The 144,179-nt window shown below is 38.1% G+C and overlaps 5 protein-coding genes and 1 long non-coding RNA gene across 18 annotated transcripts; 1 reads left to right on the forward strand and 5 right to left on the reverse strand.

The window, feature by feature from the left end:
- Positions 1–52,496: 52,496 nt before the first annotated feature.
- On the reverse strand, positions 52,497–65,215 carry LOC127437050 (uncharacterized). 5 transcript variants are annotated; one of them, XR_007896509.1, is made up of 5 exons: positions 64,551–65,204; positions 64,065–64,396; positions 61,818–61,902; positions 58,798–58,927; positions 52,497–56,768 (listed from the first exon to the last, which is right to left on the reverse strand). It is a non-coding gene; the product is annotated as an uncharacterized LOC127437050 (long non-coding RNA). The 5 variants fall into 5 exon arrangements; XR_007896508.1 differs by having other exon boundaries at positions 52,497–58,623; XR_007896510.1 differs by having other exon boundaries at positions 52,497–58,658.
- Positions 65,216–65,562: 347 nt separating this feature from the next.
- Positions 65,563–72,756, forward strand: LOC127437043 (uncharacterized). Of its 5 annotated transcripts, none has more exons than XM_051691684.1 (6): positions 65,563–65,581; positions 68,134–68,269; positions 69,416–69,564; positions 69,733–69,826; positions 70,006–70,093; positions 71,384–72,756. In XM_051691684.1, the coding sequence occupies exons 1-6, from the start codon at positions 65,578–65,580 to the stop codon at positions 72,107–72,109; spliced, it is 1,197 nt and encodes a 398-aa protein (XP_051547644.1). In that variant the 5' UTR covers positions 65,563–65,577; the 3' UTR covers positions 72,110–72,756. The 5 variants fall into 5 exon arrangements, with proteins under 5 accessions (XP_051547644.1, XP_051547647.1, XP_051547646.1 ...); XM_051691687.1 differs by lacking the exon at positions 65,563–65,581 and adding an exon at positions 66,552–66,567; XM_051691686.1 differs by lacking the exon at positions 65,563–65,581 and adding an exon at positions 67,019–67,153 and having other exon boundaries at positions 69,316–69,564.
- Positions 72,757–72,900: 144 nt separating this feature from the next.
- LOC127437042 (collagen alpha-2(XI) chain-like) lies at positions 72,901–87,237 on the reverse strand. 3 transcript variants are annotated; one of them, XM_051691683.1, is made up of 11 exons: positions 87,129–87,237; positions 83,334–83,502; positions 77,227–77,446; positions 76,787–76,975; positions 76,060–76,541; positions 75,816–76,023; positions 75,326–75,421; positions 74,764–74,922; positions 74,305–74,507; positions 73,968–74,063; positions 72,901–73,673 (listed from the first exon to the last, which is right to left on the reverse strand). In XM_051691683.1, exons 2-11 carry the CDS (start codon positions 83,496–83,498, stop codon positions 73,503–73,505), a joined length of 1,989 nt encoding a protein of 662 aa, XP_051547643.1. In that variant the 5' UTR covers positions 83,499–83,502; positions 87,129–87,237; the 3' UTR covers positions 72,901–73,502. The 3 variants fall into 3 exon arrangements, with proteins under 3 accessions (XP_051547643.1, XP_051547641.1, XP_051547642.1); XM_051691681.1 differs by having other exon boundaries at positions 75,816–76,541; XM_051691682.1 differs by having other exon boundaries at positions 75,816–76,541; positions 83,334–83,505; positions 87,129–87,201.
- A 757-nt stretch (positions 87,238–87,994) lies between these two features.
- Positions 87,995–96,522, reverse strand: LOC127437047 (keratocan-like). Of its 2 annotated transcripts, none has more exons than XM_051691694.1 (3): positions 94,504–96,522; positions 89,861–90,735; positions 87,995–89,487 (listed from the first exon to the last, which is right to left on the reverse strand). In XM_051691694.1, the coding sequence occupies exons 1-3, from the start codon at positions 94,518–94,520 to the stop codon at positions 89,318–89,320; spliced, it is 1,062 nt and encodes a 353-aa protein (XP_051547654.1). In that variant the 5' UTR covers positions 94,521–96,522; the 3' UTR covers positions 87,995–89,317. The 2 variants fall into 2 exon arrangements, with proteins under 2 accessions (XP_051547654.1, XP_051547655.1); XM_051691695.1 differs by lacking the exon at positions 94,504–96,522 and adding an exon at positions 92,143–92,306.
- Positions 96,523–97,137: 615 nt separating this feature from the next.
- LOC127437048 (lumican-like) lies at positions 97,138–105,941 on the reverse strand. Its single transcript, XM_051691696.1, has 3 exons — positions 105,645–105,941; positions 103,899–104,794; positions 97,138–98,447 (listed from the first exon to the last, which is right to left on the reverse strand). The coding sequence occupies exons 2-3, from the start codon at positions 104,776–104,778 to the stop codon at positions 98,293–98,295; spliced, it is 1,035 nt and encodes a 344-aa protein (XP_051547656.1). The 5' UTR covers positions 104,779–104,794; positions 105,645–105,941; the 3' UTR covers positions 97,138–98,292.
- A 10,454-nt stretch (positions 105,942–116,395) lies between these two features.
- Positions 116,396–139,119, reverse strand: LOC127437046 (decorin-like). 2 transcript variants are annotated; one of them, XM_051691691.1, is made up of 8 exons: positions 138,956–139,119; positions 128,407–128,671; positions 122,607–122,719; positions 120,987–121,200; positions 119,896–120,009; positions 119,681–119,774; positions 118,962–119,100; positions 116,396–117,982 (listed from the first exon to the last, which is right to left on the reverse strand). In XM_051691691.1, exons 2-8 carry the CDS (start codon positions 128,654–128,656, stop codon positions 117,782–117,784), a joined length of 1,125 nt encoding a protein of 374 aa, XP_051547651.1. In that variant the 5' UTR covers positions 128,657–128,671; positions 138,956–139,119; the 3' UTR covers positions 116,396–117,781. The 2 variants fall into 2 exon arrangements, with proteins under 2 accessions (XP_051547651.1, XP_051547653.1); XM_051691693.1 differs by having other exon boundaries at positions 138,966–139,114.
- Between the last annotated feature and the right edge of the window lie 5,060 nt (positions 139,120–144,179).

Genomic DNA, 144,179 nt, shown 5'->3' on the forward strand with positions numbered 1-144,179 from the left:
TTACATGGCCACAGGTGTATAAAATCAAGCACCTAGGCATGCAGCCTGCTTCTACAAACATTTGTGAAAGAATGGGCCGCTCTCAGGAGCTCAGTGAATTCCAGCATGGTACTGTGATAGGATGCCACCTGTGCAACAAGTCCAGTCGTGAAATTTCCTCGCTACTAAATATTCCACAGTCAACTGTCAGTGGTATTATAACAAAGTGGAGCGATTGGGAATGACAGCAACTCAGCCACGAAGTGGTAGGCCACGTAAAATGACAGAGCGGGGTCAGCAGATGCTGAAGCGCATAGTGCGCAGAGGTCGCCAAATTTCTGCAGAGTCAATCGCTACAGACCTCCAAAGTTCATGTGGCCTTCAGATTAGCTCAAGAACAGTGCGTAGAGAGCTTCATGGAATGGGTTTCCATGGCCGAGCAGCTGCATCCAAGCCATACATCACCAAGTGCAATGCAAAGCGTCAGATGCAGTGGTGTAAAGCACGCCGCCACTGGACTCTAGAGCAGTGGAGACGCGTTCTCTGGAGTGACAAATCACGCTTCTCCATCTGGCAATCTGATGGACGAGTCTGGGTTTGGCGGTTGCCAGGAGAACGGTACTTGTCTGACTGCATTGTGCCAACTGTGAAGTTTGGTGGAGGGGGATTATGGTGTGGGGTTGTTTTTCAGGAGCTGGGCTTGGCCCCTTAGTTCCAGTGAAAGGAACTCTGAATGCTTCAGCATAACAAGAGATTTTGGACAATTCCATGCTCCCAACTTTGTGGGAACAGTTTGGGGATGGCCCCTTCCTGTTCCAACATGACTGTGCACCAGTGCACAAAGCAAGGTCCATAAAGACATGGATGAGTGAGTTTGGTGTGGAAGAACTTGACTGGCCTGCACAGAGTCCTGACCTCAACCCGACAGAGCACCTTTGGGATGAATTAGAGCGAAGACTGCGAGCCAGGCCTTCTCGTCCAACATCAGTGTCTGACCTCACAAATGCGCTTCTGGAAGAATGGTCAAAAATTCCCATAAACACACTCCTAAACCTTGTGGAAAGCCTTCCCAGAAGAGTTGAAGCTGTTATAGCTGCAAAGGGTGGGTCGACGTCATATTAAACCCTATGGATTAAGAATGGGATGTCACTTAAATTCATATGCGTCTAAAGGCAGATGAGCGAATACATTTGGCAATATAGTGTATGACGCAGTGGCCTTCCTTGTGCCAATCTCTCTCTCTCGTGTACTGGCGGTGTGGCACTTTTATGCCGCTGTCCCTGTGCTCACTGAAATTAGAGACAGGTGTAAGACATAATTTAGCTCAGGTGTAAGCGCCCTTACCGCTTTCTCTTTCTCCGGAGAGATGCTTGACCACGCCCTCGCTGCCACAGGCTGCAAATGTCACACACACACACAAAACACACATACATGCACACATACACACATACGCTCACCTACATAAAACTAATCCATATGAACTGTGCTGATGCTGAACTGACATGAATAGATTGAAAATCTGCCATCTTGAGGTATGACTAGTCTGAAAGCAATTATAGCTTTATTATTTTTTCTTTTTTAACATATAGGGAGAGTAGATAGAGGAAATGATGGAGAAAAGAGGGGGAGCAGGTTCGGGAAATAATGGGAGCCGGAAATTCCGTTATTGTATGTATATAATGTATATATGTATATCTACTTTTACAAATACACTATATATACAAACACACTCACATCTACCTATCTGTCTGTCTGTCTGCCTATTTATCTATCTATTATCTATTTTAGGTATTTATTTCCATAAAAACATAATTTAGGTATTTTTGAGTGTACTTGTATATTTATATTGTTGTTGTACTGTGTATTTGCACACTATACATGTATGTATATATGTATATAATTTGATTCTGTTCACATCCCTGGATGTACAACATATACTTTGGGGCATGCAAAAAATACTATAGCTCATTTAGTACAAATATAATTTGGAATATAAATTATATTGTTTTAACGGGTTATTTGAAGAGGTTTGATAATCAAATGTAAACTAAAAAGACTCTATATCAAATAGACAATCCCTTACTGTAAGTGCACCCATACACATACACTCCCATTTGTTGAAGGGTACTCTTCAACCATTCAAAGTCCAAATCAAAGCATGATTAACCAACCTCAATGGCTCCTTATTACAGTATAAGCCTTAAAGCTGCTTTCATCACCCACTGAAAATGCATAATCAGATATGTGACTTCTCTCCTCATCCCATTATTCCCCACTCACCTTGAGCTCTCTGACCTCAAGGGCATGCACTCACATACCTGGAAAAGAGACAGGTATTCCACAATTAGTATTAAGTTACCTAGAAGGGGATGGAGCTGTATATAGATTAACAATAGCATATACTGAAACTACTGTAACATTCCGACGGACTTGGGCAAAAGTGATGACCTGAACATGCAGTGGCCAATATTTGGGCACAATGCATTATATAAACAAATATTAAACTAAATATCAAACCAAGAGGGTATCCACAAACAAATGATGCAACTTCACAATTACTTTGAACTGTGATTCGACACCTTACCATAGTAGAGGTGTTTGGGTGCCTCAGTGAGCCCAGAACCTATGTTGTCTGGGGCAACTGCCCCTGGTAGGGTCTCCCAAGGCAAATTGCTCCTGGGTGAGAGGACAGACTAAGAGCGATTCAAAAGACCCTATGAGTTTTAACAACAAGGAACCAGAAACCTCGCCCAGAATAGGGAAACTGGGGCCCCGCCCTGTAGCCCTCAAGAATACTGGAGGGATCATGGGAGTTTGCCAAACCAGTCTACATGTGTTTTGTGGACATGGAAAAGGCATATGACCATGTCCCGAGAGGAATTCTGTGTGGGGTGCTTCGGAAGTACGAGGTATTGGGCTCGCTGTTATGAGCCATACGGTCCCTTTATGACCGGAGCAAGAGTTTGGTTTGCATTGCCAGCAGTAAGTCAAACTTGTTCCCAGTGAATTTTGGACTCCACCAGGGTTGCCCCTTGTCACCGGTTCTGTTCATAATTTTTATGGACAGAATTTCTAGGTGCAGCCAAGGTGTGGAGGGGATCCAATTCGGTGACCTCAGGATTGCATCCCTGCTTTTTGCAGATGAAGTGGTCCTGTTGGCTTCATCGGATGGTGCCCTTTAGTGTTAAATGTGACGGTTTGCAGCTGTGTGTGAAGTGGCAGGAATGAGGATCAGCACCTCCAAGTCCAAGTCCATGGTCCTCTGCCGGAAAAGGGTAGAGTGCCCTCTTCAGGTTGGAGATGAGTGGCTGCCCCAGGTGGAGGAGTATAAGTATCTCGGGTCTTGGGAGAATGGATGGGAGATCGACAGATGGCAGCATCAGCAGTTATGCGGGAATTGTACTGGTCAGTCATTGTAAATAGAGAGCCGAGCCTGAAGGCAAGGCTATAGATTTTCCAGTCGATCTATTTTCCTACCCTCACTTATGGTCACGAACTTTGGGTAGTGACCGAAAGGATGAGATTGCAGATACAAGCGGCAGAAATGAGTTTCCTTCATAGGGTGTCTGGCCTCAGCCTTAGAGATAGGGTAAGGAGCTCGGATATTCGGGAAGGGCTCAAAGTAGAGCCGCTGCTCCTCCGCACCGAAAGGAGCCAGTTGAGGTAGTTCGGACATCTTTCCAGGATGTCTCCCGGACACCTCCCTGCAGAGGTATTCCGGGCATGTCCATCTGGGATGAGACCCCGGGGGAGACCCAGGACAAGCAGGAGAGATTATATTTCTAGGCTGGCCTGGGAATGCCTCGGTATCCTCCCGGGAGAGCTGGCTGAAGTGCCTGGAGAGAGGGAGGTCTGGGTATTCCTGCTCAGACTGCTGCCCCCGCGACTCGGACAGGGATAAGCGGGAGAAAATCGATGGATGGATACTTTGATCTGTGTGGTATAAAGTTGATTTTAGTGGATCTATGACGTCAATGCTCCACAAAGTTTGACAACCAAATACTTTTACCTAATTTTGAACAGAATATCTATTGTTTTATAATTTAAAAGCTATCAAACATCTTTTTTTAAAAGTTGTGCCATCTTCCTCGAAAATGTATGCTTTTTGGTTTGACATTCGTACATTTTTTAAGTGTGACTTCAGTGTCCAAATACTTTTTTGGGGACACGGTCTGTCTTGGACAATGTATATATGAGTCCCATTGTACATGTGTAATTGATATGGATTCAGTGGCTGGTGAGCTGGTGTGAGTGTCAACAGTGTTAATGTCACAATGAAGCCAGTGTTATAGCTGGAGGGGATGAGAGGGCAAATTTGGCTTATTTAAGAAAGAGGAAGGAGTAATCTCACACCTGCCCAGTTGCATCAACAAATTCGTAATGCACACACACAGAGTGCATCTGAGCTCATTAGCAGCTAAATATATTTATGATTGTGTGAATCAGATGTTTGGGCCTATAGCATATGAGAATCTCATGAACTATAAGACTTAAAACTCACACACACACACACACACACACACACACACACACACACACAGCTCCAGAATGGCATGTCTAAAGCACCTGATGCTCTTTCAAGTGTGTGAATGTGAACCTTTAGCCTCTGCTTGAGCTATCACAGACCATACACACACACACGTGCACGCATGCACACGCACGCACACACACACACACACACACACACACACACATGTGCACATGCACACAAACAGGCACAGAGTCTCTCTTTTGGATAGTCATTAAAGGGCATTTGTGCTTTCGAAAGGGACAGATAGTACACACATGGATGTTCCCTTAGGATGGGTTAAACATTTCTAGCAGTGAGGAAGACTAAAAAAGACAGAGAGCACGTCATCAATGAATGTGCTTGCTGTGTCTAGGCCTGTCGCGATTATTAAATAACCGTCTGATCACGGTTATTTCATCTAACCGCGCTTATTTGAGACAACCTGAGCATTCAAATTCCAATCACATTTTAATGCCCATATAAGGGAATTTTAAGCTAATATACTGTATAAATGCCATGAATGACATGTCATTCATTTGAATTCCGCGTCCGAGCATCACTGGGCCGCACCACAGAGGTCAACCAGCTCCTGTCCTGAAGAGCACGTGAAGCGGTCTGATGTGCGCACTGTCAGCAGAGGCTCACGCCAAACTTCCGCAAAAATATAAACGAACAAGTATAAACTTTGAAACCGGTTTCACTTTAAACGATTGTGTAATGACAAATGTTCCTGGTTCATACACGCAGTGTTAATGAAACGCAGTGACAAAGAGGAGGACATGCACACTTACTCTATTTCTGTGGAGTGATAAAATTATTAAACTAAATCTCAAAGGTTTTGCTTCATGACAAATAAGGGCTCCTGGGTTTAATCAGAGCATTAAAATAATGTGTGAAAGTGAAGAAATTAGGAAATAAATATTTTACCATTGCATAATATAATAAAAATATAATTTTATTTATATTTTTAAAAAATCAAAAGTAACAGTCAGTATCTGGTGTGGCCACCAGCTGCATAAAATACTGCAGTGCATCTCCTCCTCATGGACTGCACTATATTTGCCAGTTTGTGCTGTGAGATGTTATGCCACCCTTCCACCAAGGCACTTGCAAGTTCCTGGACAATTCTGGGGGGAATGGCCCTAGCCCTCACCCTCTGATCCAACAGGTCCCAGACGTGCTCAGTGAGATTGAGATCCGGGCTCTTCGCTGGCCATGGCAGAACACTGACATTCCTGTCTTGCAGGAAATCATGCACAGAATGAGCAGTATGGCTGGTGGCGTTGTCATGCTGGAGAGTCATGTCAGGATAAGCCTGCAGGAAGAGTACCACATGAGGGAGGAGGATGTCTTCCCTGCAACGCACAGCGTTGAGATTGCTTGCAATGACAACAAGCTCAGTCCGATGATGCTGTGACACTCTGCCCCAGACCATGATGGACCCTCCACCTCCAAATCGATCCCGCTCCAGAGTACAGGCCTTGGTGTAACGCTCATTCCTTCGATGATAAACGCAAGTCTGACCATCATCCCTGGTGAGACAAAACCACGACTCATCAGTGAAGAGCACTTTTTGCCAGTCCTGTCTGTTTCAGCGAAGGTGGGTTTGTGCCCATAGGCAACGTTGTTGCCGGTGATGTCTGATAAGGACCTGCCTTACAACAGGCGTACAAGCCCTCAGTCCAGCTCTCTGTTGGAGGGATTGTGCATTCCTGGTGTAACTCAGGCAGTTGTTGTTGCCATCCTGTACCTGTCCTGCAGGTGTGATATTCAGATGTACCGATCCTGTGCAGGTGTTGTTACACGTGGTCTGCCACTGCGAGGACGAAATTCTGTCCTTCCTGTCTCCCTGTAGCGCTGTCTATGTATGTTTATTGTTCACTTCGTGTCTTTCGTTCGATTATGGGTTTTGTAGTTTTTTCCTTGTCGTTGTTCATTGGTTCTTGTGTTTATTACTTCCTGGTGTGTCTTGTTAACCCTATTAGTCCTTGTTTATTTAATCCCTGTGTTTCCATGTGTTCTTTGTCAGTTCTTAACCTTTCATGGCAGTTGTGGTTTGTTCTATTTTCATGTTTTTACTTTCTTGTGTTTAGTTTATATTAAAAAGCCTGCACTTAGATCCTCTTTTTCTCATCTCGTTCCTGCAAACATTACAGAAGAACTGAAGTAGTCCTAAGGCATGTTATCTGTCTGGAACACTAAAAGGGCTGTAAAGCTGAAGATGAGGGTCTTATCACACACACACAGAGAGAGAGAGAGAGAGAGAGAGAGAGAGAGAGAGAGAGAGAGAGAGAGAGAGAGAGAGAGAGAAAGAGACTGCATTGATTCTGAAACCCTTTAACTGAGAGAGGCTGTAGATTTATTTAAGGGTTCAAGCTGTGAAAGGGGCTGCAAAGTGAGTCTGACTCTTCAGAACACTAGTGACCCAATTCAAAAATCCTGTGGGTTATCACTCAAGCTGTGTTCCAATTCATAGGGTCCCTATGCAGTGTTCACTGCTCCCTACATGCAGAGGATATCTACAGTATAAATGTTCACTTCACTTGACAAAATTTGGCATTTGGAATGCCCTGCAATGTTGTCAAACATAGACAACACTTGATTAGTGCAGAATCAGGGTTTAAGAGTATAAAGTATAACATAAAGTAATAAACTTAATAAATTCAGGCTGTCAATTGATAAAAATAAGTGACCTAATAAATTTCATGATATGTCGATTAATTTAATTAATCACATTTTCAATATTTGCAGAAGAAAGCACACAAATAGAGATAATCTAAAGACATTACATTATTGCAGAAAAAAACATTGACAGCTGTATCAATTTAGAAAAACGATGTGTATTTCTATTTAGTGTTTAATGAAGGCAGGTAAAGGTTTCAATTTTTATAATATACTGTGTATCACAAAATTAAAACTAAAATACATTTTTGGTCATTTTTTATTTATTTTTGTTAGTTCTGATATCATGAAAATTTATTTGAGTTAAGTTTCAATTATGTTTAATTTTAGTTTTAATTATTTTTATTTCAGTTAATGGATTTTTTTTTTTTTTTTTTTTTTTACTGCAATGGCACTGCCCTGTAAAGTCAACTTAGCAGGGCACTATCAGGAGATTGGAAAGCACCCTTACTTTCTCTGAGGATTAGGTCATCTTTTCTCTCTTCTCAAGCTAATCCCATCATCAACAAGCCACAAGTGTTATGAGTAAGTGGGAGGTGACAGCAGAGGAATCAAAAGTGTGAGAGAGAGAGAGGTGAGGAACGATTACAAGACAGAGAAAGTGAGTCTAGATTTCAGTGCCATTCTAGGCTGAATACACAAACATAAACAGGGTGCTATTTTTACACTGGAACACCTGAAATATGTAGGAATCAGATCTGAGAATAATCTACCATTATGCATGCATGTGCTGGCTTCTCTATGAAAGAAAGCACAGTGAATCAGGGTCGGTTTACACACTCCACTGAAGCATGTGACTGCACTATGCAGCACAATACAAAATTAAGCAGTATTCGAGCCTACGAGACCCTGATATACTAATCAGAGGGGCTGCAAATGTCACACACACACACAAAACACACACATGCACACATACACACATACGCTCACCTACATAAAACTAATCCATATGAACTGTGCTGATGCTGAACTGACATGAATAGATTAAAAATCTGCCATCTTGAGGTACGACTAGTCTGAAAGCAATTATAGCTTTATTATTTTTTCTTTTTTAACATATAGGGAGAGTAGATAGAGGAAATGATGGAGAAAAGATTGGGAGCAGGTTCGGGAAATAATGGGATCCGGAAATTCCGTTATTATATGTATATAATGTATATATGTATATGTACTTTTACAAATACACTATATATACAAACACACTCACATCTACCTATCTGTCTGTCTGTCTGTCTGTCTGCCTATTTATCTATCTATTATCTATTTTAGGTATTTATTTCCATAAAAACATAATTTAGGTATTTTTGAGTGTACTTGTATATTTATATTGTTGTTGTACTGTGTATTTGCACACTATACATGTATGTATATATGTATATAATTTGATTCTGTTCACATCCCTGGATGTACAACATATACTTTGGGGCATGCAAAAAATACTATAGCTCATTTAGTACAAATATAATTTGGAATATAAATTATATTGTTTTAACGGGTTATTTGAAGAGGTTTGATAATCAAATGTAAACTAAAAAGACTCTATATCAAATAGACAATCCCTTACTGTAAGTGCACCCATACACATACACTCCCATTTGTTGAAGGGTACTCTTCAACCATTCAAAGTCCAAATCAAAGCATGATTAACCAGCCTCAATGGCTCCTTATTACAGTATAAGCCTTAAAGCTGATTTCATTACCCACTGAAAATGCATAATCAGATATGTGACTTCTCTCCTCATCCCATTATTCCCCACTCACCCTGAGCTCTCTGACCTCAAGGGCATGCACTCACATACCTGGAAAAGAGACAGGTATTCCACAATTAGTATTAAGTTACCTAGAAGGGGATGGAGCTGTATATAGATTAACAATAGCATATACTGAAACTACTGTAACATTCCGACGGACTTGGGCAAAAGTGATGACCTGAACATGCAGTGGCCAATATTTGGGCACAATGCATTATATAAATAAATATTAAACTAAATATCAAACCAAGAGGGTATCCACAAACAAATGATGCAACTTCACAATTACTTTGAACTGTGATTCACCACCTTACCATAGTAGAGGGGTTTGGGTGCCTCAGTGAGCCCAGAAGCTATGTTGTCTGGGGCAATTGCCCCTGGTAGGGTCTCCCAAGGCAAATTGCTCCTGGGTGAGAGGACAGACTAAGAGCGATTCAAAAGACCCTATGAGTTTTAACAACAAGGAACCAGAAACCTCGCCCGGAATAGGGAAACTGGGGCCCCGCCCTGGAGCCAGGCCTGGAGAGGGAGCTCATCGGCGAGCGCCTGGTGGTTGGGCCTTCACCCATGGGGCCCGGCCAGGCACAGCCCGAAGGAGCAACATGGGACTGCCCAGCCGTGGATACACAACCCACAGCAGGAGACATAAGGGTCCGGTGCAGTGTGGATCGGGTGTCAGTTGATTGCAGGGACCTTGTCGGACTGATCCTAGGTTAACGAAGCTGGCTCTTGGAACATGGAACGTAACATCACTGGTGGGAAAGGAGCCCGAGCTGGTGTGGGAGATAGCGAAGTACTGGCTAGATATAGTCGGGCTTACCTCCACACACAGCTTGGGCTCTGGAACCAAACTCCTGGAGAGGGGCTGGACTCTTTCTTACTCTGGAGTTGCCCCAGGGGTGAGGCGTCAGGCAGGTGTGGGCTTTCTTATAGCCCTGCGGCTTGGCGCTTCTACGTTGGGGTTCACCCCGTTGAACGAGCGGGTCGCCTTCATGAGGCTTGTATAGGAGGTCGGACTGTGACTGTTGTTTGTGCTCTCATGGCGGCAACCCCCGAACCCAGTGGTGGACACCAGTGGTAAAGGGGGCGGTCAAGCTGAAGAAGGAGGCCTTCCAAGTTTGATTACCTTGTGGAACTCCTGAAGAAGCTGATGGGTACCGGTGGGCCAAGCGGTACGCTGCTCGGGTAGTTGCTGAAGCAAAAACTCGGGTGTGGGAAGAGTTTGGAGAGGCCATGTAAAGTCAGCCTTGAAGAGGTTCTGGCAAGGGGGCTTTCCTCCTGAACCCTGCCGACACGCCTTCTTGGGAGGAAGCAGAGTCAGAAGACTCTGTGGAGGACTCGCCCATCACGGTTGCTGAGGTCACTGAGGTAGTCATTAAACTCCTCAGTCGCAGGGCTCCGGGGGTGGATGAGATTAGCCCAGAATATTTGAAGGCTCTGAATATTGTTGGGCTGTCTTGGCTGACACGCCTTTTCAACATTGCATGGAAGGGGGGTACAGTACTCTTGGATTGGCAAACTGGGGTGGTGGTCTCCATTTTTAAGAAAGGGGACAGGAGGATGTGCGCACTGTAATGACAAATGTTCCTGGTTCATACACGCAGTGTTATGAAACGCAGTGACAAAGAGGAGGACATGCACACTTACTCTATTTCTGTGGAGTGATAAAATGATGATACTAAATCTCAAAGTTTTTGCTTCATGACAAATAAGGGCTCCTGGGTTTAATCAGAGCATTAAAATAATGTGTGAAAGTGAAGAAATTAGGAAATAAATATTTTACCATTGCATAATAAAATAATAATAAAAAAATAAAAAATAAAAAAACAATATATATATATATATATATATATATATATATATATATATATATATATATATATATATATATATATATATATATATCAAAAAGGTCAAAATCAAAAGTAACAGTCAGTATCTGGTGTGGCCACCAGCTGCATTAAGTACTGCAGTGCATCTCCTCCTCATGGACTGCACTATATTTGCCAGTTCGTGCTGTGAGATGTTATGCCACTCTTCCACCAAGGCACTTGCAAGTTCCCAGACAATTCTGGGGGGAATGGCCCTAGCCCTCACCCTCTGATCCAACAGGTCCCAGACGTGCTCAGTGGGATTGAGATCCGGGCTTTTCACTGGCCATGGCAGAACACTGACATTCCTGTCTTGCAAGAAATCATGCACAGAATAAGCAGTATGGCTGGTGGCGTTATCATGCTGGAGGATCATGTCAGGATGAGCCTGCAGGAAGAGTACCACATGAGGGAGGAGGATGTCTTCCCTGCAACGCACAGCATTGAGATTGCTTGCAATGACAACAAGCTCAGTCCGATGATGCTGTGACACTCTGCCCCAGACCATGATTTACCCTCCACCTCCAAATCGATCCCGCTCCAGAGTACAGGCCTTGGTGTTACGCTCATTCCTTCGACAATAAACGCAAGTCTGACCATCACCCCTGGTGAGACAAAACCACGACTCCTCAGTGAAGAGCACTTTTTGCCAGTCCTGTCTGTTTCAGCGAAGGTGGGTTTGTGCCCATAGGCGACATTGTTGCCGGTGATGTCTGATAAGGACCTGCCTTACAACAGGCCTACAAGCCCTCAGTCCAGCCTCTCTGATGGAGGGATTGTGCATTCCTGGTGTAACTCAGGCAGTTGTTGTTGCCATCCTGTACCTGTCCCACAGGTGTGATATTCAGATGTACCGATCCTGTGCAGGTGTTGTTACACGTGGTCTGCCACTGCGAGGATGAAATTCTGTCCTTCCTGTCTCCCTGTAGCGCTGTCTATGTATGTTTATTGTTCACTTCGTGTCTTTTGTTTGATTATGGGTTTTGTAGTTCTTTTCCTTGTCGTTGTTCATTGGTTCTTGTGTTTATTACTTCCTGGTGTGTCTTGTTAACCCTATTAGTCCTTGTTTATTTAATCCCTGTGTTTCCATGTGTTCTTTGTCAGTTCTTAACCTTTCATGGCAGTAGTGGTTTGTTCTGTTTTCATGTTTTAATTTGAGTTTATATTAAAAAGCCTGCACTTAGATCCTCTTTTTCTCATCTCGTTCCTGCAAACATTGCAGAAGAACTGACTGCACTATGGATCTAGCGGCTTTGCAACTGCTGTCTCTCAGACAAGGTGGCGGTACCATCGAGCAGTATACAGAGCAGTTCTGCAGTCTGACCCAGGTTCTCAATTGGGAAGATATTGCGCTCAAGGACTGCTTTCATTTTGGACTCAATGAGCCTATGAAATCCTGTCTGCCAGGAGGTAGATGTGAACTTTCCTTGGTTGAATTCATTGACTATGCTTTGAGGCTCACATTCTCCCCCTACACTGTGGGGTATGGCAGTAATCCCTCACCACTGTCAGTGTCCCTGCCTGCCATGGTCCATGAGCCAGCGCCCACTCCTGCCACAGTCCACAAGCTAGCACCTGCCACGGTCCATGTGCTAACGCCCATGTCTGCCACAGTCAACGAGCTAGCGCCCATGCCCGCCACGGTCAATGAGCCAGCACCTGAAGCCTCGTCCATCCAAGAGCCAGCGCCTGAAGCCTCGTCCCCAATCGTTCCCCAGTCGCTGCCAGCACTCCCGGCCACAGAGGCCATTTCCCCAGTTGCTGCCAGCGCTCCCGGCCACGGAGGCCATCGACAAGTCCGTCCAGTTCCCAAAGGACATCGACGAGTCCATCCAGTTCCCTGAGGCCGTCCCCGAGTCCGTCCCCAATCGTTCTCCAGTTGCTGAAAGTGCTCCCAGAGGCTGTTTCCCCAGTCGCTGCCAGCGCTCCCGGCCACAGAGGCCGTTTCCTCAGTCTCTGCTAGCGCTCCTGGCCATGGAGGCCATTTCCCCAGTTGCTGCCAGCGCTCCCGGCCATGGAGGCCATTTCCCCAGTCGCTGCCAGCGCTCCCAGCCACTGAGGCCATTTCCTCTCTGAGTCCCCTAGTGCCTTGCTCTCTGAGTCAGGCACTAGGGTGCAATTTATGTCAATTAATCATGAAAGCCCTTAACGAGACAATTAATGATCACAGACCAAAAACAGATCATTAATTGTCATAATCGCAATTATTTGTTTGACATTTAATGGCCAAATTTAATAATCGTGACAGCCCTAGCTGTGTATTGACTTTAGAAAAATTTATTTTATGTACATTTTAAAGGAGTAAATGGCGAAAAGGCACTTTTTTTTCTCTCACCCTCTCTATAAACAGGTTCTTGCTAAAATGTACAGAAACATAAGATGACTCTCTCTGTCTCCGTCCTCCTACTTTACACAACACAGACTTTCAAATCAGCTGTTCTGTGGAGAAGCTCCGTCACCCTCTGTAACAAAGGGGTATTAATTTCCTCTCAACACGCCACTGTGATCAACACACAAAGACCGAAGCTTTGTCTGTTAAGTTAGACGTGTGCTCCTTCTGGGAATTGCACCCAAAATAACACACACTAATCTGATTTGATTGTCAGAACATTCAAACACAAGGCCAATTGAAAATTATACATCTGAGTTACAGTGAGGCACTTACAATGGAAGTGAATAAGGGAAGTGAATTTTTGAACGTTAAAATACACAATTCTCAATATTTCAAAAGTATAGCCACAAGACATAAACAATATGAGTGTAAACATGATTTTAGTGTGATAAAATTGCTTACTAACATTTTCTGTTCAAAGTTATAGACAATCAAAGTCTTTCTAGCAAGTCAGTCCACTATCGGAGGAATGCTCTCAGGAGGCTATTTCCAGTCATAACAGTGCAGCTCCTATCTACTTGAATGGGAGAACACCAAAATCTTAAAAGCGGTTGGTAAAGATTACGATCAAAGAACATATTTCATATCAGCAGTTAAATCTGACAACAACGGTATCATAAATTGTGCTTCTCTAGCTCAGATCACAATAAAAAACAAAATTTTCCCGGCTTGTTTAGCTAATGCGCATTCTCAAGATGATTGACAGGCAATATCTGTATCTAAAAGGTGATTGGCTCTTTTGCCTGTAAGGCGGGACTTCCTTTCTACATCCGTTGACTGTTGAGCGCTAGAGCTTCTTGGTTGGGTGTTCCAATTTCTCCCATTCATTTTAATAGAAGTGGCCCGTCTCTGCTAAATAGTCTCTGGCCAATTTTACAACTTCATTGCCATGACAATGTAATGCAAACAAACCATAAAACCCTAAAATGACAGTAAAAATAACAATAAAAAAAAATGTACAGCTCAATTCATACATGAGTTTTGACAGAATAATTAATGTAAGTGCTTTTATAAAATAAAAAGCTTCACATTTCTGCCTTTAAACTCTCCAAAAATTGGCCCCATTCATTTCCATTGTAAGTGCCTCACTGTAACCTCAATTTTTGCTTTTTTTAAAGAAAAGGAGAGATGAGTCGAAATGAATTTTTGTGGTAATCAACATTATGCCACAAATGCTGTCGATTGAGCTTGACTTGTATTGAACTCGGAATATTCCTTTAAAAGAGACATTTTCTGGTGATTTAAGCAGCATTTCATAAAATGATGATCAAATAATGAAAAGAGCACCTGGCTTATGGTCAAACTAGCAATTTAGTCAAGCTAAGTACACTTCTGGCATTTTAAAGAGATGATTCAGGTGTCCCGATCACAGTGGTAGAGCAATGCTGCACTACAGTCCGAGTAAAGTATGTCAGAACGCAGTAATCTGCTGCTCTTAACTGTGGTCAGTTAACAACAACAGAAATTGTGTGGAATTTAGCAAATTGTGCAATAAAAGCAGACAGTGTGTGCAAATAAACCATGCTATCGCAGGGTGAGCTGCCTCCTTGGTGTAACAAAGCAGGCCACCTAACAAATGTCTTCAAAGGGATTTTGTGATTGGATCAATGAGCTACTGTACATGAAGAGAAGTGTGGGGTGATTAATATGAAGATGTCTTGGCAAGAGTATGTGTGTTGGTGAGCGTTTAGGCACAAGGCCTCAGGGATATCTTCATTAAGGACATGACATATTAGGGCTGCCATTCTCGATTCTTCGGTCCTCTCCAGACCCCCTCAGTCTGTGTGTAACTGTGAGAGAGTACGGTATTGCTCTCCTGTGATACTTTAATTACCTCCTGCAGGCAGCAGCATCTATATACAATTCAGTGTTTCTAGGAGTCAGGGGAGTGGGCCTTGCTCCCCTCGCCGAACAGCAATTTACTCATCTGCTTCTCTCTCTCTTGTTCTTTCTCTCTCTCTCTCTCTCTCTCTTCCTGTCTCTGTCACACAATCTATTTCTATCACTCCCTCACCATCGCTCGCTCCAAATAAGCTGTCGTCTTCATTTCACTTTTCATCATACATCGCACTAGGGCTTTATCTCTAGTGTACGGCTCTTGGAAAACTTGTCTTCTTCCAGACACTCGAGTGAAACAGAACAAAAGAATAGTGTATTTCTGTGGAAGTGAATGTGAGCCTACATAGAATAGAATTGATCAAATTAAAAAAGAAATTCAGGTAAAATGCAACTTAAAGTGAATCACCCAAAAATGAAAATTCTCTCATAATTTACCCTCATGATATCCCAGATGTGTATGACTTTCTTTCTTCAGCAGAACACATTAGAAGAAAAATATCTTAGCTCAGTAGGTCCTTAAAATTCAAGTGGATGGTGATCTGATATTTGAAGCTCCAAAAATTCCAGACACTCAGGATATACATCATCCAAACGACTCCAGCGGTTAAATTAATGTTGCATATGATCACTTTTGGTGCGAAAAAGATCAATATTGAGGTACTTTTTAACCATAACTCATTACTTCCGGTCAGCAGCAGGATACGCATTAACAAGAGCGCTGAGTTCACCTGGTCTCTCGTGTGACGAATTCGTGTTGGCATGTTATGGACATAATCTCATGTTTTTCTCTCGGTTGAGACATTCAGAATAAGCACACAAACGCACCATTGTGAGTAAAGAAAAAGATAAAAATACATATCTAATCCAAAACCAATGAAGCTTTTTTATAGTGTTCCTCCTTCTCAGTTGTAAACAACGCTGCTCATCCAGGTGTGTCGCACGTGCGTCAGTTCTTGCGTGAAAATGCAGACGTGATTACGTCACAAGCGATGGTTTATAGTTAAAAAGTACTTAAATATTTATCTTTTTTGCACCACAAGCAATCATGTCGCTTTAGAAGACATTAATTTAACCGCTGGAGTCATATGGATGACATATATCCTGACTATCTGTGATTTTTGGAGCTTCAAATGTCTGATCACCATCCACTTGCATTTTAAGGATCTACTGAGCAGAGATATTTTTCTATTTTTCTTCAAATGTGTCCTGCTGAAGAAAGTAAGTCATACACACCTGGGATGCATGAGGGTGATTAAACGATGAGAGAATTTTAATTTCTGTGTGAACTAACCCTTTAAAGTGGACAAGTTGCATGAAGCCCTCATCCTTGAAAATCGTGAACAAATCTATGGTTGAAGAAACCTGAATACATTAAATATCAACCTGGTTTCATAGAACTATGCTACTATACATTTTTGCAAAATTATTTTCACGTGGCTTATTGTACGTATAACAGCAGTTTGCAGGTTAAATGAAAACTGGAGGCACTACAACAAATGATTATTTTCGCTTTCTAACAAATTAGGTGTAAAACAGCAGATTACCAGTTCACACTTACTTTTTGCCCTGTTCCTCATGACATCAAAACACTTTTACTGTAGCACATGACTTGTAAGGCGATGCATTTAAAAAAAAAGTTTGCATTATATAACCAGCTACATTTACAAGCTTGTTTGAGTGCAATCGAACTGCGCAGTAGCTCAACTGAAAAAGCGTTGCATTTGCGATACAAAGGATAGGGGTATGAGTCCTGAAGAGCACGCGAGTTGACACGGGCTGCGAAAGTGTCAAAATAGCACCACACAATGACATGGCTGCTTCAGCAATTGCATTTTTCAAGTCACATTTGCTTTTAAGACACTATATAGGTTAGGTTTAAGGTTTAGGTTATGAGGTCGGTTTTGTTGATTTAAAACTCAATAGAACATTAACCTTAAAATCCCCATCTGTTTTGACAAAACATTTAACTTGCTTTTTGCACCACACAGTAGACATTTCACCTCAGAATTGCTGCAATATGTGTAATAAACCACATAATATATACAGTATAGCAAAATGTTGCCACGTAAAATCTGAATCCTGATGCAAAACACAACTGCTTGTAAATGTACAGATGCTGAACGCCTAATGTTCTTGATTCAAAGTCACAGTAAAAGATCCATGATGTAACCTTCCTAACAAAGACAAAAATAGGATTTAACAGTAGTAAAACACACAGTTCTCACAGACATCTTCAATGGAATCACATTCTTACATCTTCCATATGATCAGACGCTAAACAGCATGGCGAACAAATGTTTTTTGAATGAATGGCTGAACTGGATCATTAAATTACTGCGATGTATTGGCTGAGCAGATGTTTGCTGTGTAGCACACCTCATTAGCTATCTGTGCCCTTCTTTCCACTTCATAGCTGGGTTGAGAGGCAGAGGAAGCAGCCTGGAGCCTAGGGCATCTTGGTTTGCCATGTCCTCTAAAATTACATCAGCTGCAGTTTCACTGTCCTTATTTTGAGTTCCACTTTGTGTAGGCCAGTTAATGGTAACAAAACATTTTCTATCTCTACAGCACCTGCTGAAATGACTTCAAATAGACTGCTGGTAAAGCCAAAACACCTTCACGGCAATTTCAGAAGTGCTATGGTGCTCAAAGAAAAATCTAGGCCTATACTAATGTAGCAGTGAGTCACACGGTTTTCTGCTATGCCCTGAGACACCCCAGGCCAGTGCAGTTCAAGCCATGCTAAACCCGATTTTGAACTCAAAGAATCTCAGCCCATTTTACATTGTGACAGTGGTTTCAGCTCAGACAGCCTCAAGTCAAAATGTCTTTGGGTTCAGATCACTGGTTTGGAAGGAGGTTTAAAAGCTGTGGTCAGTAATGCCTCAGAGATGAGAGAACTGAAGACCTCTTTATCTTCTGAATGGCCGTGTCTGACAGTGGACAGACACATGTCTAATCCTGTGATATACTCATACCAGGGGTTCAAGTACACAAACACCCACACACATTTAATACATAAATACATCTAAGCACAAATATAAACTCTCCTTATTACATTTTCATGGAGGTGTGAATACACACATAAGAACTCAGCTGTAACAGATTTTTGTGCTACTAGATGTAAATACACACATAAGAACTAAATTGTAAGTTTTGCGGGCAACTAGGAATGAACACACAGAACTCAAATGTAAATTGCTTGTATATCCGCGCTCTTAAAGGCACCTCCGCTTAAAAGGGCACCTTTACATTTGTGAATGAAAGGGGCAGGGGCTTGCGCCCCTGTAGCCCCTGTTCTGTGCATGTCAGTGGTTTTGTGTACCATAGGAATCAATACACATCTAGGAACTCAAATGTTTAATACGTTAGTAATTACTATTTAGTGGTGCTTATGAGGCAAGCATCACTATTGCTTATATTTCTTATACTTCCACCCAAAACTTTGCAGTGGAACTTGTCCCACACCATTTGTGCTATGGACATTAATCATGCAGCTTGTTGAGGAGATGTGTGTTATTACATCTCTAAGCGATTGGCCAATGTGATCTCATGAGAATTTGTATGTATTCTTTTGTAAAGTTTGGTTCAAGCAAATGTATATTCTCTTACATTGGCATAGACACTGAAACGTACGATATTTATGTATTGACAGCATCTAAATGTCATCATTTTACGTATTAACACCTATAGAAATGTACAAGTATTTATGTGTACTATTTGAATTGATTAATACTGAATAATTCATAGAATTAATCAGTTAATTACATTTAATTTATAATCAGTGAGATTAGTTAAATGCCATCACATTTATTATAGCCACCATGAGGAGGTTATGCCATGTGAATCTACCCTCCCTAGCAACCAGGCCAATTTGGTTGCTTAGGAGACTTGGCTGGAGTCACTCAGCACGCCCTGGATTTGAACTCACGACTCCAGGGGAGGTAGTCAGCATCTTTACTCGCTGAGCTACCCAGGCCTCCAATTAATCCATACATTTGTTAGCTATAATCCAAACCTTCAGACAGGTTTCTGTGAAGAACAGACCCAAATTCAAGCCTTTTATTCAACGATCTCCATCTCCATCCACTGCAGCGCCATCGCGCCTGCTGTTGTTTTCAAAATTAAAAAATTGCCGCCTCAAGCATTACGACCAGCGGTTTTACTGCAGTGATGTCAAATGCTCATTGGCTCTCAAGTGTCTCGTGATCATTTGCAACATGCCGTAATCTGCGATGTATATGTTTGAATGAGGTATCACAGTGCTGTTATAGAGTACATCAGGAGAAGATTTACAGTGATTAATCATTTAAATTCTATTCTCCACCTCACACGACGCTATTGTATGCCATCAGGGAGCATATCGGATGCAGCGCATTGCCTTTTGGACTACTTTAGACTGTCATTTTTCTGAATACATTTTTGTGTTAAATTTATCTGCCTTTTACGTGTTTTATATGCTTAATAAATGGTTATGGTTAAGTTTAGGAGTAGGTGTGGGATTAGCGGCTGTAAAATATACATAAATGAATATATTGTATCAAAAATTATTGCTAATGTACATTAATCTACTTGTTACATGTTTTTTTTTTTGTTGAAATGTGGTTATGTTTAGGGGTTGGGATAGGGTTAAGGGATCTAAAATATCTATAAACAGTAAAAATGTATATATTTATAATTGATTTGTGTATTCAAATACTGTATATTTGTAATGAATTCGTCAATACTGTACATTTCTAAAGCTGTAAATATGTAAAAATTTTTACGTTTTAGATGCTTTCAAACGTCCATATTCTACGTTTAAGTGTATCCAAACATACAAACATGTACGTTTAAATGTTACAAATATTAAAGTACAAATAGCTACAGTACGTATATTAATGAGATAAGGCTGGATTGGCAGGCCCAGATGGAATCTGTGCACACAGAACTCCACAGAAAATTCAGCAGATTTCTGCAGAATTGCAGCATTTGACATTCACAAAAGTTCAAGAGATCCCCCAACCCTTGCGTGTTTGTTTATTAAATATTTGGCTAATTTGGGTTTGCTTTCAGCAACCAATAAGAGTATATTACTCTAAGCTCCATTTAACACATTTTACTATGTTTAAATCCCTTCCGCAGAATTCTGCAGATTTTCCCTCAAAATCAGCACACAAAATGCTAAAAAAGTCAGCAGATTCTGTCTGGGCCTGGTGAGTGGATGTAAAAAAGGGGCTAGATACACATCAGAACATCAAAGGGGTGGGTGCTTTTGACTCAACTAGTAAGCAACTAGTAATACCCTATCAACCACTTTCAAAACAGCAACCACACAGTAACGCCATTGTAATGACTCAGAACAATATTGCAAATTTCGAGAAAGTTGTCAGACCAACTACAACATTGTTCTGGCAAGATTTGCACAGGCAAGCACCACTCAAACTTTTTGCAGGGAATATAAAATTAAGAAATATGCCATAAGTGGTTGTGCATTACAATGATTTTATTACAGGTAAGGGGTGCTATTAGGCATGTCTTTACACAGAGTTTGATAGTTTATGACAGCTTCGAATGCAGCTCCTCCAATCAAATTTAGAGTCGGAATTACCCGTTTAAAATGGTCAGTTTTAGAATTTCAATATAACCTTTGGACCAAAGAGCATTTTTATACAGTACATGTGATGACAATATTAAGCAACCTGTATACACACGCTACATTTGTCATGAAGACAAAAACAATCATACATTTTCAAACAAATGACTGTAAAATGCAGGTCACATACAGTAAAGTGTGCAATGGAAATGTTTGCAGAAAGGTCTGATCTTTTATAGGGAGTGTTGTGTTTAGGGTTGCTTAAGCCAGTAGCACTGCCCTATGTGAGGGCTAGAGGAAACAGAGAACACTTCTAGACAATGAGCTGATTCTTTCTAGTGTGTGTGTGTGTAAGAGACAGCTCTGCTTGCACACCTGCCTCCCCACTGTCTGGCAGTCCCTCCACCAACACGGCCCACACTCTCTCACACACACACACTGACAAAAGCAGACAGATGGGCTGATGAGAGAATGGATGGGGAGGGAGGGTGAGAGAGAAGGAGAGAAAAAGATGGAGGGAAAGAGAAAAGATGGAGGGAAAGAGAAGAGAGAGAGAGAGAGAGAGAGAGAGAGAGAGAGAGAGAGAGAGAGAGAGAGAGGAAACAGACTTGTTTGTTGTTTCCTCTGGCCTTGGGCCGTGCTCTCTGCACACACAGACTGTGGAACAAAACCAAACGCGATTTTGTCCAGTTTATCTCACAGACGGTTATCATGTGAAGACTTCATAGCAACTCCTGATGACAGAGCACTGAACAAAAGCCACAAACCACAAACACCCCTTTAAGCCAACAGCATGGCACATGGCACACAGCACCATCCCGCCATACCCCCCCCCCCAACATAGTTGTTTATAATTTCAAGGTGGGCACTTACCATTAAATATTTAATTTCATTATCGAGCTAATGTTGCTATCAGTTCCCTACCCCTAGCATGTTAAATATTATCCTTGCGGGGAATGCTGACTGCTTCCCACACTGCATGTGATTTCAGGTATTACTATCCGTAAATGTAGACAAAACCTGACCTACAAAACACAGATCAGACAGAACCTTTATCAAAAGAAAAAAAGAGACCAATATTTGTATATGTAAAAACTAAACCAAATTTGATCATAATACTACTTATATATGAATACATTTCAATTTAATTAAATTAGACAGACAGACACAGACATAGAAACTGATGGTCTGCACAGGATGATAGTTAGCTTATCCTCTTATACGTGATATAACATCAATCACTGATAGCGAGTACAACTTACATTCAGATACCTACTGACTGTGATTTCTCTCTGAAAATATCAACCCGAATAAACAAATGACCAAGGAAATTGGATTGTTAAAGCTAGAAAAATCTGTACACATGTATATATAAAATGTAGCCATTTATTAATTAATAATACATGTTTTTAGTGGGAAGCGGATGAAAAGAATGATGTGGCTGATGAGTATGTAAGCTACTCTCTCTTACTCTCTCTTACTCTCTCTCTCTCTGCATGCTGCTGTCACACTAATTCAGTAATTTCGCCTTTAGCCCGACTGGGGGGGGGGGGGTCTGGCAACTGCACTGAATCGTTGAAAACATGAACGATGAGAAACAGGCTTGTCAAATTGAAAAGATTTAACAACAAGTTGATTTTTTCCTCTTGTCTAATGAATAACATTTTAATTGCAGAATCATCTTTGTGAGGAGAGGATAAGTGGAGCTATTGTACGTGCCTGTGATTTTTAAATGGCACAGTATTGCTGCTTAGCTCCTCTCTGACATGCGCATAATTAGTTTTCTGAGCCAAGGTCAGATTGGGGGCACTTCTCTCAACATGGCAGTGCCATCTGTCCAGATGCCAGGCGTTCTATGCCCCCTTTAACCAGCTCAGGCTTTATGAAGGAGAACGTGAGGATGTATATTTTGCATGGTAAATTTTTGTAATATATATATATATATATATATATAGATAGATAGATATATAGATAGATATATATATAGATATATATAGATAGATATATACATGTAAATGGTTAAAATACAGTGCAGTATAGTAAAAATATTTATTGGTAAACTGTAAGTTACCTTACGATATATGAAAAAAAGATTATTATTTGATAATATATATATATATATATTTATATATATAAAATGATTATTATTTCAGCTTAGCAATAAAAAAAATAAAAAAAATAATGTACTTTAAAATACTGTAAAAGTACCCTTTTTTATAAAGAAAAATATGAATTACCAAATAATCTTCAGTAAAAATCTACATCATATTTAACAAGACAATAATTTTACAGTACATCTACAGTAAGAGTGTTTGGGGGTTTTTTTGTGTGCGTTTTTTGTGTTTTTTTTTTTTTGTGTTTTTTTTTTTTTTTGTAAATTAAGGTACCATTCTGCTTTTTAGTTCATGTTTGTCATCAGTTATGAACATAAGGTTGTTTTAAAATATGTCACATTTAGTTATTTTTACACTGTAGGTATCACTGTGCACTGTCTATACATGTTTATTAGCCATCATGTGGCCTTCTATTATACCGTCTGTAATATTATAGTAGTTATTAGTATATTTTAAGGTATGCATTTATTAAATCAGCAAACACAGAAAAAGTAGTAATCAGCTTTCATAACAGAAACAACTGTTGGGTGATTTGTTTATACAAATAAATAAACATAATAAAAATAATAAGCAGCTCTGAATACAACAGTAATGGCAAATAAAAAATAAGACCAGAAGCATGTGCTTTCTTACAATTTAACTGCACAGAGCTAATTTGCTGCTAATTTCTGAATATGTAACCGAGAAACACAAGAGCAAAACTCATCAAAGAGACACAATTGATGCTGTCATAACTGCTTGTGTATAGAGTGGCATGCATTTTAATCTTACGGCAGATTATGTGAAACATGACACTGACTGTGATGTTTAAACTGTTATGTAACACTTGCTGTTAAGAGCTTGAGTCACAGAGAGCTGGTCTGCCAGTGCAGCTTGCAAAGATGATGAAATGTAATTAAACAGGGCAGTGTCTCACTGCTTCTGAAATGCCACACATCGTCCGGGTAGTTGGTGTGACCAGCTTTTAACATGCCCAGCGACTCATACATAGACAACATTTAGCATTATATTACAGTCAGTTAGTGCTAAAACAGTTTGTTGAGGAATTTGCAGATGAACTTCAAAATGCACATATGACATGACTACCTGGTACGTTTGTTTTTGTTTGTTTTTTGCAATTTTTCACTGGTTCACTGATTAGACAAGATGCAAATTAAGGTTTCTTGCAGATTTTTCAGAAATTCATAGAAATAAATAGAATTTTAATGGAATTAAATGAAATTTGTAAGATTTCTATGTACTGTAAATGTTCTGATTTTTGTTAGGTTCGTACAGAAATAATTAGGGACCTTATTAACAATAAGCATCAACCCTTGTTTTAGCAAAGGGAACCAGAAACAGCACAACATTTGATTAACTTTCCCTACATCTCACTCTTATTTGTCACAGTATAAGCCAACTGGAATAATCACATCTTCTTCTTCAGGTGTTTGAATAATAGTCTCTATCCTACTTCCTCATTAATACATTACCGTGTCTGGACGGCCATGTTGTGGAACAATGAATGTATGTAGATGTGGCTGGTCATGTGTTAATGTAATATCTGTCAAAAAGTAGTGGAAGTTTAAAACCTGACATTTTTGCAGCTGAGAAACTTTCATTTCTGTAATTTACAGTGTGCTTACATAGTACATTGACCTTTTATGTTTCAAAAGATTAAGGAAAATAATTTTTTATTATTATATTTAGATTTTTCAGGGTGTGACCCATTTAAAATATTCAATTGTCTCAAAAATGGGCAACCTGGCTTAAATGGATAGTTCACTCACAGTTACTCACCCTTATGACATCCCAGATGTGTGACTCTCTTTCTTCTGCTGAACACAAACAAAGATTTTTAGAAGAATATCTCAGTTCTGTGCAATGCAAGTGAATGGTGGCCAGAACTCAGAAGGTCCAAAAGCACATAAAGGCAGCATAAAAGTAATCCATATAACTCCAGTGGTTAAATCCATGTCTTCAGAAGCAATATGATAGGTGAGGGTGAAAAACAGACCAATATTTAAGTCCTTTTTTTTCTATAAATCTAAACTTTCTATATATTCTGGTGTAGAAGTGACTTTCACTTTCAGCCACCCACTGGTCTTAAACATTGATCTGTTTCTCACCCTCACCTATCATATCGCTTCTGAAGATACAGATTTAACCACTGGAGTAGCCTACTACTGTATATATTACTTTAATGCTGCCTTTATGTGCTTTTTGGACCTTCTGAGTTCTGGCCACCATTCACTTGCATTGTATGGACCTACAGAACTGAGATATTCTTCTAAAAATCCTTTTTTGTGATCTGCAGAAGAAAAAAAGTCACACACATCTGGGATGGCATGAGGGTGAGTAAATGATGAGAGAAATTTGGGTGCACTATTCCTTTAACACTATTGTTTCAAGCAGCAAATTATTTTGCACACCTTTGTGGTGAAGCAGTCTTTATTATTATTATTATTATTATTATTATAAAAAATATCTCCAAAAGACATCAGAAGGTAAAAGTGGGTTTGTTTCCTTATAAGGTTTTCATTAAATTCATGAAGTTCATCATCAGTTTTTGACTTATGTGAAACTTTTCATACAAATGATGCGATAACGTTTTGTTTAAATTTTCTGTCATTAACATATTGCACAGCTACATTATTTACTTAAATTAGTTAAATAGTTTCAGGGTGACAAAAGAACATGACAAAACTTTGTTGTATCAAACAATCTTGGGTGCTTTGAAAACATACTTTTCTAAGCAGCCAAAAGTATTTACAATACACCTATGCTTTACACGTCTTGTTATTTTATATAACTCTTCATGCTTTCCTAAAATTCATTATTGAATGTAAACCCCCTATACAACATAGTGACAGAAATAAGGAACAGAATACACTCTCCCTGATCCACACATTAGTGCATGGATTTATAAAGCCACAGTGTGGAAAAATACATGCATCATAAAGAATATACAACATAAACCTGGATGTGACGGCACTCATAAAAACCAGGGCCATGAAGTGGCAGACATGAGGAGGTGGTTGGCCTGCTATCGGCTCACTGGAGGGATCACAATAATAAATTATAGAACAGCTCCCAGATGCACAGACTGTTTGGAAAGTAGAACGAGAGATGAGCGGCTATAACATTAACTCAGTGAGACTGACCGCAGATGCTAACCATGACCAGACATCTACAACTATAACATGAGAGTCTAGAGATTAACTATGGACTGTTTATCTATTAACTGTTCTAAGGGAGTAGAATTGTTTTACACTTGTATTACTTTTCAGTACAGCCAAACAAATACAGCTAGAGATGTGCAATACACAAAGGGTTGCACAAGTAAATGTGTGTATGTGTGTGTGCACAAAACATCTCCTTTTGTGTTCCACGGTCGAAAGAAAGTCATATTGGATTTGAAACAACATGAAGGCAAGTAAATTATGACAGAATTTTCATTATGGGGTGAGCTATCCCTTTAAGGCATGTAAAATAATCATTTTGATTGGTTTGCATACATGTCCAGCTTCAGTAAAACTAGGCAGATGATAAACAGAAAGATACTCCCAGGTTATTCACAACCCAATGGAAACTCCCTAATATGAGGGGTAATCTCTCCCCTGCTAATGAACACAACCTTAAATGAGCCTGTGCCACAAGGCATATATATAAAAGTAAAATATAAGGGAAGTGTGTGTGTGCGTGTGTGCGTGTGTGTGTGTGTGTGTGTGTGTGTGTGAGTGATAGAGAGAGAGAGAGAGAGAGACAGAGTATGTATTTGTCTACACACTTCAGAATGCACTTAGCAGAGAGTGCTGGTGGTATTATTTCAGAGGGCAGCTCGCACAATACTGGTATTTATACATAATAACTGGCCACAACTCCGGTTCACTGACTCATTCATTGCGTACATGCAACAAAAGCAAGACTACGCAAATCATACGTAGGTACTTTCACAAAACAGAAAAAAGTCAAAAGCCAACAGTCTTTCAAGAGTATTTTTGACAAAGATCTAGCCACGCAAATAACAGTGAGCAAAACTGACTCTGCTGACCTCTTCTCTATTATTAGGCAGCAGCTACATCAAAAAACATTTAAAAGAAACCGATTCTAACTGAAATGGAAGCTCCTAAGTGACTTTTTGAAACAATCTTCATACTGTAGGCAGCCACTCACAAATAGCTTTCCTAGCGTAAACCACACAATAGATCTGACAATGGTAGCTAAGATCAGAGTCACTCAAGTGAGCACAAAAAAATATGTAGCATACACTATACTAGGGGAAATTATATTTTTTAAAGGAATAGTTCCCCCCAAAAATTATAATTCTGCAATAACTGACTCACCCTCATGTCGTTATCCCTCAGAACGCATCAGAGCTGTTCAGGTTGAAGTCCAAAAACGTACAGTTTACTTGAAAATACTTGAACGTTTTGTTCTACAACATAAATTACACACAGTCATAACCAAAAAGCTAATTTTGAAGACACTGTGTTTAAAATAAAAAAAGTATGTTGCTAACAAGTTGCTATAGTTAAGGACCACGGCGGTTTTCTGTTTCATCAGGCATGTACACTCACATGCTTGTGGCAGTTGTCCTTATTTAGCAACTTTTATGAACATACAGTTTTTTAAAAACATGGCAGCTTCAAAACTCATATGACTGTGAGTATTTTCATGTAATATTTACCACAGACCTTATTTTACACATAAATCCAAAAACTTTTATTATAAAAACCCATAGGACCTTCCAGAGAGAACATGGCGAAATATCTTTCCGGGTTCGCCTAAAATATACGTTATGGCTGTACAGCTCAATAGAAGATGTTTTAATTAATATCACGGGCCGTCTTTTCAACGCAATGGCAGTGGATAATGCCCCAGTTCAAAGCTTAAAAAAGCTCATTCACAGTGGCTCAAGTTTTCATGCACAAACTTGCGTGGTTACGTGCTAAAAACAATGTGAGTGCCACTGTGAATGAGCTTCAATCATGCACTCATGAATGTCAAGATTTTCACTGAAAAATTACTGACATTTCGGGTTCTTTCTCGTGAAACCTATCGTATGTCTTCAGAAGACTTGGAATATGATGCACAAGCTGCATGAATTACTTTTATTATAGGCCAAATTTTGTGTCTTTTTCAAGCTTTAAACATCTCCTTTTGTGTTCTTATTAAGAAACAAAGTCAAACAGGTTTGAATGACAAAAAAAAAAATTAGTAAATTATGACAGTTTTCATTTTTGGATGAACTATCCCTTTAATTATATGGAACCATTTCCTATTCCATTTTTTTTTTTTTTTGGGGGGGGGGGGGGGGTAATAATGAAATACATGAATAAATATCACATGAATAAAGAAATGCATTTTAAATCGCTGACTGTTTGCCATTTTGGATGAATTTTTTTTTTTTAGCTCGCCTCAACACATTGTGGAATTGCTTTATCCATACATCCTATGTTACTTACATTTTTTGCCAAAATGAGGTATCTTGTGATGTTGCATAGTTTTAACATCTATAATTTGAGACAGCCTTCACAATGGGAACACAAAATATCAAAGTAGGCAGCTCATTCGGTCTTGAGGCACAGCCAATATGTTCTACAGTCAGAGTAAGACCTTAAAAAGTAAAGTCAATGACACACACAAGGGCATATGGATGGGGGCACATGCATCCCTCTAGCACAAATAAAGGAATCAAATTTAATTTAATTTATTCAATATAAAATTCAGTCTCTTCTCAAGCAACAAAAGCTTTCGTGCTTTTATCCCAGCAGTGCATGATTTGAAAGCAAAATGCAACATTACTTGACCTCACGTTTGACCTACTTAAAATACACTGCAAGCAAACCAGGTTAATGCTGTGTGTCTGATACAGAGAATGAGGCTGACAGAAGAGACACAGTAACGTATCTCAGAAAATGGCATATAGTACCACTCAGATAAAAGCCTTATTAAAATCTGCCTGACTACAATACATAATAAGATTAAGTCTACAAAAAAAACTAAAAACACACAAAAAGAACTTCAGCATGCTGAGTGACTCCAGTCAGGCTTCCTAAGCAAACAATTGGCTTAGTTGCTAGGGTGAGTAGAGTCACGCTGGGTTAACCTCCACATGGTCGCTATAATGTGGTTCGCTCTTGGTGGGGTGCGTGGTGAGTTGTGCGTAGATGCCACGGAGAATAGCATTAGCCTCCACATGCGCTACATCTCCGTGGTAATGAGCTCAACAAGCCACGTGATAAGATCCGCGGATTGATGGTCTCAGACGCAGAGGCAACTGAGATTTGTCCTCCGCCACATGGATTGAGGCGAGTCACTACGCCACCACGAGGACTTAGAGCGTATTGGGAATTGGGCATTGGGCAACTTCAAATGCATTAAATACAATATTGATCATCAGGGAGTGAAATAAAGAAGGAACTGGTGTGTGCAAATTCTTGGCCATGCAAACTTCCTACTGTAACATTAACTTTGCTCTATTACTGCCAATGGAAAACAGGCAGTGAACAGAAATTCATTAAAAGGAGATGTTTGTGTATGATGAACTACATGATGGTTACCTTGCTAGGACACCTTGTGTGAACTTGAGAGAAACTGATTTCATAGATCTAAAGTAATTACACAAAGTAAGTGGCTTAGAAAAGGGAAGTTAGTTCTAAGAAAAGGTCTAGCATCATTTGCTTTGTGATGCCACTTAGTTGGATATTTTGTTATCTAAAGTGTAGTTTAAGTTTCCAAATACTGTTAGGGCCACTGTAGGTGTGTAGGGACATTGGTAACATTGTCCTTTGATTTATTAATGCTAAAGGTTTTATAAGACTATGACTGAGTGTGATTTGCATTATAGACAGAAGAAAAATGCATGTTTCCATGACAACGTAGTCTTTGTCAAGATGATGACAAGGCTTGTTAACAACACTGAGTGAATCCTAGGTTAGACGGTGTGGCTGTTGTTTCTCTTTCTCATGTAGAAGACCCAAAAATGTGCCTTTTTTCTTCTCTTTCTCACCACTGGAGATCTAACAAAATGTTGCTCCTGCAGAGTGACCATCTGTGGGCACAGCAGTGTGGATGGTGCCTCTGACACCAAACACACACTTAGTGAGGCAGAGTGGACGCTGTGTTTCACTCTCACAGGGACATATCACACACACCAGGGAGCCCAGGAGGACTCATCAGTCTCCTACTGATACAAAAGACACAGACATTTAGAGCGAGAGAAGAGAGGAACAAGGTTGAGAAATGGAGAGAACATAAAGGAGAGAAAAGCAAGTGGGAGAGAGAAGGTAAGAAGAAAAAGGGAGACTGATGCTTTTAGCCACAAGCAGGCAACAGCGTCAAATATGCCTTGCCCATAAAGGACAACAGAACAACCATGGACATGGTTAGATTATGGACCGGGTCAGTGGGACCAGTGCCCTGGGACCTTGGACTACCAGGGGCCACCAAAGCTTCAGGCTGTGTGGTCTAAGTCTGCCAAAGGAAGCTCAAAACCAGGGCCCATCCTCACATACAATGCAAGCTGATCACTAAAACTGTTTTAAGACCTGGAGGTTGTTTGATTTGTTCCAAAACACAGGTTTCAGAATCCAAAACTGTTACAATATTGCTGTTTCTCCTTAGTTTGGTTCATTTTCACAAGGCAACATTTCAAAACAGACCAAAATTCTGTTAATAAAAGTGACGTGAGCAAACTGTCCCATTATTGGTCACAATGTTTGTGCACTTTTCTGGGATTTAGCTCATAGCAGTGTAGGGATGGGCGATACCAGTTGAAACTATATAACCGTTAAAAGTTGGGTCAAACCCAACTGCATGGTGCAGAATGCGCGTTCCAATCAGAGATTGAGCTACGAACAAACATTATCTGTTAAAATGAAAACTGATACGTTAGTTCTATTTCATGCCTCCTAAATTGTTTTATTTCTTGTTTATTGTATCTGTCCAAAAGTTGCTAATACCATCAAGTTTCTAACTGTGCCTTTTCTGAGACTTGCGATCAGAAAGAAGCAATCATACTAAAGTTACCTCAAGAAGAATTAAGTAACATCTTCAATAAACATGCAAATACTGTACATATTAAATAGTAGTGAAAAAGGTTTCTAGTATTTAAAAGAAGGCTAAATCCGTTTTAATTATGAATTTTGGTGACATGCTGACCTACAAATTTCTTCTCCAAAGTTCTGTTAGGTATGCTCATGGTCATCATAGGGATACTGGTTGGTTTGTTGGTCTGCTTGGTTGGATTGCATTCTCACCACATGAATCATTTGAAATCGGACTGGTCGTTTTGGTTCATTTATGCCTAAACTAACCAAACTAAGGGCAAAAATTGCACCAGAAACGACCCTCAGGTCTCTTGCAGAACATGCTGCATACTTCATTATTTGAATGCTATTTGAATATTCAACATATTACAACACAACTACACTTTTGAATGCTTAAACTTTCTGTTGGCTACCATTTTAATTAGTCTAATGTTAGCCTACCAAAGAATGCATTTCCTATATACAGTACTGTGCAAAAGTCTTAGGCACATAAGATGTTTCACAAAAGCATTTGTCTTAAGATGGTTATTTATATCTTCAGCTTTAGTGTGTCAATAGGAAATATAAATGTAAGACTCCCAAACATTACTTTTGCAAATAGAAAAGATTAGAATAGAAGAACAGGGAGCCCTGCGACAGATGTCATGGCCCCCACAAAGCCCCCCACTGAACATCGTGTCAGTCTGAGATTACATAAAGAGACAGAAACAACTGAGACAGCCTAAATAGATAGAAGAACTGTGGCGAATTCTCCAAGAAACTCGGAACATCCTATCTGCCAACAACCAAGAAAAGTTGTCCAGGTGTACCTAGAAGAATTGATGCTGTTTTAAATGCAAAGGTGGTCACACCGAAAATTGATTTAGCTTTTTTATGTTTACTGGAATTTGCTATGACATTAAGTGATAAATAAAAACTATTTATGTCATTATTTTTGAAGACATCCTCACTATGCAACATTTTTCAAAGTACCTAAAACCTTTGCACAGTACTGTATTTTATTTTTAACCAAGTCACCCTTGTCACTTAACATAGGATAAGGAGTCTGACACTGGGGAGAAGCATCCAAAGATGTGTGACCATGATCCGGCCCTGCTCAAAAAGTTCATTGAAAACGTTACAGCTGTAAAAAGCCATTGTACAACATTATTTGCCCTGGCATTTGTGGTCAGCAGGTCAACCCAAGTGCGCTGAAAAAAAAAAAAAAAACGCTTCCCAGAATGCTGTGTCGGCACTGATATTATCAGGGCAAAAGGCACTGCCAACTCCTTCTAATTTCTGACTTTCCCCTTAAAGTTCAGTTATTTCTCTCTTATCTGTCAACATCTTGCTCCCCTCCCTGGAAAGGATTACTGCCGTAACAGACCCTGATTCTTATGGAGGCCACAGAATGGGAGATAAGTTCTGTGGGCGGCTCCATTGGCTCAGACTGAATAAACCATACACCGTAAAGTCATTAAGGCTTAACAGGTCTCTAGATGTAAGCCGGTGGTTTTCTGTCTCTTATCTTATGGGCTGAGTTGTACCTTGATGAATGGTTTATAACTTTTCAGCACGTTTGCATTTGGGAGGAAGTTGGTGATAAATGCAAGAAAGGCATCTGGGCTGGATATACAGTATAACTCTCCTGAGTACTTATGTTGAGCACATTTGTGTCACTTATGACACTCTGGCATCTCTATAGTTAGACAAGCATTATGTCATCTTTCCATTGCCCCCACAATGATTTTTCATTGTTACTAAAGACAGATTCTGCCAGTTTAAGTTGAAGGTTTAGGTTGGTCTTGCTGTTCTCCCAGCCCGGCCAAGCTAGACTTCAGCTGGTAGGCCCACTAGGAGACCTGCTAAATTCTGCAAACAGACCAGCCTGCCCAGACTAGGGGGGCAGCTAAAACCAACAAACCATCTTAAGCTGGTTTAAGCTGTCTTTAAGCACTGATAATAATTAATGTATGACATTATTTTCATACCCTCTGAACATTTAGCACTAAACACATGTGCACATGTACACACACACTCATTCACACTAAAGCTCTCTTATTTCTGTGCTTCTCAGCTGCCAGACATCGTAACCCTACACTAAAAGTTGCCCCCTCTGCCTGCTTCCCTCTCCTTCAAATGTCATATGTGAGACATCCTGCTCTCGGGGACAAAGAGAGACATTCAGTTTCCAGGTGGGACTTAGCAACATCCAAACTTAGCTCTGATTCACAGAGAAAAGGGGGCAGAGAGTGTTCTACCATGCCCCCCCCACCCCACCCCCAACATGTGCTGATTACACCTATAACCTGTTTTCAAATATAAATGAGACATTAAAAAAGACATCCTTACCCAACCAAAACCCAAACATAACCAATAATTTTTTTAAATGCAGAAGCGAATTGAAAAGCACATTTCCTAAAGCAACCACATCATTTTGTGTCGCTTCTAAGACACTGTCGTGCCAAGTGTCAGCTTGTGTTCTTGACTGGTCTTGAACAGCGGTCCTCCGTGTCCAAAGTCCAATGCTCTATAAGGTGAGCTACCTCGCAAGCAAATCGCATTGGAATTAGTGTATATATACTTGCAATCAGAAATATTCAAACCCCCAAAGACAGTAAGGATTTAATGTGTCATTAAATGTGTCAGTGGCAACCATAAGAAGATCACTTAACAACCAAGGACTTCATGGCCGGACTCCACGACGCACGCCACTCTTGACCAAAAAGCACAAGAATGGTCGACTGGAATATGCCAGAAGGAATTTAGATTGGCCTGCAGAGTCCTGGGACAGTTATATGGAGTGACAAAACAAAACTGGAACCATATGGATCAGCAGTGTGTCTGGCACAAGAAAGGCGAGGCTTATGACCAGAAGAATACTATCCCCACAGTCAAGCATGGAGGTTGGTCAGTGATTATGTGAGGATGTTTTTCTGCTGCAGGAACAGGCAGTCTTGACCATGTGATGGGCATCATGGATTCACAGAAATACCAAGCCATTTTGAGGAGAAATGTTATGCCTTCTGTTGTGAACTTGAACCTCGCTGATAATTGGACTCTCCAGCAAGACAATGATCCCAAGCACACTTCCAAGTCAACCAAAGCTTGGTTAAGGAATCAGTCCCAGAATGTCCTGGAGTGGCCTTCTCATTCTCCAGTTTTAAATCCCATAGAATATCTTTGGTGGGATTTAAAGAAAGCAGTTGCAGCATGGAAGCCATCAAACCTCAATGAGCTGGAAGCTTTTGCATGAGAAGAATGGGCAAAGATTCCACGAGAGAGGTGTCAGAATCTTGTCAGCACTTACCGAAATCACTTATTAGAGGTTATCAAGGCAAAAGGATGCCCTACCAAGTACTGAGGTTGAGGGTTGAATAATAGTGCACATGGACATTTGTCAAGAGATGTTTTTCATTTAAACTCAAAATTATTTCAAATTATGTTATCAAAACTGTTATCAAATAAACCTGATGTCGTAAAAGAGTTCTGAACTGAAAATAAGAAATACGATTTCTATATGGGGAAAAACCTTTTGAAGGTTTGGCTCTTTATTTTCTCAGTATTCACATTCACGTACTGTACTAAAGCAGACTTTAGCTAAATTAATGTGTGCAGTGTTTCCCATAGGATTTTGTAAGACTGTGGTGGGTGGACCTCGGACCCTCTAGGGGGGTCTGGGGGCATGCCCCCCGTAAGAGAGTTTTGAACATTTTAAAGTTGAATGCATCAATCTGGTGCATTTTGAGAGCAAAATCAAGAGGCTAGACCTATGAAGAACTTTGTGCTCTTGTAAACAATTTTGTGCTCTAGTAGTAATTTAATTATAAACACATTAGTTGTATGGATATGAATGGTGGTGACACGGCAAAAAAGTCACACCCACAAAGCATAAATGAGACTGAGTTTAACGCAGTTCACAAATGGTCAAAACACAAAATCGACTAGAGCATAAAAGTTACTTGTCTGGAGAGAAAAAAAAGGACATTTAAGTTACATGCTCAAGTAACATGTCAAAAACATGTTGTATATTTTTCTAAAATTATGACCGATGCCCAACCTAACAGTGTACTTGCAACCAGGGTTAGGGTGACTGACTGGGAGTGAGAAATGCTTTGCCGAAGCAACAGCGCAAAACACAATGTTAGAGATCTTTTATGTTATTATGAGAAGTGTAAAAATATTTATGGTTCATTATGAAACGGTGGTGGGCCGCCACAGTCTAGGTAATTAATGGGAAACACTGGTGTGTTTTGACTACAACATGGCAGCTCTGATGTTATATCCCGAGTTCTCTAATGGCTGTGCCTAATGATGGGTGGAAGGCAGAATTTTTTTTTTATCTCTTTTTAGCTATCATACGGATATCCACGTTTCATTAAGATGAGCAGATACAAGAAGTGTATGGCCTTATGGAGACTGTTATGGATATTTTTTTTTCTCTCCTTTTCTCCCCAATTTGGAATGCCCAATTCCCAATGCACTCTAAATCCTCATGGTAGCGTTGTGACTCACCTCAATCTGGGTGGTGGAGGACAAATCTCAGATTACCATCAATCCGCGCAGTTCGTGTGGAGGCCCACGCTATTCTCGACGGCATCCACGCACAACACACAACTCACCACACGCCCCACCGAGAGCGAGAACCACACATTACAGCGACCACGAGGAGGTTACTCCATGTGACTCTACCCCCCCTAGCAACCGGGCCAATTTGGTTGCTTAGGAGACCTGGCTGGAGTCACACAGCATGCCCTGGATTCGAACTCTCGACTCCAGGGGTGGTAGTCAGCGTCAATACTCACTGAGCTACCCAGGTCCCAACAACTGTTATGGAGATTTATAGGGACAGGAAAACAAAAAGGAAACATGGATGTGTTTTGATGGCACTGATATAAAGGAACTTGATTATAGAAGACTTTATTACAAAAAAATGTTCATCATGTTATGTGCTGGAATTGCAAAAATAATGACTGTTTTCCTGAACACTCACCCTTGTCTGCCATTGGTTGAAAAAAAAAAACAAAAAAAAAAAAAAAAAAACAGAAAATAAAACTACTACTTCCACTACTACACCTACTAATTGTTTGACTCACTGAGTATTCTTAACATAAAAAACTAACATCTACTGCAAAAACTTTTGCAAAGCCCTAGTTCTGTCATTAGTCTCATAAAGAGGTAAGATTATGATGACAAAAAAGTAAACTATAGTAGGACATTAAACTCTGTTTAGTGTCAGGGTTCTGGATTTCATGGGCTAGTGGATAGTGCCTCACTTTAAAGAAGGACCCAAAGTATAATAAAAGTAGTCCATGTAGCTCATGCATCTTATTCCAAGACTTCTAAAAGCATACAATAGGTTGTGGTAAAAAAACTTTGTTAGTGTAAACGTTTTGCGAGAACTAGTTTAACACTAAAAGTTTGCACATTTTCGAATGAGAAGGTATTCAACCGTGAACGAGTCATATTTGATCTCACTTTATGATACTTTTGAGTCCTTTTAAAGCTTTAAAGTGAAGCACTATCCACCACCTTGGTATTGAAAAGACAGACCGAGATATCCATTAAAACATCTTCTGTGTTCCACATATGGAAGAAAGCCATACAGGTTTGGAACAGTAAATTATGACATAATTTTCATTTTTAGGTGAACTGTTACTTTTCGACTAGAAAACAAAACTGATCCTTGGAAGTGTAAATGTTAATTGCACTGGCTCTTATATTCAGGAATGTAAACTACAAGTTAATAATTGAAGAGGATGTCAGGATGCTCATTTGTGTAGGAGAGTGTACAGTATATGTGTGTGTATTACTATTTAGATTGTCTGTAAGTGCCTTTGAGCTTGCATTTATATTCCTAAATGTACTTGCAAGTGTGACTTTGTGAGAAACCAGAGCTGCTGGTGTATTAAGAGAGATTGGTGGAGCCAACCTGTACTGAGCCAGAGCCGACATGAAATATTCACAACAGTATACACACACAAACACACACACACACACACACACACACACACACATTGGTGCAGCTATCCTTATGAGGACTCTCCATAGACATAATTATTTTTATACTGTACAAACTATAGATTCTATCCTAGATTCTATTCTATTCTACCCCTAAACCTAACCCTCACAAAAAACTTTCTGCATTTTTACATTTTCAAAAAAACATTGTTTAGTATGTTTTTTTAAGTGATTTGAATTATGGGGACACTTAGAAATGTCCTCAAAAACCACATTTATAGCATAATACCCTTGTAATTACCAGATAGTAACCTAAAAATATGTCCTTGTAACCCACCCAAACCCACCCACACACAAACACTCACAAAGCTAAAGCATGCCAAGGCAGATAGTGTGACATATGAAGAGCACAAACCAACAGCCTATCAATAGGATACAGAGAACATTTTCTAGAGAGGGGCGATGGGTAACAAACAGTTTGCTCCTTGGGAGGGGCTGTGTTACAGCGCCACATGGTGGTGCACTGCCATTGGCATATGTTTGGGCATGTGGTTACTGATTGTTGACCTCTGATACACATGGACAGATGGACACAGTACCATACCAAAACAGAGCCAGGGGAGACAAGATCGGTTTGTACCTTGGCATCAAAGGCATTAAATATTGGATTTTTATCTTACATGAAGAGTGAGATCTAGTCACCCACCTATTCACCCAGTCTGTTCTTTAAATGCTTCTGTCAATGTCCAACCCAGATCAGAGAAACAGACGAGTATTGATTATGTAAAAAAGTGGGACTGTCTTGGGTGCACAGCAGAAAATCGAGGAGACTCTTCTCCAAAAATACACACAAAATTACCCACTGTCATACACAGTTTGCTTCAGAGTGCCTTTTATTCATTTGATACATTGCTCAGTCACTCATCTCGTCTGAATTGGCTACGGTCTACAAACTCAGCAACAGAGCTGAGAGCAGACAAGCGTTATGTTCATTTTCAGGTGCTGCTGAACACACACCTCAAAACATGGCAAAATAAATGTACCTGTGAAATGCTCTTATTGCATCTCATTCACTTAAACACATATTATACATATGTGATGTTCTATATTTCTTTAGAGAGTATAAGGATGTGTTAGCAGAGAGTATGACAAATCCAACCTGATTTCGTATGACGCATGACTTGTAACATTTTAACGTTTGCATACATAACCAAAAATATTTACAAGCTTGTTCAAGTGCGATCAAATTGTGCAGTAGCTCAAATAATAGAGCTTTGCACTTGCTATGCAAAGGACTTGGGTGAGAGTCCTGAAGAGCACTTGAGTCGACAAGTGAGCTGTATCATAGAAGCACGAAATTATGTAGTGATGTTTCGTTCGTGAGTGAATCGGTCTTTTTGAACTAATCTTATAAGTGAACTAATTGTTCTCGTTCACCTCCATGCACTGACTCATATTTCTCGTTCACTGACTTCTTTCCGTTTCGAAGCCAATGAGCTCTAGTTTGAAGCATGAGAAAGCTTTGGTGGCTTTTCATGCCTGTAAAGACTGACTATAGCACGAGCCAACAGCATTCGAGCGTGGGCTGTGAGGTAGCATACCATTGGTTCGACCCCCCTTCACTGAACCAGTACTAGTCAGTCATTTGTGTCTGAATGAGATAAGTGGTGTCGTTCATAAACGAGCTGAATGTACTGTAAACTTGTTTGCGAATGAACGACTCAATCAGTGATGAATGAGGATCTGCTGAACGAGAGGAGGCATGTGAGTCAGTTGTGTTTAACAAGGATGGAAAGGGGTGAAATGCACATAAGACAAGTTTATGCGCAAAACATAATCCCCAATTTATGAATGTGTAAAAATGACTTAAGACATACAGTTGAAGTGTCATGAATTACGGATAGAAATGTTTTTAAAAGTTTTCTCTGTCTTGGTAAAAATGAAGCTCAGCATTTGACTAAAACATAGGGAAAATAAGACCTGCCATTTGTGTTAAAACTCTATTTTTAAAGTGCCTTTGTACATTTTTAGGCATGCAAATTCCATTTGAGTTCCTTTGTCCTGCTTTTAAAGACTGACTATAGTGCAAGTCAATAGCATTCGAGAGTGGGCTGTAAAGTAGCATATCATTGGTTGGACACACTGAACGAATTTGTCATGTCGTTTCATGAATGAACTGATTCATGAACTCATTCGCGAACCACATGAACGAATCAGTCATCATGAATGCTGACCAACTGAATGAGAGGAGGAGCTGCATGTCGTTTGTTCATTTCGTCAACCTCATTCAACAAGAAACGGGGTTGGATGAATTATGAATAAAAGTGAATAATGACCACACTACAATGACATATGGACATTTTTGAAACTCTTAATTATTTTTTAGGCTAGTATTGTCTTTTTTTTAAGCTTGATAAAAAGTTGTGCTCAGCAGTCCAGAATATGAAAGATATGCTTTATTGTAATTTATGGGGAAACACTTATGATGCTTAAACACTCTGAGAACTGATGTCTCTTATTAGAACTAGGGATGGGCGGATCGATCCTAAAGTATCAATACTTCCGATACTGATGTTGTATCAAAAATATTGATCCTCACACAAAAATATCAATTCTAACATTTTTCTAACAGGGATATTATTAGGCTATTTGGTTACCATGAACTTGAACAACAATCATAAGCTTCAAAGTGAAATAAATAGGATTAGGCTATATTAGCAAATACTTGTGCAGGATGGGAACTATTTCTTCTTCTGCTCATCTTAACATGCATGCTGAAAGACACAAGCTGTTGTTAATAAATAATTAAATAAAATAGTTAACCATCGTTTTACTTAAGTAATATTGTAGTAGTAGCCATGGTTATTTGTGTGGTAACTATGGTTTAACTAAATACCATGGTTAAACTATAGTTACTGTAGTGAAACCACAGTTAATTTTTGTAAGGGTAAACAAAACGGAAGTCTAATAATTTTCTGTTTAGGCTTACAAATATTTGTATCTGATCTACTCATTTTGTGCACCTACATGTTAACTTATTATTTATTGTATACCTCTATTCTACAGTAAACACTTTGCACACCATCGTACATTGTATCTACCTCTACATCTGCATCATACTCCCCCATAGACTTGTTTGTGCAATAATATTCTGCACTTCCTCATTCACTATAACTACAGTATTTTGCACATCTGATCCAGTCATTTCAAGCACCTTCACGCTTTATTATTTGCTGTATATTTGTATTTTTCTGCATTCCTGTATATTTAGATATTTCCTAGATTCTAAATGTTCTGTATTTTTATTTATGTCTAATCTCTACTCTCTTTTGTACATTTATGCAACAGCAAGTGGAAGACAATAATTTTTTTGTACTTGTACAATGACAATAAAGAGCTTGAACTTGAACAAATATAATAAATAAATAAAAAAAGACTTGTATTCAGACTAAAAATAATATGTATCCCAAGAAATCAAAAAAAAAAAAAAAAGAAAAGAAAATTCATTTTAACAGAAGTATCGGTATCGACGATATTGGACTTGAAATTATTGGTATTGGATCGAAAAGAAAATCACCCATCCCTAATTAGAACTGCAGACACACAAATTTTAATAAAGGATAATAAGACATAAATGACCACTTTTGGTTCAATGCAATTGCTTAAAAGATGGTCTTTTGGGGACATCTACAGGCACAAAGGCATATCTTGAAGAAATGGTCAATGAACGAACCAATGAACGAAACTGAACTTATATTTTTGGTAAACGGAATCAAAATAATCGAGTCAAATCAAAATCATCACCACTAAAATGATGTGGTTGCTTCAGCAATTGAGTTTAGGTTTAAGGTTTAGGGTAGGGAGGTAGGCTTTATTTTATTTAAAACTCAATAGAGCATTTACCTTAAACACCTCATCTGTTTGGGAAAAAATATAACTCACCTTTATCACCACACAGTGGACATTTCACCTCAGAACTGCCGCGATACATGTAATAAACCATGTTATATCATTTTGCAAAAATTTTGCCAAAGTCACTCTATTTTCATGAGATCAGGCTGGACGAATCACTGTACAGTGGAGGTTGTGGAGAAAAGCCCTTATACTGTTTGTTAATGGTTTGGCCATTTATTATGCTAATCTTTAATTGTGGGTAAGTGCTCCCTCATTTAGAATAATCTGCATTTTCATCATTACTGATAGACCAATATATCACCCAACATTATCAGCAGATCACCATGCTCACTTGGCCGATTAACAGAAGTATTATCCACCACTAACCCTGTCAATGGATAATGCACAAATGATTTTCAAATATTTTAGTGAGTTTTTGAAAATAATACATATGGAAATGTTTAATTTTGTAAGTTCAAAATCTTTCATTTCAGTTCAAAGTATTCTGATACATCTCAGTTCCTGTGTTTAAATTGTATTAGCCAAATTATTTTGGCCATTCCGTTCTTTAGTTATCTGTATCAGCATTAGCCATTAAAAAACCCATACCTGAGACAAGCACTAATCAATTAATGAAAATTCAAATGAAAAAAGAAAAAAAAGAAGAAAAAAAACGAAAAAAAAAACTTGTGCGCATAATTAGCTGTGATGATTCTGTCAGAATGCATAAGAACCTTTTCTGCACACATAAATATGAAAAATGCGCAATTATTAGTGAAAGAAACCCACTGTGGGGACAATTCTATAGAAATGCCACAAATCCAAAAGACATTGATAGTATTAAAGACTACTGATATTTAAGTGTGAATATGTGTGTTCATGCCAGACATCATCATGGGTGAGGTGAAATCTTCTCTGCGGGACTGCTGCTGGCAGCTGAATGGGTGTAGTGTTTGTACTTGGAGCTAACCTGAAGAGGTACTGTACTCTCTCTATGTCTGAAATGCAATGACAAACATTTGTCATTCAAAGGAGCATTTCTAGCCCAAGTGATTACTGCCTGCAGCCTTTGAGTGCGTGTTTGTGTGTCCTTTACGGAATGCAAGAGATGGGAAGCACATCAAGTTGCATGTCACTACAAAACACACAGCGACCTGACCGGTCTAGACCGGCCCTAGCTACTAGATTACACCATCGTCCAGGGAGTTGTGTGTGTGTGAGTGTGCATATGTGTGTGCAGTATCAGTGAGAAAATCCCATTTTGATTTGAAATGCTCTATTGTATAATCCCTTGAGTCTATGAGGAAGGGATGAGAGAATTGAGGGATAGCAAAAGCGAGAGAGTTGATCTGTGTGTAAAACAGCACAAAGCACAGAGCAAACCTTCAGTGAAATCATTCAGTGAAGTTCTGAATCAATAACTGCATTGATCAAAACATGGATTTAGATACGCCCCACTAGACAGAACAAAGAGTTTAAGCAGGTCTGCCATGGTCTTTCCCTGATGTGGAGCCAGCAGGGGGCCAGGTAAGATTCTCATTACAGCACCATTAGGGGGACAGGGTAGAGCGATAGCTTAATGAGAGTGATATTACAACGCCACCCTTCCCTTTTCTGGATGTCTAACACCTCCTGTCTGCTTTGCCATTTCCATCTCTCTGGTTGAACCTGCATTTTCAATCAGGAAATCCCAGAGTGACTCTAATGAGGGTGCTTGGACCACCTATTGTTAGCTCCTCACACCTTGCCTGATCTTTCATGACATTATGCAGCATACAAGATGAGACATGATCCACAATGAGGGGGGCTTATGGTATTACACATACTCACATTTGTGTCAAGGGTGTGAAAGCTCTCTCATGGAGAAAAGGGCAACCTTTCTATGCTACACGGGAGGGCTCAAGGAGAACAGAAGGACAAATGGGATTGTGTGCTGTTTAAATATTAGATACCAGTGGTGTTTTAGAGAAGGGGATCAAACTGGGGGCCTCAAGGGGGTGCTAGGGGGTTTGTATGAAAAAGAAAACATTTACCAAATTTTACTTTTGTTTTCTAAAGACTGCAAATAGATTTAAATTCAAAATGTTTCTCTTCCAGTTTACCAATGTAACATTACTTTAATAGTGAGTTAAAAAAAGAGACAATATTTCTCCCATATAATATTTTAATCTTTTCTATTGGCTTTAGTACAAAGACAAAATAAATATATAATTTTGCAATAATATCATTCTTACTGTTTTCTCACACAGTAATGGAACTTTAGCCTGTTTAGGATTTTAGGAATGGGGCTCCTCGCATGGGGGTCTCTTATTTGGGAGTCCTTGGCATCAAAATGTTTTAAAACTCCTGTATCAGAAGACTGGGATTGAGATCTGGGACATATAAAAAAAACAAATTCTATCTATTTCTAAATGTGGATCATTTATTCTATGGCCTTGTACATACATACACATACATAACATGTACAATCATTCTTCACTTCACAATCTTTATGTATATTTATTTCTACACCTATTGACATTTGTGCACTAGTGTGCTTTTGCACATTTACTGGGTTAACTTAGGACATTCAGTGATTACCAACTTATTTGTGAACATTGGGCTTGAACTATATTCAAATGCAGTTTTCCCCATATCTCCTATTTATTTCTATATGTACATTACAAACCATGTGTACATGCATTTTCTCATTTTCTGTTTACAGATATTCTCTTTTCGATCTGTAATGTGCAGAAACGGGGGTAGACAATACATTTCAATGCCTTTGAAATGTATATGGTCGGGAAAAAAGAGCTCCTTTGAGGAAAATATAACCTTTGGTTGATTCACTAGTTCCTATCAAACGTAAAACCAAAACTAACATGTAAATCTCTCTGTCGGACAATACACAAAATGAATCTAGCACATAGCAAAGGAGGTAAGGGTAGTTAACATAGAAACTAGGTCAACAGATGTTTAACAAAATGTGACAATATTAATATACAGTTATTATACAATTATTACACGTTGTTACCAATTTAGTTTAGCATTTTTATGTTAAAAGGTCCCTGGGTTGGCTTAAGACTGGGTGGGTAATCCCTGGGTGGAAAACCCCCTTATAGTAAGTAAAAAAAGAGCATCTCTCAGTGTCCACTGTGTGACATGGATTCACAATGTACTAGTGCAATGGAAAGCACTGGGGTGGAAATGTGAGACCCCGATGGCTGCAGTCTAAGATTTTCCTGCACGCAACAGGCGTATTGTATTTTTAGGGCAGATGGGACACCTGTTAAATGAGGACATTAAGGGTAAAAGATGCCCCCTGGAGGCAGGAGCGTGATGAAAGGAAAACGCTCTTGACAGAGATTAGAGAAAGAGCGAGTGAGACCTCTCTCAAAGTTATTCAGTGTGTGGTGTCCTTGATGCAGCTCAAAAGCCAGGCTAGTTGGCACATTGATCATGAGACTGCGTAAATGTCCACAGTGACACATTGCTCTGTCATCAGAGCGAGGTGGCTGTGGGACAGCGCCTCAAAATGGCAAAAATAACACCTCCCTCGAGGTATGAATTGACACTGTTTGCGTAAGAAAACATATCATCACTTCTATTAAACAAACGGAGTCTGGCACAAAAACAAAACGTCAAAATGACATCAGAATATTCAGCTACACCAGCAGAAGACAAAAATACAAAAGAATTGGACCTTGAAAAATAAAATGGATACATTTGTGATGGATATTGGCAGGTGACGCATAACATGTCCATGGAATTTTGTTTAATCAACATCAAGATTTTAGATTAATATTTATATGAATGTGTCAGGGAAAGTTTGTATTTTAGCTGCTGTGACTAGTCATCATTTCTTTCTTTCTTTTTGAAGTTTTTCACAATATTTAAATAAATGTTCTGCCTTATCCAATTCCTTTTAAAGGTTCCTTTGTGACAAATGAATTTTTTTTTTTTTTTAATTACAAACGTCCCATGTAGTCTCTCAATTATTTATATACAGTGTATATATACTGTATCTATATACACCGATCAACCACAACATTAAAACCACCTGCCTAATATTGTGTAGGTCTCCCTCATGCCACCAAAACAGCGCCAACCCGCATCTCAGAATAGCATTCTGAGATGCTATTTTTCTCACCACAATTGTACAGAGCGGTTACCTGAGTTACCGTAGACTCTGTCAGTTCGAACCAGTCTGGCCATTCTCTGTTCACCTCTCTCATTAACAAGGTGTTCCCATCCACAGAACTGCTGCTCACTGGATGTTTTTTTGTTTTTGGTACCATTCAGAGTAAATTCTAGAGACTGTTGTGTGTGAAAATCCCAGGAGATCAGCAGTTACAGAAATACTTAAACCAGCCCATCCGGCACCAACAATCATGCCACGGTCCAAATCACTGAGATCACATTTTTTTCCCCATTCTGATGGTTGATGTGAACATTAACTAAAGCTCCTGACCCGTATCTGCATGATTTTATGCACTGCAGCCACAAGATTGACTGATTAGATAATCGCATGGATGATTGTTGCGAGGGGGACACAATATTAGGCAGGTGGTTTTAATGTTGTGGCTGATCGGTGTATAAACAGTTGAAGTCAGAAGTTTACAAACACTTATGTTGAAGTCATTAAAACTCATTTTTTAACCACTCCACAGAATTCATATTAGCAAACTATAGTTTTGGCAAGTCATTTAGGACATCTACTTTGTGCATGACCCATCAATTGTTTATAGACAGATTGTTTCACTTTAAATTGACTATATTACAATTCCAGTGGGTCAGAAGTTTACAAGTTAACTGTGCCTTTAAGCAGCTTGGAAAATTCCAGAAAATTATGTCAAGCCTTTAAAAAATTAGCCAATTAGCTTCTGATAGGAGGTGTACTGAATTGGAGGTGTAGCTGTGGATGTATTTTAAGTCAGGTTCATCCTTGGGAGCAATTTCCAAACGCCTGAAGGTACCACGTTCATCTGTACAAACAATAGTACGCAAGTATAAACACCATGGGACCACGCAGCCTTCATACCTCAGGAAGGAGACGCATTCCATCTCCTAGAGATGAACGTAGTTTGGGGCGAAAAGTGCAAATCAATCCCAGAACAACAGCAAAGGACCTTGAAAAGATGCTGGAGGAAACAGGTAGACAAGTATCTATATCCACAGTAAAACAAGTCCTTTATCGACATAACCTGAAAGGCTGCTCAGCAATGGTGAAGCCACTGCTCCAAAATTGCCATAAAAAAGCCAGACTACAGTTTGCAAGTGCACATGGGGATGAAGATCTTACTTTTTGGAGAAATGTCCTCTGGTCTGATGAAACAAAAATTGAACTGTTTGGCCATAATTACCATCATTATGTTTGGAGTAAAAAGGGCAAGCCAAAGAACACCATCCCAACTGTGAAGCATGGGGGTGGCAGCATCATGTTGTGGGGGTGCTTTACTGCAGTAGGGATTGGTGCACTTCACAAAATAGATGGCATCATGAGGAAGGAAAACTATGTGTATATATTGAAGCAACATCTCAAGACATCAGCCAGGAAGTTAAAGCTCGGTCGCAAATGGGTCTTCCAAATGGACAATGACCCCAAGCATACCACCAAAGTTGTGGCAGAATGGTGTAAGGACAACAAAGTCATGGTATTGGAGTGGCCATCACAAAGCCCTGACAGAATTGACAGAAGTCAATTACCCCTCACTTCACCTGCTTCAAACAGGATGAAATAGACAGTGGTGGCATGCAGCATCTGGCTACACAAAGACGTCTCCACATTTCTGTTCTCTCCACATCAAAACAAATTGATTTACTATAAAGACTCACTGGGCATTTGGAATAGCTCAAAGTTATGAACCCTTGCAATGTCACGACCCACCAAAGGCTGTTAATTGTCAAACAGACTGAAGAGGCACAAACCAATTAATATCAAGCCAGGAATGTGTGTGGGTGGGTGGGTGTGTATAAAAGCCTCTATTTCCTATAGTTAGCAATACAATTGTAACTATGGATTTATTTTACTTTTTTCATTTTTCTAAAAAGCACTGGAGCATTTCCTCAGATTCAAACCATGCGTAGATCTGCATTACAATTTAAAAATATGTTATCTTCTCTAAGAATCCTTCATAAGCCATCTTAAAGGATAGTTCTGTCATCTTTTACTCACCCTTATGGCGTTCCAAATTTTGGAATAAGAGATATGACTTTCTTTCTTCAGTGGAACACAAAAATAAATATTTATCAGAATGTCCAAGCTGCTCTTTTCCATTCAATGAAAACAGATAAAGAAAAAAAAAAAAAAAAAACACTAAAAGCACCACAAAAGTTGTCCATATGACTCATGTTGTTTAGGGGTTATCTATATTCCAAGTCTTTCGAAGCAATCCAAAATGTAAGTAATTATTCACTGAAAATCCTTTAAAATCGTGCTTGGCAGCAAGTAAATAAACAGTGTGAATGTACTTCTGAAAGTCATAAGAGTTTGGAATGACATGAGGGTGAGTGTGGGTGAACTATTCCTTTAAATCTAGATCTAGGAGACTCGTTAATCTGTTTAGATCATTTGGTGTGGGGTGAGGTGTTCCAGTATCATACATGAAAACACCTGACTGCACTGTGATCACAACATTACTTTATCTGAGGAAATGGTTTGATCATTTCAATGACAGTTTCTGACTCTGCTTTAATCTGTCAGGGTCTGTGTTCACTTAAATCCTGTGGCTGACCCATTAATCCTAGTCTGATATCTGCAAAGATTGATACACAGGAGTCAGCACATGCTCATACCCTATGCACTCAAAGACAGCTCTGTCTGTTTGGTAACTTCCTGGTGCAATATCAGGACATAAACTGTATTAATTGTCAGCTTCTAATCCAGCAAAGACCAACAAGTCTAAACTTATTTCCACTAGTTTTCAAAACCAAACATTCCTTTGCTGTGCAGACCTTCTGCATTCAGTTTCAAGGAGAAAACTGCTGTTATAGGAGATAACTGTACATAGGTTTTGAAGCCATATAATAGGTTTTGGTGTAAAACTTGGAATTACATAAGGGTGAATAAATGATGCCAGAACTTTCATTTTTGGATGAACTATTCCTTTAATGTGTGTAGCTACAGGCACAACTTATGTTATGTTAGACATCTTAAAGGCACTAAAAATGGTTAAATGTAAAACAGAAGTCTTTTTATTGTAGTATTATTTGATTCGTTTTGCAACCAGCATCCTGAAAAAAAAAAAGAAAAAAAAAAAAGCAGCTAATTTTACAAATGAGAAGGGAGGAAAAAGGCAGGCCAGTGCTCCACATGAGACGAGAGTGAAAGTGCATTCACATCCCTGCCTCGCTCCTTGTCTGTAGTTAAAGTCGCTATGGAAACTGTTCCCAAGGCTCTGCAATGTCCCCGAATGGAAAGAGAAAAGTAGGGAGGGACAAAAAAAGACTTATGCACATCACCAAGACAGAACTCAGAGACCGGTAGAAGGTCATGAAAACACATACATTAATATTTCCTTATTTGACGAATGACTGTCGCTTTATACGTTGCCCAGTTGACAAGGGCACTGTACTAATCACATTAGAGCTGTTATACATCAGGGAAAAAAAGGGATAGTTTGACCAAAAATGAAAATTCTGTTATCATTTACTCACCCGTATCTTGTTCAAGACCTGTCTGACTTTCTCTCTTCCCTAGAAGATGCAATAAAAAGTGAATGGTGACTGAAACTAATATTTAGCCAAACATCTCCTTTTCTATTCCACAGAAGAAAGAAAGTCATATGAGTTTGGAATAACATGAGGGTGAGTGAATGACGACAGAATTTTCATTTTTGTGTGAACTATTCCTGTAAGTGCTAGAATTAATAATAGTAGGAGCTCAAGAATGAGTAATCAGCACCTTCATTTTCACCGACTTCGAAAGTCTGAAAGCGCGGTGCGCGGTGGGGCCTGAGCTGCAGCACTGGGTAATTATGTGGAGGTTAACGACGCTGACTTCTCTAATGAGATATGAATTACACTGAATACAGAGACTTAGGGGTCTGTGTTAGAGTTATTTATGCTTTATTTTCTCTTCTACGTCGGATAAACACTGCCAGTTTGTCTATTCTAAGGTCATGATCTCTAAAACTCTGACATCTTTTTTCTTGAATCTCATTATTAGCAAATCAATAAAATTACCATTTATTTTTATGTTTACGTATATTTATATGTTTATTTATCTAGCAGAAGCCTTTATCCAAAGCAACCTACAAATATGCAACAACACCGGCTATACATCCATAAGAAAGTTTAACAGAGAAAAGATGGAGTGGTGGTGGCATAGTGGGCTAAAGCACATAACTGGTAATCAGAAGGTTGTTGGTTCAATCCCCATAGCCATCACCATTGTGTCCTTAAGTAAGGCACTTAACTCCAGGTTGCTCCAGGGGGATTGTCCCTGTAATAAGTGCACTGTAAGCTGCTTTGTATAAAAGCATCTGCCAAATGCATAAATGTACATGTAAATTAACAAAAGAAGTTAAGATAGCAGGTCTTTAAGCTCATCAGTGATGGTAGAAGAAAATGAGATTTTTACATTTCACAAAAAAAAAAAAAAAAAAAATGCAAATGGTGCTTGCCTGTGCAAAACCCACCAAGATGCTAGGTTGTTCTGGGTGGTTGCCAGGGCATTAATGTGTGGTTGCTAGGGTGTTATTGGTTGTTGCTAGGTGCTTACTTACCAGCTAAGTGAAAAGCTCATATGTCTAAGTCTCTATGATATTCTGGTCTCTAGATATGGCTCGGGTCTTTCCTTCAATGTAAGTCAATAGGATCCTTCATCCGTTTTAGATTACTGAGAGTCACCTGGGCTGACTTGAACAACACTCGGCTACTGTCTGTCTCTCAACAAACATGCTGTTTTTTAGATCTTACACAGCAGCATCTCTCTCTCTCATTCTGTCTGATGGAAACTCCTATGAGAGTGTGATGGGACAATTCTCAGAAGAGTGGCGTTGTTTATTTGTTTCCACGAAAGGAACGGTAGAGATGGCAGTGTGCGTGCAAGTGTGTGTGCATGTTGGAGACTGGAGAGTTCTGCTGCAGAGTAGAGAGTGAGACAAATCTGGTAGTGTTTAGATTAGCATGTTTATAAGGTGTGAGGCTTCTCACTCTGATTGGACTGATGATGAAAATTTGTATGACAAAAGTGTCTTGGTTTTCAGAGTGTTACATAATGGCAATTGCTCTGGAAGATAGTACATGAAGTCATGGGCTTAAATTAGTGTCTGATATCCAAACCAAGGCAGGAGAATTTTGCTATTTTGGCAATTATGTAATTCACTCCTCCACGCCCACCTTAATATTTTTGGCTAATTAAAGAATTATGTATATAATGCACTATTTCCGGCTTAGCAATTTGTCTCTCTGTTGTTTATTCCACCTTTGTGTCAAAATGACAGAGAGAGAATAAAGCCTAAGGAACATCATATGAACAAACAGGAATTGTGGGACCTATGTAACAGACTTACAGTGGCCCCAAAATGTGTTTAGACACTTTTGGACACTAAAGTCACACTTAAAAATGTATGAATGTCCCTACATTAAACAAAGTGGCATCTGCATACAAATGTTGCTCTTCTATTAGTAAAAAACAACTTTTTTTGAGCCATTTGTTTTCTTACTTTTGATTTCTGCAAAATTGCCACAAATTAATTTATTTCATGTATGTTTACATGCAAATGAGCTTTGCAGCAAACTCTTCATTATCACCAAAGGTTTGCTGCAGGTTCACCATTCAGGTGAAGAGCTTCAAACTTCTGGCAAACATTTGCGGCGAATAACAAGCTAACTTGCATGTGAAAATAATGAGTGGCGAGTTTGCGGCAACTCTAGATTTTTTGTAAGGGACTGCTTTCAATGTATAAGGACAATATCCTTATAAACTCTGTGTTAAGCCTAATAATACCATTTAGACTGAGGGAAGATGTTGTGAATGAATAGATGGTTTGTTGTTTGTATACAATATTTGAACAGTTCTGTATCTGTACTTGTCATTTGCTTCAGGCTGCATATTCAATAAATGTCATGCTTTCTGCACCATTTAATGATTGGAATCCACATGAGATCAGTAAAAGAAGCTGTTATAACCACTCGATGATAACTGAAAGATAGATGCAGTAGATAAAGTGTAATTTGTCATTTTACATTCTGCATTCATGGTGCTAATGCTAATGCAAGCATCCTAACTTTGGCCATAGTATGGTCTTTTATTGTATTTTATGATGGAATTTGTGAAAACAGTCCTCGTAAGATCATGAAAAACGTTTTTATACTTGTTGTTTTAAAGAAATATATTTGATGCTACTGCAAAGATATATGATTTTAGTTTTACAATGGCAGACAGATAGGATTAGTGGACAGAATACAGATAATAATAGGCACATCAGCATGTGATTACATGCTGGACAAAGCTGAGCCACAATCGCATTATCTAGGTCTGTTAGTTTGATTAATAAAAAACAAAACAAAATGGAACGGTATGATTTCAGTCGGACCAACACATGGCATTTAAAAAAGATGAGTTATTGCTTTAGTCCGACTGAAATCAAACTTTTAAAGTGCATATAAATGCACTCAGTGTCAGCCCTACAAAGTACAAACCAAACACACCTTCACATAACTACACAAAAATATCCTAAAACACACCCTAACCTTACCTAAAACATTATCATCAACCATGAAAATTATTTATCGTTTAGTCGCTCTTTATGTCTTTTAAGACTAAGTATTTATTTATAGCATGTCCAAAACGCTCTTTTCTATTCAATACAGTTGAACTGCTACCAAGCCTGTCAAGCACTATTTTCAAGGCAAGGTTTTTAGTGAGTAATTATTACATTTCAGTCTTTTCTCACACAAAACTATCATGTAGCTTCAAAAGTGCTGGAATATAGTGCAAAATAATTGCATAGGCCATTTATATGTTGCTTTTATTGTACTTTTTGGCAATCATTTTGTTAGTTTGGCATTTATTTTTTATAGCACTTTTTTTCTCTCTTTGACTGCCACTAGTCCCCATCCACTTTCACTCTGTAGAAGTGAGCCATTCTAACATTCTGCTAAACTTTTCCTTTGTTGTTTCAGTGAAGAAAAAGTTATACAAATTTGGAATCACATGAGCTAAATAAATAATGCCAGATTTTTTCATTATGGGGTGAACTATATAGTCTATAAGTCTACACTAGGATTGCATCCAAGCCTAATCCTCTGAAAGTCACTCATGTTTTCAAGTTGCTTTGACAGCAAACTCTGGTAGCTGTAAATGTTCTCTGCAGGGATCTGATATTCAAATCTATTTCTGTTTGAACTGAAGAACCACTGTCAGATCTTCTCCTCTCTCCCCTGAGACAGAGAAGCCCATACACACGGTGATGATCTCTTCAAACGCTTACTAACAGAATTGTAAAGAAAACAGTATGTGTTCGAAGGCAAACAGAACCGTCTTTACACATCTCTGTCCTATTTGCTCTTTGCACATGTCATTCTCTGTATTGGATCTGTGCATTTAAAGATATGAAGGAGGGTTCTCTCAGTTCAATGCACCTTTTTTTTAATCAATGTCGCTACACAGCATATTCTAAAGAAAAAATTTCAAAGATCTCTGGAGTACTGAGCTTCTGATCTAATCAAGAGGACAATGTCTCTCTAAACAGTAGGACCCTTGTCTGTGTACTTTCAACTCTCTAAATGGCTTTAAGTGATCGGATGACATGCACATACTAGGCATGGACCAGGCTACACCACACAAGGACAAATCAAGAAGTGTTTTGTGATGTTTTTGTGCAATTAAATAGGTGTGCAAAAATCCAGAATGCAAAACCAAACTAAATGAAATTGTTTTATACATACTTTTACAAAGGACTTTTGACAATGGAAAGACATACAGTAGGATTGTATGTGAAATTTTTTTTTATTGCAATTCCTTTTCTTTTTATTTTAACAGTTCTTTTCATTACAAATTATATAAGCGGTGTAACAATTTACAATAAAGAGTTTAATTTAAAAATTAACATGCATTTCAGAATGTCTTTTTTTTTTGCTTTACCCCTGAGAGACCCAAGCATTGATATTGATCCTCCTTGAAAGTGGTTTCAGGAAGCCACTGGTTATTATTATTATTATTTTGGGCTGAATTAAAAAAATAAATAAATAAATGTTACAGCAATGCTTAGACAGTAAGTGAAAGTTCTAAATTCACAACACAATTCATCACTATAAAGTATATGAAAATAACATTTTTACAAGTGGTAGGGGTGAATCCCTGAACAGTTAAGAAATGTGACTTTTCAAGGACCATTGATATCAATGATTTAATTGCTGTCATAATCAAAATAATAAAAAATACCCATCTCTGTGTAATGTATATTTAATATGCCATGAATACCATACAACAAAGACATTTTAAAATGCCGGAACAGAACAGAAAACAGCTGAAAATCATTTGGAATAGTTATGATTTACTGAATAGGCTCCATTGTGTGAATAAATAATTATGCCATCGTTGCATTTTTGCTATTCTAAGAAAAACTGATATTTTTCAAAGTGGATATTTTTGGGGTATAGAATTATTTTTAAATAAGTAAACATGTTGGGAAATAAGAACAAAATATTACAGGTCAAATACTTAATTGGAAAATTGCTAAATGTGTTCCAAAAGTGTTAGAAATTGTGTAGACTATCTGTGATCTTTTTGTGTGACTTTAGCAAGCTCTGTCAGTTAATATGCAATTTTTTCCAACCTAAACTGTCATTGTTATACAGCTCAGAGTGTCAGCTACAGATATGCGTAGTTTTTAAACAATATTTATTGAATATTAGATATTTGTTAATTGCTTAAAAAGACTGATCTCACACTGAATTCAACAGTAGGTTAACTTTTCTTGAGATGAACTCGCACTGTACCAGAGACACTTTAGCAGAGACCAGCCTCTGTTAATAAAACGGGTGGGAGAATTTGGAACAGCCAACGGCCAACAGATGTGGAGAAGGAAGTAACGCCTTACAGGTAAAAGAGCCAATCAGCTTTCAGATACGGACATTAGCTGAACCAGCCTGAAAAATGGCGGGGGGTTTTTAATCGTGATCTGAACTAAAAAAATTAAAAAAAAAAACATTTATTGTCAGATTTAACTGCTGATTTTAAATATGTTCTTTGATCGCAATCTTGACCAACCCTTTTACAGATTTCAGTCTACCCCATTCAAGTAGACAGGACCTGTACTTTTATACCACTTGCTTACATTGAAAATAGCTGCCCAGCCAGCCCAGGAGCATTCCAAAGATGGCCGCCGAAAAGGACTTTGACTGTACTTACTGAAACTTAAAGCACTGCCTCCAGTGGCTGAAGTGGGAAGTGTTTTTAAACGTAAGGGCACATGTGAGCTCAAGTTCCCAGAAGAAATGCCCACAAAGGAGCAAGTTGTTTTTAGATGTAAATGATGTAACACAGTGAAGAGAAATGTAATTAAAGCTGAAGTGTGTAACTTTTTCGGTGTTAAAATAATTTCTCCTATCTCTGCTTAATATGCAGAGACAACTAAAGGTTAATTTTCTTGAAAACTGCAAATACTCTCTCTCTGTCTCTGTGGCGCTATGAAAATTCCTTTGTTTTGAGCGACCTGTGTGTTTCGAGTTGGGGGCGGGACTATCTGTTTCTTTAATCAAAGGAGGATGGGTGGCGTATTCAGAAAGCTGTTTAGAAAACAATGTACATTTTTGCTGTTCCATTTGGTGGTGCTAATGGCGCAGAAATGACACACTTCAGCTTTAACAAACTTTACTCCCAAACCCAAACCCTAAAACTAACTGTCAGTGGAGTAAAAATTACTTCTTAGAGATAAAATGGAACCTCCAAATTGTACTTGTCACTGTTTATGCAAAAGTGATCACTTCCTGGTTTCAACACAGGGTAAGAACCCAGGTCTCCCACATTGCTGGCAGAACACCGTCTATCTGTCGCATCACAGGAGTAGGTGAATACACTTGAACCGATGCAAAAATACAGTCTCTGATGGGAGATGGCACTTGTCAGTAACTCAGCATAATGGGGTCAATATCAGTGTACTGGAACATTCTGAAGCAACATACTCACTTCCTGTGTGATCATGTTGGCTTTAACAAACATTGAAATTCTATGACAACATGCACTCAAGCTGGCATGGACTGCACAAGTTTGTGCAACACCTGATGATCCATGTTACAGTATACAGCATGATTTGAGAATTTTCCAAAGAGCATCTTGTGTGCTTCAAAGAAAGCAAAGAAATCTCACCATTTGTACAAACAAAAGGTCAGATAACATGTTGAATCTCACTAATTTGTGTATTTGATTAGTGACATAGAATTTTTAGAAAATCCTCATGACTTCTTTTCCCCCCAATTTTGGAATGCCCAATTCCCACTACTTACTAGGTCCTCATGGTGGCGTGGTTACTCACCTCAATTCGGGTGGTGGAGGACAAGTCTCAGTTGCCTCCGCTTTCTGAGACAGTCAGTCCACTCATCTTATCATGTGGCTCGTTGTGCATGACACTGCGGAGACTCACAACACGTGGAGGCTCATGCTACTCTCCGCGATCCACACACAACTTACCACGTGCCCCATTGAGAGCGAGAACCACTTAATCGCGACCACGAGAAGGTTACCCCATGTGACTCTACCCTCCCTAGCAACTGGGGCAATTTGGTTGCTTAGGAGACCTGGCTGGAGTCACTCAGCGCACCCTGGATTCAAACTCGTGACTCCAGGGATGGTAGTCAGCATCAAAACTCGCTGAGCTACCCAGGCCCCCTATCTTCAAGATTTCTTATTCATTTTACATCATAATGCTTATTTGTCCAAAACCTTATTTCCAAGTTTAAATTAGATTTTGTACTCTAGATTTCCAATGTGAACCCAGACTTTTGAACCCCAACTTATAAATACATTCATTTGAAGGGAATCAGAAGACTGAAGAGCAGGACTGAGTATGCAAGTAGCTGTTTAGTGGGTCAGTTCATCTCTCATGTCTCTCACAGGTGAACTGTACCAGGTTGGGTTCTAGCGTCCTTGACATAGTTAGCCAGCCACATCAGTGTCCAATTCCTCCTTGCCAACTTGTCTTCCTGATGACGATGGGGCAGGGGCCAATCAAATCTTTTCCATCTTGTCTCTTGGGTGGCGAGGGGGTAATGGCGAATACAGGAAGATAAGTTGAGGGGGCACATTGGACTTTAGGTGGACTGAAATAGATGTGACACAACAGCTCTGCAACTGACCCGTTAGACTAATGAGGCAAGGTTGAAGGGGAAAGTTGCTCCCGGAGGAGCGCGTGCTCACGTCAAAGCCCCTGCTCCCCACACCCGTGGCCTATTTCCAGTACAAAAATTCATTAAAATGGCCACAGCGATTGAGATTTAGGGCCTCAAATGGGTCAAGGCAAAATATTCAGTTCAAAGCGTTCAAATCAATATCAGTTTTTCAGCGGATCCAAGTCTCAAATTTGTCATGTCACAACTGTGTTTTTTAAGGGATCTTGGAGTAGAAAGCACCACAGACCCTGAACACACGTACCATCTCAGTCCAGTGGAAATTCCTATTTCAATTCCATTTGACATTCACATAGCTTTCAGGTTAAACCCATACAAATCTGAATTCTGATTTAACACAACATATGATATAAAAAATAGGCCTACATAACAATACATGAAATAAAAAAAGTTGCATACTTGCTCATAAATGCAACAACATATTAACAAAATAACAAAATACTAAAAATGGCTGTTGTCCTATATGTAACCTTTATTTTCCTTAAATCATAGTTTATTATCATCTCATTTGAATAGGCTATATGCGCATATATACCCAAACAAAATGAACTATAGTTTTATATACTGTATATGTTAATTGCCATATATCAGATTTCTGTACAGGAAGGCATATGAAATACCTTTTAACATACACTCTAAATAATAATGAAATACTTATTTACGAGCTGCCATATTTAAGAGCAAGCGCTCACATGGCTCACCAGCACACCATTTCATGTTTCAAGTCATTTCAAGTTCATTATGATTTGGACGTGACAAAAAGTGCTGTTGTCCATGCCGGTTAGTTGTTTACTGTGCAAATAGTTTCTCCACTGACACCAGTTCATCCCTTTCATAGCGATCTGCGGAGACCCGCTGTGAGGATGAGAGTATGAAAGTCAGGCATTTTTGGATTGATTGACTGACAGCATATTTAACGAATCAGCCCTGATCAGACTCAATGTCTCCCCTCACATTACTTTTTGCTGTATTGCAATGAGCTGAAGGGAGGCTTGACAGATGCTGCCTCCCTCTGAAACTTTATCCGCTTGTTTCGCTCATTGACAGAGTGACTTTAGAAAGATGACTGCTATACACATTATTTGAGCTCACATTTCGTAATATTCTATTTGTTTTATTTATGTACACTCGTTTATTTTTTGAGGAGGCACTGCCTCCTTTGCCTCCTCGGAGAAATCGTCACTGCTCTTGACATACCTGATTGCCTTCCATAAGCTCACATAAAGGAAAACAGCTTGATTTCAAAGACAACTGCATCTGTCACATAAAATATGCCTGATTTCAATGCAGATTTAAATGGTCATCCAAAAATGGCTCACAATGACTGATGCTTATCCAAGCAAAAACAGTACAGATTCTCATGTGTACACATGAACAACCTTTTCTTATGCACTCGAAGTGATCTGCTATTACAGAAGTCAAAACTGTCACTGTATAATAACTTAAATTTCAGGTTGTTTTTTCCACCAAAACCTATTTAAATATGCACAAGTTGTATGGACTACTTCTATGACACTTTTAAGTTATAATAAGTCACAATCAACTGCCATTGAATTCAATGAATGGAACATTCTTTCAAATTCCTCCTTTGTGTTCTGCAGAAGAAAGAAATTCACTTTGGATGGAACGTCATGAGGGTGAGTAAATGATCAAAGTTTAATTTAATATAAAAAAAAAATTTAATTCAAATTTAATTCAAAGAATTTAAATTTATGGGTGAACTATTCCTTTAAAAGGTGCACTCAGTAACTTTTTGCTTGTGTCATCTTGGGCTTACAGTGACACCTAGTAGTGTGGATGCAGCATCATTCCAAATCAATTGTTTTCAGTTTCAGATGCCATTGTAGAAATTCACTATTCACAATCAGCCATGATTAATTCAAGAGTGAAAGTGTCCAATAACAAGACGTTACTGAGATTAAGCGAGTAGCATTCAGTTGGTCATGTGATTCTAAAATGGCAGCCTCCATGAGGGCACCCCTGCCCCATGTAGAATAAAACAGCTTTTATAAGGTTACTGATATGACTAGAGTCTTCATCTCAAGTGAGTGGTCATGATTTTATACATGTTTCAAAATTACAATTCATTTCTTTAGGAGTAAAAAAAAAAAATTTAATGGGAAAAACAATACTGAGTGCACCTTTAACAAAGCCATCACAACTAACATTTAAAGTCACATGAAATAAAAAATAACTATTTACTTTCATTATTACTGGTTACTGTGTCTTTTGGTTACTGGTTAAATTGTTACTGGTCTTACTGTGCAAGGTTCATCATTGCTTATTATTTGTCGGTATAGGTTTGTCTTTGTAATTTGCGCTTGAAACAGCTTTCATTGTTGCCTGACACCACCAAATTATCTTAATATTCGGTCCTTGCTCTCCTGCCACCTGACAACTTTTCAAGGTCCAATCAATTCCCTACTGAAAAAATCAAGTCACGTCCCAAAACATTTTCTTGTTAAACATCCTATTTCACTTAGAAGTATGTCTCATTGCAAAAGTTAAATCACTGCAAAATGCTTTGTGTTGACTTGAACACCAACACTGGATCAGTTAAACTCTGACTGGACTTATTATGGTTGTCGAACAGTACAGCAGGAAGAAATTGAATAGCAGGTTTGCTTTTATCAAACTAATAAGAACATGACCAGTCCAGTCCATGGGTGTGTCCATCCACAACACCACAGGCACCTGTCTCTTCCCATCTCTGTGAAGGTCAAAGCAGGTTCAGTTTTTCTCTTTCTAAACACATGCATGTTTTTATGCATATCAGTGATTATTTAGCAAAAGCTCCTGTACCAGGTTTGCAGATTGTATTAAATTTTTGTTTTTAAGATGCTTGTTTTGCAAAAATAACAGCATTGCTTCTAAGGGGACATACCATTATCTTATTTTACTGACTGGTGTTTGGCCTCAGGGTGGAAGGCTGTGTCAAGTCATCCAGGATGTGACTGCTGATTCTCAAATCCTTTTCAATGCTCCCTCCCGAACATCTGCCAAACAGCTATAACCTGGAGCAAACAATACAAGGTCACACTGAACTTCATATAAACTCATCTAAAAACAGACGACAACAAAACTGTGTGATTATGTATTTCTGATTCAATAGGCTCATGTTTATAACCCCATTTGTTTTATGAAAAGGAAATGGATTGGAGTCATTAAGTTAAAAAACAATGGAAGCCTATTTAGTTTAATGGCACAGTTCACACAAAATTTTAAATTCTGTCATCTGTCATCAAACCCATGTGACGTTTTACCGACACAAACACAAAAGGAGATGTTAGACAGAATATTAGGGACTAAAAGCCTCAGTCACAAATCACTTTTATTGTATTGAAAAAGATTCTATGACAGTGAATGGTTACTGAGGCTAACACCCTGTCTACACCGGACACGAGTGGTGCATCACATCACGTCAAAAACAATAGAACCCATTATAATCAATGATGCTGTCTACACTGGAAGCATCCGTTGCAGCATGTCCGTTGCGCCGACAATAAACGGGTGTTGAGTTCCATTTTGCGCTGCACGTGCTGAAGCTACAACACAAATTAAATGGTTTAGAACGTTCGTGTCGACGCGTCATGTAGACAGCCTCAAGCCATTGTGGCGCGTCGCGAGGCATCAACGGACGCGCCTGGTGTAGAAAGGGTGTAATGCTCAACATATAAATGATGACAACATTTTAATTTTTGGGTGAACTATCCCTTTAAATTCAGATAGACCTCACAGTGAAATAGTAAACAGAAACAGTAGGTTGACTTTTCTTTAGCTAAAATCGGTCTGTGCTTACCGAAATTCTAAACACTGCCCTCTGTGGCCACTGCTGTTGGGCATATAGGCACATGTGAACTCCATCGGTGGAGTAAAAATTTTATGTTAGAGAAAAAATAAAACCTGTGAATCACGTTAGTCACTGATTATGCTAACGTGATTACTTCCTGGTTTCAGTGCAGTATGCGAACGCTGCTGATACAATGCACTTCCGGTCACGCCACATGGGAACACACTGGAGCCGATGCAAAAATATCTGGTAGGAGATGTCGCTGGTCAGTGATTCTGCATAATGTGTCTGATCCTAGGGTCCTCTCGGAAACAACATGCCGACTTCCCATATGATCATGTTCTTAAATTTAGCCTAAAACCTTGTGAAGTCCTGCATGCCTCACCTACTGCCTTATCACACCTGCACTTAGCGTACAGATCACAATTTTCTGATAAAGTCAGATTAGATATTTTCTAAGTGGATAAACAAGCCCTTTAAATCAGAGCTTATGCTTGTACCTTTGCTTGTCTGTCTAATGGGAGAAAAATGGTATGATGGATGACCGAGGGACAGGCCCTCCGACAAGGCCAGGGTGGTAACCAGTCAACAGACTAGATGTGTGGCCTGGCTAGAGGACCTCAAATCAATCATAATGCACAGGCCTTGTATTCTGCCCTCATCTATTTGACAGCACACAGTGGGCCGGGATGAGTCGTCTCATCTATTACACTTGGCAGACGGACTGCAGGGCAACTAAGCTGACACATAGGATCGACTTTATTCACAGTGGCGCTGTGTTTGATTTTTGACATGAATGAAAACGAGGCTGTGAGGAATAGTCTCGCCATCTCTTCTATGGAGTGCGCTGTATGCTGTAGCTCCTAGATCACATCTAATTTTCCACTCTCAAATGCTCAAACAAAATTTTTGTCTACTGAAACTTCTTGGAAAGATGTATTTTTTTCCCCCCAATGTTTCGTCAGCGAGCGATCCAAAAAACTTTAAACAACAGTATAACCTATTGATGAGACTGAAGTCTTTCTCTCACTGCCTCGTTGTCATTCCCGTCAAAATTAAAGATGGCGCTACTCTGAATAAGGTCCAACCATAGAATTCACCAATTGTACAAAGGTGCCTCTGTTTGTTCCTGGAAGGCAGCAGATGTAAGACTGAGTACCCTGCCACGAACAACCTGAGGCACCTTTCTCCCATCGCAATAGACATGTTGAAACTTTATGCTGATGTGCATAATTTTAAAATAATTTTAATAAATACTTTCTCCTATCCAAGCTTAAAAGTTTAGTTCACTCAAAAACCAAGTTTCTATCATCATTTAGGCTACTTAACCTGATGCTGTTCCATTTTAATGTTCCAATTACTTTCTTCTGTGGAACAACTGAAGGAGATGTTTGGAAGAATGTTAGCCTCAGTCACCATTCACATTCATTGTTTGAAAAAATATACAGCCTATATATGTACAAAGAGCAGCATGAAATATTATATTTTCATTTTGGTGGAACTTTAAAATGCAGAGATAACTGCAAGTTAGCTTTTCAGATTTTGATTGTCTTGAAAAATGTCAACTCTGGTATCACAACATTGCTCTGTTTGTTTGAGTTTCCTGACAAAGCAACATTGTCATCAACCAATGGCGTGAGTTTAAGGTGGGACTATCAGTTTTTTACAACTAATTGCAGATGGGGGAATGGTTGGAAAACCTGTTTGGTTAAAACTGGTTTTGTTGCAATTCTGTATGTGTACACTAATGGCGTGGATATTACACACTTCAACTTTAAGTCTGAAAGTGCCTATTAAAGTCAGTAATTCTGAGAGTTTAAGTGGATCACAGTGAAAGTGTAGTTAAAATAAGAACAGAGGGACAAAAACAAAGAGAGGTCAATAAAGCAACATGCCTTGCCTCATTCCGTCCATGGACAAAGAAGTGTGTGTGTGTGTGTGTGTGTGTGTGTGTGTGTGTGTGCATGTCCTAGACTTCTTGTGTAATTTGAGAGGTTTGTCCTGCCCTGCTCTCCCCAATTGCTTCACGTTCCTCACAAACACATACTACACACTACAATCTAAATGTAGCACTGACCAGTACAATCAGCACCGTACATTAGTGTGGGCCTTACTCTTGTGTGGCAATGTAGCGCCGCCTGGTGGTAGTAGTCAGTCAGGAACGTGCACCTGTTGGCCACATGGGTTTTTGAGAACGCCCTGTTCCAAAACACAGAGCTGAGTGTGAGGAAGGGAACAAAGTGTTCCTACGTGCAAAACAATCATATACCAAGAGAGACAATTAGCAGAACTGCTGATCCACAGTTTCTGTTTACATATCACTTGTTGAATTGCTTTGTGGACCTATTTAGAATATCTACAATTACATATTTATCAGTTTATCCATGTTTTCTAAAAAACATAAAACCCTTCCAATGCCAGGACAGCTTGAATTCTTGCCAGCATGGATTCGACAGGGTGCTTTAAACATTGCTAGGAGACTTTGGTCCATGCTGACTTGACAACATGATGCTTTTCCCTCTGATTTTCCACCACACATATACACCATCTGTTCCAATGTCTTCCCAAAGGTGCTCTGTTGGGTTTAGATCTGGGCAGCTCAGTTGTGTAAAATGAAGCCACTGTCAAGTTAATTTTCACCTGCTTAATATGAAATAAGGATTTGGGATATGGTGCATTATGATGGAAATAATCTCAGCAATAATGCTTTACAGTAGGGTGTCATTTAAACATGTTAATCTAGTAATCACTGTAAAATCAACACCCAGTACACTACATTTAAACTACATACTTAGCATACTATAATGCCACCAAACCAGTTTTTAGACTGTGCCAGGTGAATAGATCCACAAGGAAAGGTTCATTTAGATTTATTTCAAAACAGGATAAACAGGTTTCATTTAAGGAAAAATCTGACTTCATTTATCCATATTAAGAGCATTTTTTTCTAACCACACATTTCTCACCTGAAATGTCGTTGCAGCTGTTTGTTTTCAATAATCTTTGTTAATTGTAATGCACGAAATGTGCTAATTCCTTAGATGCCCATCTATTAAATCTCAAACAATGCTACATTAACCATTGTATCTTCAAAGAACACCAAAGCACTTAAGACTGTAATGAAATGCTTCATGAAATAATTTTTGTGCAGATATCTTTTAGGATTTTATACCTGGTGCTTGTCTTTCCATATGTAAATTTCATATGCAAGTTTGTATTCTTATATATTTTCTAACTAAAAAAAAAATATGCCATTTACACAGCTCTTTATTTTTACTATTTCCTTGTTTTATATTTGCATTACAAAAACTGTAACTTATGTACAGAGTATAAGCAAATTTGATTTGTTAAAATGTAAACGTGTACTTAAAGGACACTGAACTATGTGCGGTCTCAAATGTTGTAAGTGCATAGAGGAACCAAGGCAACTTTATAATACAGCGCCATTTTCATTCGGCCCATACCCCTCAGTAAAGGTTGATTTTTGGCCCTTTGTAGAAAAAAGCTTGGGCACCTCTGCTTTAGGTGCTACCTTGTTTCATTTTCATTTGTCACAAGATCATTTCTTTATAATAAATTAATTTTAGGGTCATTGAAAAATAAGGTTATCAGAGGTGAAAAATCTTTTAAAAATCCTGTTTAACACACAAAGTTCATAGAAAAGTAATCCTGGAGTCCATGTAGGTTTCACAAATAAAAAGCATAGCATTTCCTACAAAAAAAAAATATATATATATATATCTGATGTGAAGTTACCATTAAGAGGGATTAAAACACTTTCCTTGGACACTGAATTCATACGCAGCTTACTTGTTATATTGTGATGGACAGCCTGCAAATCTGACTCCATCACAGGATTTTAAAGTATCTAAAGGACTTGTTTCTTTACCTCACCTATTTGCAATAGGTACTTGGGTTGTGCAAAGGTTTTTATCTGTCGTTTTAACTCCCATTTCTCTCTTGTTCTTATGCATTTATTCAATTAAATTGTATTTAAGAATGAGGTGAGGTTAAAGATAATGGTATGGTCCAAATACAAAAGGTGGTAAATTTCTCCATTTAACCCAGGACTTTGACCTCAGTAGTAGAAAACATTCATCATAGGTGTTCGATAAACTGTTCAGTGTGAGGTGCATTTGTAATGTACTTCTGCAAAAAGCATCACATCATTGACCCAAAAAGCATAAGAAACAAGACTTATGAAAATCAGTCATAACAAGTTTTAATAGTTAATACAAATCAATATTCTTCATAAGGCATGGTCTTACAAAAATGCTAACACAGAATATCTTGAACTCCTCATTTGAGTGCATTGGTGTAAAGTCACACATTAATACATTTACCACAGTACGTAAAATTACCCAACACTGTGATGACCAGGAAGCTATGCGACTTTGTCCCAAGGATGAGTGCGTTGCACAGTCTGGCTGAGAGCCACCAAGGAGGATCAGCAACCTGTAAAAGTCTCTCAAACACATGCATCCGATGGCAGAACAGTGCATGCACATTTTCACAAATTACATTGCGACAGCACGTTACTTTGCACTTACACCACGTACACCTGAAAGAGTGGAGTGGGTTTACCTGCTGGTCACGTGGTACTAGTGACCGCGCTGGGGGCGTGGCACAGGCACGTCATCACGCAGCTGTGACGCAGAGCCTCCTGCCTCCCTGAGTTGGAGTCTGCGCAATGCTGTGAGACAAGGAGAGCCGACAAATGAAACCATATTCAACTCGTAACAAACAACTCAAAGACTGCGCTGAACGCCTTGACTTCAATAACGCGTATTTTCCAGAAATTAACATACAATAACAATAAAGTCTAAGCACTGGTATTTTACACGCACATATTACGGTCTATGGTCTCACAGCTGCCCGGCCGTCTCGTTGCGACAACATCAAGTCAGGTTTCGATGACTACGTCAGATTTCATTCCTGAAGAGCTCGTTCTCGAAGTCCCGCTGTTGAAAGTCCAACGATCTGTCGAAATCAGAGTCTGACCATGAGAAAATGCTCTCATGAAATGAAACATGATTCTGCTTTGAGAAATCAGGGCTTACATCACATGCCTCCGTTGAAACATCCAGGCGCTCGGCGTACACCAAGTCCATTAAATACTGTGTGGTGTTTCTCGGTGCCATGGCACCATATGGTACAGAACGATTGTGATCCTTCCAAGCAGCAACACTGTCCACAAGGTGTGGATTCAGCGGAGACCTCCTGGATGACCGGATCCGTCGTGTTGTCCCGCAACTGTGTGTTAGGACACTGGCTTTCCCCATATTCGCACGCAGATATGTTCTCCTCTTGGATTTGGACCATTTCTTATTTTCAGGCGTGGTCTTAATTTCCTTCTGATAGTTTCCTTTCATGGTCATGATTTCCAAACACATTACCAAACGTAATAAAAACCTTCAAGTAAATATTACTGAACAAAAGACAAAAGTTTTAGATGCTAACTCACCAACGTACGAATCGAAAATGTGGCCAAGAAACGTTTGTCGCACGTACTTAAGGAGCTAACGGAAGTGACGTGTTTCGTTTCTAGCCAATCAGCGTTCACTTAAAGACCTTTTTCCACAGACTGTGACGACTCATTTCCGCCTTATTTATTAGCGCAAATCTCGCAATTTTTTTAAATTATATATTTATAAAATATTGAGTGTACATTTATAACATTATGCTTTGTGATATATTACCCTGGAATTCGTTTAACCACAGTTGCGAGGGGTTTGAATTACAGCTGCTGAGAAAGTGACAGTTTATTTGTCATCTCCCATTTTACTGTCTTAATCCACATCTCTCTATTTTTTTCCTCTTCTAGAAAGTCATTCAAATGTAACAGTGGATTTATTTATTTTGCTGTTGGAGCAAATGCGTAAGTGTAAATAATATTTGCTGTGGTCTCCCATTCACTCCAATTCACCGCTGTCGAAGTTTACCCTGCAAACGTTTACTTCCGTATTCCAAAACCTGGAGTGTGAAAAAGGTCCATTGTCTTATTCAGCAGTGTGGCGTGGCTTGAAGGTAACACCCCGACACCCCAAGTCTCGCGAGAGTTTCATTAGCTGTTACTAAGGTAAGGTTCATATTTAAATTTAGTGGTAGGATTAAGGCTATTATAAGTAGGATTAAGGGTGGGGTTTCTGAAAGACTTCAAATAAACACAATAAGCACAGTGTGTGAACGTCGCAAACAGCTCTCTCGAGACTTTAGGCAGGCGGTTACCTTCTAGGCACGACCGTGTGGAGTGGCGATTGAAACCGCCCACCGCCAGAGCCATTCTACCAATGAGCCATCAATGTTAGCAAAGCAATGCATAACGCATCGGTACACATGCGTGGGGATCAGAGGCCGTTTTTAAATGTGTGTCTATATAGAAGATGGTTGACTGTGTTTAATAAACTGCTTTTGTGAGGAAACTCATCACTTAATGGATTGACCGCCTGGTTTTTCACCAAACCAAGTATGTTTGGAGTGAATTATGTGTGGATTTTACAACGAAAAAACACGGTCTATTTTGCGACAGGTCGGTTTACGGCTCTCGCTGTTCATTTGTATGTCGTCAACAAACAGTGGTCGAGGGCGAAATGGCGTACTACCATACTACTCTTATTATTTTGGCCATAGACAGACATTGCAGAAGTAGTAAGAATAGTATTAGTAGTATGCCATTTGGAACTGATCAATAGATGTACTGTCGTAGCACGCTTGTTGGCTGTAACCAAAGTCTTTCAAGGCAAGTCCGTCCACTCGGCGGCCATCTATGAAACGCTTTCGTGCAGGCTGGGCAGCTATTATTCTATGTAAACAAGCAACAGCTCATATATTTTTTAATGGGGAAAGACCGAAATCTTCAAAACGGTTGGTCAAGATTACAATCAAAGAACACATTTCAAATCATTAATTAAATCTGACAACACCGGCATGATACATTTTGCTTCTTTATCTCAGATTGTGCTTTAAACAATGCGATTTTCCTGACTTGTCTAGGTAATGCGCATGCGCTATCTCGAGTTGATTGACAGGCGATGTCTGTTTCTAAAGCTAACTGTCTCTTTTACCTGTAAGGCGGGACTTACTTTTCTACATCCATTGGGCGTTACAATTTCTCCCATTCTTTTTAACAGAAGTGGCAAGTCTCTGTTTCGCTCTCTCATGTGCTGCCACCTTTTCACGGGTCACACCAACAATAAATAAATACAACTTTACTTGCGTTAAACAGCAGACAATACAGTTGGTACATAGCTGTTGTAAATGTCCTTTTGGTGTTATATATAGCCTATTTGGTGAAAAGAACAGGCTTTCAAGCAAAGTGGCTTTTCTAGAGTGCCCATAGGGCGTATTTGCATCCCTGCACCGCCATTTACAATACAACACCACCAGCAGTTTTAGGCCAACAGTTTCGGGACGTGGTTTTGTAAACATGACAAGTGACAACGTATTCTTAGTGAGTATCTTCCGTACTACGTTTCTCTTGTCGATTGTAATGTGAAATTATACGAGACATGCATGGAAAATGTGCAACATCACTTCGCGTATGTGGCTCGACACGAAGCTGCTCATCGAGTAGACATCAGGCGGTTTGAGACCACGACAGCAGACACAAAATGGGATGATTTTCGAGGTTCATAGCGATGAAATGGCTGAATTCATAAATGTATTTAAATATAGAGATGTTTTGTGGGGCTTACTGTAACAAAGGGGCGGCATTATCATGATTCAGGCAGTAATAGCAGACGAATTTAGGGAACAGATATTATATTATAATGCAATAAAACCAACCCACATGTGTTTCTCTACTCAAAAAGTGTGTTTATCTCAAATTTTCAGGTCGAGTTATGAAACAAAACTATAAAGAACTTTTTCTCTTTAGTAAGGACCGTTCACACCAAACGCGTTTTTGTGTCCGTCTACGCTCCTTTTCCGTTTTCTTCTATGTTTTTAATCACGTCTTTGACCGCTGCTTTATTTATTTATTTATTTATTTATTTATTTTCAACGTCGCGTCAAGGTAAAAAGAACGTCAACTGTTAAACCCCATCTCGGGACAAATGCGTTGCTTTCTTTGACCAAGAACGTGTTCCAAGGGATCCGAACGGCCCCTTACTCTAGTTTCATCTTAAATATGTCCAAGCTGAAACATCCTCGAGGTTCTGATCTTTTAGACATATTACGATTCAAAAAGCATTCACTGCCCCCCTTACATCAATGCACGACGTGCTGCAGTGATTTCTATTGTCCCCTTTGCACTGAGAATATATTTCAATCTACCAGAAATGACAGATTAAAACTACTAAAGACATTTTAACAGGGCAGTTTTCCATGAGGGTGCGTACGTCTACAGTGTGTTGTTATTTGGTATATAAATATATATATACTGACTCGTTAAGTAACATTTTCTACAATATAACAATTTCTTTGTTTTAGGTTTCTCCATTCACAGATGTGGTTTAGACTGTCGATCTTCACTCCATTATCACTGTCCGTACGGTGAAACTACAGTTTTACGAAGAAACGATTTTGAGAGTCATTTAATCGTTTGTCAAGAAGCACACCCTAAAAGGTAGAAATGATAATAAACAACACATTCTTTATGTTCAATTTTATTTTATCTTACAACTTAAAGGGGTAGTTCACTCAAAAATTAAAATGCTGACATCATTCCCTCACCCTTTCTTTCTTCTGCAGAACACAAAGATTTTCAGAAGAATATCTCAGCACTGTAGGTCCATACAATGCAAGTGAATGGTGGCCAGAATTTTAAAGGTAGAAAAAGCAGATAAAGGCAGCATAAAAGTAATCCATACAACTCCAGTGGTTTAATCCAAGTCTTCAGTAGTGATATGATAGGTGTGGGTTAGAAACAAATGAATATTTAAGTACTTTTTTTTCTGTAAATGTCCACTTTCACCTCCACATTCTTCTTCTTTTGTTTTTGGCAATTTGCATTCTTCATGCATACCGCCACCTACCGGGCAGGGGGGAGAATTTATAGCAAAAAAGGACTTATATATTTATCTGTTTCTCAACCACATCTATAATATCAATTCTGAAGACACGAGAACCACTGGAGTCATATGGATTACTTTTATGCTGCCTTTATGTGCTTTTTGGAGCCTCAAAGTTCCGGCCAACAATCACTTTCATTGTATGGACCTACAGAGCTGAAATATTCTTTTAAAAATCTTTGTTTGTGATCAGCAGAGGAAAGAAATTCATACACATCTGGGGTGGCTCTAGGGCGAGTAAATACTCAAAACAGATGATGACCAGTTATATAAAACAGGAACAAATAAAAATAGATTTCAAATAAGTAGCCAAGTAATTAATAAATTAAAATAGAAACAACAGTAACAATTTACACAATACAGTATATCTTTACTGGCAGTTTGGAGCTCGGCTGCAGCCATACCCTCAAAAATTTGGCATGAAAATAGCACATCTGTAATTCAAAGTGATACAATGTGAACACCCCAAACGATCATTTGCTGTTTAGATATGATTGTAAATCATGATTCTAGGTTTTTGTTTCAAAGTTGAATTCTTACAGCTTTATTGCAATATATAAATATTTTAAAAAGCTTTAAATACTGTACATTACTTTTTCAGTGATAGCACAGTAGACCAGTAGATGGCGGTATGCACACTCAGACCGCCACATGAATCCACAGCAGAAGAAATGCACGTAACCCTCCATTTTCTCTTCTAGTGCTCTTCGCTCGTGCACTAGCGCCATGGGTAGCGCACTTGATGATTCAAAGACAACAGAAACAAGTATGGACCACGAACTCTACACTGTACAGAGTCCCTCTGGGGACACGAAGGATGGCCCAGATCATTCAGAATTCATTTATAAAAGTGAGTAGAATTAATTGAATGTGGTCGACAGTTAAAGGTCCATTTACCATCCCAATTCACCAGTTTAGTATGGAGCTGACCGCGAAAATTGAACGTGTATTACTTAAGTCACGTGTCCTACCGTTAATAAATGTGCTTGTGTGTTTGTTTATGTGTGTGTGTTTCAAGTGTCAAATGAAGAATTTGTTCGATTCGTGAAGTTGCGTGTGACCAACGACGCACTTTTCACTGGAAAGAGAAATTCTTCAACTCTGGCTTATAGGTAATATACAATAACCAATCACTCCCTAAACATACAGGAGCATACTCAGTCTTTCATTTATTAACAAGTCCACACACCAGCACAGAAGTATGCAGTAGATGTTTATGCCACCAAGCTCCAGTGATTGCACTAATGGTGTTAGAGTTTAATTCAGAATACTCTCCTGTTCTCTGCCATAGGGCCATCTTAAAAGAGTTGGGTCTGCAGAGAGAGATTTCTGCCAGCCAGGCAAGAAGGAAATGGGAAAACCTTAAGATGAAATATAAGGTAAGCAGTGTTATAAGTGTTTTTTTGTTTTTTTTTCTTCTCAAAACTAGAAATTTGATCCTTTATACTTAAATTATACTGGATGTAATTTTGCTTTATCATGAATATTTCTAAAGTCACTTATAACAATCAATACTGTGGGTGACAAGGATACACTGTTTTTGTCTTGTTTCCAGTAAAAATATCTAAACTTTCTTGAAACAAGATACATTACTTAAAGGAATAGTTCACCCAAAAATGAAAATTCTCTCATCATTTACTCACCCTCATGCCACCCCAGATGTGTATGACTTTCTTCTACCGAACACAAACAATGATTTTTAAAAGAATATCTCAGCTCTGTAGATTGATACTGTGCAAGTCAAGAGGGTCCAAAACTTTGAAGCTCAAAAATCACATAAAGGCAGCATGAAAGTAATCCATATAACTCCAGTGGTTTAATCCATGTCCTTTTTTTGCTCTTCTCTCCTAAGAGTTCTTCTTTTGTATTTGGCCATATGCATTCTTTGTGCATACTGCCACCTACAGGGCTGGAATTTTCATTTTTGGGTGAATTATTCCTTTAAAAAAAAAAAAAAAAAAAAAAAAGGTATATTTCTTCTTGTTTTCAGAGAACATTTGTTTATAACAAGAAAAAAAAAATGCCTAATGGGGTAAGAAACAAAGTTGAATGTCATTTTTCCCACCCCATTTGGCAAATAGTTTCTTTTTGTTTTAACCATAAACCCAATTCAATTTTGTTAGATTTCTCTGAAAATAAGACTTAATATATTATACCATTCAACTTCTCATGTAAATTTTGTCTTGTTTTAAATATGTTTAGACATATTTAATGAAAAATAAGACTATATATATATATATATATATATATATATATGTATATTTTTTTTTTTATTTTTTTTTTTTTTTTTGCAGTTTACTTACACAAATTTTGCACATTTCACACATTATTTCATTTTCTTTCCATAATAACAAACAGTAAATCGTGATTAATGATGATTAGTTACAAATCATGAATATAAATTATAAAGTTTTATAGACTCAACAAAAGCAAAATCTTTTCAATGTTTCTCTCTCTCTGGTACACGTTTAAGAGTAAAATGCACTCTTTAGTCAACATCTGAGTGGATATGAATGTCTTAACACAAAGCTGTTGAATGTCTAATAAATGTGCCCAAATTAAATCTCACACCTTTCAGTTTCTTAAAAAAAATTGTTTAAATGTGAATAATTTTACCCGCTCCCTGCTTACCATATTTATAAAAATTCTCTGTACTTTGTGTGTATCAGGAGCTGAAGAATCCCCCACCTGGCATCTCGGTGAACCCCACTAACTGGCCATGGTTCTCCCTCATGGATGACGCCATGGAGGGTAGACTCGCAGGAAGCGACATCACTGTGGACACGTCTTCTGTGGGCGATGACAGCGAGTATCGTCCGAACACCAGCAACCGCAGCCGAAGGAGCAAGAGAGTGCGTGAGCCAGACAGAAACGAGATTGAGCTGTTCGTGGAAGAGGACGACATGATGTCAGAAGAGATGGGGCGAGACAGGGCAGAACTTGACAGAGACAGGGATGAGATGGAGCACGAGAGGGCCATCCTGGAGAGCGATAAAGCCGCTATCGAATACGAGAGGATGGTCCTGGAGAGAGAGAAGATGGTTCTGGATAGAGAGAGAGCAGGAGTAGAGAGAGAACTTGCAGCATTGGACCGAGACAGGGCCTCTTTGGAGAGAGAGAAAGCTGCTGTGGAGAGAGACAGGGCTTCTGTGGAGTACATCCGAGCACAGCTGGAAAAGGAAAGGGCAATTCTAGACCGAGAAAGGGCAAAGCTTGAGAGAGAGCGTGCCATCCTAGAGCATCAGCGTGGGACAGAGAAAGGGGAGCAGATGGCTATTTTGAATGACAGTGCAGAGGGAACTGACAACTCTATTCCCTTAGTGATGGAACCAGCTTCCCTAGAGAGGAGGCAGAAATTCCTCAACCTGTTTGAAAAGCTCATTGAGAACTTCTAAAACAGATACAGCTGTTTTAAGCGGGACCTGTTATGTACAATATGTAATTATGTTTGTACCATTTTTGTTTGAAGTAAAAAAAATTCTGTTGCCAGAAGTGGATTGTGCTGTTCTACACTGATTGACTCTTGATTTAGTTACTGTGTGTTAGTATCTATCAAGGGTGTAGATTTGGCTTGAACATTGAGGGGTTACAGTGTGAAGAATTTATATGTTTCCATTGATCGTGGAATAAATGGGGGGGGGGGGGGGTTACTTGCTTGATTATATTATTGGGTGGGTTAGCTCCCCCCCCACCCCCTCTGGAATCTACGCCCCTGGTATCTATATTTGTTTAAGATACACAAGATGTTATAGACAGTATTGCTTTTATGCCTTTGAAGATTTACTAACAATGAAAACATTAAGCCACCTCTGTTTTGGAGAGGTCATCAGAAAACTTTATTCAGGTGTGATATTTCCATACAAAACACACAATGCTGAGTTATTTACCTTCCCATCCCCCCCAATCATTCTCAACCCCTCCGCCATTACAACAGTTTTGAATTGTTCATTTGAAGGCCATTGAGCATGGTCATAACAACAGCTTGAAATGTTATAAGCCAACATATTACAGTTCTTGTAAAAAAAAAAAAAAAAACACAAAACATCAACTTATATTACATTACAGACTTTACAACAAATTAATTGTTAGAATGCTTTCTTCATTGTATTAGTCAAATTTACCTTTCAAGAACTTCATTGAGCACCAGCTTCAATTAGTTTATGCTAATTTGATAAACATTTGTTAAATTCTATATGAATATTAACAGTATTTCATTATTTTTTTTACAAAACAAACATATAAAAAAAAAGTCCCAAACAGGCAACCAGTACAGCATACAAAAATATGTTTTTTTGCCTTTTCCAATAAAAACGAAGGTTTTGCATTTGTACATCAATGCCATCTCGCGTTCTTGATAGGTTCATTAGTGTTTGATAAATAAAAAGACTGTTCCACAGTGATGCATGTTTTCTGTGTTTTAGGAAAGCTCTTCTTTTTTGAGGTTAGACCGGTACGGTTGAGTGTGAATGAGTGTTTGATCCATCATCAATCCAGAAATGATTATAAACTTACTACATAATGAGACACATTTGAACCGTGTATGTACTGTGTTTAAAGGTAGAAATACTAGCAGCGTAGAGTTAGGAGTGTCCACCAGTACTCCTGTGAGAGTACGAGTCTGTGTTTGTGTATTTATGCAAACCTCTTTTAAAAGACAGCCATTCATTCTCAAGTATTTACTTGAGCCTAAAGTGTAAAAAAAGAAACGGGTACGCACAGGGGAGTTCTGTTGCATGTGCATACGTGTGAGTTTTGAACGTGTGCATTTGTGTGCGCAATTTTCTCGGCTTAAATAAGGGCACCAATGGGAATACGTGGCAAACATATGTAGGCTTGTGGGGTTCTGCTGAGGTTGATGGGATTACCGTCCAGGCGAACGTCCTCCAGAGCACTGCGGATGTAATTTAAATCATGCGGATTGCAGAAGGTGTCCTCGTGTATCATCTGGATATTGTTATTCTGAGTGATAAAACAGAGATTGTTTGAAATGGAGCATACAGGAAGACTGATACATTGTGACACACTCTTGCGTCACTTGCAGGGTAACAATTTATCAAACATTGTAATATAATTATTTATCATATAATGATAATATTATTTATCATAAATTGAAATATAGGTATATCAGCTTTCCTGCTGTTCATAAATATGTAAAAAAAAAAAAATCTGAAATGTAAACTGGCTCTTTAAAAACTGGTGGCAAACGATTTAGATGTCCATAAGGTGGCACTAGTGAGGTGGGAGTACAGGTACCTGTAGGTGCAGGGAGCGCAGACTGTCAGGCAAAAGAACTGGGACGTGGTCTATGTCGTTGTCTGTCAAGTAGAGGTAAAGTAGCCCGGGCATGTCCTAAAAACAGAAAATGGGTCCATGTGAATATAAATTGTGTCTATCATTACCTGCATATTTTGTCTAACAAAATTGGCTAGGACACACTACACATTTTTATTATTTCACAGCTGGTTTTTGACTCCTCAGTTGTTTCCTCAGATCTCCTTGCACAATAGCAGAACACAGAATGGGCCAAAGGCTAGCTTTGCAATTACTCTCTCCATTTTGACCCTCACTGGGTCCTCATTGATTCATTCACCTTGAAAGCTTCTTTCTGGATACCAGTGCTGCCCAGCTGGTTGTGGGAAGCATCAATAAGGGTCATAGAGGGTGGCAGAGCAGGCAGTTGTCTAATACTGTTCACCCGTAATATCAAGTCCTCCAAAGCGGGAAGGCCAAAGAAAGCATCGTAATCAATCTTGGAGATGCCGTTGCTTGTCAGGTCGATCCTCTTTAGTTTATCTTAGACAAAAAATTACAAAAACAGTTCTGGAAGACATATCAGAACATCACATGAAGATTTCAGCATCAAGCTAAAGCTATCAAGTGTTGCGTATGTAATTAAATCAAGCTATCAAATGCATTTATATATATATATATATATATATATATATATATATATATATATATATATATGAAGAATTACTTCAAAACAAAGTTATAACCTTGCATTGTGGTATGATTAAAACTGTTTGCTTGTCTCTGATGAAACACATACTCAGGTTGGCGAAGTCAGACTTGCTGATCCTGGAGATTTTATTGTAGCGGGCATAGAAATTAGTGGTTTCTTTGGGGAGGGGAGGAACACGGTCCAGCTTCAGGTCATCACAGTATACAGATCCCACCAGACAGGTACACAGCACACATGTAGACATACCTTACCACCAAACCAGCAGGTGACATGCAGAACACAAAAACAACATATTAACATATTAACCACAAAACAGAGAAACTGTACCAGCACATACACCAGCAACTTCCTGTTTAGAAATAAGAGGCAAATAGTCTTTGCTCTTTTGTAGCAGTTTTTATGAGACTACAGAGGTACAATGTCTGACAAATTCACATAAACTTACTGTATAAATTATATGCCTTATACAGTAAGATATACAGTATAATAAACTTAAGTATTGATATGTAAGTATCTCCGGTAACAACAGAACTTAATCAGATAAATTAACGCATTCAACAAGTCTCTGTGTGAGAAGTCTAATAAGGATAAATCTTTTGCAATCATTTCAGTGGCCTTAAGAAATAAAATGGATAGGTGAAATACTTACCTGGTGTAAATATGTCAATATCAGGTACCCCTGAACCAATTTCACCCCCAGTCCCCTCCTGGGGAGTGGCCAGGGTAGTTAGGAGTATCTCCTCCTCTTGTTAGACACAACATTAAGGTGTTAGGGGACAGATTAACATATGGACACAGGGCAAACAATGGAACAGGACAGACAGTGAGTTATATTGACATTGAGAAGTTATACTGCATTGTTATTGTTAAAATGCACACCAAGGCAAATGAACAAACATTTAACCAATATCAGCCTGGTAAATGAATATTATTTCACAGAAGGAATAATATCAGTGAATGTAAATGCATAAAGCCTATCACTGATGGATGAAACAAGTTCAGGAGTGATCATAATCCTTGTTGGGCTGGTTTAAAATCTTGATTAAAAATTCACTCCAGTAATATTTTACAAGACTGCCTTAAATCTGCAACTAGCTCTAAGAATCATGGAGGTGCATGGTATCATTTATGATACTGACCTTCCTCTAGGTCAGGAATGAATATTTCAGTGGTGACCTCTGGGGCCTCAGTCACCCCAAAGTCCTCTGGACTCCCAGACTCTCCAGACTCCAAAGAAACCTCAGACTTTCCAGTCTCCATCGATTCCTCTGGGACCCCAGACTCTCCAGACGCCTCAAAGGTCTCAATTTCTCCAGACACCCCAAAGGGCCCAGGCTTTCCTGAGATCTCAGGCACCCCAGAGACCCCAGGCTCTCCAGAAACCTCAGGCGCCCCAGAGGTCCAAGATTCTCCAGAGACCTCAGGAACCCCAGAAGCCCCAGATTCTCCAGAGACCTCAAGCAACCCAGAAGTCACAGGCTCTGCAGAAACCTCAAGAACACCAGAATCCCCAGATTCTCCAGAGATTTCGGGCACTCCAGAGGCCCCAGACTCTCCAGATACCTCAGGCACCCCAGAGGCCTCAGACACCTCAGGTACCCCGGAGGCAAATACATCAGGTGGCCCACTGAGTACCACGGAGGACCCAGACTCTCCAGGCACCCCAGATGCCCCAGACTCTCCAGACACCTCAGGCACCCCAGAGGCCCCAGATTCTCCAGACACCTCAGGCACCCCAGAGGCCCCAGGAACCTCAGGTACCCCGGAGGCAAATACATCAGGTGGCCCAGCGAGCAATGAAATTGGATCAGTCACATCATGATTATTCAAAACCCCAAATCCAAGTTTCAGGTTGAGCTCCTCCTCTTGTGAAAGACAAGTTAAGGTGGCAAGAAAGAAATTAGTGCCCCCTCAACAACAGGTGAAAATTGATAGCATGCTGGCCATTTTAGAATACAGACTAGTTAAGTGGTTGTAAAATGCAGATAATAATTACTTGATTTAAACCCCTCAGAACCCCCCCCCCCCCCACACACACACACACACACACAAATCTGTCCTGTAAAATCTGTACTGTAGAAATAAAGTATCCTGTGTGAAGTGTACTGACCTCCACCTGAAATAAATATTATGTCTGAACCAGAATGCCCAGTGCTCCCAGAACCTATGGAAACCAAAGTTTCTCCAGAACCAGAAGCACTGTGCAAGTCTCCAGAAGCTCCAGAGCTCGTGTAATCAGAACTCAACATGTCCCCAGAAATTTGAAGGGTGTCAGTGGGTGTCAGGCGAAGCTCCTCCTCTTGTTCAAGACGAGATTGGATGTTAGAACAGATATTAGAATTAGACACTCAAGGGCTATTTAGACTGGTTCAGTAAAAACTGTGAGTGATGGCAGAGCTATGATATTAAGTAAAGTTAAAGGATGATTAAAACTCATTTAACCAATCAGATTGCCAGTTAAATGGAATATCAGCATGATTAAATGGTTGGCAGGCTGGTAATGATGCTTAGCAGTGTGTGTCTTTGTATGTATGTGTGCATGGTACAGACCTCCCTGGGCATTAGGGCCCATCAGGGTCCCTGACTCCCCAAAGCCTGATGGAAGAAGCTGAGGTGTTATTGGCAATTTCTTGTCTTCTCTCCCTTCAGCTGTTCTCCGTTCCTCATGCTCTTCTTTATATATCACCTTCTCCCGCTCTTCTTCCTCCTCCAGAGAGGCATCATATGAATGGTCAATGTAATCACCAGGGCCCAAGGCGCCAATCTCAAACTGCAGGGAGAGTTAAGGTAAGTGTAGATTGTTGAGACGAAGCAAGTAATATTTGACTGGTAATATCTCAACATGGCAACGCTTATGAATGGTCACCCTGCACCATATGTAGAATAAAGCAGTTTTTTTCTAAGACTGATATGACTAATTTAACACTAAATATGTTGAAACATATTGAAACTACTATTTATTTGTTTGTTTAAAATTTTAGCAGTTAGCACTGAGTGCACTTTTAAAACTATGTATTGATGTCTAAAGTAAAAGAGTGCAATAGTGACACCTTTTTAATTGTCCGAACAAACAATCTATACATTAGAATTCAGTTTGTCACATCAAAAGCAAAAAAGCCTTGAAGACACATTTACACTTTAGACTGCAGTTCATAGGTTTGGTAAGGGGTGTGATTCAACAGAAGACCAGTTGCGAGGGTAATATGAGAGGGGATACTCACCTATTCACCCCATACATATTCACTGCTAATGATTGCTTCACCAGGTTTCAAGCCCATTCACTAAAAGCTTTCAAAGTCAGTCTCTTCCTCACACATGCAAATTGTTCAAAGGTGTAAGACAAATTGTAGATTAAATTGATGTGCTGATTTTTAAAATCCAGTACTGTATATTCAATACCAAAGTTGGAAGGCACAAATTGGCACCACACATGGTTTTTGAGGAAAAACTGAGAATATTGTTAGACTGTGCATTACAAAGTTCCATCTACATTTCTGTCCTCTATTCCTTTACAATCCGGAGTGGGGTGCTGTGAAACCATTCATTGTCTCATATCTGTGAGCAGCTGCTCTTCTACAGAATGATCCCTATGGAACCAAGACATACATGGTAGCAGGAAAATCCATATTTCTGCTAAGTTCTTTCCAGAGTGCTGTTTTAACTTCAGAGGAATCATCTTATTGGTCTCACAGTAAGGTAATTTTAAATATACCACTTAAACTGATCTTTTGCTAGAAGCAATACAATTACAAAGTGGTGTAACAGTTCCTTGTACATTACTGAATGTTATATACTATTCATTCTGTCAAGAATCAGGGGTGAAGGCATATGGCCAAACTGATGGTAAGAGTTGGTGAAATAAGTCTTTGAGAGGCCTTGTGCATAATATGCTTGTTGTTCATACACCTCACCTTCTGAATTCTAGTTTAGGCAAAGCCATAAAACTCCAGTGGCTAAAAGGGTCAAAGTAATAACATGGAGGCTGACTAGGGCAATAAAATTGATGTTGTAGCAATGAGGGGGACACATTTCAGATAATAAGGAATGTTTGGGAGTCCGTACCAAAGTATTCTGTACATCTACCAAGTCTGTAACTCATAAATCCAACATACTCTCACGGCGAAATCGTCAGGATTTGTACGACTTTTCGAAATTTGGCAAATTCATATGATATCGTGCGACTGCACTCGTTTGAATTCCTACAACTTTCACTACAGCCAATGATGTCGCTGGACATCGTTTCCATCTAATACGTGACAATTACTTGCTGCTGTCACACACAACAGCTTCCTATCATGTTTACACACTCTACTGATTAGTTAAGTTTAGATAAGGGGTTTGGGTAAGGGCATAATATTAATAAGTATGTCCTTAATGCCTCGTGTGCGGAACTCGCACTTCCGCATTAGACAATCGGGAATTTGCACGTGATGAAGTCGTACGAGTTTATGCGAACAACATTGTGCGAGACCACACGAAATAGCCAACTCGTAAATTATGTATGACTTTTCATGAGATCAGTCTGTTTTTGTTTATTAGGGAATATTTAAATGTACTCCCGTTTGGCAGTGGAGAACACTCAGTATGTCAGGGCAGACTATTTTGAGGTGATGTAGACAATATAAGTGTTGTTGAAAATATTGTTTATCATTAGGTTGTGGACCAGCTTGGAAATGGCTCACTAAGTATTACACAAAACTCACTAGGTTCAATCAAATGTTAATTTTATATTAAACTTTGAGCTGGTCAGGAAATTATGGTGAAACATAGCGATAAGTATGCAAAAATCATAAACATTTATTGGGATCAGTAAATAAATAACTGTTAAATAGCTAGATGAGTATATTGATGGGGTCTGACCTTGAGAGAAAGTGTCCCATGGTTAAGATTCAAACAGGAGCATCCAGGAACATTCCAAAAGCATCAAGTCACACTAGTTGAATTTCTGACCCCCGTTCAAACACCCTAAATTAAGTACTACAAATCACACTCTCACATTTACACAGATGAACACAGAGAGGCATGCACAACATGCATGCACAAGCACTCTTACATGTGCAAGCACAAGCTTACTGTGTATGGAAATATAATTGTACTTACACACAAGGAACTAGAAAATCATTGCATCTCAAAGTTATCAATGTGTTTAGTTTGCCCCAAAAAGCCAAGCTATAAACAGATTGAAGCAGAACTCCTTTAGATGCACTCTATTGAGCTGCATTTTAATATGCAAGCTCAATAGAGTGCATCTAAATAGAGTGCACTCAGTGCTAACTGCTAATGCAATTTTAATTTTATAAAACTATTTACAGTACATTAAAAAGAATTTGCAACGGCAATTTAAGTCAATACAATTTCCAAAACAGCATTTCTTAATAAAAAAATAAATAAATAAAAAAAATCTACTCAGGAAGAGGAACAAAAAAAAAACATTCTACCAGTTTATGAAACATTCATAACATCCTGAAGAGCTCAAAAAGAATGAAAAGTATGCTTTAAGTTTTGGGTTTAAATACATAACATTCACATCAGGATCAAGTTAAGTCTCTTTGACTTCAATGTGATTCTTCTAATATTCCTAAGGTCTTGACTTGTGCCAGTCAAACATAGTTTTCATCCATCTTTTTCCATGCTGAAGATGATGAACTGGATAAATTCTTGTAGTTTTGTCATAGTTATTGCTGAATAAATTCCTTCATACCTGTTGCTTAACTTTTGGCCATAAACCTCCTTTTATAATTGCCATTTGCCAGTGTGCGTAACAACAACATTTACTTGACATTACATAAAGCATGTAAATATGGACAAAATTAATTATCATAATATCAGACACTCATAAATATGTGTCCTTATAACAAAAAAAATAAAAAAATAAAATAAACATTTCTTTTTCATGTCATTTATAAAATCCCAACTGCATTTTTTCAAAAGACGTGTTTCTTTTTCCAACATACATTAAATTGCATTGCAAAATGAAATGCCTTGTGTCTCTATTAATGATGTGAATTGCAGATAGATAGATAGATAGATAGATAGTGCAGTGCTGCACTTACTGATTGCACTGCATAATTTTATTTCTGTATTCTTTTTCTTTTTTTTATTCATTTGAATGATTTTGACTTGTATTTTAAATTCACTTTATTACTTTTTATTCTCACGTCTTGTTCTTAATTGATTTTATCTTGTAGTTTCTTTATCATTTATATGTAAAGCACTTTGAATTGCCATTGTGTATGAAATGTGCTATATAAATAAACTTGCCTTGCTTTGCCTTTAATGAATCTTTAACCTTAAAATCTGTAGCTAATTTTGGATGTGTAGTGTGTCAAAAATATGCAAACTACAGATAAAATATTTTCGAGTGTGAAATACTTGGAAAGTATTAGTGATATTCACACCAAAAGCATCATAAATGAAGTGATATCAGACTTTGTGACTTTAGCACCATCATTCTCCATCTCACAGAGAAGCTATGCTGATGACATTTATGACAGTATGCATAGCAGAAGTCAGGATCAGAACTTATACATAAACAGGCTGAGGACCACATGCCCGCAATGACCAACCCTGAAGCACAGCAGCTGGGTTGCAAACTTTCTAAACGAAAATCATAAAACAAAGACTAACATTGCTGGATACCATTATCCACAGGAACATTTGGATCAGCAGAGTAAATGAAAAGCTGTCAAACACCCTGAAGTAAAACTGCTGGAATACATTCCAGCGTGACAGCTAAAACTTAGCTAAAGGCTCAAGCATTATCAATCTTAACAGGCTGGAAGAAACTGATGTATATACAAAGAGGAATCAATGATTACAGTCTTTATACAAATAAGACTTGATCCAAAAGGAGACAAGTAATGAAAAATAGGATATTATAGAGTGAAACAAAGCTCCAAAAAAAGGTCATTTAGAAATTGTCATGCCATTAATGTCACAGCATTAGCACATTAACATATGACCACCCACATTTACATAGCAATGCATATTCAGTATTTAACAACTTGGTAAGGACATTGTTAAGGGGCGGTCACACTAGGCTTTGAGCACACAAATATTTTCGGACAACACTATGAACCAGGATATAATGTTAAGCCGGAGGGCTTCTGGTGTTAGTAAATAATAAATCACAAATAAATAATAATAATATATTAAATATGTTAAAAGATATTGTCTACTCACTTTCCTGTAAAATAAATCTCGCAGCTTTGAAATTTGTATCCTTGGAATTGAGCCAAGAGGTCAGCATGTGATGTTTCGATGTCCTATTGTTCCTCTTGTTGTACGAATTCACGGTTCAGAGTTCACCAAACTTGAACTTTGCTATGCAGCGTAGTGTTAAATTTCTTCGCATAAACTTGCATTTCCGTTCTGCTGCATTCGAATGCGTTTGAATGGGAGTAAAAGGAGTGTAAAGTGTAATGTGACCGCCCCTTTATTCATTTCACATGTGAAGAGATTAGTCAGTCATAACAGAGGTCAAGAATGAATGCACACTGAATGCGTTTTTGTGTCCATTTTGTAATTTTTTTGTTTTGCAATTGTTTTTCTATGTAAACTTGCACTAGACTGATGTCTTTTACGGACGTCTCATGAAGGAACAATACATTTTTAAGATGTCGCGTTAAATTAAAATAACTTTTAAAAATGTGCCTCAGGACACCTGCATTCTGTTCCATTTATTGAGTCTAGCTTTATTTAAACGAAGAATGCGTTTGGATGGCCCTTTAAGGCAAGAGTATACTTTCTTTTTCTGCTTGCCATTCTGTCTTGCACACGGTTGAGCACTCACCCTTTCAAAGTACTCTTTTGATCATACGCCCTACATGCACACTGCAACTTCTTTGGGTGCTTTTCATTTCTGAAATTGTGCATTTTACACTTTAGAGAATCTTTCCTCACTTCCTAGCTCCTCCCTATAAGGAAATGAGGAAAGGATGCATGGAAAGGCAACAAGGATGGAGGAATCAAAGCAAGACGAATTTGTAAAACAGAATGTCCTTCCCACTCACACGTCGCTTCAAAGTGCCGTCTCTGCACAGCTGCATTACATCACAGCGCTTGCAGTTATGTTGTTGAAACTTTAATATATACATAATAAAAACGAATAATTCAAGATGCACTGTTAAAGTATGCGACAATTATGGCTCATTTAAACTGCAAAGGTGAAACATGAATTAAAACTGTTGCGTCACATGTGAAGGGTAAGGAGAATTTATGCGTGCATCAGGTGCTTCGACCAAAAAGTCTTTCGCATAGAATGCTCTTTGGCTTCCTCGCTCAAGCGTCCTCGGAAGCTTCTTTGATATGTCAAAGAATGGCTGACTTGATCAGTTTCTGGGTCACAGGCTTGAGGATGGAGGAGCAAGGAAACGAAGAAGCACAATTAAGAAATGAGAAGCACCCTTCGAGAAACTCTTTTAGCACAGTCAACGCCAGGCGCATGCGCAAACAATACTGAAAAAGCAAAACACAGCACAATGGTCAAAGACGTCCATCTAGCACATGTTTATGTTGAAAAACAATTTAAAAACAGCGCAGATGCAAAAACACGTTCTGTGGGAATGACACCTTAGACTAATTCTATATGAAACTGAGGGGAAAATAATATGCAATAAAGGTGGAGAAAATGGCCCTTTTCAGTCAGACTGACTCACCTGTGGTTCATTAACTCCAACGTAATTGTCGTAGACATCCTGGTTGTCCACATCATAGTTGTTGCTGCCGTAGTTGTCTAGTTCTGCTTGCCGGGTGTATCTGGGGGGAGAGGCGGCTGCCAAACACAGGACCAGGAGTCCCCACACCAACCTCTGCATTGCCATCTTCCTGCTAGACACAGAATCACACCACTTAATGTCTAATGGGATCTTATGATATTTATGTTGGACAGATAAAAGAGGGACAGAAGGTAGTTTGAATGGAACGATCCATGTGATTGGATCACTGTACAACTGACTGTTGTACAGATACTAGCAACATAATTAGTCTGCAAAATGGGTAGCATAACATCTCCATGGACTTTTTTTTAATCATAAAGGGGCAGTTTTCACCATGTTTAATAGAATTTTCACTAGTTTCACTAGTTCATTTTAAATGGGCCTGCGGTGTGACAAATTAATTTTGAAAAGTACAAACGTTCCATGTAGCCCCTCAATTAATAGTTAGTCATAGAAGCTTCATGCATAATAATAATTATAAAAGAAATGGCAAGATTTAGTTTAAAATGTTTTTAACATCACAAGACAATGTCAAAATTACAAAAGCACTTTATATCAGATACCCATTTAGCAAAGCATATATGATTAAAGCAATACAGACTTTCTTTTATTTTATATGGTGTAATGAGAGACTTACTTTGGTCAACCCATTTTCTGAAGGATTTATTGTCCATAAAGTTTGTAACATACTATCATAGAACTCTGTGACCCGAGTCTCTCCAGAAAGAAGCTAAGGCCAAGAATGCAACAGCCACACAAAGTTGACTTGCTTTGATTGGCTTTGGTGCAACCCATCTCAAATTTGCTTCTCAGAAACCATGGGCTTCTGGCTCACCAAACACTTGCCTCTTCTGCACATCCTTGAAGTCAAAGTTGCCTCTTTTACTTCTGGTATGAACATCTAAATTCATTTTTGAGGTGGATATATCACAGCAAAGACAAATAAATTGCAGAAAAACACCCTCTTTTCCCCCACCAATTGTCATTTGTTACCTGAATTGGATTCACACAGACTCTGCATGGTTTTGTGACCAGTGGGATACAGACTTTTGCTCTGCAGGGCACACATTTCTGAGGTTGGAGATCTCAGTGTTCATTAACAAGGTAGACAGCCAAAAATACTGAATGTGGCCAGTTTGGCCTTTAAAGTCTTTAGCTCACTTACAAGAGCCAAAAAGTCACCTTCTAACTCAGCAGCCATCTTTAATGCACTCAGTGACTGCTTTGTGTGTTAAAGTTGAAAGGTCAGAGGTGAGATGCAGATGCCATAAAAGGGATTATTTTCAAACATAATGACGACAAATATGAACACTTTTATAAATAGTAAAAATTGTGGGAAAAGTTTCCATAACACACACCCTCACTAAAACTGTGATTTTGTTTTAGAATTTCAGTTCAATAGGTAACTTTGACAGGGATAAATTATCTACCACAAATTCATGCTCTTTGAGTTAGACTGCTAATGTTAAGGACGTGACACATTCATAAGTAATGGTGTGGTTATTTTCACATTGTTAATTATTATAAGTAGGTATAGATGAAATTAGACAGAAATCTGTTGACTTTTTGTTGGTATTTTCTTAAATAAATAAATCTGCAGATTTCTGCTGAATGTTTTGATCTGCTGATGATAACTGATCTGACAATACTTGGTAGCTAAACACATTATCCAATTAGCCATAATATTTAATTTAATAAACAAGGGGTGGGGATGTGAAGAATCGTATGGATGACAGGCATCCATTTCTGTGGAAATTTGTGTTCATGACTTCCAGTTTATTAAGGAGCCATTCACACTATGCACACTTTTGTGTCCATCCAAGCCATTTTTCAATTGTTTTCCTATGTAAATGTGCTAGACAGACATTTTTGACCATTGTGTCACGTGACGTTTAGCTGTTTTTCATCATTTCAAGCAGGCTTGCTGTGTTTTTTAGATGCCGTTTCAAATGAAAAAGAACTTCAACTGTTAAAAGCGTGTTTTGAGACGCCTGGGTGTTTCTTTTTTAATGCTAGGTTCGATGTGAACGGCCCCTAGCAGTGTCAATAACCCTCATACCCATCTCTAATTGTGTCTATAATAAAAAAGTGAAATGTTACAATAACGTATTATGAAATCTCATCTTTATGATCTTACCCTCAAACACATCATACTGTTTTCTGACCAGTGTGTATATTATCAAGAGAATTTGAGCTAATCAGGGAACAGGAGAGAAGACTATTAAAAGTTTTTGGTGGATGAAAGGGACTAAGAGGAAAGCGATGACCGACTGGAGCGGGGAAGCTTGATGAGCAGAAATTGCAGATGAGGTTCTGGTCCTCAGGGCGAGACGGAGCATACCAGGCAAGAAAGAGTGAGAGAAAACTCTGACAGAGCGCCTTTATGAGTATGTCTCCGCACTAAATCTCGAAATTCCACCGAGGTTTGTGGACAGCATGGCAGTGAGCTTTGCTCTCTCTCTCTCTCTCTCTCTCTCTCTCTCTCTCTCTCTCTCTCTCTCTCTCTCACACACACACACACACACACACACACACACGCACACGCACACGCACACACACACACACGTAACTCTCAGTGAAGGGCTATTTTGGGACATAGTTGCTCTCTAGAAACCACTGCATTTTTAGGTATAAATCATTTCCCTGTGGGTTTCTGACAGCCAATCATCTCATGCCATCGCATCACACCATGAAAAAAGTTTCTAAAGGCATAATATCAATTAGAATCATGCACTGTCATTTCACTTGAGAGTCCCAAAACTAGTTCAGTCTACATCTATGAATGAAAATCGGCCCTCAAGTATAGTTTTAGTGTACCAGTGCTTTACAGCTTCAAAATCAGTAGGGAAATAGTGAATGAGGGACTATACTGCACACAGAGCTCTGCTTTTACACACACCTGGCAATGTTTGCAGTGCACAGACCCCATGTGAGTATGTGTGTGTGTGTGTGAAGTAGCGGTCCTAATGTTGTTTTTGGCTCTACCCACCAGCATTTCACATGCTCATTGATTTTAAAATGTCTTCTTCTCTAATGGTGCAGCCAATATTGCCAAAAGTCATTTAGTATTCAATGTCACTTCCAATAAGTCTTCCAAATATACTAGTTTTCACTGTTGAAAGATGCTTCAATTGACATTTATAATACAAATACAGTTCTTATCTTGAACATGAGGATTCAGTTTTTCTATTCTATTCCAGTGTATTACATTTTCTGCACATCCAATCTCTTTTATATTTATTGGCAGAGCTAAAAGACCAACATTAATAATCAAATAGCAACATTAGAATTAAATCAGAATTAAAAATCAGACGGCAACTTCATCACATCCAAAGACTGAACCCAAATCCCAAACCCAGAAAACCAAGCTATGGAAAAGTGCACCAAAATACAAAATGCATATGAAATGGCATTATTACCAAACAGATTACCTGTTAGCCCACTTAAAACTTTTACAAATAACCAGACTATGACTATATCAACATTTCAAGAAGATTTATGAGGATTATGAGGTGTTAATGCAGGAAAAACCATTTATTATATTATCGAACCAGTAATCCACAAGAAAAACAAATGCACTTGTCAGTCAATTTTAGACAGTGCATTTTAGCCTAGCAAGTGCACTTTAGCCCCAGTGGCCAAGTATCAGAGTAGCTGAACCTAGAATCAGAAAGGAAAGCCCTTCGGTCAGGTCCCTGCATAGCACCAGTATTTAGAAGCACATAGAACCCTTACCTCTTTCTCCTCCTTTCCCAAATGGTCTCGTTCTTCAGGTCGGACAGGCAGAGGGCTGGAGGGCCTGGCCAATGGCAATGGGTCACTCACTATGGTTTGAGAAGGCAAGTGTGTATCTGTGTGTGTGTGTGTGTGTGTGTGTGTGTGTGTGTATGTTATGGTGTGTTTATCTGTATGACGTGTATGTGTGCATTCACTCCCAGACCTGTGTGCCCTAACTGCCTGTGTGTGTGTAGGTAAGAAGTGAGACGAGAAAAGACAGAGATTGGCTTTTGGTCACCTCTACAGAAGTGCCCACCCCATACACACACATAAACCCACACACACACTGAAGGAGAACCTGCTACGAACACACAGATTGCACACTGACAGGCCCCCAGCAGCGAAAATCCTTTAACCCCTAACAACCATCTTTCTTTTTTTTTTTTTTTGTTTCCCAAAGAGACACATAAGTTATTCAATCCTAAATATGAGATAATTGTCTTCCTTTTCCTTAAGTGAGCATGAGGTGTACTCTGCTTTCATGTAGGGCCCCGGCCCACAATGGGCCCTCTGTGAGGCTCCTCTGTTAGCGCTGGACTGAGAGGGAGAAAAGCCCTACATTCTGTTCTGAGCCAGAACTCGGTGCTAAACATTGAAATTTAGACCTACGCTCCCTCCTTTTGAGCATAGATGCAGCACACTGCAGAAGGAGCCTTCTAACTGCCAGGACGTGCCGTACAAGTGCCTGCTTCATGTTCGGTGGATTCTTCACATCAGAAACTTTTGATGTAGTCTCTCCTCACCTCAGTTGCTCCCTTCAGCGCTGTGGTGTTATTCAGAAATGATGGCAAATGAATTGTGACACCTCACAAGACAATGCTGGACCATTAATACCAGTTTAATCAAAACAAGGAAATCAAAACAAATCACATCTTGAATTGTACCTTTGACAAAGGTATTTTAATAACTGTTCTCACAGTAAAATACACTTTTGTCAGTTTTTCTACTAAGATGGTTGCAGTTTTAAATTAAAAAAAAAAAGAAAAAGAAATGTTGTCACGGTTGTGTGTTGAAAAAGACTATTCACATTATTTGAGACTTAAGAGAAAAATAAATCTTAAAATTAGTCTAGAATGTTCACTGGTAGTACCATTGTCACTGATGAGTATAGTAAAACAGTCAAAATGTTCCCAAAATGTCCCAAAATGAATGCTTCTCTCAAAATGAATGACAATGAATGAAGATGAGTTCATATAAAACACTAAATAAATTATCATTATATGCTACAGAGTCATCAGGAACTAACACCTTTAGCAACAATCTAGACAATATTGATTGTGAAAGGATATTTTTCTTTGTAAATAAATGCTCTAACTGTGCAAGTAATTTCACAGCTTTAAAAAAAAATCTAAATATTTAAGAAAATATGTAAATTGCAATGAAAAATGTATGGCAGAGGCAACTCTGTCAACTCTGAAAAGTATAATGTCTAAAACTGATCTATTTTCAAACTCTGTTACTGCTGTTGTGACCAAGATTAACCATGCTTGAAATATAATACACCACCACTATGTACTACATTCACTGTAAAGCAAATCTTGGCTCCACAATAAGACAAAGGACCACAGCTCTGCTGTCCAAACACACCCCAGAATGGTGTGGAAAGGTAAAACTGGTTTTGGGGTATTGCAATGTCTGCTGAGATGGATTTATTTGAAATTATCTTCTACACCGGATGGAGAAATAGCATTAGTTGCATATGAGGACAATTATCTTTGATCCCTCTTCAGTATATAGACTATTTAACAAATAATGTTTCCCACAGGGTAGACTTGCTAGTTTTCCATATGTATAAAATTAAAAGAAGGCACAGTGGTTTTATAATACAACCACATTAAAAACCATCTAATACACATAAGAACTAGTCTTATAAATCTCTACTCTACTGAAAAGGCCAGCAAAGGTAGTCACCAGAATATACCAGTTTAGTTTTGCTGGTAAATGGCATGGCTATGCTGGTCCACTAGCTACAGCAGCACCAGACCAGCATTAACCACTCTTGGAAATTCATGCTGGTCTGAGCTGGTCTTTTCAGTAGGGTACTTATAGAGTTCAATATTCAATCTAAGACTTCCCAAAAAGTCCTTTTCAAGTCTTTTAGTTCTGGTAGATGCAACAGATAAGATTCTCCAGCAGGTATGAGTCCTTTATATGACAACAGCCCTGAGGAGACGAAAACACATCATCAGATCCTGTGGAATAGGGGGTTTGATGTCGTTACCATCAAGGCGAAGGTAGCGGAGACGAGGACTACTCTCATCAAAGTACTCATCAAGGTCCCCTGCAGGAGTTGGACATATGTCAGAGCCATTCACACCTATAAACATGACAGAAAGATTATTAGTATTCCTGATGAAAATCAAAGACACACAAAACAATAAAACAACAAAAAGGGCAACAGTATTATCTGAGATAAAATAACTGAGACCTGACTTTTAGATGTGAAAATATCCAGCATTTTATGTTTTTTGCAAAGACAACAGTAATGAATGAATGAATAAATAAATAAACATCGATGTGCATGATCAGAACTTTGGACTTTTGGATTTGCATTTGATTACTAAAATAAATAAATAAATTATAAATACTAAATTAAATAAATATAAAAAAGACAAAAATAAATACATTAAGTAAAGAAAGCTATAGAAAATGATTAATGTGTGTGATCAGAACTTTGGTTGTGGACTTACTCTTGATCTTGTTGTGATCCAGATAAAGATGCTCCAGGCCAGAGGAGATGATGGGCACCTCAGTGAGCTGATTGTGAGAGAGCTGTAGATCCAGGATGCTGGAAAGATTAAACACGTTTTTTGGGATCCCTCCTGTGCCCAGCTTATTGCGATTGAGCCTGAGAGAAGACACCTTGGGAAGACCTTTAAAATAATCAGCAGGGATCTTCTCAATGTTGTTGCTGTCCAAGAAGATCTGTGAAGTTGTGGGTGGCAGGCCGAGGGGCATGCTGTTTAGCTGATTCTTTGCCAAATTGATCTGGACCAAGTTGCTGAGACCTTTCAGGCTGACCTCAGTTACCGCATCATCCTGTAGCTTGTTGCCTTGCAGATCCAGCAAGGTGAGATGGTCCATCCCAGAGAAGACACCAGCAGGGATTTTGGAAATTCTGTTCTGGGAGAGCCGTAACTGCTCAAGTCTGGCAGGCAGAGGAGATGGAATTGAAGTCAGCAAATTGTCTTCCATGTAGAGGTGTACAAGGTTGGGCATGACCCTAAGAGCATCAACCTCCAAGCCTTCGCTGGTGATTTTGTTGCGGCTGAGGTTGAGCCACCTTAGCTGTGTGGCATTGCGCAGAGCATCAGCTGAGAGGACATCAATGAGGTTGTTTTGAAGATACAGGTACAAGGTGTAGGGAGGGATGACAGGCATGCGTTTCAGGCCTTTGTTGTCACAGTAAACAGCATTAGGGAAGCTAGGAGGGCAGCGGCATTCTTTCGGACATGCTTGGAGCTGAGCCATCAGGTGCTCATAGAGCATTTCCTGAGAACTAACTTGACTGGCCAAAAGTAAGGCTGTGAATGTAACCATGAGCCATGCCATGGTTAGGTTAAACCTGCAAAGTCATAGAGACAGAAACGGTAATAAAATAGGCTGTCAAGAATCTTGATAGAAAAAAATATTGTAATTGTTAACTAGATAAGTAAAGTTTGTCTTGACAAACTTTGATGTTGGCTTAAACTGAAAGCCAACCTACAAACACAATCAGACAGACAGACAGACAGGCAGGCAAACAGAACATGATGTGGTCTCTCATCATTTGATATGCTCAGAATAGTGACTCATCCACACTTCATTTCCCCAGGTTCTCACTAAATGGGTAAGCTCATTGAGAAAAACATCAGACACATCCTTTGGTTAAAAATATCATTCCCTGTGTCTGCGTCTTCTGAGCAGTAATCCTCTTAAACTCAGAATACACTGCCAGGTCAGCTTTAATTGCTGTAAGATCGATATGGTGCTACTCGTACTCCATTCAGAAGACAGTAAAATCTTAGACTTTGGCACATACACAAAGGTTCAAGGTGTCTCCATGTCTGACTCTTTCTTAATATAACCAGGTATACCAAACATGGCAGAGCTCCTAACAACACATGGATTATTACAGCTGTCTGATACCTTAAATTAACAATTATTACAACTCTTTCTTTGCTGACATCCACACATTCTTCTTTGCTAAAAAGGCAAGCTTTCTCTCTCATCTGGTAGTGGTTTACAGTTTTTGGTGTTGAGCTCCAAGTGACTGTCTGGAGATCATTTTCACACAAGAGAGGATCAAAGCAAAGCCCTGGATACGTCATAATCAGGTCAGGTTGAGCCAGCATCACCTGTAGAGATCTCTCATAGCAATAAAATACTTTTAAATCATGATCTCCATGTCAACACTCTGATCTTTGTAGAGCCAGCACTGATGCCAACTACATCCAAATACAGCTCATATCTGTAGCTCACATGTTCTACAAAGAACTGATTTTGTTGAATTACAACTCCCCTGGTGAAAAGTCATGTTTATACCAACATGGTTTTCCATAATTTTTCAAGCTGGTTTAAGATGGCTAGTGCAGGTTTGGTGCTGGTCTAGTTGGTGAACCAGCATAGCCACGCTCTTCACCAGCAAAAATGCTGGTCAACCTGTATGGCCTTTTTTAGTAAGGAACTCTTGCTAGTTTAGCTAGTTAAGAAAGCCTGAGTACACCAGCACACCAGCACCCATGCTGGGGTCCAGCACCCAAAACATCTGTTAGTCTTTTAAACAGGGGCATTAGAGCACACTTCTGTGTTAGAACATTGACAAATAAATAACAAAAATACAAGCCCACACAAATTGAAACAACTGTGAAAAATACTCATAGCTCCCAGAATACATAGTACAGAGGATCTCCATTGGTACGGACAAAACACAAACTGTCCTTTCCAAGAGTGCACACAATCAATAAACAAATGCTGCTAGTTTGAGACTTACCTTTGTCTTCCTGGAGCTCCCTCAATAAAATGTGCACTATTGTTTCTCTTTTATGGGTTGCTATGGGATCAGATGCCTAGACACTGAGCTACTTTGTCCCCTCCTGCCTCTATTTGTAATGTCAATGGCATCTCATGATCCTGACACAGACAGACACACTGGACACAATCTCAGCCAATCAAAGCCTCCAGAGATTGAGAGTCATAATTCTGTGGGGATGGACTGTGCTTAAACCGTTGTGTTGGACAAAAGAAGACATGGGTATTGGCCCAGTTCTAATCAGGTTAATACAGGCCTATATGCCACGCTGCATCTTTCATCATCTTTCTCATCCTCCCTCACACAAACACCTGTCTCCTGTTGCGTCTGGGCCTGACAGTGGGGACTCAGACTTGGCATGATTTCTCAGAGTCTGTGGCAAATTATGCCAAACCATGCAATCTTCATCTTGATGCTCTGATATGGAGCAAGAGCATGGCTTTGGTCATGCCTATCCATCCATTCATCCATCCATCCATCCATCCATCCATCCTCCTCCTGGTTTGGCTTTGCTCATTTAGTATTCTAATTTCCTTCATTCTAATTAGGACTCCCAATTTTACTTAAAAATAACAAGTGGCCTAATTTATCAAGCCACCACAATGCATCTGCAAAAAGTTCAGTCCTCAGGGGAACACTAGTCTAGATTTAGAAGCAAAGATGAACTTTGCACATATGGTGTCTTTGTTAGACTGCCAAGGGCTGATCTTGTTTTGTCATTGCTTGTTCTCAATTCTATTGATGACAACAACACCTTACTGTGTCATTGTAATCCACTGTAATTGGCTCCTCCAGTCCTAATCTACAATCGCCTGTAATTCAGTCTATTATCCAGCATCTCGTGTCTAGGAAGGTGCAGCTCTACATTAGAACCAGTGGCCTGTAGGGCAAAAAGTATAAACACCAACCTAATCCAATTACAGAATTCAAAACACATTATTCATAGGAAGCCTTAGGAGCTCTAAACACAGAAGACATCTGCTTCAAGGTCTACACCACTGTGTAGCTAAAAGCATTAGGTTGCGAAATACAGGACATGACAATAGGTCATTCAAAGGTCAGCAATCAATATCGAGCTGGAATAATTATGATGGATGTTTAAGCCTATTAAAATACTCTGCAGGTAATGCTCATTTCATGTCATTCAGTGTCTGTGAGCAGCAGTTTGTTCTATGGTTGGATGAACTGAAAGAAGCAAGTATATCCCTGCCAAAAGGGTAGCTTATGAATTAAATGCACTTAGTGCTCAACGATTTCAATGACAGATAATTAGACAGGTTTTGAAGTTACGAGGTGTCAGACAGTAGAACACACCATCTGTTTCAGAGTTATAACTTTTTTAATTTTTTTTGCAGCTGACTCAGCTGTAGGCTACAACTGGCCCCAATCTAATCTGCTTAGTGATCATGCTAATTGTCAAATACTCAAGTTCATAACACCCCAATGAGGACTAGAATTTGAACTCCGAGACTGTTTTGCAATAACAGAACTTTTATCCAATGTGGTAATAGAATATTTAATAAATTTAGTAGAATTTATGGATGGAAAATTTTAGAACACGATTATTACAATGAAATGGAATATGGAAAAACCTACAAAACTGTACTGTACTGTACATTCTTGGATAAAAATGATGACTGAAAAAAAATAAAAAAGAAAGAAAACTTCTATGGTACACCTAAAAGAAAACACATGCTCTCAAACAAATTAATTTCCTGTTTGGGGCTTTGTGACTCAAGGCAGTTATGTTAATTACACATGGCTGTACTGTGCTCAGTCTTTAGGTCTAAGTCTGTTTAATAGTGGAGTTCAGACCATAATGTCAACTGTCCAATTCCAGTCTTTCACAACCCTATGCTTCTAGATTATGTTTCTAGGATTTTTTTATATACAGTATATATTTGATTCGAAGAAGAGCCTCAATCGGTGTTTAACTATCAAAATGTTGAATTGCAGTACTACAGTGCACACTGCTCTTACTAGTAGCTCAAACTAAAGACAAATCCCACACATGCCATCTGAATGTAACTTCATCACTGGTTACCACTGCATAGACCAGATTCAAGTTCATGATCAAATACATGATGGATATTACAATTGAAAGGTCCTAATAACCATTATTTTATATTAAGACATATAGTAGAGATACAGAAGTGGAGGATAGAGAAAAGGAAAAAAATAAAATAAAGAAAATTTTGTCAAATGAAATATGTCCATGCAATCTAATAAACCCCATAGACCCACCCCCACATCCTTATGGCATCACGAACTCTTAGCAAACACAGAAAAGTGAGAATGTTTTACAAAATGGGAAAACCTTACCTGGGTATCACAGTCATAGAGCTAATGTTGGTTTGCGCAGGTGGATGTACAGTGTCTGGTTCTAGTTTCTGGCTTGTAGTCAGTCTCTCGGTCTGCTTGCTCTCCCTGTCCAGTCTGCAGCTCCCCTCACTTTCTTTATGGCCCTGACATGCATCAGAAGACAGAGCCTTTTTAGATTTCTATTTTGTCAGTTACTTCCCCAAGGCCAAACCTTTGACATCAGCTGGTCGAGTTGGATAAGGGGGTGTGCAAATGTTTTGAAGATGCGAGTGGATTTGCCTTCTGAAAGCATGCACAGAATACTTATTGCAAGCACAGCACTTTTTTCTTGGGGGGGGGGGGGGGAGGGGTGGGCGCACTGGTTCAACTATGACACCATCCAAGCAGCTTCACAGGTGGCTTAGAGATATTTAACTCTTTCTTGGCTGCAAGGGCAATGGAATAGCTTTGAGGGATGACTTTCTTGACACTGAATGATGTTTTTACACCTCGTTAATCTAGGCCGCCCTGGGGCAATGCACATCATCTGGCTGTCATTTTGCACTGGTGGAGACTCTGGTGGAGACTAGTCCAGACCCATAAAAGGTGGAATGAGAGGTGGGAATGCAAAAATTGGTGGAAGCCACAATGTTGTTAGAGGGTTAATCACAATAAATGTTCCAGCAGTACCATGAATCTCTCTATTTTTTATTTAATTCTCTCTCCCTGAACTGTATATCACGTTACAATAAATGAAAGGGAAGTAACCCTTTACATAGTAACCAGGCGACATCTGTTTAAACATCTGGATTCTGTTTTTGACACTTTATGATGCAGAAGTGAAAAAAAAATGGATATAGAAGATCCTTGATTTGGACAGGACACTCCCATTGCACATTGAAAAAGGAGTAAATCTCTGTCCTGTTGAAAGGATCTAGTGTCCAGAATAAAGAAGGGGATTAATAATTTGCTCTTATGCATTTAGGACCACTGAATGACACACACACACACACACACACACACACGCACACACAAAAGCACACACACACACGCACACTTCACGTTCACACCCTTACACTCACTAACAAAACACAAATGCTTATAGTGAGATCTCCAGATGTTTGGCCATCCTCAAAATGTCCACACAAATTGTATGCAACTTCTCAGTGTATAGCAGATACTTGTGATATTATGATAATATCTTCATGGGGACGTTATATAATTCATGGGGATATTTATAAATATATTATAATAGAACAACTACATAAAGTCTTCTCAATGTCCTCGTATAGACTGGATAATTATAAAATTCCCAAACACACACCACATTCTTAAAAGTGGACCCCAAAAATGTATTTGGACTCTTTCAGACAGTCAAGGCTACAGTGGGGCACTTACAGTGGAAGTCAATGGTGCCAGTTTTTGTTCAAACACAGAAATGAGTGTTCAAACACAGAAATGTGAAACTCATAATTTTATAAAATAACTTATATGAATTCTTCTGTTAAAACTTGTGCATTATTCGGGTTGTAAAATTGTTTAAATTGTTGTTTTTACAGTCATTTTAGGGTTTCAGGGTTTGTTGACATTACATCGTTATGGCAACAAAGTTGTAAAATTGGCAATAACTTTACACAGAAAAGGGAAGTAAGTAATTGTATTTCTGTATGGCTGACAGATCCAGACCTTCCACTCCTCTGAAATGCCGGGATGTCTGCCTGCAAGTCATCTACTGTTGGAAATAAAAACACACATAGACTCATAACAGTGGTTCTGGTGCAAGCTCAGACTCATGCAGATAGATTTTAAGTTGTTCTCGTCATGATGGAGTGGTCTGGATTTTAGCTGATGGATGCAGAGACAAATGGAAGCAAAGATGGAGCTCTTGTAAAACCAAGTCTAATGGTTGAGCTATTTTATGATTCATCTAAGGTATGTTCTGAGGTGAGGAATAGAGTTAATGTTTACAGATAACCCACAACTCTTTGACTTAATTCCTTACTAAAGCACCTCAGGATGCACTGATGAGTATACCCTACCTTCAAATTGGTATAAGGCTGACCTCATATTTCTTAAAAATGTACTGTCACACTAAAATGATATAATGCACTATGGAAACCCTTTAACACAAAAGCCTTTTCATCAAACCACCAGTATGTTAATATTCACAGTCTGTGCCTCAGCTGGGAACATCAAGAGAAGATGTTTCCTACAGGAAGTAGTAGCTTGCTCTGATTTAAAGAGAACAAAACTCTCTTCAGCCTGCACTCTAACAGAACTTCACACATCCATGTTTCCTGCTCAGAGGGGTGAAGTTGGAAAGAGGACAGATTCATACCAGAAGTTTCTTTCCATCCCAGGCTGCAGTACTGAGCAATGGAAAGCCAGTCAAGTTAGATCAACAACCAAGACAAAACTAATGAAATGCAGAATAACTTGCTAGGACAGACGGATGGACAGACGGACAGGTGGACAGACGGACAGACAGACAGATAGATAGATAGATAGATAGATAGATAGATAGATAGATAGATAGATAGATATACTTTTTTATTATAAGTATTTCCCCTTGTCATCTTATTGTCAAAACTGATAACTTGATCCAGATGCACTGGACTATTTTTTGACTGCCAGATAGGACCACTGGAATCCCCCTACACGTGTAAGAAATTTGGTTTATTCAATTAAAGATGAACAAACTGGTGTGGTATTTTCTAAATGAAAACAAAATAAAAACAAATAAGGGAACTTACAACTTTTACATAACAGTCTGCCAAAGTTACTGTAGTCCTGTGACTTTAATAAGTTGAATGACATTCTGATGATGTGAAATGATATATTGCATACATAAAAAATTTCCAATGCTGTTGCCATAGAACTGAAAGCTATTACTGTTACACAGAGTAAGATGAACTGCATGCAGAGAGTATACTGTATAAATGTTGGCAGTGTTAAGAAATTCAAGCTGCTGCTAGTTATAGTTACTATTGCTATTAATACAACATTTCGGCACTGCAATTCCTCACTGTTAAATAAAATATTTTCTTTGATTTATTTTCAGCTAAATATCAGCATATTCACTCAGTCCAGCCATATTTTATTTATGCATGAATGAAACTATGAATAATAACTTCGATTTCAGCTGAATTCAAGACAGCCTTCAAAATAGCATTTTCTTATTTTTTAGACAGTTTGAGGAAAGATATTTTTATATAGTACTCTAAACAATCTAATTTCCATCCCAGCAGGCTTATCATTAACATGAGTACAAGAATAGCATTTTGTAAAACATTTTGAGTGATTAAGGTGTTTAACATGCACAGATGAATTTAGATAATCTTGTACAACCTCTTCTAGATGGAAGCTATATGCTTTGATTTAATTCACCTCTTTTATGCACAAAAAAGGTTCTCTCTAGATCAGAAAATCTAAGTGTGCGCTTAAATGCCTCATGGACAGTTATGAAAAACAAATGTTCCTCTCATTATTCAGGTACTGTTCTTCATACAGTATCATACAACCCTACCATTGCACTTGTGTATATGGCTGTGTGACAATAAAGTGATTTGATTTGATTTGATTTTGATTTGATTTGATACAAGACAATGATATATCAAGATTTCAAAATATTGCTGCCTATTTTTAATAAAAAAACAAATTCAGCATTTTAGAGAGTAAATGTTGTAATCAGTCTGCAAATAACCAGGGTCATGAAGGACGTGTAGATGTCAATCAGCATCTATAAATGCAATAGCCTTATTTTGTTTGATGTGCTAAAGAATGCTTTGGCAGCTTATCAGAGATGTGGCTCTAATCAAAGATGATCTCTGAGGCCTGGCGTAGGCAGTTGGAAGTGTCATCTGGCATACTGCTGTGCGTGAGGTTGTTCCCATCCAGGCGCAGGGTCCTCAGCCTGGAGTAGTTGATAGGAGAGCTGAACTTGCAGATGTTTGACAGGTCAAACTCTGAAGCATGAGAGAAGGGGCACATTCAATATGACTTAGCAAGGAATTAAATCTCAAAACAATCTAGATCTGTTTTCTGAAAGGGATAGTTGATGCCAAAAGTGAAAATGCTGTCTTCATTTACTCTCACAGTTCAAAACCCATATGATTTCTTTCTTGCATGGAACACAAAAGGAGAAACTAAGCAGAATGTCCAAGCTGCTCTGTCCCTAGCCACCATTCACTTTCACTGACATTGAGTGTTTACATGCACACCAATACACTGATAACTATCAAAAATCAGCTTATTCCAAAAATGTGACAATGCAAGAAAACAGCATTTACATGAGACTTGAAATCATGTGGTTATTCTCTGCTTTTGACGTTAAACCATAAACAGGCATGCACACAACACTTGCGCACATTGGATAATAGGGCTACACGAAAATGGTGAAAATGATCATCACGATTATTAATCACGATTATTTTTATTAAAGGGCTGCACAATTTAAAAAAATAAATAAATATATATATATATATATATATATATATATATATATATATATATATACACTGTTGCCACTGCTTATATATCGATTATAAGAGAACAAAAAACATAAAATTAAATTAAACAGTAGCTCTTATGTTGAACAAGTTGTTAAAACTACAAACTAGTAAATGGTTCCTTTTGACCAAAATTAAATCATGTTTTGCCCATTCTTTACTGCTTATAGAAACCGTTACTCTGTTGGGTGTTTACACTTACATGTTTGCAATCTTTTAGGATCCATTCTTTAAATTATTGTTATTGTTATTATTTATTGTAATAAACATTATTATATTCACATACCCTACAGTAATATATAATAGCAGTAATATATTTCTGTAATAATTGAGCACACAAAACTGACATACAATCTCAAGCCTTTATTTTGAAGGAAGCCTAATTATTTTATCAAGTCTTTTACTTTGAAAGAAGACAGTGTGTTGTTTCTGTGTGTTACCTACAGAGGTGACAGTGACATCAGCTTTGTGCTCCTTCCATAAATGGTGAAATGTTCTTATCTCCTCCCCAATCCACACAATCCCGGTGCCATGGGGTTACTTTACATTTGTTTACACACCTGTAACGGCCATACATATATGGAATTACGCAAATGTGCAACTGAAGTAAATCCGGAGCGCTAAGGTACAACACTATCAGCGCATGTTAGCGACGTGCACTAACCAGCCCCAACTCAGAGAACAGCTGGAAAGCTCAAAGTACGAGATGGAATTAATTTCATGTGCATCAAGCACAGAACTGCTTACGCCCTTTTCACACATGATCCGTTTGCAGTAAATATGCGGTGCGGAAGCAGCATGCTTGATAGTGCTTTCATATAAGACGCGTTTGCAGTGTGCAACTGATCCGTAGTTTCAGTACACCACAAATACAACAATGGGTAGGTAGTTTGCCATTATTTTGATTTTAAACATTTAAACATGGTACTTCTCTTATGTGAAAAGGTAGTATCACAAACATTTTAAATTAAAACTTACCATCCACACAAACAGCCGAGGAAACTGCCTCCCATGCCTTTTCTTTTGCACTTAAAATCTTTATACAAGAAATCCTGCGGGTCATAGAGAACTTGATGTTTTTCACCTCCACAATGAGACGAGTGTCATCCATTATGTTTTGTTTTTCCAAATATGAGGTAAGTTGTAGCTCTCGCCACCAGCCTGTCACCTGATTGCCGCTTTCTGCTGAGATGCGAGTGTCTCCCCCCTCCCCCACACACAATATAACATGCTGTGTAGTGCATTTCACATGAAAAAAAAAAGATCTTTAGATATACTTCTGACCACATTTGTTATTTTTGCAACTCCTGGTAATAGTGTGTTTTGGCTTTCTTTGCTTTAACCAGGGCTGAATGTCATATGATGACTGTGAAACACAGTAGACTTTAATTATATGCATTTATGGTGAAATTGCTACATTTTCATGACAATACATGTTCATTTTGACCACGAACAATGTGCTATCACTTTAATTCAGCACGTGCAGCACAGCAAAATAGACTCGGTGCAGAAAGGATCGCTGCACTGCCGCTTCTGCACCGCTCCTGCAACGCATTGCCATGCTGTATCCACGTGTGGTTTGAATGCTCTAACCTGTTAACATGGGCACTGAAAAAATATGTACTGCATAGGTACTGCAAATGGATCATGTGTGAAACGGGCATTATAGAATGCTATAACACTGTTTCATTATCCTCATGTGCATTGTAACAAAATTCTGTATTTTTCACAGCATTATTACTGTATAATGAACAAATGCTTACTGTAGAACCTGTATACAGCATGTTGCTGTAGATCTGCAAAGCTTCATGATCAAATTTCTTTGGCGGGTGAATTCTACAGTAAATATATTTTTCCTGTGAATCACAATACAGTAATTTTGAGTGGGATTTTTTTTTTTTCAGCAGTAAAAACAGTAATCTGTCTTTGCTGATGGTACACATTATTTCCAACACAAACGGTTTCTAGTTTTTGTTATCACACAGACAGAGGAGGACCCAACATTTTTATATCCACCATAATGTTAGCAGTTACACAAATGATGGGAGTATAACGATATGCTGATGGCCACATGCTTTTCTCTATACTATTTTGTTGCAAGGGCTTACTGACAAGTTTCCACACTTTCTTCAGCCTTTGACTTCAGCAAGGTAACTTTGCTCATTATTTTGCAATGCTATGTTAATTTAGCACAGTTTCTTCATGTAAAGTTACCTGTGTGTTTAACTTTAAGTGTGCACTGGGAGAGAGAAGTAGAGAGAGGCACCCTCATTAGCTAGTAAGCTAGTGTGCATAATATTACCAAAAGAAGCTATTTGCACATGAAATTTTGATAGATTTTGTTATCTGGTGACATTTAGTTGATAACGTCATTAGTTACATTAACATTATTGGATAAAATTTAAAATGGAATCGTGTGTATATGCCCGCATGTGTGTGTGTGTGTGTTGTTGCTCTAGCTAGCTCCATTTGGAGAAGCTTGTCATTTGTTTTTCTCTTGCTATTTACAGTGAGGCATGGGTTACCAAGTACTGAAGTGGGCCGAGGCTAAACAAAATGCAACAAATTCTAAACAAATTCTCCCCAATTTGGAATGCCCAATTCCCAATGCACTCTAAGTCCTTGTGGTGGCATAGTGACTCACCTCAATCCAGGTGGCAGAGGACGAATCTCAGTTGCCTCCATGTCTGAGACCGTCAATCCACACATCTTATCACGTGGCTTGTTGAGCGCATTACAGGGGAGACATAGTGCACGTGGAGGCTTCACGCTATTCTCCGCGGCATCCACGCACAACTCACAATGCACCCCACCGAGAGCGAACCACATTATAGCGACCATGAGGAGGTTACCCCATGTGACTCTACCCTCCCTAGCAACCGGGCCAATTTAGCTGCTTAGGAGACCTGGCTGGAGTCACTCAGCATGCCCTGGATTTGAACTCGTGACTCCAGGGGTGGTAGTCAGCATATTTACTCACTGAGCTACCCAGGCCCCCCATTTTGTGGTATTTCTATTGGGAAGTAATGAGTCAACAAAAATTGTCAAAGAGCCATCTGTCTTGCCTATAAATTTCTACATTAGTAACTAATTCCTTCCACTGCAGGGAAGAAGACTCCAGCCCAGGAAGAAGTATCCAGTTCAGGAACAATAAAGACAGTCTTAGACATTTTATTGTTTAAAATTCAACATTTTTGGTTCGTATTTAATTTGTGTTTTTAGAAATTTCCACTTTTAACTGAACATTTTAATTGCTTCCAGTGCTTGGGTTTTACTGTTTTGTTTGTAAAAATTACTTTATTCAAATATCTTTTGTGACAGAGTTTTCTACAAAGTGATGTTTTTGGGTGTTTTTTCACATTGAATCAATGTTACTAGGATATATGTGACTGTCAACGAGTCTCAGAAAGCAAATGTAAAACAATAGAGGACTTCCACACATCTTTATGATTAGCAACTCCTTTCCTTTCCTTTGTTTTTTCTTTTTCTTTTTTTATATTTGTATCCAGAAGTACAGTCAAATGAACTAAAACGCCTCAAACAATAAATCAGTCATTTTAAAACTCTCTAAATATGCATGAAAGATTAACAAAATAATTTCAGGCCATGCAGTTTACATTGTCAGGGTAACAGGAACAAAGAGGAAGGATTTGTATATTCAGGAAAGTAGTTTTGTTGTTTACAAAATAATTTGTTTTTACAAAACAAAAATTGTTTACAAAATGAAAAATACAAAATAAAATCTATTTAGTGCCTTTGTATTGTCAAATTTAAAATGGTGAAGGTTGAATGAAGTTATACAATAAATGTCATTTTTGTGACAAAAACAGTGTCTTCATTTTACAGCAAGTAATTATTTTACAGTTATTAATATACAGTATTAAAATTAATGCAGTAATGCCTGTTACAGTAGTATAATATTTGCTGCGATAAAAAATACAGCATCCTATTACTCAGATGACAATTACAGTAATGTGATTATTACTGTAACAAAAATTATAGTATTTTATAGGTACTGTGATTAAATTTACAGTAAGCATTCTGTGTAATATACTACAGCAACTTACTAGCTAACTGCTGCCAGCCAGTTACTGTACATTTCACAATGATTTTTACAGTGAGTGTTCCAATTATGTGTAGGCAAAAATATATTACAGATCAGTGCAGTGCACATACGATACTTGTAAACATCTGCAGTTTCGTATTTCAGCGCATGCTCAAAAGTGAAACAGTGATTGGTCAGTGGCGAACTTTTGAAGAGAGTGTGATTGGTAAGGTGAGGTGAAGATGGACTACAAAAGAGTTTGTGATTTGGTCTATCATTTGTAGACACAGCCTTTAATAAAAATGAGCAACAATTTGCAACTTTACTCGGATGATAATTTCTGTTTGGTAGTTCACTAATATTGCAGACGGTTATGCTTAATTAACCGTGAGAGGCAGAAATCACGATTAAAATACGATTAATTGTGCAGCCCTATTGGATAAGCCAGTAATAACGGCAGTAAATCAACGTGAAATCTGAGTAATGGGTAGAAATCTACCAGAAATGGTCAGTTTTGCTTAAACTGTTCATGACCCTACGCTGATAACACAACCTTAAAGGCTGTCGGCTTACTGAGCACAATCGGTGTAAGACTGTGCATGTAACACACTCAGTCTTGTCCATACAATGGAAGTCAGTGGTGACCAGTGGCAGAGCAGCTTGGACATTGTTCTACATTTCTACAGGTTTGTAATGATATGATGACAGAATTTTTATTTTTGGGTGAACTATACCTTGAACACCCAGCTGGAAAGAGAAGCTTAGACCTGCATGAATTTCCATGCTGGTCCAGGCTGGTTTATACTAGTCTAGTCTAGGTCTTTTCAACAGGGCAGACTGACAGAAGAAGGCAAGTGACTTACTGTTAATCTCATTGACTTGCAGGTACAGGTGCTCAAGAGCTTCGTTGATCTCTGGAATGGTCTTCAGCTTGTTGAAAGACAGGTCAATCTCAAGGAGAGAGGACACATTGAATACACCGGCAGGGATTCCAGAGTCCACCAACTTATTGTGGGAGATACGCAGATACTGCAGGGCTGGCAGTTTGGCCAAGTAGCCATTAGGGATGCTTTCAATATCATTATTGTCAGCATAGAGCATCAAGAGCGAAGGTGGAACTCCTGCCGGAAGCTTCTTCAGCTTGTTCTCGCTTATGTCCAGCAGAACAAGGGACTTTAGGCCTTTGAAGGCACCTGTGATGCTCTCTGTGGTCAGTTTGTTCTTGGACAGGTGAAGGGTGGTCAGATTTTCCATGCCAGACAAAGTGTTAGAAGGGAATGAGCTCAGCTGGTTGCCAACCAGCTTCAACTCATCCAAAGACTTGGAAAGAGGGCCGGGGGGTTTGGTCAGCTTGTTGTTGCTGAAGAGGAGCTTCTCCAAGTGGCCTAGTTTATCAATGGTACCTGCCTGGATCTTGTCGCTGGTGATGTTGTTGTTATCGAGAACAAGCCAGCGAAGGTCGGTGACATTATCAAACACACCGGCCTTGATCTCCTCAATATAGTTGTTCTGCAGGTAGAGGTATTTGATTCCACTCGGCACAATGGGGACGAACTTCAAGTTGCGCTCATTGCAGAACATGGCAGTGGGAAAGTTGATGGGACATTCACACTCCTGGGCACAAGTGGGTGATAATATTGCCTCTAGTGGTGCGGAGGGGACGTAGTATTCGTCATAGTAATCGTACTGACCCAAACTCTGACATACAAGTCCAGCCAACAGGAAAGAGCACAGGGAAAACATGGCTGTCTAAATAAATCTGGAAAAGAGAAGAGAAGAGAAGAGAAGAGAAGAGAAGAGAAGAGAAGAGAAGAGAAGAGGGAGTGGTTTCTATGGTTACATACAGTAAGACACAGGCAATAATAAATGAAAAAAATGTGTAAGAATAACATAACTTTGTACAGTCCCCCTTAGACATAAACAAAACCCAGATACATTCTTTTAATGGAAACTGATGACTTCATCCTCATGTGCACAAATAGGCCCAGACAGTCCTTCCTACCATAGCAAATTAGACCCACATTGCTTATGTGCAGATCCAAGTTCATCTCAAGTTACACAAACCTAACTGCATACCTATACCTTCCTTTCTCTTTGTGTGCAATGCAGAAGATATCGAGAATGCAAATTGCAAATGAATAGTTTTAGACTTTGCCATCAACAAAGACTATACTTTTGGGTGATCAATGTTCAGACTTAAGAGGAATACAAATTAGCAGGTGTAATGTGCAGACTAATAGTACAGTATTATGTAATAAAGTACTGTGACATATCATGGCAAGAATAATGCATATTCTAAGTTTCTATTCACACACATCATCAAAATTCATGCAACAAAATTCCATTCCACTATTTAAATCATCAAATGTTATCATTCATAACTCAAATGAATGCTTTTGGGTGAAACATACTTGATTATACTGGTAGATCTCAAACTCTACAAGACGAATATCTACAGTATGATCAAAATTTGTTCTTGTCTCATTCCTATCCAAAATTCATCAAACCATATATTTGATCATCTTAACCAGATACAACAAAAACAAGCATGATCTTTCACTAATCATTACAAAAACCGAAATAATAATGATAATAATAAAAATCCTTACCTTTATGCTTCTCTCTCTTTGTATGACTTCAGGTAGACTTGTGTGTGTGGCCCGAGGACTCTGGAGAGAAAGAGAAAGGGAGGGAGAGAGAGAGGTGGATGAGCAGAGAGAGAGAGAGAGAGAGAGAGAATGAGAGACAGACACTCAGCCAGACTTTAGTCGCCCCAGATTGATAGAAAACAGCAGTCAGGCAGTTCTGGAGTGTAACTGTTAGCAGTTCACCGTGACATGTGGATTCTAACAAGGTTCAGGTGTAGCAAAGCATTTTGGGACATGTAGTGCTTTACAGGACATAGCAGAGAGCAAAGACTCACCAGGGAGGGCTTGCAAAATATATATACCTTTATAGTTGCCACACATACGCACACACTTTCCCATCAAATCTGTTCCAAACTATGCCACAAAACAAACAAACCTACAAACACCTCAAATGCAAACCATAGTTCTGTCCGAGTCAATGCCAAATATTTATCATAAAAAATAATTATTCTCAACAAAATAAGGGTTTATTAAATGATAGAAAGAACTTCCAAAAAAACTTGGCTGCTGGCAATGGCAGCTGCCTGCTGTTAAACTACTGGGCATTCAGCTGTAAATAAGAATTGGAAAAATTGACCAAATAAGACTGTAGTGGGCCAAACCAGACTTACATAACTGTGTTGTCTATCTTGCTTCAGTTCTCTCTGTGTCTGTAGAGTGTATCCAATTCTTAACAGCCGGTAGATTGTATATCATCAAACAGTATGCCATGTTTTCATCTTTACCCTCATAAAAGCCAGATGGCTTCTGTCTGGCTGTGGTAATGGAGCTCTAAGCTTTGGGCATGCAGCTCTCATACACAATGGTGGGCCATTACTCATGAGGAGTCTTGGTATGAGGGTGCTGACTGGGGATTGGTTTGGTTTAATAACTCATGATGGCTCTTAGAAATGCAGCACACAGAAAACCAGGTGAGAGGTCAGTTCTGAGAGAGGACCTCTTCTCCACCATCTGGCTGAGCAGTACAATGAACCATTCCATACAGATCCAGTGTCATTGGCATGGTTACGGTTTCTTTTTTCACTGTAGTGCTGTAAAATCAGTATTAGAATGCACTGACTGGGCAAGTGACCAATCAAGAGTCGCCACATCACTTCAGGTGTTCCACCAGCACATTTATCTGTCCTGTTTACGGTATGCTAACCGTGTTGAGAAAACCGGGACAGGATGTAATAGAACCATACTGAACCGTGCTAAATTGGAAATGCTACTGGAACCGTTATTCACCATGCTCAGAACCATTTGGCCCGACTGTGGAAAAGCATCTCATAATGTTAGGGTGTTCCGGGTGGTTGTTAGGTGGCTACTTACTAGCCTAGATCAAATAAGCCAACCCCCAAGTTGTAGGTCTACAGGATTTTTTCCACCTGTTTTATAATTTGCCAGGCAACAATCATATGTGTCATTGTTTAGAAAAGTAATATCACAACTCTCCTCAAATAGCTGCATGATTTGAGGTACTATTCAGGTCTGTACCACAAACAGTACAGGACAATTTACATGCTGTTAGAATACTTAAGCCTGAAACATACTAAAGTATGTAAACGCAGACGCTTCTAGATATGCCAGCTTGATTTTGAGTGATTTTTCAGATTTTCAACATTGCCACAAGGGGTGCTAGATTGGACATATGGGTGTCTGCTTCTAAGGTGAGTTTTCTCTTTAAGGTCAACTACTGTAATGGCAGAGCAACAGATTGAAGAGAACATAGCTGAGCAAGTAAGTTAAAGTCAATATACATTATTTACAGCAACTTACCTAAAAAATAACACATCTGGTGTAATGGCACAGACATTTAAAGGTAATTCTATCAGCCCCTTGAGTTCTGAGGTTTGTTACCGCCACAGTAGAGCAAGAATTAGCATGTTCAAACAGACCACATGTTAGCCAAGCACTCAAGGCTGTGTTTGCGTACTTGCCTAAAGTATGTTTCTGGCCTTAAGTTTAAGCGTGTAAGCAATTAAGCAGTTAATTACCTATTAAAATGTTTCAGCAAGCACCACTAATTAGTGCTATAAAAACTTATTTATATTCTATCTCATGACATAATGTGATTAATGACTGCAAACTTTGTCTTATCTCAGCACAATTCTGTTTCATAGCACACTCTACTAAATTTGCACACATCAGACTTTGCGAGTGCTTCCTCTGCTTTCTGCTTTATAAAGGAATTTTACAGTTAACTACAAGACTAATCAGAAAGTATAGTCACATAGATACAGTACACCAACCTCCTCAACATGACAAAGCATATTTGAGTGATCCGTATACTTGTAAGTAAATTATAACTGAATCTTTGCATAACATTTATAAATATCCTGAGAATTGGTCTTCATGAGAAATGTCATTGTATGGTCTTTTCTTCTGATATAATTTTTTGGCATTTTTGCTACTATATATGACAGGAATAGCAGAGAGATGGCAGTAATGATGGGACGAAGATAGGGGAACAAAATTGGAAAATGACATAAGCCAGATTCAAATTCCTATTACTTGCATTAGCACCATATTGAACAGAACTGCTAGGCCATGGCTTCATTGCCATTGGGTGGTTTTGAATTACTCTTGATCAACTTGACTGCTACCACACCCTTGCCTGTCAACAGCGCTCACCTATGACCTTATCACTCATTTCTCATCTCTCATGTCCCCTGGAGGTCATCACTCCATATCTTTTTCTCCACTCATGCACCAGGTCTTTAGTATAGGCACACGGTAATGGGCTCACGTGGGTGATGGACATGTATGACAATTAATTTATGTAGCAGAGGCAGGTGAGGGCAGACCTATGCAGCTGTATCTGATACACATGTGTGAGAACATTCACAGTTGTCCTCATAAATATGCTACTCCTGGAAGGTGATTGACAACATCAGCTCAAACAGAAGCACATTTTTGTGAGACAGAAGCTATGTTTAGAGTAGAATACTATCATTGCAGTGCAGTATATACTGTATACTGCATACTTTTTTAAAAATAGTATGTGAAACAATACAGAGTATGCAATGATAAACTATTCAATCAGAAACATGTTACACTGTCACATGATATCTACTTCAATTCATCCAATTCAGCAGCTGAATTGTTGTTTCTTTCTCAAGTCTGATTATTGCCAACCCAACCTGAACAATGACAATTTGTGGACCAGCTGTTTTCTCTCTCCCATTCCTGTCTGTAATGTCTCTGTCTGAGGAACACAAAGTGGAAAATGAATGTCTCAGCATCCTGAAAATAATTGGAAAGATTCTCAAAACCCATTCCATGAGCAGGTCCAGCACTAATTTCTTTGAGTGACTTCTCTTTGAGAATAATTTCCTCTTTTCATCTCATCTACATGAATTTGCAGTTGTATGACGTCAGTGGATGTATTTCCTGTTTTCAGAACAGCACACAGGAAAGTCCAGGACCATGACTGTCTGTGTTTCTAATAGCACCAGACATTTCCAGTCAGTTTCGGAATTTCCAAAAAAATGTTCCTGGCCTGGACATCTTCAAGACAGACAAAACTATTTGTAAACAAGCTTTTTGTAATAATCCAACTTGGTAAATAAAAATGTTATGTGTGCAATTTTTGGACATTGAAATACTATATCGAATCCCAGCTTAATACATAGAGACAACTATAAGTAAGCCATTCTTAGGCTGACTTCCCTAAAAAGTGTAAACACTGAGGCTCCATGGTGTTATTTCGACCAGCCCAACACTGCAACATTGGCTCAACCATTAGAATGAGTTTTGGGGCGGGACTTTCTGTTGTCAAGCAATGGCAGACAGGGAAAGTGTTCGGGAAAACTATTTGAAATCAGACATTATTTTTGTGATTCCGTTTGATGATGCTAGTGGCACAGAAATTATGCTCTTAACCTTCAAATGTATTACTCTTACTACCCTGTTTATTAACCTAACAAAATTAAGTCTTGGCCTTGATGCAAAATCATTGACCCTTCTGCTCCTCTCAACAGCTTTAAAATGTTTCCTCTCCTATACTGTTAGTATTCAATAAATCCTAGTGTGGTCTCTTTTTAATAATGCCTGTTTGATCACCCTGAAATTGACTTTTCAGTGGCAAACTTATAACAGCCAGGGCAAGGTGAGGCTTGGTTTCTGCACGGTTATTGTGCCTGAATCTTTTTGCAAGAGCTGAGTCATAAGAATTTTATATATAATTATATCTGAGAAGTGTCTTATATGGTTCTCATTGTCAATGCATACTGTATGTATATGTCAGCACTTCACTAATTTAGCCTCTCATGAACTGACTTTGAGCTGACAAAAGAAAACAAACCAATACGCTCTGAAATGGATCTTTCATGCTAAATATTTCAGGTTGGCTCAGGATTAAAGTGAAGAACAAAGCAGAAAGACAATGAGCTCTCAAAACTTCTGGACTCCCAGCAGTTTCAACAAAGTTTCATGACAACGTGAGATTGCAAAATTGTAAGATAACGTACAAATTAGCCCATATGAAAAATAAACAATTTCAACATAATTTCAAATCAATACCATACAGTAGGAATAGGCGATAAAATGTATTTTATTTTTGATATGATACCAAGTGTTATCAAGGCCAATATAGCCGATAACAGTACAAATACCGATGCATTTCTTAACCTCAATGTGACACCGTGTCCTCGTGTGTAAATTGTGTTTTGGCTTTGCTATACACTACACATCATTTAATTTCATTTAATTTTTGAATTTTTTTGTCAGTAAAGGGTAAACTTTCGACACACGGAGTCATGTGACAAAACAACATCTGGTAAGAAAACTTATTACGTTTTTACATTGAAACCTGTTTGTATCAAAAGAGTAACATCTCTAGTTTCATCTGATATGCCATTTCAGTATTTTATCTCAAAACAGCACAATGTTAGACACAATGAACTGCGAGTACAATAAGCCTTAGTCACCTTAGAAATCCAACATTCACTGTGCATTATCAACACTGAGTCAATGGGTTCATCCAAAAGCTGGAAAATGTTGCTTTCAGAGGCTTTATACAGAGTTGGAATGAAAATAAGGTGCATTTCAAACTGTTCTGAGACCAGCGCTGTCAGTCAACACACTGGAGGTTAAGTCATCCACTATTTAGGGTGCAAGGGAGCAAGGGAGCATCCTACAACTTTCCTATGTAGCCAAGTGCGTTCACTTCTAACATCCGGTCAAAAGTTCAGTTTCAGGCTGCAGATGATGTTTGCACCACTCAACATGTTTGGCAGACATGGGACAATGGTAATCATTACTTAGATTTTTAATCAGTCTTCAGAATTTACTATGGTACATTTTATTTTAACATAGTTGGCAGTGATTGGACGATGCTGACCATTACGTGTATCAAAATTAATTATGTTAATTTCTGGTTTGTAAAATGCTTCAGCACTTGTTTGTTTTACAGTGCAAAGAGAGAACATTGAGATTTTGCTGCCAAAGTAGAAAAAAAACGAAAAAAAAAAAAAACATTGTAACAAAAAAGTCAAATCAAGTCAAATAATTTTTATTTGTATAGTTTTTTATTTTGTGCTTTTCCAAATACACATTGTTCCAAAGCATCTTTACAGAAAATCAGCAGTAATGTATGTAACGTCTTAAAAACATGAATAACCAACACTCCTAGAAACATAATAAACAATTCTGTCTTTTTCTAGCTTGGGATCATGTAAAATTTCACAGCTTAAGCCCATTATCCCCATATGAGGACATACATTTTTTTTTAGGAAAACTAATTGCTCTTCAAATTATTATTATTATTATAATTATACTATTTACAAATGAAAAAAGGGAAATTAAAATTGCACACATTGGTGACGCTCAGGTCTCAGGTGGTTAATTATTTGTTGCTTTTTCAATTTCTTAGGATAAAAGGGGTCATTTTAGCCATTTGAAATTATATTTAAATGCCGAATTTTTCTTTTTATTTATAGGCCCAAACTACAAATCAGACACCTATTTTTGTTTATCATTTCTAATCAGATCATTTTCAATCGTTTAACAAATTTTACATTTGATTAAAAATTTTACTGAAATAAATCATTTTAAATAAACTTTTAAAAATTAACTTCAAATAATATGATATAAAAATTAGCGCTATGAGACAGTATTAAATTAAAAATTTGTTAAAAGCTGAAAGTCTTGAAATAAATGTTGGCATAAGCAGTTTAAAATAATCTTATTATTATTTCTTTAAAAATTAAGCTGTGAAACTATTTTGTTTTAAAATACTATTACTATTTTAAAAACTTTTCTCCATAAAATCAAATATATATATATATATATATATATATATATATATATATATATATATATACTGGCGGCTAAAAGTTTTTAATAATGTACAGATTTTGCTGTTTCGGAAGGAAATTGGTACTTTAATTCACCAAAGTGGCATTCAGCTGATCACAATGTATAGTCAGGACATTACTGATGTAAAAAACAGCACCATCACTATTTGAAAAAAGTCATTTTTGATCAAATATTGACAGGCCCCATTTCCAGCAGCTATCAGTCCAACACCTTATCAGAATCAGAATCAGAATGAGTTTTATTGCCAAGTATGCTTACACATACAAGGAATTTGTCTTGGCGACAGGAGCTTCCAGTAAACAACAATACAAAACAGCAACAAGATTTTAAAAAAATAATTAAAATTGAATAAAAAATTGATAAATATTGAAAAGAAAAAAGTATATATAGAATACACAATAGACATATATATATACACACACACACACACATACACACACACACACACACACACACACATATATATATATATATATATATATATATATATATATATATATATATATATATATATATATATATATATATTATCCTCGAGTAATCATGCTAAATTGCTAATTTGGTACTAGTAAATCACTTGCCATTATATAAAATACTGCTGAAAGCTATTTGGTTCATTAAATGAAGCTTAACACTGTCTTTGTGTTTGTTTTTGAGTCGCCACAGTATGCAATAGACTGGCATGTCTTAATGTCAATATTAGGTCAAAAATGGCAAAAAAGAAACAGCTTTATCTAGAAACTCGTCAGTCAGTCATTGTTTTGAGGAATGAAAGCTATACAGTGCTTGAAGATTTCATACAAAGGTGTCCACTACAGTCTACAAAGACAAAGGACAACTGTCTCTAACAAGGACAGAAAGAGATGTGGAAGGCCAGATGTACAACTAAACAAGAGGATAAGAACATCAGAGTCTCTAGTTTGAGAAATAGACGCCTCACATGTCCTCAGCTGACAGCTTCATTGAATTCTACCCGCTCAACACCAGTTTCATGTACAACAGTAAAGAGAAGACTCAAGGGTGCAGGTCTAATGGGAAGAATTACAAAGAAAAAAGCCACTTTTGTAACAGAAAAACAAAACAAAAAAGGTTAGAGTGGGCAAAGAAACACAGACATTGGACAACAGATAATTGGAAAAGAGTGTTTTGGATCTCAACCCCACTGAACTTTTGTGGGATCAGCTAGACTGTAAGGTGCATGAGAAGTGCCCGACAAGACAGCCACATCTATGGCAAGTGCTACAGGAAGCGTGGGGTGAAATGTCACCTGAGTATCTGGACAAGCTGACAGCTAGATTGCCAAGAATCTTCAAAGCTGTCATTGCTGCATGTAGAGGACTTTTTGATGAGAACTCTTTGAAGTAGTTTAAGGAGTTCTGACATTTTTTTCAAATTGTAATAGTAATTTTTAATTTATGTCCTGACTATACATTGCGATCAGTTGAATGCCACTTTGGTGAATAAAAGTATCAATTTCTTTCCATAAGAGCAAAATCTGTACATTATTCCAAACTTTTGGCCGCCAGTGTATATATTTGAAATAAATGTATATCAAATGAGCACTGTCTGCAACTGCATGTGTCTTTCAACATTACTGCTCATTAAGTTGAGTGGAAGGAGAAATAGATCCAATCACTATTGGCTTATAGTTATTTTTTCACTTTAAATGTTATGAAATGCAATAGTTTTCATGGTAAAAAATAATAAATTTGCTAGTTTAATAAAAACCTTAAGTGTCGATATTCCTATGTGAGCATCGATCCTCAGAGTACAACATCAGTATTTGAAATATACTTTAGGATCGATTCACCCACCCCTAAAATACAGGCAACAAATTTTAGCTAGCCTCCTATCCAACACTTTATTTTAAGAAAGGAAACATTTTTTAACAAATTTGGTCACATTTTAATAATAATATTTATTTATCATTAACATTTGTCTTTATAATAATTAGGGGTCTAGCTAAACATGTTAATTAGAAGGGGGTGTCTACATTTGGCCATATAATACCTCCTTAGCCTATCTTTGATTCAGTGCTAAATTTATTTTTGGGTGCAAATTAGAGGCTCTAAAATGTCTAAACTAGTTCTGTTTAAACATCATCTCTCTCCTCTTAAGTAGCTAGAGGCATTCAGACGAAGTTTGGACAGATAAGGTCAAGTATTGGATGTTCATGAAGTCAACAAACACATACCTACCTCAAGAATGTGAAAGATACAGTTTTTAACTTGTTCCACAGTCTATCCCCTGAGCCTGACATTGGCAAACTCTCTTATTTGTGCATATACACACACTTACACACATGGTAGCACATGTGCCACAGGGAGGCTGGGTAAGCTAGCAAAGCTCGAGACTTTCGAATATCCACTTAATATAATTCCAGCAAGCTAATTAAGATGTCACAGTGAGCAAACTAGCATGCTTTTGTTGCATGTGAGATGGAAAGCTCATCAAAGCTCTCACTCAGGGCTTCGTCAGGGTCCTGTGTGCAGGATAAATGTGTTCCACGCTATTTTGAGAATAACGTCACTTGTGCTATGCTGTGACGCAATTGCGAATATGTGTTAACTTAATAATCTGAGTTAAATATTCAGAAAATTTAGAATACTCTTTACAGGTTAACTTTTAATATGCAGTTGATTTCCACAAGAATAATGTTGACTCATCCCTCAGTTTGCAAATAAAAATGTGTGACAGTTATGCATTCACAATAGAAGTCTATGGGGCAACAACTATGGTAACTGACACTGATGGCGTTAATAGAGTTTAAAAGAACAGTTCACCCAAAAATGAGAATTCTGTCATAATTTACTCACCCTCATGTCATTCCAAACCGACTTTCTTTCTTATGTGAAACACAAAAGGAAAACTTTTAATGAGATTTGGAACGACATGAGGGTAAATTATGATAGAATGTTGTTCTTTTTCTTTTTTTTCAGCTATTCCTTTAACATGTATTTAACCCATAACATTTCTTTCATTGTAATGCATTAAATGTTAAATTAAATAATAATTTTAAAAGAATAGATTATCTGTTTTATTCTCTGTAACAGGAGGTTGATTAGGGGTAATTTGAATAGAGCTATAAGCTTAACAACAGTGAGAATAACAAAGTCAGTGTATGTGTGTGTTGGGGTATTCATTTCTCTGAAGCAAAGATTTTAGTTCTTGCCCTTACTGTAAGGAGAGATGATTTAAGATGCCACTGTTACGTAGGTTAAATATACCACCTAATCTCATACACTGCACTCACTGGCATACACACATATATACATACATGTATTTACACATATACAATCACACACTGTATCTTACACCTTTGAGTCCTAGAGGAGGGATTACATTAAGAAAGCTTATAGGACAGTAAAGTGGGCGTGAGTTGGAGAAGGGGACTAAACCGGTCACAAAATATCCCACAAGGGGGCACCAGAGAGAAAGAACAAAGAAGGCAGGCTTGGGGGGGGGTGCTGAGATACACAGTTGTATTATTGTTTAAAGTATTCTTTTTAAAAGCTGCTATTTTTTTTTTAATCAGATATACAATAGCCACAGTAAAAATAATAGTTCTTTTTAAAAAACGAAAGGGGGAAAATTGTAACCACACAATTAAAAGCAAGATAGAAAAAAAAGTTTACTATATTGCTTTGCCTACAACAGAAAAAAATTATATATATATATATATAGTTCATGTCTTTGGCAAAAACAACATACAATATAAAACAATAAAAATGGCCAAATGAAAGTGACAAAGTCTTTTCTTGAAACTCTTTTAGACTTTTCCTTGTAATGATTTTGGAGAGGATTCCTAATAGCATGAATATGTAATTATGAGTAAAATGTACAGTATGTCATTTAATTCTTAGTGATTGCATCTAAGCGAAGGTCAGATCACTTCCATGAGCACTTAACTAGACCACAACCATAATCATAGGCACATCCATTTAATAATAATAATAATAATAATAATAATAATAGTAATAATTATAATAATAATAATAATAATAATATAAATCCTTTTATCTCTTTTTTCTACTTTTGGCATTTCTTAGCTTCTGTACTTACTCTAGCTTATCCGTCAAGCTTGGCAGTCTGATACTGCATATGGCTGGCTTTTGACGAACTGTGATGTTCCTCATTTGTAAGCTGCTTTGGATCAAATTGTATTACAGATACTGTATGTTTCAGATTTTAACCAAACTCAAATGTGTAATTTTTACCATAGCTCTTGACTTCTTTTAAAGGTCTTCTGCAACAGCAGGATCCATCCAAGAAAGCTTGTCTGCCCTGCATTTTTTAAATGAGGTATATCATTTAATTTCATCCACCCTTAAACCAAGTGTGTACCCATATAAACATGCGAAACCACCCTATGAGGAACCTGGGTGGACATTGAAAGCTCCCAGAAAGCGTGATGATATATTCAACTGTTTATTTGGTTCAAGAAACCTGTGTTGGAGCCTTCATTGGACAGAGAGAGAGGGAAAGGGATTAGCTTTATTGCCGATACATTAAAAGTCCAAACTACTGTAAGTGCTTGTGCTTCAAAGCATTGATAGTATTCTTTTATACAGCATTTATATACAGCGTCTATACAAGCGACATTCAAGACTCTCATGAAAGCGGAGGAGGTGTCCATGTCCACCGTCTCCCCACCGATCTTTCAGAATGATACAAAAAACAAACAAACAAGGGGACACAAAACAAGAATGAAAGGTGCAAACACACACACTCACACGTAACATAGCCAAGTCATTTAGGAGCTGAACAGAAAACATGCGTATAAGCTTTTGGGAATTGCTTCCATCAAAATGACACATAGTTTATTATACATCTTGAAGAGCTATGTTCACCTGGGTAGAGCGCTCTACACTATGTTACATGGCAGCCGGGATCCAAAGAAACCAATGCACACAAATGTCACTGGGAGGAAGAAAAACTCTACTCTACAATTTCAAATGACTACAAAAGAAAGACGTTAAGAATGTGTGTACAATCGTTTAACAGCCCATCCGAACACTAGCACTACACAGAAAGTTATAACTGAGTACACTCTAGTATACAAGCTTTTGTTAATGGCACAGGTTGACATGTGTTAACTCCTTGCTGCCTGCTCTGCAGGCCAGCTTAAAAGGTTAATTCACCCAAAAATGAATATTGTGCCATCATTTACTGACTTTTTTTCTTTTGTGGAACACAAAAGAAGATGTTAAGCAGAATGTGAGCCTCAGTCTTCGTTCACTTTCACTGTATGGAAAAAGGATGCAATGAAAGTGAATAGTGACTGAAGCTCACATTCTGCCAAATATCTCCTTCAATGTTCCACGGAAGAAACAAAGACATACAAGTTTGGAACAACTCATTAGCGTGGTAAATAATGACACAATTTTCATTTTTGGGTGAACTATCTCTTTAAGAACATGGCTTAAAAAAAAGATAATTTTATCACGCACTGTTTATTTTTAAGGGCAATGTGCGCTATTGGATATTCAAAGTGGCCATGGCTCAAAAACTGCAATTATAGCAAGACAATATGTATTTTCAGAGAGATATTATGACATTACTGAAATGCATTTGGTTATTTGCTTGCTATTACTGCTTCTAGATGTATTGAAGTATTGCATAAAAATCGGTCTGTATCAATGGTACAGTGTGGAAAACTGCATCTTGACAATGGAATTGCTGTTTATATTGAGTTAAATGAGATATGGCATACAAACTAAATTATGTGCTTGAAAGGTTTAGGGTCAAACAGGAAGGGACGGGATGAAAACAGTGATTGAGCCCTCTGATTGGTTAATTTATTTTTTCCTGTAGTTGCCCAGCTGTATGGCTGAGCGGTCAAAGACGCAACGGAATGTGATTGGCTGGACCTCCCAATAGGGCACTGGATTACTGAACAGACTAATGCCTGAGTACATGGCCTTCTTTGTATTATAGCCAGGAGGGCAGAAGTCCTCTGTTCCCACAGCAGCAATCTTGTTGGCATGAAGGTAGATCACCTGGATTGATGAAAGTATTACAAAGAATGGAAACATGAGAGAAAGGCAAGATGTGACCAGCAACTCAAAGACATTTAGAGACTGGAACATGTAAATATGTAATACTAGGGTATATAGGGGAGATCAGGGCTAGTCTTTAATTTAATTTAATTTAATTTTTAATGTAATTTTTAATTTAATTTAATTTAATTTAATTTAAATTAATTTAATTTAATTTAATTTTATAATTTCTGTATAGGTACATACCTTAAAGTCTTGACTACAAAAAGCTATTGAACATTTCCAATATTATTGCCCAGGAAAAAAGTTATAGTTCATTGAATGCATTTTGACCCTTTGTCACGAAACAAATATAATATTAATACAAAAACATACAAATTATTGTCTGGCCATCTGATTTTCTGATTAATACATTTCCAACTTGAAAAAAAAAATAAAAATAATAATTGACAACTTGTCCCAATAAAAATGCGACAACGTGCTAACTCGCATGAAATGCACCCATGTCTTGAGATCACGGTACAACTTTTAAATTAAAATCTACCTTAATTATATACTTGACCTTTGTCTTAATGTTTACTAGTGTGGCTTTATTGTGTTCACTTGTTCACCCAATAGCTATTACAAATAGCATGATGATATTAAAATCTTAGTAAAAAAAAAGAAATGCTTTATTTTTATTTAATAACTTTTTGCTTAATCATTTAAATAAATTGTAATAATTACATTTTATAAATACATATTTATGTTATATACAAATCTAAAATAATTTTATTTGTATAATTTTATATTTTTAGACAGTTTTGAACTATGTGTTTGAAATCAATAAACAAAAAACTTCTAGAGAACTCAAGCATTTGTGTAATTTTGACTCAAAAACGTATAGGTACTGAGATACAGTCCTTCCTATCTTTCTTGTGTGACAACTAGCCACACTCTCACTCTGTTTTTGTGTGTTTGCTTGTGTGAGATCCCTCACCTGAATGTATTTGTGGTCTGGCAGGCCAGGTGGGATTGCAGTCAATGCATTATTTTCCAAGTGAAGTTCCCTCAGGTGTGGCACATTTGCCAGAGAGCCATTTTCCACCACACTGATCTCATTATTGCTTAGACCCAGTCTACAAAAATGCACAAAAATACATCAATAAACAACATTCTGAAGAAACACTGTGCTCTTCCTATTCTATAATACCCCTTGTCAATTATTATTAGGATTATGAGGCCAACAGCAAAACAATCTTCCATTCAGTCTTCTCAAACTAGTCTGTATTTGAGTTAATAGAGGACTTTTATAACGATTCGGCCGGGATTCAATTTGTGGAACTAGGCGTGTACAGAGGAAAAACCATGTAATATGAATGTTCTAATTTCTCAGTGTAATCCAAAGCAAACTGATCCATGCAATGATGTCACTGTTTTTGGGTCTCACAGGGTGTGTGAGCTTTTGCTAGTCATTTCAAACCTACAATTTTTATAAAAAAATATCTCTGTACGATAAACTTCCTCTTCTAGTCAGTTTGCTTTAAAGGTTTTCAGCTATATAGAGAAAAATGAGTCACATACTGTATACTGTTGCTCTGTTCATGTTGCCTCTTCAAGTCTGTGTGGCATGCAGCCATGCAGGTAAATCAATTGCCCAATTGTTTTGTTTTTTTGCACAACAAACAACAAATATATGAAGAAGAGAGATGCATTTACTTGGACAGATGCTTGAGGCCCTTCAGACTGCCTGCGGTCACTTTGGTGATCTTGTTTCCATCCAAGTGAAGTTCAAACAGAGAACTGGGTAAACCTGGGCATTTTTGGCACAACATATACAATACAATTATCGATGTTTGTCACATTACATTGAAGTGAAAAGTGTTAAAATTCAAACTGCTCACTCCACTAGTATTTACAGTAGAGTTTTGTACCTTTAGGAATGGAAGTGATATTGGTGTCAGCGATACGGATGTAAGAGACTCTCTTCAGATCAGCGAAAGCTCCATTATCAATCCCGGAGCTGCTCAGAGGGTTAGAGCCAAGCTCTGGAACAAGACAGACTCAAAATTTATATTGGTTCGTAGCATTTACTTTGTTATAACATGTTTATAACCATATATAGAGGTGAACTGCAATATTTTCCCTGCAAAGTTTGACATTGTTGAATTATCATGTATGTTAGGTTTGAGGCTATCTATTTGAGCATTGAGGCCATCTACTGAATATGTATAGTGTACTCCTAAAAGTGGAGTAAAATATGTGTTTCATTGGTTCTTTTATGTTTAATAGGATAAACAAATCAAAGCTCTTCACAAAGCACAATAAAACACCTCACATTTTATAAACATGCTAACAAAACAGACTGATCTCACAGTGAAATCGGAAACAGTAGGCTGACTTTTCTTTAACTAAAATAAGTCTGTGTTTACCGAAATTTTAAACACTGCCACCAGTGGCAAAAGTGGTAATTGTTGTTAAGCGTAAGGGCATGTGTGAGCTCCATTTTCCAGGTGTAATGTCCACGGAGGGGTGTCAAAAGTGAGTTGTGAAGTGAGTTGTGAAGGTGTACAGGATGTAATACAGTGAAGAGGAATGCACATTTTATAAACTGAACCCCCCAACCCAACCCAACCCCCAAACCTAAACCTAACCATCAGTGGAGTAAAAATGTAACGTTAGAGGGAACCTCTGAATTGTGCTCTTTACTGATAATGAAAACGCAATTACTTGCTGGTTACATACAGGATCCGAACCTGGGTCTCCCACACTGCTAACACAACATGCTTTAGGTCACGCAACAGGGGAAGGTAATCATGCTGTTGCTGATTCAAAAATGTCTAATAGGAGATGGTGCTTGTCAGTGAGTCGGCATAATGTGGCTGATTCTAAGGTACAGCAACTCTCAGAAACAACATGCTGACTTCCTGTGTAATCTTGTTGAACTGAAAAAGCCAATAACTTAATGTTTTCAAAAGCCTGCTAACAGATGACTCTCTAGTCAGCAAGGGAATAATATTCTTACCCATGACGATGACATTGGCCATGCCAGCAAAGGAGGACTTTTTTATCTTGTTAATCTGGTTCTCGTGAATGCGCAGCTCCTGAAGGCTTTTCGGTATGTTGGCAGGAACTTCCTTTAGGAGATTCTTTGACAGGTAAAGCCTCTCCAGGCTGATGAGAGAAGAAAAGGCCTTGGCATGGATGTTGGTGATCTTATTGTTTACCAGGATGAGTGTCTAAACAGAAAAAAGAAATCTAGTTAGCGATTTCCTCAGAGTTAGAATAGAGAGTAGAATACTGTAAGAAAAGTCTTATTTCACAATTCTAGAGAATTGATTGACATTATGGCAGTTCACTGGCACAAGGTTAACTGCAAGTGGTATAAAGTTACTGCATAATTCTTTGTTGATTTGTCACTGTACAAATGCAGACAGTTTTAGATGGTCAGCCGAAAATTGTTTCCTCTCTGGTGTTCTGAGGCTATAACATATAGTTCAACTTTGGCATTCAGTCTTAAAAAGTTCACCAGCTACTTCGAGCACTCTAATCCAGTTCAGTAAATAAAAATCTTCATTTATTTTCACTGTGATAATTAAATAAGGATGGCTAACATAGCATTTTGGCATCGTTTTCTCACTTTGTTCTGTTCGCATTCATTTCTCATTGGCGCCTAACAGATACAGGCGCCATGTGGATGTTGAGCTTGGAAACAAAGAAACAGCAAAGGGCGCTGGATGGGAGGGCTGTATATTTATCGTTACAGTTATGCACCTAGGACTGACACATTCCCCAGGCTCATGCAGCAGGGTGGAGAAGTTTTCTGGAGGGGATGGATTGCACAATTTCAAATATAGAGGATTTCACATGCCTTCAAGAAATTATGCATGGATGATGAGTTGATTTGTAAACTGAAGATTACTCCAGGGTTTCCAAAAATTGAAGATTAATTTTGCCTTTTAAAATCACAATGGTTGAAATGCATAGTTTTAGCAGACAAACCCCTCTGGATACTAGGAGTGCTTTTCAGTGCTGCTCAAGCAATTATTTTAGGGGAAAGAATAGCTATTAGTGTAGAATGTTTGTATGTGAAATGAGGTTCACAAATGGTTTCGAATGGAAATTTGGACTTTATTTTCTCTATAATGACTGATTATAGCAAAAACATCATGCTGTCACTTCCACTTATAAGGAATGAGTTGTGAACTGGGGGGGTTTAGAAGTCTACATTGAAATTATGGGATTCAAGAATCTATTTTAAACCTGTTTTAGGATTTAAAATGAATAATATTTAAGATTCTACACTATTTCCAGGTCATTAATCATATAAGAAAACTTGTAGCATTGACCATGTTACTCCTTTGTACTAAAGGTCAGATTTCCACACAAGATGCTCTTTGGATCATTCTCAATCATGCTTGGATAACATGTATCATTTGGTTTTGCACAAACTTTTGGAGTCCATGCCAGCTTGAGTGCATGCTTACATTAAAGCAAAGGAAACATACAAAAAAATACGATATTCTTAAAATAATTTCCCAATTCATTGCTTCAATTGTTACAGTATGCTGATGATAATATTATACTTTTGAACCTCATTGTATCAAAGTCAATTAAAGAAAGAGGGAGTAATTTAAAATCTTACTTGAAGACTCTTCAGGCCTTTGAAGTCATTTTCATTGATCTCTGTGATCTTGTTGTTCTGCAAGTCCAACAGTGTGGTATCAAGTGGGATTTTTTCTGGAACAGCCTTCAGACCTGAGAAACACAAACCACATGAAGTAAAAATAAATAACACTGATAAAATGGAATATGAACTGATACAGTATGTGTTTTGTGGCTTCATGCGACACACTCAAATTCTACTTTAAACAGATCAAATATTCAGCTCAAATCAGCAATAGCCATATGAACCTTTCCCTAAGTTCTACACAACTCACACCGACAAATTCTTTTTTCTAGAGTGTAAATTTCTGGTACTAAACTGAGAACATTCCTAAAGAGTGATTAAATGGCAGAAAGAATGTGAGCACTGCATTGGTTTTGGTTTTGAACTAGCTCTAGTCAACAACTGTACAGCCGAACATGTCTGTCAAAAAACTTCATAACAAGCTTTTTATGGGCTACCATTCTGTGTTAAAATAGAAGCATTTCTAAGTCTGAACAGAGGCTAAGGGGGAAAAAACAGATAGTGTAAACAATGTCTTATTACATACATCATCCCAAAGAACTGTATAAGAGCTAATTAATTTCTAAACTACAGCAAAAGACAATATTTTTGGATAAGCTGTGTCAAAAAATAAGAACTTTTATCACTGGCTCAAGTGTAGTGAGCACAACTCTAAGAATTTCAATATTCAAAAGACAATGTTGGCCCTTACACATTCAATATAGTATCAAAATAAATAAAGAATCAACACTATATAGAATAAGGATGAGCATTAGGTTTACGTAATCCTTACACTATAGGTCTGAATGTGCAGGCAGTTGACCGATCCATTTGTGCCAGAGATTAACTCACGGAATTTGATTTTGACAACACTAACAGTGTGACACAGCTTGCACATGATATACATTAGACCAGGTTAGAATGGGTGGAATACACAGTGGTCCCAAAAAGCATTTTCAGACACTTAAGCCACTATTAAAAATTTATGAATTTTATTGCATTAAATACAAAATATCACGTCACTTTTCCTAGACATTTTTACAATGACTTTTAACCAAGGTAATTAAGGTAATTTTAGTGGATGTATGAAGTCAACTCCCCTCAAGAGAAACCACAGGTGTAGTTCAGCACATAATTTATGGACATGTTCCACAAAGTTTGACAAGCACATGTAATACTTTCCCCTTCATTTTGAACAATATTATTTTATAACATGAAACCTAACAAACTTTCTTTTCTTTTCTTTTTTTTCTTTTTCTTTTCATTTGAAAAGTGTGCCTGTGCTATGTGTCTTTTAAATAAATGACTATATTTAAATAAATATATTTTGTTATATAATGCAAAGAAATTCATACCTTTTTTATTGTCCATATTCTTTCTGCAGCCACTATATATCATAGTCTTTGCATTAAACGTAAGACACAAATAAAAGTGAAGGAAAATAGGGTAAACACCTTAAAATGTCAGCCCTACAAACCTTTTTTGTGTTTTTTTTTTTTTTTTTTTTTGGTGAGGAGTTTCCTTTCTCCCTACAGTACAAACAGTTTAAGAATTTGTCCCTGTTAATTATATAACCACAGTAAAGACTACACGAAGAGAACAGTTGGACATGTTCCTTTAGTTCTGCTCTGTTTAGTCTCATTTGCAAGTGGCTACGTCTTTAAGACAAAACCACAGCAATCAATGTAGGTCAAAGTGTGTCCTATTTATGCAATATATTATCAGTGTTTAATATGAAAAATGCACTAACAACATAATTCTCAGAACAAAGCCTCACTTGAGTTAACAGGTTTTAATTTTAACTGATTAACATAATTTATAATGTCAGATATTTAGAACAGAATGTGCAGAAAACCATTGGCAAACTGTACACTGAAATCAGCATTTAAGATTAAGAGCAGAGAGAACTATCAAGCATGCATGCACACATTTAATCTCTCTCAAAGATCGAGCCATCACTGATGCTATACTCTCATGCCTTAAGTACTTTTAAGAAAATATGAGATTTAAATATTGTGGTGCTTGTGTGAAACTTCATCTTTCGCTTAAATCAGAAATGCATGAATGCACAGAAAGCTTTGGAAGACTGTGGAAAGGGACAATTCACACAAAAATGAAACGTCTTTCTTTATTTACTCACCCTCATGGTGTTCCAAACCCACATGACTTTCAGTGTGTTTAGTATTTTTTTTTTTTTTAACCGTCAGTCACAAAATAACATACAGTATTTTGAAGAATGTTTACACTGCTTTTTACTAATGCTTCCTTGTTTCTTTAAAGTGAGGTGATTACCTAACACTCATACAATAAACATTACCCCACTTCTGACAAGCAAGAAATACAAAATTAATATCTACTGGCACCTAAAAAGGCGGAGAATCTCACCCTTACAACTCGTAGTTGGCAACAGAAGAAGCACTCTCAGGCCCTTCATCAAACTTTCCTCATCAAACAAATTCAATTTCTCCATTAGTTGTTTTTGGGTTCCTACCATTAATTCCAGGTGGTTCTCCCTGCAGCTGCAGAGCTGTATAAACTGGGTCACATATTTCACTGGAGAGAGGTGAACTTAGATGGAGAACAGGCCTGGCGGCACACCTATCACCCCCCTCCTCTCCTCTGCCTCTCTATCCACCTCTGTCTTTCTCTTCCATTCTTTCTCCCTGTCTCCCACTGTAAAACTACCCCAACTCTTCTCTTCTTTCTTTTTCTCTCCTGAGATTGAGTGTTAGCATTACGAAAGAATGGAATGAGCCCTTCCTGAGAATTGCTGTTTTCCTTCGTTTGGCCATCTGTATTTCTTTGCAAACACATTTTCTGTCGATCATATAGCTCTAAGAATAATTTCCTATAAGAAAGGCTATGCCAACTAAGACACGCCATAGCAACTCAGTTATGCAGAAAAATAGTGTGTGGTTATTTAACCGTCATGTTCTGTTGAGACTGACTGTACATTCTTTGTTTGGGGTCGCAGAGACCCAAATGCTGTACATGTCAAATAAATGGTAAAAAGTTATCCCTTTTTCTCCCTTTATATTATTTCAATATGTTTTTTTTTTAATTTATTATTATTATTATTATTTTTTTTATTTAACCCAGTAGGTAGATATTATTGAAGATTTAGCCCATCTATGACTGTCACAATTATTACATTTGGTTGTCGATTGCTGTAACTGTCATACAAGTAATTGTAAATTTGCAAATCTGTTTTTTTTATTTTTTATTATTTATCATATTCATTCATACTGTGCTATATTGGAAGTACTACAACAAAACATTATTTGGTGTTTTGCCTTGTGAATTACTAATATATTTTTTTTAATAATAATCATTTTAAATCAGATGATTGCAACACGATCCAAAAACGTTTACCACTGTGTAACATCACCATTTCTTCTAATTTCAGTGTTTGGGCGATAAAGACACAAGTTTGTTAAGTTTAGCAAGCGCAGTTTCCCCCATTAATCCATTATATAGGTCTTTAGCTGCACAGTTGTACGGGGCCTTCTTTGCCATATTTTGCGCTTCATAAGACTGCAGGCAGGTCAGTCTAGCACCCACACTCTCTGCGTATGCAGCCGTGCACTTGTAATCTGGGCAGTATGTGGTTTGGTGTTGTCCTGCCGGAAAATGCAAAGACTTCCCTTGAAAAGAAGGTGTCTGGATGGCAGCAGATGTTGCTCCAAAATGTGTACATATCTTTCTGGATTAATGGTGCCCTCACAGATGTGCAAGTTAGACATGCCATGGTCACTGACACACCCCTGGCCCATACAGCAGTGGCATAGCCAAGGGTGTAACCAGAATATTAGAGATTATTCTTTGACTTCAAATATATATTTCTAAAATAGTTTGAAAAATGCATAAATTCTTATTTCTGAAAGTGTGATGCACTGCTTCTCTTTTGTTAAGGTAAAAATATAAAATATGGATAAAAAAAATTAATCCATTTTTATTGAGGCCCACCCAAAAGTAATTTCCTGGCTTTGCCCTTGCCATACAGACACTGGCTTTTGGATTTGATGCTGATAATGACTTGGATGGTACTTTACCTCTTTGACCCGGAGAACACGATGGCTGTTTTTTCCAAAAACTATTCAAAATGTCAATTCGTTGGCCACAAAAGATGATTCTACTGTTCTACTCTCCATCTAAGATAAAACCGAGCCCAGAGAAGCTTCTGGACAGTGTTGTATGGCTTCTGCTTTGCATAGTAAAGCCTTAACTTGCATCTGTGAATGCAATGGCAAATGATGTTGATTGAAGTATTTCTGAGTCATGATATCCATTACAGATGCATGACGGTTATTTAGACAGTGACGTCTGAAGGATCGGAGATCACGCACTTTCAGAAGTGGTTTTCCAGCAGGACAACAGCAAGTCCTGACTTATCTCCAATTGAGAACATGTGGCAAATTATGAAGCGAAAATACAGCAACAAATGTCTGGTCCTATTGCACAGCTGAAGACCTGAACAATGGAAAATTCTGCTTGTTAAACTAAACAAACTTGTGTCTTCAGTGCCAAAATGCTTAATAAACATTATTAGAAGAAATGGTGATGTTTTAAGTGGAGAACAAAACGTTTTGGAGCATGTTGAAATCATCTGATTTAAAATGTGTATATTTAAATAAAATAAAAAATTCACAACGTAAAACATAAAATAATGTTTTGTTGTAGTGCTTTCAATATAGCACAGGATGAATAGAATTTACAAATCACTCCTTTTTGTTTTTATTAGCATTTACCATACTGTCCCAACTCTTTTGGTATTGGGGTTGTATACCTAAATAGGAATATACATGATTTAGTCTTGGTCTACTTACATTCACATTGTTGTTTTTGGAACTGAGCCAACTTAAATATTATATTATATTATATTATATTATATTATATTATATTATACCTTGGGTCTCTCAGACCCCAAACATATGTAAAATTTTTCATGGAGGACCTGATACTTACAGTAAAGGTTAATTGTGTTTTTGAGCAATTAAAATGGACTTGACCAAACAGAACCCCAGGGTTAGAAAATTTAAATGAGGTCTTATGATGTAAGCAATGAAATCTCACTTTAAACAACAGGGATAATCTCAGAATAATTTAGAAATTTCAAGTAAATCTTTGAAACTATGTGATACAAAGTTTTTGGACATGCTCTTTTCTGTCTTTTCAGTTCAGATTCATGTGAAAAGAAGCAGTGATCTTCAGAAGAGACCTTCTAAAAGTGGAACAGTCTATGACTTTTCCAAGCACTAACATACACATACACACACACACATATACGCCTGGGGATGCAATTAGGAAAATGAGGCAGCCGTCTAGATGTTAGCGCCTGGCCATCTACGGAAGTGAGCACAGTTAACAGCTTATGAAAACATTTAATGTGGTTTCGAGACAGTGACATAAGTAATTTAATGATGACTCAACAATGGGCAGATCAAACCAGAGAGAGTGTTTGTTCACGACAACTTGGACACTGCTCCACTCTTTTAAACGTAGGCCAGTTTTTGCCATTAAAAAAAAAATAAATAAATAAAATAATAAACGACAACAGGTGTAGGACAAAGCCACATTTAAGGAAAGTGAAAAGACAGTTAAACTATGAAAGCAATTAAAAATAATATACAGTTGCCCTAAAAATTATTTTGTCAATGAAGCCATACTTATATGCATGAATGTCACTGCATTAAATAGTAAATAATTAAACCAAGAGGCATTTCATTCAAGTCAAGAGAGGCATTTTCGTTTAGTCAAGTGTCATACTGTACTTTACCAAGATCAGAGCACTGAGTAACTCGCAGATGGCACTGGCATCGGAATGGGCAGACAGGTCCATCAGGTCCCTCAGGACCCTCGGGTGGTTGAGGACGTTTGCCAGTGGGTGGTTTACGAGTCACGGGCAAGTCCAGACCATCTCCTGAAGCTGGTTCATCCTCCATCATGAAGTCCAGGAAGCCAGATTGATGGAAGGGCAGAGCCCAGCATACGGACACCAAAAGCAGGGAGAGACAGGCCGATTTCATGTTGCTAACAGAGGCCTGGAACACAAACAGGAGAAGACAGGGGAGTTAAAGGTTAGGGGTGACACACTAGGTAATGTCTCAGGTATTGGAACGTGGAGAGGTGAGAGGTGAAATGATAAAGATCAAAGGTCAAACGGCAGATGTAGGGTGCATCAATGTGACTGAGTAATGTAGGCGATAATTAAGCTGAGGTTAAAGGTCAGTGTATTAGATTTTAGAGGGCTCTGGGGCCTGTACAGCAACTTTTGTAGGGTGCTTGTTGAAAAAACTCTGGTAAATTTGGGCTAAACACTTAAATAAGTGCACATTCTGGTTTTATTTATGAATTTATGAATTTATTCAGAAGTTAACAGAATAGTCACTTAACAGAAGCTCACGGTTACTTTTATGTGTACTAGCTCAGCAAATGTACTTTTTGAGTCAATGAAGTATTCAAAAATACATTCAAAAAAATGCAAATCACAAAAAACAGTTACTTGAATACACTACTACTATGCACATGTTTTCAATTTCTAGTTGATTAAATTAAAATTCTTGAAAATAGAAATGTTGGCAAAAATATTTTGGAACAATCCTTTACATTTTGTTTAGGTCAAATGGAATAACCCTAAGAAAACGTCTTGAAATTCATGGCACAAAAAAATAAAAATAAATTATATATATATATATATATATATATATATATATATATATATATATATATATATATATATATATCCTTCAAACATGCTCACAGCAGAGCCACTCTGAGGAAGCCACCGCCCCTAGTGCCTGGATCCATGAGCTGGCCCAAACTCTACCCTTTTCATCACCAACTATTCTTAATTATTCTTAAACTATTTTCCTTGCGCACAACAATAAAAAAAAATAAAAATCGAATAAAAACAAAATTAAAAAAAAAATTTATATATATATATATATATATATATATATATATATATATATATATATATATATATATATATATATATATAATTTTATTAGATTTTATTTTTTTATTGTTGTGCGCAAGGAAAATATTTTAATACTTTTATGCGATAGTTATACCTCTTGACATTTAAAGTCATTAAACCAATTTTTAGCACAAAATGCATAAACGTTTTTCAAAAATTTATGAAACCATCACGGACCCAAAGATAACATTTCTACTACACAAATGTGTTTAAACTAGATTTTTTATCATTTCAGACAACATTATTTGTCAATGACCCTAATACTAAATGTCTAAAGGTTTACTAATTGTATTTTATTTTGTACTTTTACTATGTTCCTAAAATCAGAAGGATATCTTCATTCAGAACAATAACACATTTCAATGTGCTAGTAATAAACAGTTTAAACTGACCTTAAACAGCGGTGACATTCTCTCTGAACATATACTGTTCAACCTAAAAAGTAACTTGAAGTAACAAAAATTGCTTTGTACATATCCACACAAAACTGGGACTTAAACTAAAGGGCATCAAACCATTTTATTACATGACTGTTCAAACTCGCATTTAAACTCATTCATGCCTTCAGTCAGGAAGACTAAATCTGTCTTCTCTTTTAGAGAGAGTGCTCAAAGTTGTCCACAAGCCCACACATAAACATATGTCTCTGGTGAGGAGCTGAAAATTGCTGAATGTCAAGGAAATGACAATGTATGTAACTCCAGTAGTTCAGTTCAACTTTGCAGGGTCATCTCAGTTCTGTGTAATCAATATATGGCATAATTACAGTAGTTCAAATCCTGGTGATGGCCACATCACTGGGACAGTGAAAAACCACTATGTAAATATTCTTGAACTCTGGAAAGCCAGGAGTTTGACCTCGAAAACCTTGTCTGGAAAGACTGTATTTGTATTTATTTTTTAAATTCCCCAAGCAATAGAAGATACAGCTCTTGCCATATATATATATATATATATATATATATATATATATATATATATATATATATATATATATATAAGGGAATATATATATATATATATATATATACACACACACAGTATATATATATATATATATATATATATATATATATATATATATATATATACTGTATATGGCAAGCTAAACTAGCTATGAGCAACCATGCTTACCCTTTTGTGAGGGAAATGAATCAGAGGCAAGTGTAGATTTTCAAACTCCTGTGAGTGCTATACAATAAAAAAATAAAAATAAATAAATAAAAGGATTCACTGCAAGTGACCCTCAACCTCAGATTGCTCGTTAATGTTGATTTGCAATGCAGGAGAGCATATTTTAACCATTTTCTGAGGTTCTTTTTATTCTACACTTACTGTATCAAACAACTGATCCAGGATCATGTTTCAAAACTAACAATGAGATTTTTTTGGAAAGCTGTTGAAGTTTTCTGCAACAACATTCCACAACAACAGTTTATGAACTCAAATAGACCTGTTATATAATTTAATGCCATGTTTTCAAACCTGAATGCAATTTCTAACCTCTCAGACATCGTTTATCATGAGCACCTGCACACAAGAGATGTGAACCTTGACACAATGGGCAAAGAGAAGACCTCAGATTTACATCTATGCATTTGACAGATGCTTTTATCCCCAACATGCAGTGCATTCAAGCTATACATTTTATCAGTACAGTATGTGTGTTCCCTGGGAATTGAACCCATGTCCTTGGTGTTGCTAGAGCCATACTCTTCCAGAGCTACTGTACATGTAACCCCTTCTTCTCTATTTATTCCCAGCAGGAATGAAGCCACAGAAGGAGCTTAGAGTGTCAGGGCCTGGTCAGCAGTATGAAAAGACATTTGAGTGTCACAGATTTCTGCTTTGGCTGTCACCATGACCGATTCTGTTTGTGGCTAGATCATGGGAAGAGCTGTTGCTGCATTTTATTTGCATCCTGTCAACAAACCACAGGCTGTTGCAAGAGCCAGGCAAACAGACAAGAGCAGAGACTGATGGTGTCATGCCTTTGTGGAATAATAATAATAATAAAAGACTTGAGAAAGAGATTCTACATGACTACATTTTCCACGAAAAAATTAAATAATCACTTTACTATACCTATATTTTTGCAAAGGATAGGTAGTTTTTACACGGCTCGTTGTACATATCACAGCAGTTTCCTGGTGAAATGAAAACAGGAGGTGCTAAAAAAAATTACAACATTTATTCACTTTCACACAAATCACATTTATTAACATTTACTTTTCAATCTGTTCCTCACACAATGCTATCTTATGACATCTAAGCACTTTTACTGTTGTGCATAACTTGTAAGTCGATATATTTTAATGTTTGCATTAAATTAACAAATACAACTTGTTCAAATGCAATTAAATTGCACAGTAGCTCAACTGATAGAGCATTGCACTTGCAATGCAAAGAACCAGAAAACGAGTCCTGAAGAGCATGTGAGGTGACACGTGAGCCAAAAGTGTTGAATCAGCACAAAATTATGTAGTTGCTTAAGCAATTGTGTTTTTCATCTAACGTTTGCATTTTGTGATCCCATTGGTTAGGTTTAGGATTAGGGTTTAGGATAGGAAGGTCGGTTTTGTTGATCTAAAACTCGATAGAGCATTTACCTCCAAAACCTGATCTGTTTTTCATCTCACATCTGCTTTTATGACATTATTGGTTAGGTTTAGGATTAAGGTTGAGGGTAGGGTCTTAAAAACCTCATCTGTTTAGGAGAAAATGTAACTGCTTTTAGCGCCACACAGTGGACATTTCACCTCAGAACTGGCATGATATGTGTAAGGAACCACGATATAGTATTTTGCAATGTTCATGAGATCAGGCTGGATTAAATATTTACCTAGAATACACTTAAAGAAAAGTATCTGAGGAATGTATTTGTAAATGATTTATCATGTTATATATGGATTATCAGTCGAACCGAGGTTATGTTTTTAAGTGTATCCTCGGCTGGATTCAGTGGGCCAATGTCAGATGGCTCAATGTGGCAGTGATCAGCAGAACTGAGTTCAAACAAATAACTTCAGATGTGATTTCCCACAGACACAGCTAAGTGGTCTAACTCTCAGCTTCTGCCAGGTTGTTACAGGCCCTCAGCCTTGATTTCTCCTTGTCTGTGGGTCGGGCAACAGTCTGATCCAAATGAAAAAAACAAAAAACAGAATCAGCACTGGCCTTTCTCTGGTCTTAAAAATGTGCATTTTTAAAAAGGAATGAAGTTTTTCACTTGACAGATACATGGGTCGCAAAATGTAGTTTTGCATACATACTCAGAAATGGGTAGCTGCGCCCCTGCATAAACATACACACTAGCATACGCACTAGCTTTGTATTTACTCTCGAGACTGCTCCATAGCAGGTGGTCTATGTACAGTATATCTTTAGTTTGCACAACAATTGAGGTTCTGTATTGTTTAGCTATTACATCTAAGAAAAGCTGACTTCTCCAAAGCAACTATTTAATGAAGTATATGGGGTAGATACATTGTGATCACACTAAAATTTGTGTGTTTATGTTAATGTTTATCAGAGAAGTAAGAACTACATGGTACAAAATAATGTGCATCTAATATTTACCATATACATGTAATTACATTGTACTTACAATGTAATTACAATGTACTTACACATTACATCACCTATTTATAGCTACTATAATACATTGTATTAGCGTATAACATGTATTATATTTGAAACTGTTAGTGACATTGGCAGTTCATTAATATAGTTTAAGTATTGATTAATGAAAACAATACAGCTCTTTTTTCAGTTTACACACACACACACACACACACACACACACACACACACATTTAATGACCTATAGCTCCTTTCAGCAATGACTCACAGAAAGGTATTTACAGGCTACAGGACATTTGAAACGTGTGCTGCTTTCAACACAATCAACAGTTGATTTTAAATAAAATATATCTTAACATTACACCCCACAAAACAGCTTCATTTTATTTACTTATTTTTATTTTTTTATTATTTATTAATTTTATTTATTTATATACCTTTGAGAGCTTTAAAATTCACAGAATTCCCCAAACACTGAGGAAATGTTTCAAAAATGTAATTATCTGAGCATTCCAATGGGTTATGTACCAAAACTGGAGCACAAATAAGGCACTGTATTAAAAAATGAAAAAATGCAAGAATGTGTTCTTAATATTGAGCTCAACAAACTACACTCCAGGGCAACACTGACCCAAAAAGGTTTTGACCACTTTACCCTCGGCAGCCAAAATGGTTCCAGACCACTAACCCAAAATCCAAAGCAACTGCCAGAGGACAATTAGACTTTCTCACAGATCAAAACTATGGTTCAGCCCAGCAAAATGATTGTCTTCAAATTACCTACCACAAAAGCCACAGAAAGTCGTTGAATAACCAATTATATGCTGGAGGCTGGCAGGTTATTTTGGCTCATGAAAAAGTAAAAGAAAAGATTTGAGCCAGTGACCACTTATTCTAAGAAGTCCTAATTCAAATTGGATGATTTAGTCCATCCCAATCTATACCATCTCTTACTTTACACATAAACACCCTTTCAATCTTCCTCATTTCCTCTCTCTAAGGCAATGTTTCATTGATCTGTCATAGACAGCACTGCTTTGACTTTGGTCCAAAACTCTAATTTCCTTCCCTTAAAGGGGTAGAATAGCAAATAAAAGGGAAAAGGCAGTATGGCTACCACTTAATGACTCATCACAGAGTTAAAGACCAAATGGAGACCTGTCGCTTTCAAAGAATACTTATTGCATGGCCCATTGACACTGTCTGTCAAGGGAGGAAGAGAGAGGTCAAGAATCAAGAGTAAATAAAGTGTAAATAGTTCTGAGTGGTCTTAATCTTGTATTTGTTCAAAATGCATTTGGATTCTACACAGCAATTAATAAACAAATGAGTAAAACAAAATTACTTAACATTAACACTTTTATGTTTATATTTATGCACTGTCCAGTGGCCTATGTCACAAAGCATGATTAAGCAGCTACACTGTAAAATCTAATTAGTTGACCTTACTTAGATTTTTCAAGGCAACTGGTTTGCATGCTTTTTCTAAGTAAACATACTTATTTGGCTCAAGTAAACTGAACGTAATTTTATAAGTAACATGAACTAGTTACAAGTAAGCTTAACTCATCTATGATTAAAGTATCATTGCTTTTAATTATTTAAATTGGGTTATAACATGTCTTATACAGAAAGATATGAGGGATAAGGGAAATTATGACTAGATTCTAAGTTAGCCATATGGCACACTGGACTCTACTCAGTACTTCATAGTGCACATAAATCTGCCCTTTGTAAAGTACAATTGAGTAAAGAAGAATGACTTAAACTAAACAGGCTGCAATTTCACCAGAGGTAACACTTATCACCCTCATGGTGACTTAACAAAAATCTCAATTATCAACCAGCTACAACAAAACAACAACAATAGTCTTAAGAATTAAAACTAAGTACATTTTTAAATAAAAAACTATTATTTTACTACATAAGTTCCCTTGTTTTGACCATACAAACATAATTTATTCAAGCGCAAGGGTTTATGGGTATTCCACACAGCCGCAATTTTGTAATTGGTAATTTTAAGTTAGTAATACTCGAAGCCAGATTTTAAATTACTTATGTATTTGAGTTATGATTGCAAAATGTGACATTTCAAGTAATGTTTAATTAGGACCACTTAAATGTTTTTATTAATGACAACTTTAGGATTTAGAGAGTAACTGTAACTTAATTTAAATTAGTAAGAATAGTAAAAATGTAAGATTAAGTTGAGTAAACTATTTTTTATAATTTGAGATTACTATTAGTGTTTACAGTGTAGTTAGATAAGCTTAAACTTAGTTTAAGCAAACTTTAAATTTGCGGTACCAGTAAAGTGGATAGACATTCATCTGGGTTCCTTGCCATAGTAACATGTGCTAATCGGCTAACCTGCTCCGGGGCAGGTTATGTTCCCGATCAGAGATCACGTCCAGATACTGGACCAATCAGCTGTGAGCAAAGTGACAGTCACTCCCACCAGTATCTCTCACTCCAATTTAAAATGCACTTCAACGAGACAATTTTAGAAATGTACAAAATAAGCTATTTATGATCATTATTTATTGCAAGAAATATATTTTTGGCAGTCTTGCATTTGTTTAAAGACACTTTAATTTGGGGGCCTGTGTAGCTCAGCGAGTATTGATGCTGACTACCACCCCTGGAATCACGAGTTTGAATCCAGGGTGTGCTGAGTAACTCCAGCCAGATCTCCTAAGCAACCAAATTGGCCCGGTTGCTTAGAGTCACATGGGGTAACCTCCTCATGGTCGCGATTAGTGGTTCTCGCTCTCAACGGGGCACGTGGTATGTTGTGCGTAGATCACGGAGAGTAGCATAAGCCTCCACATGCTGGGAGTCTCCACAGTGTCATGCACAGCAAGTCACATGATAAGATGCGTGGATTGACAGTCTCAGAAGCTGAGGCAACTGAGAGTTGTCCTCCGCCACCCGGATTGAGGTGAGTAACTGCGCCACCATGAGGCTACTACTAACTACTAAGTAGTGGGAATTGGGCATTCCAAATTGGGGAGAAAAAAAAAAAAAAGACACTTTAAATTATATAATTTCAAGTAAGATATTAATACAATATCAATAACGATCGAATGATTTTAAAATAAAAACATTTAATCACTCCACTCCACTATAGATATATCAGAAAAGTGTGAATGCCACCCAAACCCCTTCTTATTAGGATTTGCTGGCAGAGATGCCATGAACATAAAATATTTCACTTGAAGTTCAATAAAAGCACACTAGCACACCAAATATGTCTTTATTGTGTCTTTTGTTGCTAGAAATAAATAATAAGTCTTTATTAGTGCATACCATTTACTCATTTTCCAATTGCTCACATTTTAATTTTTCTATAGTGTATTAATGTCTAATAGTATTAAATTATATTAAGTTAGTAATTTAAATTAATACTTAAGCTTTTAATTGTTTTTTTTTTTTTTTTTCATTATTATTATTTGAAATCAAGATATTAAACTTTTAAAATTACAAGCCTGAATGTTCTTGTTGTGGACCTATGTAAAGTTACTTTCACATCAATATATTATCTATTTTAATATTTTAATCACATTCAGATTTTTTTTCGTGCTCTAGCAGCAGCAGCAGCAGCAATGTTTCCTCTTGCTGTGTAAATGCCTTTAAATTCCTTATCATTTACAAGTGATCCTCTGTGCTGTGTGAATGTATTGTAATTATTGATGATTTCACAGTGATTATTCGTATTGTGTAAATGTGTTTTGATTGATCATATCTTTTAACATCCTCTTGTGCTATTATAACTGTGTTTAAATTATTATAATTTATCATAATTTTCATAAACATCTTCAGCGGAGAAGTAAATCTTGCTGACTCTCTCGCGAGATGAGACTCACGCTGTCTCACATGTGATTGGCTGTTCACTTCATTCATGTGAACGTGCACGTGAACTAATCATAACCTCGGGATCAAACTCTGAATTGATAGAGAAAGTTGGTAATGAGCATCTTGATACCACTTAACCCTAATGAAGCCTGATTGGATTTGGTGAGTTTTGTCAAACTAAAACAATCCTGGAATTTGTTCAGCTTTTTTTGTGATACATGGCACAGGTGTTTAGGGTGATTACTAGGGTGTTGCTAGGGTTAATTGGTTGCAAGATAGTTGCTTACTTGCCCAAGTCAAAAGATACCATTCCCAAGTCTCTATGACATCCTGATCCCAAGATATGTGTGGGGACCTTTTCAATGGGGACCTTTTAAAACTTTGTCAGGACCATTTAAGGCAAAAGTGTGTTAAAATGGTGAAAAACTGCACTTTTCCTTATAAAAGTGTCATGGAAACATTATACACTAACTACCCATGTACAAAAGGGAAATACAATTGTGTCATTCTTTGCTTCATAGTTGTGTTCCCTCATATGACAAAAACTGATAATTTAGAGATGGGAAATAATGAGGTAAATTGGGTCACTTTTTGACAGACATTCCAACATCAAGTGGCCCAATTTACCTGAATTCACCCTACTTGTGGGGAAGTGAAATGGCCAAGGAATATGTCCCTCATTTATGGCTTCCTCTCTCTCTCTCTCTCTCTCTCTCTCTCTCTCTCTCTCTCTCTCTCTCTCTCTCTCTCTCTCTTTCTCTCTCTCTTCTACTCTCCCTCTCCACTGAATGTTTTGAGTTAGCTGGGAATTTGTGGTGGGATTACCAGGAAGTGCCTTGTCAGACCTGCCTGTGATTGGAAGGAAGCTATATTATTAAAGGATTAATGAGACACTCATCCCATGCTCTCACTCTCTCTTTCTCTCTTTCCACTTCAAAGTAGTGCACATTCATCCTTTAGCTGATGTGGCTCAAGGCGATTTGGCTTCCATGCCATGGGTAAAGAGTTTAGGATGTAACTTCAGCGAGTGGAGGCAAGCAGACTGTCTGTGCAAAACCTCTCCAACAAACTTTTTCAAGACCAAACTCCCCTTCTACTGCTGTACTTCAGACAGATCAATCAGAGAAGACTGATTTAACCAAATCCTCTATGCTTTTTTTTTAGGCCTTACATTAACTCTTTTCTTTTTTTTCTTTTTTTTTTTTCTAATGGCAAGTGGTACACAAAAGGAAGAAAAACAGGGATAGAAGTCAGAGCAGAGCAGAGAGAATAAGGACACTTGCAAAGTAAATGTCTTTTTCACAACACTGAACTTGTTTAGGGAAGCAAAATGCAGGGAAGCAATTTGGCAATCACAGAAAATCCCAGAAAAAAGCACGGAGGGCATTTATGATTAAAACATTAATGCAATGTACACTCACATACTGCAGTCACAAACACACATTATTCTTTCTGCCATAAAACACATTAAGTTTTTCTCATCATAATGAAATCCATGCAGGCACTCCTAATAACCAAACCATCCAAGTCAACACACCCACCCACCACTATTATTATCAAGGTATACAAATGCAAGAAGCTTTGAAATAAGCCTACGTTAACGCATATACTGTATAGCAGATACACACATACTCAATTTTGACAGGGTCAGAACTACTCTTTTGTCTTGAAGTAATTAATTTTTGAGGAGTAGTCCAAAATACTTTGAAAACTTCACTTAAAACAACCCACTTCAATCTGACAATTAAACAATGCAAAGAAAACCACCAAACCAGACTTTTCTGAAGGGTAATAACCACATGTCATCATTCATAGACCTTCAACTTTTATTGAGAACATCTTATAAAAATCCCCTCATAGAAGGGTAACTAGAAAAGCTTTCAGAGAGTGCACATGAATTGGATCTTACCTGCACGTACAGGACAGTGTAGAGCTGCAGACGAAACACTCAGAAATCCAGAGAAGGCTGGAGCTGATGTGCAGCACGGCAGGCCGAAGGCTGATCGCAGAGTGGACGCCAGTAGCCAAGATCAGGCAGGTGTGCTTTGTCAGGGGGGGAGGGGATGGAGAGAGAGACAGAGAGGGAGAGAGGGAGGAAGTGTGAAGGAGAGGGAGGGAAGGAGAAAGAGGGAGGAGTTGATTTCTTTGTCCCTTTCAAATTAGACAATTGGAGAAGAACTTCCCCCAGTCTGGAGTGTTCCAAAAACAGTTTGGAACAAGAAACGGAGAGAGAGAAAAAACAGCAAGAAAAAGTTAAAGGGAGAGACGAAAGGCTGGGACTATAGGCAGTGAATGCATTGGCTGTCTCCCATACTGTGTCATCTGGTAAAGATAGGGAACATTGTATACAATAAAAGTTTTTCACTCCCTCTCACATACGTTTTTTTCTTTGCTCTTTTTTGGTGGACTTCAAGCTGTTTTTTTTTTTTTTTTTGCGTGGTGGAAACATTCCCTCCTTTCTACCCACCACACTTTTGTTTCTTTTGAAACAGTGACCCATAACCCCAACCACACACACACATAAGCGCGCTTCCCAATCCGTATTAGGCTTGTTTATTTGTAATGAGTAACAGGCATGGCAAGCCATTGAATGTGTAAATGGAGGGACTCAGAATGGGAGGGAGGAGTTGGCTCGCGTTGAGCAAGTTGCTGAAATCAAGACTCACTTTTTCTTCTCTTTTTCCTTTTATGTATCTCTCCTTTTTCCTTTTTGTCTGACTTTTTGTTTCTGTTCTGATTGAAAGAATGGTTGAATTGGTAGCAACCCTCCAAGTCATTTTATATCCTTGAAATTTTGGTATGTTTACAGACTGATCTCGTAGTGAATTTGGCAACAGTAGGTTGAAAGTTCTTCAGCTGAAATTGGCCAGTGCCTACCGAAATTCAAATTCACTTCCCCTAGTGGCTGAAGCTGGAAATGTTGTTGAACATATGGGCATGTGTGAGCTGCGGTTTCCAGGTGAAATGTCCACAGAGTGGCGCCAAAAGCAGGCTGTATATTATTTAACTGTAAATGATGTAATACACTGAAAAGAAATGCATATTTTATTAACCATGTGCCCTAGCCTAAACCCTACCCTAAACATAACCATCAGTAGAGTAAAAATATCACCTTGGAAAACACAACCTCTGAATCATGCTCATCATTGATTATGTGAATGCAATTACTTTCCTGGTTTCCATGCGACCAGAACCCAGATCTCTGAGGCTGCTCTTGCTACGCATTATCAGTAGTGCCACATGAAAAGGTAAACAAATTTAAAATGATGCAAAGGTGTGTTATGGGTGATTTCGCATTTCAGTAATTCGGCAGAATGCGGTCAATTTCAGGGGGGTGTAAAATTCCTGAATTAGATTACATCTTTGAACTTTTGTGTATTTTTGGCACATGTTGAAGAGACAGGAGAAAATAAGCTACACATTTGGATCTTCCTGGATATTTGGACCAAGTCTATAAAACCTGGAGAGAGCTATGTGTTAGCATTCCCATTCATCTCCATGGCAGTTGCTCAGATGACGCATGGAGCCTGCATGATGCTATCTTCGCTCATGGGCACAACATCTTTTTGAGCCAATTACTGTATATTTTTGAGCTGTATATGCCATGAGACTAATCACTCTGGAGGGGCAGAAAAATGACGTCATGACAACACTGAATTGCTGATGGCACCACGAGAATGTGTACAACATTGCCAAATGCTGGTGTCCTGGTGTCACCGCCAGGCTTTTTAACTAGCTTAACCAGCAAGATTTCTTTGGTCGACAAGCTCTACCAGCTGGGCTTAACTGGTAAACCACAGGTTAGAGCTTGTCCAACACTAACTAGAGTAAAAGAGTTTAGACCAGCATTAGAATTCACACCGGTAAGAGCTATTCTTTTCAGCAGGGGAACTATTTATTATAATATAAAGAACTATTTGAGATTTACTTGTTGCATGTTACTACTGAACTGTCATTAATTAAAAAATTTTGTTTTTTAAAAATGCTTTTTGTCCACAGAACAATGTACTTAACAGCAGGAGCTAACTGCCAATGCTAACTTTGACCCCAGGTTTAGACTCTTCCACATTCTTTCAACACTGAATAAATGGAAGGTTTTTGAAATCTGTTCTCACTAACCTCTGAGTTTTGTATTAGCTATAAGGACAGGTGGAGCCTTGGAGACCCTGTGTGCTCACTTAGTGGAAAGTTTGAGACTAAAATGTGGCATTAGATCAGTGCAGGAGGCAGATGACCTGATCATCATCCCCTCCGGCCAGCTGCCCTGGGTTGAGCTCCGAATCATAGAGGCCACAGTAAACCTCATAGTAAACCTCAGCCAAATGTCTACATAAAACCATTGTGTGACCCCCACCCTCCATTCTGTCCTTCTTTCTCTTTTCCATTCCTTTGCTGTACTTCACTTACTTTCCTGTAGATCAGTTATTTGATTCACCATAAGTAGGACAGTGATCTTAAATTGATGCATATTTTCATAGATGGGAAGTTTTGCTCAAAAAACTAAGATGAATGACTAAAAATGTCTATTCCATATGGTGACTCGCACCCTTTTTTCCTTTGTCCCACTTTGAATTTGATCTCTCCTTCAGTGCAGTCCATTCTTTAGCTCAGAAATTCATGATTAACCAATTAGGACCAATGAGATTAAAACAAGTTACAGATGTTATTAGGTTTATCGTTGACCTTGTTAATGGTATTAAGATCCATCCGGCGCTATCCAAAACGTATAGTTCTAAATAAACTAAATTCGTAGGTGGTTGAAAAACACACGTAACACTGAATTTGTAGTGAAGGACTGTTTACTCACCTGTCAATAATCCATTGCACTAAAACAAGAGTTTTAAACTTAAAGTTGCATGTAACTGCCAGTTGTGTGCAACTTTAAAAGAAAATTACAGTCTGATCAAACAGATACAGTTCTTTAATTTCTTCAAAAGGCCAGATATCAACATACAGTGACACAGATCATGTGAAGCACATGCATCTGAGGCTCAGTTGAGACAGGTACTCTACTAAAATAACTGAGGATTCTGCACAAAATTTCATATTTATGGTTAAATTAAAATTCTATTTGTACTGCACTGATATTAAGTGCAGTAACACTGTACCAAGAAATGTACTGTATGCAGTCATGAAATCAGAGACCCTCTTTTCAAAATCAAAGGACACTTATTTGAGATGCATATTACTACCGGGTGTAAACAGAGATCTATCTCGCCTGGCCACTTGTGATCGGAACACCCGAGATGGATCTTAATAAACAGGGCCTCTGACACCACCTGTACTTCCTTAAGGATAGTTGACACTAGGTCCATGCTGCTGTCAATGGCTGTGTTTAGCTGTGTGTGCCTGCATAACATGTGGAAATTATTATTCTGAAAGTCAGGATGAAGTTATTATGCAGGGGGTTAGAACCGAAGGGAAAGAGCACACATTGTGTTGGATCTAAAAGTATAAACTGTCAAAGGATACATCGAAACCATGTACACACATTCAAATGTACTGTAGACATCCTGACCTGACAAAGGCTTTGAATCATTGTCATAAAATTTAAGTTAAAATCCTACGCCATTTCAGTGGTTAGTTACACAATGCAAAGTGGTCTCTGGATCGATGACTCAACTTCTTTAAGCAGTCTGGATTCAATCTCTGAACTGGTTCAAGAGTGGCAAAACTAAAGCAGCTCTGTCTGCCTTATGCTTGGCACAGCTGGCGATATGCAGAGCAGCTTCAAGACGTGAGACGTGATGTATGAAAAGGGAGATCCGAGTCTGTTAGAATCATTAAAACCTGTGAGAAGAGTGTTGACCAAACCATGGCAGAGTAGCACAGTGAAACCAGAACCTCTCCTGTTTCTGTGACTGCAAAACAGCTGAGATACAGAAAAAAAGATCCAGAGAAAGAGAAAAGCAATGGAAAAGATAAGGATATACAGTAGAAAGTCTGAAAAATCAGAGTCAGAGACCCAACCTAAACAAGTAAAATAGGTGCAACATAAACAGAAGTACAACAGATTAGGAGAAGTGACTAATATTTACATGAGTATTAAACTATGTCATCATTGCTAAAAGCACCCAGTGGAAAGTCTTGGTTTAGTGTCACAATACCTTTATTTTTTCACCAGTGTAAATGTCAGGAAACTGCATCTTCATTATACTGAGTGTTTCTGTAAAAGTACATTGTCACAACTGCTGCAAGAGCACACTGTTTACCATAATCGAAGACATACAGTATAGTATATATATATACAGTGTACAGTATATATAAATTATGAGGAAATGGTTGGGATGGTTTTGTCTATTGTTTCAAATTTTTTTCTGAATTTATCTGTTTATGTTGAGCTGATGTTAGCTGACTGAATTCTTCTGCCAAGAGCTACTCTGATCTAATCCCTACATCCCCAACCACAGTCACCAAAGAGAACCATACACAACCTCACTTCTGAATCAAGGCCTTGGAAAACACAGCTCTGGGAGTGTGTCTGGGTTTTTCTTTCCTCCTTTCTATACACTTTCTTTTAGTATGGTTAATACAGAACTAATATAACCACACATCCATATCAAAAATATTTTGCTTAGCATTCAATGCTTTGAATTTATTAATAAGTTCCAAGTTCAGTACAGTTTACAAGTAAATTTTACAACCAGTGAATCAATTTATACACTGTCCAGGATGTGTATAATCTTCTCGAAGTCTATGTGAATTTCAGGAAGACAATCTAAGAGTACTTTTTAAAACAGACTAGCCAGCTATTTAAACCAAGGACTAATTCAGCTAACCACTAAATGTATTCTTAGTTATTACACAATTTAATTCATTATTAATCAGAATGGAGAACTGAATTTCTTCTTATGTACTGATTAAATATATTGTTTAGAGTCAGTTTGTCTGGTTTAGTCTGGTTTTGATGTGATTTATAGCTTCCATCACCAAACAGCATTTACTCCTGGCGACTGGGTCGCAAGACTACCAGTGCCCAACAGAGCCATAAAAATAGTGTTAGACCTGCCAAAACCCCAAAGAACCCTGCAGAACTCTGTGAAAAAGAGCCCCACACAAATCTGCTAATAAATTAAACTGTCCACAACTAGAGAAATCCAGAGACTGCAACCATAGACACCAAATAATCTAAA

The sequence above is a fragment of the Myxocyprinus asiaticus genome, chromosome 47, assembly GCF_019703515.2.
Source record: "Myxocyprinus asiaticus isolate MX2 ecotype Aquarium Trade chromosome 47, UBuf_Myxa_2, whole genome shotgun sequence".
Taxonomy (NCBI): Eukaryota; Metazoa; Chordata; class Actinopteri; order Cypriniformes; family Catostomidae; genus Myxocyprinus; species Myxocyprinus asiaticus.

What these genes read in the sequence shown, in the direction of transcription:
- LOC127437043 (XM_051691684.1), top strand. An exon ending in TTCAGAATTCATTTATAAAA is followed by an intron (nt 69,565 to 69,732) that starts GTGAGTAGAATT and finishes GTGTGTTTCAAG; the next exon opens with TGTCAAATGAAGAATTTGTT. An exon ending in ACCTTAAGATGAAATATAAG is followed by an intron (nt 70,094 to 71,383) that starts GTAAGCAGTGTT and finishes TGTGTGTATCAG; the next exon opens with GAGCTGAAGAATCCCCCACC.
- LOC127437042 (XM_051691681.1), bottom strand. Translation starts at nt 83,498, where the DNA reads ATGGCAATGCAGAGGTTGGTGTGGGGACTCCTGGTCCTGTGTTTGGCA. An exon ending in GGGCCCTAATGCCCAGGGAG is followed by an intron (nt 76,976 to 77,226) that starts GTCTGTACCATG and finishes GTCTTGAACAAG; the next exon opens with AGGAGGAGCTTCGCCTGACA. An exon ending in TGCGCTCCCTGCACCTACAG is followed by an intron (nt 73,674 to 73,967) that starts GTACCTGTACTC and finishes TTTATCACTCAG; the next exon opens with AATAACAATATCCAGATGAT.
- LOC127437047 (XM_051691694.1), bottom strand. An exon ending in GGATCACAACAAGATCAAGA is followed by an intron (nt 89,488 to 89,860) that starts GTAAGTCCACAA and finishes TCATGTTTATAG; the next exon opens with GTGTGAATGGCTCTGACATA.
- LOC127437048 (XM_051691696.1), bottom strand. Translation starts at nt 104,778, where the DNA reads ATGTTTTCCCTGTGCTCTTTCCTGTTGGCTGGACTTGTATGTCAGAGT. An exon ending in GCAAGTCAATGAGATTAACA is followed by an intron (nt 98,448 to 103,898) that starts GTAAGTCACTTG and finishes CTCATGCTTCAG; the next exon opens with AGTTTGACCTGTCAAACATC.
- LOC127437046 (XM_051691691.1), bottom strand. Translation starts at nt 128,656, where the DNA reads ATGAAATCGGCCTGTCTCTCCCTGCTTTTGGTGTCCGTATGCTGGGCT. An exon ending in GGCCAATGTCATCGTCATGG is followed by an intron (nt 120,010 to 120,986) that starts GTAAGAATATTA and finishes GTCTTGTTCCAG; the next exon opens with AGCTTGGCTCTAACCCTCTG. An exon ending in TATCACTTCCATTCCTAAAG is followed by an intron (nt 119,775 to 119,895) that starts GTACAAAACTCT and finishes AAAAATGCCCAG; the next exon opens with GTTTACCCAGTTCTCTGTTT.